Source organism: Symphalangus syndactylus, chromosome 19, assembly GCF_028878055.3.
Source record: "Symphalangus syndactylus isolate Jambi chromosome 19, NHGRI_mSymSyn1-v2.1_pri, whole genome shotgun sequence".
Lineage (NCBI taxonomy): Eukaryota > Metazoa > Chordata > Mammalia > Primates > Hylobatidae > Symphalangus > Symphalangus syndactylus.
Genome location: NC_072434.2, coordinates 19,271,998 through 19,414,839, shown reverse-complemented (window position 1 = coordinate 19,414,839; position 142,842 = coordinate 19,271,998). Strand labels below are relative to the sequence as shown.

The following is a 142,842-nucleotide window of genomic DNA, read 5'->3' as shown; positions in this document are numbered from 1 at the left end:
TTTTGAAATCAAGCTGACCTGGTCCCAATCCTGGCCCTGCCATTGATGGGCAGGTTACTTCAACCTCTCTGAGCATCCGTTTTCTCAACTGCAAAATGAGGCCAATAGTACTGCTATCATGTTACTGTGATTAAACCTTAAGATACAGTTGTATGTCACATAATGATGTTTTGGTCACCAACACACTGCATAAACGATGGTGGTCCCATAAAACTACAATACCAGTCAGGAGTTCAATACCAGCCTGGTCAACATGGCGAAACCCCACCTCTACTAAAAATACAAAAATTAGCTGGGCGTGGTGGCAGGCACCTGTAACCCCAGCTACTCGGGAGGCTGAGGCAGGAGAATCACTTGAACCTGGAAGGTGAAGGTTGCAGTGAGCCTAGATCATGCCACTGCACTCCAGCCTGGGTGACAACAGTGAGACTTCATCTCAAAAAATAAATAAATAAATAAATAAATAATTATAATACCATATTTTCACGGTACCTTGTCTATGTTTAGACATGTTTAGACACCAGTGTGTTATAATTGCCTATAGTACAATAACATGCTATACAGGTTTATAGCCTAGGAGCAATAGGCTATACCATCCAGCTTAGGTGTGTAGTAGGCTACACCATCTAGGTTTGTGTGGGTATACCTATGATGTTTGCAAAACAATGAAATCACTTAACAACGCATTTCTCAGACTATAGCTCTGTTTGCTAAGTGACTCAGGACTGTTTATGTAAGGCACTGTGCCTAGCTTGTAGAAATTACTCCGTATACATTAGCTCTTTCTCTTTCCCTCTCCTCTTTTCCTTGGTATTACTTCCCTCCATGGTCTGCACAAGCAAGGGGCACGGGGTGAGCCTAATTGTACATCTACCCTGGGAATTCTGGAATCCTGATGCTGACAACCAATACATCACATGTACAAGGGCCAGGAGGGCACTGAGAAAAAGGTAAAGGCCTTTGGGATTGAGCATCAGGCTGCTGAAATATCAGGCTTGAGGCTTCAAGCAAAAAGGGAAGATGAAGGCTGCCCCCTGTACTGTGAGTGCGGCGAGGCCTGGGAAGGCAGAAAACACACCCTGAGATAAGAACACTGGTTCTTGATCTATAAGAAAGACATTGTGGGCTGGGCACCGTGGCTTATGCCTGTAATCCCAGCACTTTGGGAGGCAGAGGTGGGCGGATTATGAGGTCAGGAGATCAAGACCAGCCTGACCAACATGGAGAAACCCCGTCTCTACTGAAAATACAAAAATTAGCCTGGTGTGGTGGCATGTGCCTGTAATCCCAGCTACTCAGGAGGCTGAGGCAGGAGAATCGCTTGAACCAGGGAGTCGGAGGTTGCAGTGAGCCGAGATTGCACCACTGCACTCCAGCCTGGCGACAGAGTGAAACTCCATCTCAAAAAAAAGAAAGACATTGTTAGATAACTTAGCTGGGCATGGTGCCAGGCACCTGTAATCCCAGCTACTCGGGAGGCTGAGGCAGGAGAATCACTTGAACCTGGGAGGTGAAGGTTGCAGTGAGCTGAGATCGCACCATTGCACTCCAGCCTGGGCAACAAGAGTGAAACTGCATCTCAAAAAAAAAAAAAACAAGAAAGACATTGTTAGATAGCATTGAGCATATCACTTAAATGGTCTTGGCTCACCCCCTGGGGAAATCATGTTCTTTCAAAGACACTATAAAACAAACAAACAAAAAAAGCAACAGTAGCTACAGAGTTCCTGCTCCAGCAATCAGGAGCCTTGAGGCAGCACAAGGACACCGGGGCGGGAGTGTGGCCCAAGAAGCAGAGACAGCAACAACAACAGGATGACTTCATTTACTGAGTTATCAAAAACCACAATGTCTGAAAACCACAATGTCTGCCAAGAAAGAGGATGAGTCACCAGGACCCACAGGAAAGAGGGGCTGGGGTGGGTTGGGGTGGGCAGCATGGCATGATGAGAAAAGCAAGTATTTTGACAGCACACAGATTCAAATCCTGACACATCTCTGAGGCCTTCAGCTCTCTTATCTTTAGTTTTTATTTATTTTTATCTCAAAAGAAATGAGATAGAGTCTTCTCTGTCGCCTAGGCTGGAGGGCAATGGTGCAATCTTGGCTGACTGCAACCTCTATCTCCTGGGTTCAATTAATTCTCCTGGCTCAGCCTCCCAATTAGCTGAGATTACAGGCACATGCCACCACACCGGCTAATTTTTGTATTTTCAGTAGAGATGGATTTTACCATTTCGGCCGGGCTGGTCTCAAACTCCTGACCTCAAGTGATCCACTCATCTGGGTCTCCCAAAGTGCTGAGATTACAGGTGTGAGCCACCATGTCCGGCCCTCAGCTTCCTTATCTTTAAAAATGGGGAAGAGCCGAGCAAAGTGGCTCACATCTGTAACCCCAGCACTTTAGGAGGCCAAGGCAGGTGGATCACGTGAGGTCAGGAGTTCAAGACCAGCCTACATGGTGAAACCCCATCTCTACTAAAACTACAAAAATCAGATGGGCGTGGTGCCATGTGTCTGTAGTCCCAACTACTCGGGCAGCTGAGGCAGGAGAATCACTTGAACTTGGGAGGCAGAGGTTGCAGTGAGCCAAGATTGCCACACTGCATTCCAGCCTGGGTGACAGAGGGAGACTCCATCCAAAAAAAAAAAAAGCGGGGGATGGGGGAGGTAGTACTAATAGTGCTTATTTCATGGGGTTGTTTTGTTTGTTTTGTTTTTTCGAGATGGAGTCTTGCTCTGTCACCCAGGCTGGAGTGCAGTGGCACAATCTCTGCTCACTGCAAGCTCCGCCTCCCGGGTTCATGCCATTCTCCTGCCTCAGCCTCCTGAGTAGCTGGGACTACAGGCGCCCGCCACCATGCCCGGCTAATTTTTTTGTATTTTTAGTAGAGACGGGGTTTCACTGTGTTAGCCAGGATGGTCTCAATCTCCTAACCTCGTGATCTGCCCACCTCGGCCTCCCAAAGTGCTGGGATTACAGGCGTGAGCCACCGCGCCTGGCCAGGGATTGTTTTAAGGATTAGTGAGTCCTTTATCTGTGTAAAGCACTTCAGCAACAGATGGTATTCACTATTTTGATAGCCAAGTTCTTGATTTTCCCCAAAGTTGTTAAGAGTCACACTGTCATCTTCCACTGACCCCCAGCAGAAATCCTTGGCTTCAATTTTGATATTCCTTGAGGGATGATTCCTCTAAAGCTCAGGCCTCCCTGCCTTGGTTCCAGCCGTTCCCTGGGAGGCCAGGCCTGCCTGGTCTAGATCCTGAAACCTTCAAGATCCACATCAACTCCTGATGGACTTTCTCTGACAATCCCAGTGTCTGCTCATCTCACCACTCTGAACATACAGCATTTCTCTTCTGATCCACTCAACAACACATCACAGACGATTCTGGGACACTCCAGGCTAGAGTGCAATGGTGCGATCTCGGCTCACCGCAACCTCCACCTCCAGGGTTCAAGCGATTCTTCTGCCTCAGCCTCTCAAGTAGCATGTGCCACCACACCCGGCTAATTTTGCGTTTTTAGTGGGGACGGGGCTTCTCCATGTTGGTCAGGCTGGTCTCGAATTCCCGACCTCAGGTGATCCGCCCGCCTTGGCCTCCCAAAGTGCTGGGATTACAGGCCTGAGCCACTGCACCTGGCCCATGCCTTGCTTTAGTATGTCACTGGTTCATTCTTCATGGGTGTAAGTGTTTACATCCAACTATACCACAGCCTTTTCGTAACTCTTCCTGCAGCTGGTACAAAGCCAGTCACATACTTGAAATTAAAGCTATTTGTGTTCTGATAAGTGAATGGACTTAGCTTGGTTAGCGCATTAGCCTAATGGGATTGGGGCTTAGGGTCCAGGATACAGATGGCTCTCAGAGTCCAAGCCACCCATACTGCTCCGTGCCACTGGCCAACCAGGCACGAGATGAGCGAGCGTGAGTGAGCCTCCCATCACCATAGCCAGAATTAAGGCACAAGCCCTGCAGAGGGACCCCGAGGGCTTTTCTTCCTCTACCTTCCTGCTTTCCATGATACTGAATTAGTTCAAGGTGGCTGGGGCCTTTAGGAAGGAAAATAACCAGGCAGACCCAAACTGAGACATCAATGCAGACATAGCTACAGAGGCTGAGGCTGGGGCAAACCTCAGGCAAGCTAAGAACAGCATCCAAGGGAACACAAGTGTCTCCATGCTAATGTGAAATTAGGTGGTGCTGTGTATCTCATCAGCCTAATAGGGCATAGTGCAGGCAGTCCATGGGGCAGCCAATTGTCTGGGTTCCACAAGGGGGTGGTGGTCACTGAAGGAACAGTTTGAATCCAGAAGGGCCCCAGCATCCAGCCTCGGGGAGGCATCTGTGGACGCCTTCCCAGATGCACACAGCCAAGTTAAGAACTGAAAGGCACTGGTCCCCTGTCTGATTGGTAAGAGCTCTCAGAGGAGACAAAGGAGCCTGTCAGGCAGTGCTGCTGTACTCTTCCTGGATTGGGATATTCTTTCCATCTTTCAGGTGTTTGCTGGATGGATGCCTTTCTTATCAAGGTTCAGAATCTCCAGATGAAGACGCAGAGGCCAGAGGGAAAGAATGCCATGGAGATAATTCATACGAGTACTGCTTCTCTCAATGGTAATTCAAAAATGACCTGGCCAGGAGTCAAGATAGATGCAGGAACTAGGAAGACAGAGGAAGGGAACAAGCAGAAGGAGTGGCTGACAGATCGGTCTGCAGTGCACCATAAGAAGACAGCTCTGCCAGTCTAATGCATTCGAGCAATATCTTGTTGGTACAGAAATACCCTAATGATATGACCTATCTAAAGTGTGACATTTAGCTGGGCGTGATAGCCTGTAATCCCAGTGGTTTGGGCTTTGGGAGGTCAAGGCCAGAAGACCACTTGAGGTGAGGAGTTCAAGACCAGCCTGGGCAACATAGCAAGACCCCATCTCTATAATAAAAAATAAATAAATAAAAACTATCGCAGCCATAAAAAATGATGAGTTCATGTCCTTTGTAGGGACATGGATGAAACTGGAAAACATCATTCTCAGCAAACTAGCGCAAGGACAAAAAACCAGACACCGCATGTTCTCACTCATAGGTGGGAATTGTACGATGAGAACACATGGACACAGGAGGGGAACATCACACTCCGGGGACTGTTGTGGGGTGGGGGGAGAGGGGAGGGATAGCATTAGGAGATATACCTAATGCTAAATGACGAGTTAATGGGTGCAGCACACCAACATGGCACATGTATACATATGTAATAAACCTGCACGTTGTGCACATGTACCCTAAAACTTAAAGTATAATAATAATAAAATTAAAAAAAGAAAAGAAAACCAGCTCAGAAAAGTTGCCTTCCTGTCCTTAAAAAAAAAAAAAACTATCTAGGCATGGTAGTGTGCACCTGTAGTTCTAGCTACTAGAGAGACTGAGGTGAGAGGATTTCTTGAGCCCAGGAGCTCAAGGGTGCAGTGAGCTATGATCATGCCACTGCACTCCAGCCCTGGTGACCGAGTGAAACCTTGTAAAAATAAATTAATTACATTTAATTGAATTTAAAAGTGTGATCTTTATCTTATTTATTTATTTATTTATTTATTTTGAGACAGAGTCTGGCTTTGTCACCCTGGCTGGAGTGCAGTGGTGCAGTCATGGCTCACTGTAGCCTCAATCTCTGATCCTCCTGCTTCAGCCTCCTAGGTAGGTGGGACTACAGGCATGCGCCACCATGCCAGGCTAATTTTTATTATTTGTAGAGATGAGGTCTCGCTATGTTGCCCAGGCTGGTCTTACACTCCTGGCCTCAAGCAGTCCTCCCACCTCAGCCTCCCAAAGTGCTGGACCTACAGGCATGAGCCACCACACCTGGCAAAAGTATGATCTTTGGATTTAATATCAATACCGACTGAATTCCAGACCCCCTTGCTTTTGTGGGTAAAATCACCCCCTGCTGCTTCTCTTAATGGTGGGGGTCCTTGGATAGAAAAAGATAGGAGCAAGGCCCCCAGGTATCTCAGAGTTTGGGGACAAAAAGGATACTTCAGGCTCAAGAATCAGAAAGTACAGAGTTGGACAAAGTATTAGGGTTCTCTAGAGGGACAGAATTGATAGGATAGATACAAGGCTGGGCACGGTGGCTCACGCCTGTAATCCCAGCACTTTGGGAGACCGAGGCAGGTGGATCACGAGGTCAGGAGATCAAGACCATCCTGGCTAACACGGTGAAATCCCGTCTCTACTAAAAATACAAAAAAATTAGCCAGGCATGGTGGTGGGCGCCTGTAGTCCCAGCTACTCGGGAGGCTGAGGCAGGAGAATGGCGTGAACCTGGGAGGCGGAGCTTGCAGTGAGCCGAGATTGAGCCACTGCACTCCAGCCTGGGTGACAGAGCTAGACTCTGTCTCAAAAAAAAAAAAAGATAGATACATACAAAGGGGAGTTTATTAAGTACTAACTCACATGATCACAAGGTCCCACAATAGGCCGTCTGCAAGCTGAGGAGCAAGGAGAGCCAGTCCGAGTCCCAAAATTGAAGAACTTGGAGTCCGATGTTTGAGGGCAAGAAGCATCCAGCACGAGAGAAAGATGTAGACTGGGAGGCTAGGCCAGTCTCTTTTTCACATTTTTCTGCCGGCTTGTTATATTCTAGCCACGCTGACAGCTGATCAGATGGTGCCCACCCAGATTAAGTGTGGGTCTGCCTCTCCCAGTCCCCTGACCAAATGTTAATCTCCTTTGGCAACACCTTCACAGATGCACCCAGGATCAATACTTTATATCCTTCAATCCAATCAAGTTGACACTCAGTATTAACCATCACATACAACTTCGAAGAAGGATGTATAATAGGCTGGATGCGGTGGCTCACGCCTGTAATCCCAGCACTTTGGGAGGCTGAGGTAGGCGGATCACTTGAGGCCAGGAGTTCAAGACCAGCCTGACCAACATGGTGAAACCCCATCTCTACTAAAAATACAAAAACTAGCCAGGCTTGGTGGCAGGCACCTGTAATCCCAGCTGCTCGGTAGGCTGAGGCAGGATTATCTCTTGAACCGGGGAGGCAGAGGTTTCAGTGAGCCGAGATCACAGCATTGCACTCCAACTTGGGCGACAAGAGTGAAATGCTGTCTCAAAAAAAAAAGAAAAGATGTATAATTGTCCTTGAGATCAAGCCATTGACCAACGGCTACTCCCTCACCCAATCTTAGTAACCCGACACCCTTAGGGCTGTTCCTGGGATGAACTGCAGGCTAGGCCACCTCACACTGAGGGCTCCTAAGGCTCCTTGCTTCTGGAGCCCTCCATGGCCTCAGCTGCCCTGCACTACCAGGACAGCAATGTCTGGAGGCCTGCCCTTTCTCCACCATCTACACACTCTAGCATGCTTATCCTGATGAAATCAGGATATACCAAACCCCTGCAACAGCCTTGAAGAGGAAGGGAAGTAAAAAAAAAAGGCCAATATATAACAGGAGATATGGGAAGAAAGAGAAATTCACTCCTGTTCCCTAGGGGTAGTGGGAAGAGGCAACTTTTTTTTTTTTAATTAATATGGGCCCTGAGTTTAATACTACTGAGGATTTTTTCCATTGCAATTTTAAAAAATCCAGTTGTGATCGTCTTGAGCAAAATTGGTGTATATATCAGGCCCAGCTGCACACAGAGCTTACAGGATGTGGTCAGGACTAATTTCCCTCCAACTCATAGCTGGGCTTTCCTCTACATTAGTCCCACTTTCAGACAGGCATTGGCAAGATGGCTCCCAGAAACTCCAGGTGTGTACCCAACTATACTCTTTCTTTCTTCCTTTTTTTTTTTTTTTTTTTTTTGAGACAGAATCTTGCTCTGTCACCCAGGCTGGAGTGCAGTGGCACAATCTCAGCTCAATGCAACCTCTGCCTCCCGGGTTCAAGCGATTCTCCTGCCTCAGCCTGCCAAGTAGCTGGAATTACAGGCACGCACCACCAAACCCAGCTAATTTTTGTATTTTTTTAGTAGAGATGGGGTTTTACCATGTTGGCCAGGCTGTCTCAAACTCCTGACCTCAAGTAATCTGCCCACCTCAGCCTCCCAAAGTGCTGGGATTACAGGCATGAGCCACCGTTCCTGGCTTACCCAACTATTTTCAATTCTACCGGTAGCAGTTTCAAGCAAAGTCCCAGAACTGAGTCTCATTGACTGATTCTGGTTACATGCCCATTCCTGGAGCTAGGAGTGAAGTGCTCCCAAACTGTAAGTTCTTGAAAGTGCGGTCATTTTTCTGAAAAATCAGAGTGCTGTTACCAGAAGCAGCCAAGACTGCACGTGACCGCTAAGGATTCCATCTTGAATCATGGCATCCAGGCAACCACTAAAATATGTGTCAGGAGTCAGCAAAGTATTTAAATCGATGGGTAATATGAGGAACTTCTGACAAACCCTTGGGACTCAGTCGTATCCACCTTTGTCTCAGTCTTAATACAGTGCCTGGCATAAATTCTGTGCATTTGATTTAACTACCCACAAGGCAGTTAGGAAAACTGTGTAAAAAATAAAATAAAGAATGTTTAGCGAAAAAAAAAAAAAAAAACAAATCTTTCCCAGGAGTCTCAAAGAGGTAGAAACTACTTGGAAGATTCTAGTTTTATAATTCAAGAGATCTGATGACCTGGGATTGAGATTGTTGTGATGAAAGCCGAGATAACTTTCGTGCTGGACAGAGAGGGTTTTGCTTCTGGTGTGACAGTGGAAAGTGAGAGAAATGTCCCTGGCCATGAGGTGAGATGGAAGGAATGGAAACTTGGGAGAGGGAACAAGAAATGTGGCTCTGGAAGCTGGTGCGCCAGGGAGCCTCTGCTGACAGGACAGGATGCCAGAGTCTGTACACCTCTCAACTCACTGGGATTGAGCTCATCCACCAAGAGACCAGACTCCGTAATAAACTACCTTGTGAACTTGAAACAGCTGACTAAATGTTAAACACAAGAAAGGACAAGTGGGACGGGTGTGGTGGCTCACGCCTGTAATCCCAGCAATGTGGGAGGCCGAGGCAGGTGGATCACCTGAGGCCAGGAGTTTGAGACCAGCCTGGCCAACATGGTGAAATGCTGTCTCTACTAAAAATGCAAAAATTAGATGGATGTGGTGGCACGTGCCTGTAATCCCAGGTACTCAGGAGGCTGAGGTAGGAGAATCGCTTGTAAACGGGAGGCAGAAGTTGCAGTGAGCTGAGATTGTGCTGCTGCACTCCAGCCTGGGCAACACAGCAAGACTCCATCTCAAAAAAAAAAACAAAAAAAACAAAAAAAAAAAACAGAAAAGACAAGCGGGAGCAATGGGTAGGGATGGAGGAAAGTCAGAGGTCCCGGAGCCATGGACCCCAGAAGCAGAGTCTTTGGAAGAGAACATACGGGCTTCAGAGTGAAGAACAAGGTCTGAAACCAAGCAGTGCTACAGAAGCCCTGAAGGACACCTAACCTGGGTGTGGGAGAGGAGACCCGGGAGGCTTCTCAAAGGAGGTGGGATAGAGCTGAGTCTTAGGAAACTGCTGAGCAGATGGATCTGAGCCACAGTTATTTTGTGACTGCTGTTCCTCAGCCTTTATCATGCAAGAAGCATAACAGGTTGGTTATTGTCAGGCTGATTATCACAGGGAGATGATATCACATTGACTGCACTGGGGTAACTACCAAGCAGAAATCATAGTTCCATGCCTGTGATTACAGCTTGGGCACTATGACCTCTTGTGGTGAGTGGTATCCTATGGTTCCAAAACAGGTGGTCCGGTCAGGATGGACCATCAGGGTGCTGCAGCTTCCATGGTCAATGGGAAGTGTGGGAATGGAGGCCTGGACCTCACAGGAAGATCAGGAGTGGTAGCTGACATGGAAAAAGTGTGTTCACATAAGGCTAGGCTATGAGGCTATCTTCTCCAGAAATCTCTCTTGATTCAGAATCACCTACTGTTTGGGTAGTGGCAAGGGCATGCCTGCCTAGAATGCAGAGGGGAAGAACCAGTTGACCTCTGAAGATCCCATTTGTCATTGGAGCCCATAATTCCAGAATCTGCCTCTGTGTTTCTAACTTATCCCAAGGATCTTGGTTCAAGGTGCTGCCCTGGGCCTTTCCCTCAAATTAATTAGTGACGTTTCAGGTTTCACCCTACATAGGAAAGACAGCCCATTGTGTCCCCCACCTGTACGCCAGTGCCACAGATGTGGGAAACCCACAGGGGCCTAGAGAGGTTGAACACTTTGCAAAGGCCACTCAGCAAACCATAAATAAGGCCAGGCATGGTAGCTCATGGAAGGTGGGCAGATCACTTGAGCCCAGGAGTTCATGACCAGCCTGGGCAACATGGCGTGAAACAACATGGTGTGAAAAAATAAAAATAAATAGCTGGGCATGGTGGCATGCACCTGTAGTCCCAGCTACCTGGGAGGCTGAGGTGGGAGAATTGTTTGAGCTCAGGAGGTTGAGGCTGCAGAGAGCCAATATCGAGCCACTGCACTCCAGCCTGGGTGACAGGGTGAGATTTTGTCTCTAAATTAATTAATTAATTTAAAAAATAAAAAATAAATAAAATGTTGTCTGTGGTTCCTAACAGAGAACCCATACTCCTCCATGTAACACAACAGGATTAGCTTTTCATGCCCACAAACTTTCTCCCTACCCCGACACCAAGTCCCAGAAGAAGCTAAGAAGGCAGATGAAGCCAGACTGGAGCAATGCCTCCCCCACTCCTCCTTGCCTCTGGCGAGCACCTCTCTATCTCATCCTCACTTTCAGTTCCAGTAGACGAAAGGGCCTCTAAGGTAGAACTCCAAATCAGTTGGGAGAGGGATGCTGGGGAAGACTCAGCAAAAGTCTTAAAATGCCTCATATCTCAGTTGCTGCTCTCTTTTTGTTTCTGGTGGGTGCCCCATGAGAGTGTGCACTAAGGACTAAGAATAGACCTCCCGAAGAACTTGCTTGCATCTTGTAGCTAAAAGCAGGGGTGTGTAACCCAGGGAGGCTGCAAAGTCTTCTTCTCTGAGCATTCACTATCTTTTGAGCCATCTGCAGTTCAGCTTGGAGGCAGGGGTACGGGTGGAGAGACTTCCCAAGAGTCCAGGATGCCTCCTTCTCTAGAGGTCTGGGAAGACCCAAAGGAGCTGGGAACAGAATGAGGCAGACAGTTGCTGGGTAGTGAGCAGTTTCTTTAAAAACATTCACCCAGCTGGCTGGGCCTGAGGCCTCATGCCTGTAATCCCAGCACTTTGGAAGGCCGAGGCAGGTGGATCGCCTGAGGTCAGGAGTTTGAGACCATCCTGACCAATATGGTGAAACCCCATCTCTACTAAAAATACAAAAATTAGCTGGGCATGATAGTGCACACCTGTAATCTCAGCTACTCAGGAGACTGAGGCAGGAGAATTGCTTAAACCTGGGAGGCAGAGGTTGCAGTGAGACAAGATCGTGCCATTGCACTCCAGCCTGGGCGAAAAGAGTGAAACTCCATCTCAAAACAAAACAAAAATTCACCCAGTCCAGCTCTCTGCCCCCGGTAGCCTGGTTTCCACCTCTACTCTGCACACTTCCCACGTTAAGTACAGAGAGTAGTTATCCTTTTCCCGCCTTCCTCTCCCATGGACCAAGGGCCTCGGTAGTGAGCACAAAACATTTTCGCCATTCTCAGCTCTAGTTACAGTGAGACGGACACACAGCCTAGACAGACATTTAAAATTTCTCTCTTCCCTGCTGCCCCAGACACTCAGGGTTGGGCCTGGATGCTGCTTTCTCTCTCTCTCTCTCTTTTTTTTTTTTTTTTTTTTGGAGGTGGAGTCTCACTCTGTCGCCCAGGCTGGAATATAGTGGCGCCATCCCAGCTCACTGCAAACTCCACTTCCCGGGTTCAAGTGATTCTCCTGCTTCAGCTTCCCGAGCAGCTGGGATTACAGGTATCTGCCACCACACCTGCTAATTTTTGTAGTTTTAGTAAAGACAAGAGTTTCACCATGTTGGCCAGGCTGGTCTTGAACTCCTGACCTCAGGTGATCCACCTGCCTCGGCCTCCCAAAGTGCTGGGATTATAGGCATGAGCCACCATGCCTGGACAACACCTACTTCTTGGGACTCCAAAAGTAAAAGGCAATAATGCAGGTAAAGTGGCTTGCTTCTTTGTTTGGCACATAGTAGGCTCAAGAAGTGTTAGTTGGATGAATGACTGAAAGGTAAGCGCATAACATGAGCATTTGCCGGGGCCAGGCTGGGAAGCCGTGGCTTCACCAGCTGTATGTCTGGAAGGGTCATGAAGATGGGTGTCAGGAGCTGCTTAAGTCATGGAGAGACTGAAGAGAGCTGAGCACCTCTGACAAAGTAAATTGTACACTAGGTTTCTGGGAGGGCCTGCCTCCTGTGGTCTCCCCAAGATGAGAAGGTGAGTTTCAGAAATCCAGGCTCCAGTGTCATCTGGAGAAGCAGAAGAGCTGGGATTCAGTTCCTGGCATGGAGATAGGTTCCACTGCCACCCCTCCTTTCCCAGCATCCCCTCCCGGCCAGGGCTTCTCTCCCCAGTTCTCCCCAAATCTGTGGATCCTGAAGCCTGCAGAATTGGTCTGGAATGTAGAGGGCAAGAAAGCCTGTCACACCAAGGCAAGGGAAAGAGCCTTGGGCCAGCAGTTAAAGGATTTCTGTTATATTTCTACCATGAACTGTGTGATCCCAAACAATGTAGTCAGCCTTTCTGAGCCTCGGTTTCCCCAACTGTAAGATGGGAATAATAACTCATACCCTATTCTTCCTACCATATAGGATTATTGCAAGGATCAAATTAAATATTTTATGTAGTCCCTTAGCTGGAGCTCAGTGGGTTTGTAAACTGCAATGTACTGTGCAAACACAGAACTATTAAAGGCTCTGGAACAGGGGGGGTCTGGGGTGGGACAGGTTGTAAACTCTATCTAGCATGGGGTCAGCAAGGATCCTTCCAGTTGGACTTCCTTTTTGATCTTCATTTGAAACTTAATGAGCACTGAGGGCATTGCTGATTCTCTAATTAGGATTCAAAATTCAATTTAAAAATCATCGCTTGTTCCCTTCACTCCACACTCACTTCCTCAGCTCTGTTGAGCCCAACCATTAACCAAAAACTATTTTTAAATGGCACTAATTTGTTATACCCTGAAATAAATGAGAGACAAATATTTTGTTAGAAAAACAAATCATGAACCAAACTTGCATTAAAAAAAAAATAACAGCCTAGTTAATGAGTTCAAAGTGAAATTAAAATCAAACAACTGCAGCTTCCAAAGCAATTGAACCAGAATGAAATTAGAACAGCAAAATATGCACCCAAGTAAATCAAACAAATTCTGCATCTCATCGAAAGTCCTGAATCAGAAAGATGCTTCTGGCCCTCACCTCCCGTTTCGGGTTTTCTCATGTCAAATTCTGCACTCCTTCATTTAACAGTATGCACAGATGCCGTTGATGTTCTAGTCACTGGGGATGCAAAGATGGAGAAGAGACAATCCTCTCCCTCCAGGAGCACACAGCCCAACACACAGGTTTTTCCCATGAACACAGGCTGTCTCTGCCCAGCTTAACCCACCTCTAACACAGTGGCCGCCTGAGATCACAGAGTAACATGGAACGCTTGGCATCCCTAGTAATCCTCATTATTGCCAGAATCAGAGCATGAAACCAGCAATACACAGAGAACAAAAACCCAACAAACAAAAGTTGAGCCACAAAGATCTCTGTGGTGACACTAACTAGGTGGTCCTCTGAGACCAGCTCCTCAAGCCCTCAGAGAAAGTGTCTTTTGATTAAATTCTGCATGCCACCCTTGCAGATTCAGACGCCCTTTCTAATGATCTCTGTAAAGGCTATTCCATCCAGTCCTCTCACAGGAATTCCAGGAAGTGGGAAAAATGAAATCGTTGCTTGTCAAGTGTAGAAGACCACTCACACTCAGCAAGGGGGTGAGCTGGAAGCCAGCCCTCCCATGGAGGACCCAGCAAGGTTCTTGCAGTGGAGAAATAGCCCAGCCTGCTGCTGCTATTGCTGCTGAAACAGCTGCTGATATTTGCTTATCTCTCATATAAATATATCAAGAAGTATCCGTCTTTATCTTTCTTGGACCCTCTTAGCTGAAGTCACTATTGTCTTCCCTGAGCAGACCCTCCCTGATTCCTGAAGCAATGCTCAATCTGAACTTCAGAATTAGTTGTTGTTTTTCGTTTTTGGTCTTGTTTTTGAGACTGAGTCTCGGTCTGTCACCCATGCTGGAGTGCAGTGGCGCGATCTCCGCTCACTGCAACCTCCGCCTCCTAGGTTCAAGCGATTCCCGCTTGAATGGGAGGCTTGAACTCAGCCTCCTGAGTAGCTGTGACTACAGGCGTATGCAACCATGCCTAGCTAATTTTTTTGTATTTTTAGTAGAGACGGAGTTTTGCTATGTTGGCTAGGCTGGTCTCGAACTTCTGACCTCAAGTGATCTGCCCGCTTTCATCTTCCAAAGTGCTGGGATTACAGGCGTGAGCCACCACACCCGGCCAGAGAATTAGTTGTTTTGATTGTACATGAGAATGTCTTGGAGGGTAAACCCTGGCTATCTGTGTCTCCATCTAGCAGCCTTCTCTGATCTCCTGCCATCTTGACCTAAGCCAAGTCCAAGGACTTCTGCCTTGGTATCTCTGCCTACCATTCATGCCCCCAGCCCCTTAGCTGGAGCTCAGTGGGTCTTCCTGGATCCAGTTTCTTCCCCATTAGAACCCTTGCCCTGGGTTTTGTATAATAAGGATAGACAAAAGACATGGGGGCAGAAGTTACTCGGATAAATACATCTGTCTACCCTGTAGCCATCACCAGGCCTGCTCTGCAAGGAGGTAGATAGAAAAGCATTAGAAATCATCAGAAAGTCCAACTGGAGTCTCACCAACTCTAAGAAGCCTTCTGCAAGCTTCCAGCCCATCTTCAGCTTTCCTTTGCTAAACTTTCACTGGGTTTTTCATCTGGAACAAAGTTTTAGACTTCAGCATATACTTTATTCTGTTGTTATCTGCTTTATATCTCTCCACCACCAGATTAGAGGCTTCTGGAAGGCAGGGACTATGTTACATATCACTGTGTTCCCTAACATTGCCTAGTAATGCATTGTGCCTGGATTATCCCTCCCACCATCTTTAGGCTTGCAGTCTACCCTACACACTACTGCCACAGCCAGCTTGCTAAACATAGACCCAGTGAGGCCACTCAGGGCCCTCCATTGACTGAACTCAAACCACCTCCCCAGTCTTTCTTCTCTATTCTTTTTTTCTTTCTTTCTTTCTTTCTTTCTTTCTTTCTTTCTTTCTTTCTTTCTTTCTTTCTTTCTTTCTTTCTTTTTCTTTTTTGAGACAGAGTCTCACTCTGTCACCCAGACTGGAGTGCAGTGGCTCGATCTCGGCTCACCGCAACCTCCACCTCCTGGGTTCAAACTATTCTCGTGCCTCAGCTTCCCGAGTAGCTGGGATTACAGGTGTGTGCCACTACACCCAGCTAATTTTTTTACTAGAGATGGGGTTTTGCCATGTTGCCCAGGCCAGGCTTGAACTCCTGGCCTCAGGCAACCCACCCACCTCATTCTCTCTTCTTTCTACCTCCAGACCTTTGCTCATGTCCCACCCTAACCCCGCCTCCATCCAAAACAGTTTAAAGCTTGCTTTTCAAGATTTTTCAGGTACTTGCAAATATTATCTCCTTCCTAGAGCCTTCTAATATTCCCATCTGAGGCAATCACTCCCTAGCATTTCCTAGCATTTTATATTTCATCTTTTAATATGTACTACCTAGCACATAGTAAGCATTCAGTAAATACATTTAAAAGATTATAGCATCTTTGATTGTAGCTACTTCTGCTACGAAAGCATCTTTTCCTTCTACTAAACTATAAGCTTATCACCTCTGTATACCTCATCTGGGCCCAGTAGATGTTGAAACGGTAGACATTCAATAAATGTACGCTAAATTGAATAGTAGGTATTCAGAGATACTTACTGAATGAATAAAATGCACAGAAATGACTGAATCTAAATGGTAGCTACTAGCTCAAAGACTTTCTATATTACTTTCTACACTACATTTCTACATTACTTAGTACAAGTGACCAAAAAACCTAGTTTCATCTAGCGTAGGCATGCACAATGAGTCATGTAACTCATTTGTAGGAAAGGCAGGGGTACAGTGGGATACGAGGTACAACGAACTCCAATGCTGCTGGCACTCACTCCTTAGCTTTCTCCTCTGCCTCTCTTGCATGTGAGCTGTATTCTTTTTTATTGCAGGCTTCTTCCAGGGGGCAGGGAACTTGACCCCTGATACTTCCAGAGTATCAGATACTTGACCCCTGATACTTCCAGAGTATCTCTTCACAGTATTCACAGCAGGGTCCAAGCCTTGTTTTCTGTTTGATCATAAGTGCAAAACTCTCAGGAAAGGATGTAATTGGCTCAGCTTGGGTCAGGTGGGGTTAGGACTGCTAATAAAATGTCAGTTTCCATCGTTGTTTTTTGTTTTGTTTTGTTTTGTTTTGTTTGAGATGGAGTCTCGCTCTGTCACCCAAGCTGGAGTATAGTGGCACAATCTCAGCTCACTGCAACCTCAGCCTCTGGGGTTCAAGTGATTCTCGGGCCTCAGCCTCCTGAGTACCTGGGATTACAGGCATGCCCAGTGATTTTTTTTTGCATATTTATTTATGTATTTATTTATTTATTTATTGATACAGAGTCTCACTCTGTCACCCAGGCTGGAGTACAGTGGTGCCGTCTCAGCTCACTGCAACCTCCATCACCTGGTTTCAAGCGATTCTCCTGCCTCAGCCTCCCGAGTAGCTGGGACTACAGGCGCGCACCACCGTGCCAGCTAAGTTTTGTATTTTTAGTAGAAACGGGGTTTCACCATGTTGCCCAGGCTGGTCTTGAACTCCTGACCTCAAGCGATCCAACCTCCTCGGCCTCCCAACGTGCTGGGATTACAGGCATGAGCCACCATGCCTGGCCCAGTTTCCATCTTAACAATGAGAAGAAAGGACATACCAAAGAACTGGGTTCGGGCATGGGGAAAATGGCTGCTGGTCTAGCCAAGGCAAAATGGTAGATATTCACAACAGGGAGTCATGCAGTCTGCATTCAGGGGAGGTGCAGGAAATGGTGAGGAAGACTTGGAAAACTCAAGGTGGAGCCGTCAAGAGGCAGAGGAACACATTCTGTTAAACACCTAAGTGAGACAGTGCTGACTGCATTTTCCTCAAGTGAGAGATGGGGTAGGGACAGGGTCCACAGTGATGTAAGCCCTGTAGAGACTGACCTGCTATGGGGAGATCAGGAGGCTGAGGAGAGCTAGGCTAGATCTAAAGAACAGGAACCTGTAAAGTCAAGACTACAGCAGGGAGAAGAGGGAAACAGGACTGCTCAGAGCTGAGCAGAATATGCAGACTATGAACTTTTGATGCCAGAGGCAGTGTCCTCCTTCTTGCCCCAGGGGGACCAACTCCATTTTCCCACATCTAGTGGTTATTTTTATGGATAGATTTATTTTTACCCATTCTAGACCTCAAACCTGCCGCTGCAAGAAGCGAAGCACTGAGGCTTCAAGCTTTCCAGAAAACACAGGCCTCAGTGGTCAGCTCAGTGACAGAGATCAGGCTACAGTCCCCTCGGCTCCTCTGGGGTCACACTGACCCACCCCCCGACATCCCTCCCTCCTGTCTGCAGCAGAGCTGGGGTGGGAATGGAGTGGGAGGGAGATTCCTTTTTTCTCATCCTACAACCCCACAGCTGGTCAAGGGGAGGATCTACAGCCACCCTGGAAGTCATAATCCTGGCCTGCCCCTGAATCCTAGCCAGCCAGATGTGGGACAGCCATCAGAGCCTCTTTTGACAGCACCTCCCTGGCAGAGCCTGTCTCCCTGGAATCCAGGGAGGTTGAGGGGAAGACCTTATCTTTCCAATAATAACCAGCTATGAAAGGGTATCTGTTAGGTAACATGGGTACCTTAAAATGGCGCCGTATCTTAAGATGGGGCCGGTTCCGGGTTCTTCTCCCCTCCATGACCGGGCACTGCCTGAACCCGCCAAAGGAGGGCCAATCAGAAAGAAGCATCTCCCACCTTCCCTTGGGCCCGCCCCTAGCCCAATCCACGTAGGCCCAAGGGATATAAAACCCAGCACACCAGCAGCCCTCTCTCTCTTTTCTTCCTTCTCTTTGCATGGTGCCGCTCGATACCTCCAATAAAGATCTCTTGACAGCGACCAGTGTAGTTTGGTCTCCGCCTGGCCCCTTTCAGTATTATTTCCCAGTCCCCACAAAACAGGCAGCCAAAGCAGACTTCTTTAATGGGACCATACATCTGGCCTAAATTGTTATTCCCCCAAGACAAGTTTACTGAACAGTTAGGCAATGCCTCCACACACAGCCACTGCAGACGAGCTTAAAATATACTTTAATACATTTAAAGAGTCATTTCAGAGACTGGCTTTCTTATGATAAAGATGCAACTGACACTCATTGGTGCTAAAATGTCATGTTGTTGCCATCCAGCAGGGAGCCTGACAAGCCGTTAAATCTGCAGCTCTGTTAAGCTGATTCATTTCTTTTCCTTTCTTTCTCATGTCTTCCCCAACAATTGATTTGGGCTCCTGAAGCTGATATTTTGCTAGGGTCTACCAAAATCTAACAAGGGTGCTGTGCATTGTAGGGTGTGCCCGTAGTCCCAGTTTCTAGAAAGGCTGAGGCGAGAGGATCACTTGAGGTCAGGAGTTTAAAACCAACTTGGGCAACACAGGGAGACCCATAATGAAAAAAAGAAGGAAGGATGAAGGAAGGAAGGAAGGAAGGAAGGAAGGAAGGAAGGAAGGAAGGAAGGAAGGAAGGAAAGGGAGGAGGGAAGGGAGGGAGAAAGGAAGAGAGGAAGGAAGGAAGGAAAAAAGGAAGAGAGAAAGAAAGCAAACAAGCAGGCAGGCAGGCGGCAGGGAGGAAGGAAGGAAGGTGGAGGGAAGGAAGGAAGGAAGGAAGGGAGATGGAAGGAAGGAAGGGGAAAGAAAGGGAAAAAGGAAGGGAAGGGAAGGGGAGGGAAGGGGAGGGAAGGGGAGGGAAGAGGGAGGGAACGGAAGAGGGAGGGAACGGAAGAGGGAGGGAACGGAAGAGGGAGGGAAGAGGGAGGGAGGAAGGAAGGAATCTAACAAGGTACTAACTCTGTTCTTGAAATGCCCTGGGAAGGTGGGAGTGACCAGAGGAGTTGCAAGAGGCTGAAATGAGAACAAAGGTCACCTTTAGTGTCCTGTAAGTGCCTTGAGGGTGAGACAGTCAATCACTAGACAAAAAAGACCAAACAATCCATAGTTCCCATAGAGGGTGGCCCTAAAATCTCCCCCTACCTCTGCAACTTTCTTCAGCTGCTGGCAGGGAGAGGCACAAGCACAGGCAGGGGCTTATTTTTTTTCTCTTGTTTTTAATTTTTTTGTAGAGATGAGGTGGGTCTTGCTATGTTGCCCAGGCTGGTCTTGAAATCTGGCCTCAAGTGATCCTCCCGCCTCAGCCTCCCAAAGTACTGGAATTACACGGGTGAGCCACTGTGCCTAGCCAGGGCTTATTTTGGATTTTGTTTTCAGATGACAGCAGGCAATCTCCAGCCTCACATTGAGGAACTCTGAGTTCTGAGCCCAGCCCAACCAGTCTAAAAACATTACTGGCCGGGTGCGGTGGCTCACGCCTGTAATCCCAGCACTTTGGGAGGCCTAGGCGGGCAGGTGAGGAGATCGAGACCATTCTGGCTAACACGGTGAAACCCCGTCTCTACTAAAAATACAAAAACAAAATTAGCCGGGCGTGGTGGCAGGCGCCTGTAGTCCCAGCTACTCGGGAGGCCGAGGCAGGAGAATGGCGTGAACCCAGAAGGCGGAGCTTGCAGTGAGCAAAGATCACGCCACTGCACTCCAGCCTGGGTGACAGAGCAAGACTCTGTCTCAAAAAAAAAAAAGAAAAAGAAAGAAAGAAAAAAGAAATAGCAGGGTAAGAAAATGAAGAGGAAAAAGAGGACCCAAATGAGAGGACATTGGGAAGGGTGCTAGTTGGACACAGGGAAAACTGGACCCCTGGGTCTAATTCACAACTCTGTTTCTCCATGTGTGTGTGGCTCTGCTTCTTGGGGGCAAGGGATGACAGCAAAGTAGGACGGGGGGTGGTGTGAGGTGTTGGGTTAGAATGATAGGATCAAAGAGGTCTTTTCCCAACCCTCCGTTTAAAAGGTTGGGAAGTAGTGGCCAGTCACCTTCTTCACAGCATAGCTGATAGCTATAATCTGTGAGATATATGTCAATATGCCTTCCATAAGCATATAAACATGAGTGTGTTTGCTGAGGTAGGTGTGGGAATCTGTCAGTCAATGAAGATATGTTGTTGTGTGAACCAGCTGATGGTGCATGTTTGTGCTTGAAAGCCATAAAGTTCTATGCAAAATCTATGGGTGGCACTGTTGCACAATGCTAGTGGGTGTGTGGGTATGGGGGTGTGATTAACTGTTTACAGGCTGTGTATAAGTGTGCATGGATGTCTGAGTGTGTGCAAATTAAAAGGGAAATGTGTGCCGGAGTATGATACAAGTACAGGAAAGTACTTGGGCTTTGGAGTCCGTCTGACTTGGCCTTGAATCGTTGGCTCTGTCATTAACCAGATGTATAACCTTGGGCCAGACACTCAATCTTCAATTCCCTCAACTAGGAAATGGGCTAATAATAAGTACCTTTCAAGATTGCCATGAGGACTAGAAATGATACCGTATAGACAAAGCTTTTGGTGTCATAGCCCACGCATAGCAGGACTCAAAAGTAAGCAGCTATTTTCATGCACTGTCAGTATACCTCTGATGGGTACAGGGGCAAGAGGGAACAAAATGTGACCTGTATATAAGGTGTGGGGGAGGACGGGTATGTGTGTGTGTGTGTGTGTGTGTGTGTGTGTGTGCGTGTTTACAAAACAATTTATTCTCCTTCTCCAAGGAACCCCCTATTCAGACAGGAGCAGGAAGGTGGGAGGGGACATACAAGTGTCCACAGACACCTCGGGTTTCTGGGTCCTGAATCTAAGTGAGTAAGGGGTTGAGAGGCCCGTAGGAGCTGCAGGAAGCCAACCGCCTGCCGAAGCTTCCTTTTTTTTCCCCTCCGCCCAGCAACCGTTGAATACCGCCACCCACATCCACTCCCCACCTCCACCCTCACCCCTCCTCCACCCCTACTCAGCTTTCTATTCAACAAGTGAGAGCAAGGGCGGGGAAGAAGGCCGACAGGGGAGAGGATTCCTTCCCTTTCTTTCCCCATTCCCCCTTAAGACGAACCAGGAAGCAACCGCAGGAATCGGGCCACCTTAACAGTAGAGTAATGGTTTGGCCTCGCGCCAAGTCCCACCTCTGTTCCAGCTCCTGCTCCTCCCCTCTCTCTTCCCGCACTGCTTGGGGAGAGCTGGTGAGCAAGAGTCTGGCCCGAGTTAGCAAGAGCTGTTGCCATGACAAGCATTTTCTTAAGAAAGCTCTGCCGTTGAGATCGTCCAAAGCTGGGGGCTGGGAGGGGGGCACGAACTTCCTGGGGCACCATCCCTCCGAAGAGAGCAAGATCAGAGACACCCGCCCAGCTCTCCTGCACCCTTTTTCTTTCAGGAACCTGAGAGGTCCTTCCCATTGGAAGGGCAGGGGGAGGAGACCCAGCCCACTCCCCGGCCTTAGCCGGAAAGGCAAGAGAGCAAAGCCAGCGTCTCTAGCTTGGTTACCACACTGGGGAAACTGGTGGGTGGTCACCCCACCCTACCCCCATCCATGGAATCCCGGAGGGAGAGTCCCGCTTGGAGAAACCTGGATCTTTGCTAGAAAGAGAGGTAGGCTTGCAGAGAATGAATTGACTTGTGATTTGCAAACTTTGTTTCTTTCTTTTCTCTCAATGGCTTCTAGAACTCCCAGATTTTCCTCTTCCTAGCATATTTCATGCGACTGGGTTTGGAAGATTTTTAAAAATATGTGTGTGTGCACAGATTTGTCAAATACTGTTTTACCTATTATCATTTCTGAGAAACCATATAGTCGAACAAGTGATTTAGCTCTCTTTTCCTAGTTCTTGTCATTCTTAGGCTATGGGGTAGGGGAATAGAGGGATTCTCTTTTTGACACCAAAATTGAGCTCTTGGAAAAAATATTTATCTACCCTCCCTCAACACATTCTGTTCCTGCCCTCCCCTTCCCCCTTGGCTTGGGAATGAGACGCAGGATGGAAAACTGTTGCAAAAATATTTTCCGTGTCTGTTCCCTTTCTCGAAAGCCCAAAAGAGAGATGAAAAAAAAAAAAGGAACCAAAGAAATCTTCAGCAGGAAAGAGAGGCTGCAGCGGGAACTAGGAGAGGGGCACTTTGGGGCCATGGGGTGGAGGTGGGCTGGGAGAAGTTGGCAGGAGTGGGGAAGGAGAGTGCACGAATTAAATTTCTTTAGCTTTGCAGAGAAACCTCAGCAGTTTCTCTGTGCTGCTTGCAAAACATCCTCAGACTTTCACATCTATAATTAGCTGTGGAAAAAGCTGGGAGTTCCCTCGTACCGCTGTTGTTTGAGTGTGTGTGAGCGTCCAGAACCAACTGTATGAGTGTCTCCGAGGGCACCGCCCCACAGATCTCTGGTCCCAAAGGGGAGGAAGGAGAAGGGTGAATTGAAAAGTTTCCGATGTCGAGGCTGGAGACTGTGGGGCTGGTGAGTGTTTGGCAGATGGGGTGGGCCACAGGCATCTGTGGAAGGGTCCCTGAGCGTCTTGGGTCACTGCCTTGGCTTGCTGAAGAGCTAGGAATTAAGGCTGGGATTGTCCTTCCTGCTCGCCCTTCTCTCTTTCTTTTACATATTTGGCTCGCTCTTGGTAGAGGGGGCTGCTGGCATCCTTCCCCGAGTCGAGTCTGGCCTCTTACACTCCTCCACCTCCCTGAGGGTACCCGCCGCTCTTCTCCAACTGGGTGTGGAGGGTGCAGGAGTGGCCAGCCGAATCTTGGGAGGGACGTGGGCACTCTGCTGCCAGAGGCACCTCCCTCCTGGGCATTCCTGCCGGACTTAACAATAACTTGCAGACATGATGCCGGCGCCTGCTGGCCGGGCAGGGGGAATGTCAGATGAAGAAGTAGGCCGGCACTCAACTGAGGCCCCTGTGGAGAGGGGAAAGGAGTGGGGGAAGGAAGGGAAACAAAATCCCATTCTGCAGCGCCCCCCTCCTCTGTGTGAGGAGTCTGACAGGGAGTCTAGAGACCCTGGCCCTGCTCCTTAAGCCCCTCCCTAAGCTGCCCCTTCTCCACGCGCTTCCCATTGGAGGCCCTACTACGCCCCCTCCACTCTGAGCCCTCTACCTGGAGGAAGGAGACCAGGCTCATTCCAGGCTGGGCCAGGCCCAGGAAAGGAGCCTGGGGGTGACGAGGGGCTGGGCCAGGAGCGTTTAGGAAGAAGGGGAGTGGAAGAGGCCTCCTAGCCCACGAGCTCAGTTACCCTCCTTGGCTAAGGGTGGTGGCTTGGGGAGCAGACTCTGGAAGGGGCAGGAAGGATGGTGGCAGCTTGGTAAGGCGTGTTCTGGAAGGTGGGCCCTAAACCCTGAAGCAGACAGATCTGTGGGAATCAGGCTGGGGGAGAGGAAACACCTGCCTTCAGCCCCAGGGCTTGGAGGAGTGGTAAAGGCTACAGCTGAGAAACTGGGGGAGAAGGAAGCAAAACATTTAGAGAGCTCATCTCGGGGCTGGGGAAGCAACAGGAACCGGTTTGATTTTCACTTTGAGGTGTTGATTGATCTGACTGCACCCCTCGGCTAGACAGCTCTTCCCTACCTGTGTTCTGCTCGAGAAGGGAATGAGGCCTTCCCCAGTGGGCAGGGGCCCCAAGACAGAATGCCCGTGTTCCGGAGGGAGGGGATCCATTTCTTTGCTCCTCCTCGGGTGTCCCATCCTCCCTGCCACCATCTTGCTGAGGTGCAAACCCGAAAATCACGCCACGGCCTCCCATCGTGGAGGCTCAGAGTGCCACTATTCCTGCAGCCGGCCTTCCTATTTTCAGTAATCTGATTAGGGGTCGATGTTGATGGGCTCGGGGACGGCTTCTCCGTGAGGTCGTTATTTAGCGCGCACCGGGTCGCCTGCTCCCCCGGCTTTGAGCCCGGGGTCGCGGCCAAAGGGGTAATCGGCTCCCGCAGTCTCAGCCCTTACCCCGGGGCGTGATTGACTGCGCAACCCCGCAGCCCCTCTGCTCTCTCCGGCCTCTGCGATCCCGCCCCGCCAGCCTTTCCGCCGCTGGGCTCCACCCTCCCGGGCTCTGCTGTAGTCTGAGAACTCCGTGGAGAATGCGAACTGAGCTGCGAATGGGGGCTTCCTGCCTCCCAGGTTGTGCCGAGCCTCAGACCCTTCTCCCTTCCATTTACCACCAAGTCCCTAGATTCAAGGTCAAGTCAAAGGAGCACAGCCCTTCTTACCCCTGGGACTCCCAGCGCCCAGCACAGAGCCGGGGATGTTAGAGCGCTGGGTCAAGGCATGCTGAGAGAAGTACGGGCAGTTTGGGGGCCTTGGAATCAGCCTGATGCCAGAGAGTTCCTAACCCGCCGTCTGGCCTCCAGTTTCCCCTCCGCACAATGGAAAGAAAGCCTGCTCTCCACGGTAGAGGTGACAGGGCGTGGCTACGGAGATTTGTCACACTGCTGTGGTCTTTGTCAGAAGAAAATCAAAATGAGAGGGCCCAGTTAGGGGCAGAAGGAGAGCAGTTAGAATTTGCCGAAGGTGTGGGGGCTGGAAGAGGTAAGGTGGCGTGTAGGGGCTGGACGTCCTGGGCCAGGATAACGGGAGGCTTTACTCTTCCCCACTCCCACTAACTGGAGGTCCCGAGAGGAACGGGTTCTGGGCTGCTCCCTGCCACCTGTCAGCAGGTCAAGCCTTCCACCGGAAACTGCCCCTTATTCAAGAATTTAGCTTCTCTCAAAAACTCCGAAACCCCTTTTCTCTCTCTCTCTCTCTTTTTTTTTTTTTTCAGTGCTCCTGGCCTTGGACCCAGCATCCAAAGACATGGATCAGCCCTATCCACTAGGACAGAGCATTGCAGACCCTCTAAGCCTTGGAGAGAGAAAAGGATCTTGTTCATTCTTAGTCCCCCGAATGACCAAGACAAACCCCGTTAGCCAAGCCCCTAAAAAACTGTTTGGCTTAGGTTAGATTAGCTCCAAGTGTTTGACCTTGAAGGGGAACACTCCACCCAGAGTCTTAACTATCTTTCTCTGGAAGGATTCTTCAGGCAATCTGAATTCTTCCCCCAAAGGGCTCCTCTCAGACAAGGCTCCCTACCCAGCCCAGTTCCCTGCTTCTTAAATAAGCATTGATTCCTGTCATCCCAGTCGGTATTTGGTGGGTAGGGGTGAGAAGGAAAGAGGGATGAGAAAAGCAAGGCCTCTGCCTTGTCAGACTGGGATGACCACCTTTCTCCACTCATGTCCCCTTTTCTGCAGGTCATAGGATTAGAGCAGGCCCTGGAGCTGGAGTCCAAAATGCTTGTGTGGAATGTTTTGCCCTTGGCTTCCTCTGCCAGTATCTCTCTTTGTGTCCTCTTTCCTCTTTCCCTTGTGTGTGAGCCATTCTTGTTCCACTGACTTATTTCCTCTGTACATGTTAAAACAGAAATGACAGGGACTTTCTATTTCTGCCTCTACCTTAAGCCAGTCCTCTGTGTTCAGCCTACATGAACTTGGGTTGAGGAGGGAAACCAGGCAGGATCTAGTGAGGACCAGAACCAAGGGCTCCGGGTCAGGGAAGAGGCTTGAGAGGCAGTCTATGTGTGAAGGGATAGTGGAGAGGCCAAAGGAAGGGAAAGGATTGAGAACATAGGTGCCAAGGGGCAGAGCCCCCATTTCTACCTTTCCTCACCCCAGTTCCTCTCTGCCGAAGATCCTCAGCCTCATTACTCACCTCTGCTCTAGTTTCCCAAGTTTCAGGCACAAATCCCTGGGACAACTCAGGGAAGATGAACTGGGATGGGGTTAATAAGACCCCTTCCTCTTGCCTTTCTGCCACTTCACTTGGGGTGTGGCAAAGGGAGTTTGGAGCAGTGCGTTTATTGGTGGGAAGGTCAAGGACTCTCAGCTAGGTTCAAGGAAAGTCTTAGCTTAGAACACCTCATAGCAAGGTCTACCTAGGTTGCAAAATCAATGCCAGGAGTACAAACAAGTAGTACACCCTCAATGGGGAGGAAGTTAGCAATATCTAACAAAGCTACGTACACATTTACCCAGCAATCCTACTTCTAGGAATTTATCCAGAAGGTGCTCATTCACAAATATGGAAAGCTACATACAAGGTGATTTTTGTTTGTTTGTTTGTTTTTGAGAGTCTCGCTGTGTCGCCCAGGCTGGAGTGCAGCGGCGCGATCTCGGCTCACTGCAAGCTCTGCCTTCCGGGTTCAAGCAATTCTCCTGTCTCAGCCTCGTGAGTAGCTGGGATTACAAGTGCAAGCCACCACACCAGCTAATTTTTTGTATTTTAGTAGAGATGGGGTTTCACCGTGTTGAACCCAGGCTGGTCTCAAACTCCTGAGCTCAGGTGATCTACCTGCCTGAGCTGGGATTATAGGTGTGAGCCACCAAGCCTGGCCACAAGGTGGTTTTTAAAGGCATATTTACAATAGGAAATCATTGGAAACTACCCAAATGCCCATTCTTAAAAAAAATGGTTAAACAAACAATGGTATGTCCATACAATAGAATACTAGGCAGCCAAAAAGAAAATAAAAAGAATGACTAGGAGCCCTGTGAACTTATCTGACATGATCGTTAGGATATATTATTAAGTGAAAAAGGCAAGGCATAGTACAGTATATAGTATGCCACCTTTGGGATAAGAAAGCAGAAGTAAGAAGTTTTTTTTTTTTTTTGAGACAGAGTCTCACTCTGTTGCCCAGGCTGGAGTGTGGTGGTGGGATCTCAGCTCACTGCAAGCTCCGCCTCCCGGGTTCACACCATTCTCCTGCCTCAGCTTCCCGAGTAGCTGGGACTACAGGCACCTGCCACCACGCCTGGCTAATTTTTGTATTTTTGTAGAGACGGGGTTTCACCGTATTAGCCAGGATGGTTTCAATCTCCCGACCTCATGATCTGCCTGCCTCGGCCTCCCAAAGTGCTGGGATTACAGGCGTGAGCCACCATGCCCAGCCTAATTCAAGTACTTTTTAACTGTCATACCCTGATTCTATATTCATATTTTAAGTAAAAAAAAAAAAAACCACCTACAAAGGAATCTTGACCTTTACTTTGTAAACATGTTATTGGTTGTGGTATTTGTGTCATAAATTGGAAACTGTTTTGTGTATTGTATGATAGATGAAATGAGTAACTATGGTGATATTTCTGGAAATCAGGGTCTCACTATGGAAAAAGAGATATAAGTATGGAATGGGAGAAGGGGAAAAAGAATCTTTTGGGGTTTTTTGTATATCTTGTGGATCTGTCCACTGAAAGTACTGTGGACAGGAACACACCTAGTACCTGGATTTTTATTTCTAAGTACATCTTCCCACGGGGGAGATTGTAAGGAACAGTGCTCCTTGAAAAAACGACTAATTCCAAGTCTGAGACTGGAAAAGTGTAAGTGAACTATGTTATGCCAGAAACTAGAGCATGCTCATGTCGTGACATGTTGGCACAGGAGCTGGCTTAAAGGGTCTCCTGCCAACCAGGTGTGAAACGCATTGAGCATTCCAAAGGATAATGGTAATAGATTGTAACACATTGAATATTAAAAATTCCTTGAGTCTATTTTGACAGTTGACATGGACAGGGAGGAGCAGGGAGGGAAAACTCTGAACGGAAATGCCAACGAGGCCAGACACAAGGCCTCACTCTGTAATCCTACCACACTGGGAGGCCAGCGCAGGAGGATCGCTGGAGCCCAGGAGTTTGAGGCTCCCATGAGCTCTGATCATGACATTGCACTCTAGAATGGGTGATAAAGCAAGACTCGGTCTCAAAAAATTAAAAAGTAAGTGCCATTTGGGCACGGTGGCTCATGCCTGTAAACCCAGCACTTTGGGAAGCCCAGGCAGATGGATTACTTGAGGTCAGGAGTTTGAGACCAGCCTGGCCAACATGGTGAAACCCTGTCTCTACTAAAAATATAAAAATTAGCTGGAAATCGATTGAACTCAGGAGGCAGAGGTTGCCGTAAGCCAAGATCATGCCACTGCACTTCCAGCTTGGGAGACAAAGCGAGACTCCGTATCAAAAAAAGAATAAATAAATAAGTAAATGCCAACTAATAAAATCTAGTAGCAATGACAAAATTTTTCTTTAAATTTAATTTAATTTTGTGTGAGGCTGAGGTGGGTAGATCACCTGAGGTCGAGAGTTTTAGAATAGCCTGACCAACATGGAGAAACCCCATCCCTACTAAAAATACAGAATTAGCCGGGCGTGGTAGTCCATGCCTGTAATACCAGCTACTCGGGAAACTGAGGCAGGAGAATCCCTTGAACCCGGGAGGCAGAGGTTGCAGTGAGCCAAGATCACGCTATTGCACTCCAGCCTGGGCAAGAAGAGTGAAACTCCGTCTCAAAAAAAATTTTTTTAATTTAATTTTTAATTGACAAATACTAGTTTCATATATGTATGGGGTGCAATGTGATGTTTTGATATACGCATACATTATGGAATGATTAAGTCAAACTATCAACATATCCATCAGCTCACACATTTATCATTGTTTTTGTAGTGTAAACATTTAAAATCTCTCTTAGCAATTCTGAAACATGCATTACATTAACTATAGTCACCATGTAGTGCAGCAAATCTCAGAAACATTCCTTCTGTCTACTGAAACTTTGCATCTTTTAGCCAACATTATCTTTATTTACCTACCTATTTTTAGAGATAGGGTCTCACTCCGTCAGCCATGTTGGAGTGCAGTGGCCCATAGCCTTGAACTCCTAGGCTCAAGCGATCCTCTTGCCTCAGCCTCCCAAAGCACCGGGATAATGGGTGAGCCACTGTGCCAGGTTAGAACTTTAAATTGACCAGTTTGCAGCCTCTACTATAATAGCTGATTTAGTCTAGCATTTAATGGATACTAAAACCAATGGGTGAAAGATTGGTCTTAGCGTATCTTAGTTTGGGCTGCTAAAACAACATCATAGACTGGGTGGCTTAAGCAACATAAATGCATCTCTTTGTTTGTTTGTTTGTTTGTTTGTTTGTTTTTGAGACCGGGTCTTGCTTTGTCATCCAGCTGGAGTGCAGTGGCACGATCACAACTCACAGCAGCCTTGATCTCCTGGGCTCAAGCTATCCTCCCACCTCAGCCTCCCAAGTAGCTAGGACTACAGGCGCATGCTATCTTGCCTGGCTAATTTTCATATTTTTTGTAGAGACGGGGTTTCACCATGTTGTCCAGATTGGTCTCGAACTCCTGGGCTCAAGCAATCCACCTGCTTCAGCTTCCCAAAGTGCGGGGATTACAGGCATGAACCACCGCACCTGGCCCCATTTATTTATTTAATTTTATTATTATTATTATTTTTTGAGATGGAGTTTTGCTCTTGTTGCCCAGGCTGGAGTGCAATGGTGCAAACTCAGCTCATCACAACCTCCGCCTCCTGGGTTCAAACGATTCTCCTGCCTCAGCCTCCTGAGTAGCTGGGATTACAGGCATGTACCACTACACCCAGCTAATTTTGTATTTTTAGTAGAGACGGGGTTTCTCCATGTTGGTCAGGCTGGTCTCGAACTCCCGACCTCAGGTGATCCACCCTCCTCAGCCTCCCAAAGTGCTGGGATTGCAGGTGTGAGCTACCACACTCAGCCCCCATTTGTTTTTGAAACAGGGCCTTGTTCTGTCACCCAGGCTGGGGTGCAGTGGTGCAGTCATAGCTCACTGCAGCCTCAAACTCCCAGGTTCAAGCAATCCTCCCACCTCAGCCTCCCAAGTAACTGGAGCAGGTGCATGCCACCATGGCTGGCTAAATTTTTTGTTGTTGTTGTTGTTTTGTTTTTTTGTAGAGATGGATGACATAGGAAGACTCCACCTCTACAAAATAAAAAATTAGCTGGGCATGGAGGCTGTGCACCTGTCTGTAGTCCTAGCTACTCAGCAGGCTGAGGCAGGAGGATAATTCGAGGCTGCAGTGAGCCGTGATCATGACACTGTACTCCAGCCTCATTGACAGAGTGAGATGCTGTCTCAAAAAAAAAAGGTGAAACTAAGTGAAGGGTCTGTAGTTGTTTATTGTGCTATTTTTTTCAACCTTTCAGGTTTGAAATTTTTCCAAATACTTAGCCAGAGAGAGAGAAGTCCATGCCAGAGGCACTGCTAGATTCCTGGTTTCTTCTCACCTTATCTGCAAAACTCCTGACCAATAGGAGTGTCTTTTCTAAGCTCTTGGGTGCTGAGAGTCCCCATGGAGCACACAGAGGGATCTTCTGAGAAAAGAAGGTCCCTTAAGAAGCCTGCCTTCCCACCCTCACTGCTCCCTACCCACAGCCTCTTCTGTCCAGACAGGAGCACCTGGGCCCTGATGGGTGGGCCACAAAGGGAGGCAGGATGACAGGCATTTTCCCACCATGCCATGGGGCCAGCTGAGGGAACCTGAGGACTGAGGGCTTCGAGAGTCACCCACCTAACTTTTGAGGAGGGGGTTCCCAGGCTGTAAGAGAAGAAATTCACCAAACAGCCCAGAGATTGTTGCTGACCAAACCTTTAGCGTCCCTTAGAATTCTCTAATTAGGTGATTCTGAAAGAAACCAGCAAGCAGTGCCTGCCCGGAGCCTTCATGCCTGAGCTAAGCAAGGCCTTCTAGGTACTCCCTTGGCAAGGGCAGCACACCTGGCTGTCCTGTCATTCACCCAAATCATTGTGATACCCACCCCCGCCTCCCCATCCTGATCGTCGCTCTGGAGAGAGATTGAGTTTCCAGGATGGCTTCTCTCTCTTTTTTTCTCCCTCTCTTCTCCTGGAAACCCTGGGGCTAGGCCCTACATGACTCAGGGCTCTTTTTACGTAGGCTCATGTAGGCGAGGGCTATTAATCCTTTAGTCAATTCCCCTTCTGTGTTGGTGAGGGAGCCTGAAAGAGCGGGAGGCAGGAAGTTGGAAGGGGGCAGAGAGGGAGGAGTTTGTTCTAGTGGGCTGCCAGGCTTGCCAGAAGAGCACGGGACTGAGAGTCAGAAAACTGGTAATCTGGACTCTTGTCTGCTGTGTAACCTTGATTGAAGCAGGGGATATCTCTGGGCCTTCATCAACTGTACTGTTACATGAAACCAATTTTGGACACACAGATATTCCTGATTCAAGACCCTCCTCTTCTATAGAAGACAAAGGAGTAAAACTCTCAATGCCCAAATCAAACTCTTTTATCACAGATAGGGTCTGGCACAATGTAACAACTTGCAGCCAAGTCCCATCCTTCTGCCCAGGATGACCAGGGGAAAAGAGGCCAAAAAGCTATATGCCTTTGAACTGCCACCATTGATGTTTGGGAGTAGAACAGGTTCTAAGATTTCCCACCACCATCTGCCGGGAACTTCAATTAGGAAGTACCTTCCAAGGCTGTAATTCTGCTATGTCCTAGGCCAGAAACTAAGGAATATTAGCCAGAGGCAGAGAAATTCAAACTTTCACGAAGTTTCCTAGGGCACATAATCCCCCCAAAAGTTATTATATTGAACCATATGAAAATGCCAATGTACAACCACTTTTGACCTACAAAGGCAATTTCATGTAGCTCACCTAACAATATTATTCGACACTGGAATAATGTCAGTGGCATTGCAGTCAGTGTTGTGAGCTGGAGAGATTAGGTTTTCATCCGAGCTGTGGGTTGGATTAGAAATTCAGGCAAACTTGCCAGCTGCTAGGCCAGCTTACCCTCCTTGCCAATCCAGGCTTTCAGCCCTAGAGGTAGACATGTTGGCAGAGCCCTTGTTTGGACTCTGGTTGAGATTCTAGCATTAGCCTTCCTGGCAACTGGCCAGGGAAGCTGCCCAAGGTAGAGAGGAATGTATCATCCATCTGTAGTCTGCTCTTCTTGTGTCCCAAATGCCCTGCTTCCTATCTGGGGAGCTAAAGATGGAGGAAAATTTAAGAAAGGAGGAAATAGGAAATACTGGCCCTATTCGTCCTCTGTCTAGTGGGATACAAGAGCGGGAACACACACTTGAAATCTCATCTGGTGCAGAGACACATGACCTAGTGATGGCTGGTAGCTGCTAATAGGATGGCTAGGGGCTGAAGGAGTGTTAGTGGGAATGGGGAGACTAGAATTTGGCAGGGCTCAACTGGAAATTATTCATGGAGGAGGTGATTGCCAAACAGGATTTTAAAGAGAAAGGATAGATTTGATGGAGGAGGGGAGGGGAGATGGGGAGGAAGGGGTGTGCTGCTACCTCCCAACTGAGGACACTCAGAGCATCCTGGAGAATTGGATACTCTGGCAGGTGAGAGAGGCTGTCTGATCCCACTCGCTGGAAGGCCTCCAGCCTTTGTCTGAGCCAGTACCGGTACTGTGGGCAGGACGGCATCTGGCCTCAGCAGCGGCCTGCCGCCTGTCTGCTTTCCTGGCACTTATAGACCATTAGGATGATTTTTTGATGTTTTCTCCCTGCTGTCCATATTGCAGCCTTCTTTGTGGGGAGCACTCGTATGACATCTGTTAGGATGCAAGGACAGGCACAGCAAGCAGCAAGCATCCATTCCAGGAGCTTTCTGACCTTGTGCAGGGGAGGACAGTCACCAGGCTTTGGGCTTGTCACCAGGCTCATTTTATTGAGACAGAGCATTTGAGATGGACAGAGAACTGGAACCTCGAGACTTGTTCAAAGACACTGGGTTAGTTTGAGGCAGAGCTGGGGGTACAGCCTAGTGCTCCCCACTCCAAGACTGGGACCTCGAACCCATCACTGCAACACTGTGTGACCAGATCAACACCAAACTTCCCTGGTACCCAATGTCTCTACCCACATGGCAGAGAGAACTATCCCTGTCCCTCCAAGGATGATGTGAGGTCATGTGCTAGGAGCAGTTTGGAAGACAGATTCTAGAAACCATAAAGGTGCCAGTGGCGTGATTGTTATTGTTGCTGTTATTATTAACAATTAAGGTCGTTAGCACTACAGAAAATGCAAAGAAATATTTGGCACTGCCCGTATCACCGTGCAGCTCCTAACAGTCCTCTCCATGGCTCCTCCTCACACACTGGGCCTTGAGCTGAGAGAGGCAGGGTAATTGAGAGGGGAAGCAGAAGTCGCGGGAAGAGGTGGGCAGAGATCTCCTCCTGCCAGGGTATTCTTGGCCCTACCCTTTCCTCAGGGTGTGGCTCCTCCAAAAGGTCAGAGGAAGTGCAGAGGGGAAGCACTATTAAATACATCCTTCCTTAGCAGCTGACTAAGTTAGGTTGGCCGCTCAGCTCTGATTTGGGATCTAAGAGTCAAGAGGGCGGGGCCACCGTAATGTGACAGCACAGGCTGATTTGATTGCCAGAGCCAATCTGTCATTCATTTGCCTGTTCACTTATCCATTTATTTATCCAACAAACATGAAGCGAGCACAGACCATATGCCAAGCACTATGTTAAGGGTTTGGGAAGAAGTGGTATCCGGGAGGCAAAGGAAGGGCTCAGCATCACTGACGTTAAGCTCAGGGATGATTGTCCCAAGCCTGGGGACTCACAGCAAGCCCTGCTTGTTGGTAGTGCTCCAGGGAATTTGCATCTGTTTCCCTGGAGAGCACATTTAACCCTCGACTTCAGGGAGGTAAGACCTAGACCCGACACATAACTGAGCTGGGAGGGGCTTTAGATATCATTGCAGGGCAGCCCCTGGTGTTAGCAGTGAGACCATGGCCTGAATGGTAAAGGGCTTGCGCTTGTCCTTTGCTGAAGAAAGCCTTCTCCTGGACCAGGCACAGTGCCTAAGCTGGGTATGGGTCCCGCCTGGTTTATTCAGCCGCTTGGTTGGCCTCCTAGTGTTACCTGACTTTACCATATCCTGCTTACATCTGGAGCCTCTGCCTCTGACGGGGTGGAGATGTTCTGTTGCTGGGATGCCCAGAGGGAATCCAAATGGTACGGAGAAATATAACAATACCTCTCCAGAGAAGCCCTCCAGTTCCTCCTCTGGTCTTTACCTCTCATTTCAGCCTCTTAATCCCTGTTTTCAGAGGCAATGTGATATAAAGAATAAAGGAGTAGATTTAGCTTCAGTTGGTACATGCCGTACACATCTGCACCTAGCCTGAGTTTTGCCCTCTTTAAAGTTTGTATAATATCGCCTTTCGTTATTTACCCCATAGAGTGTTATGACAGACAAATAAGGTATTGTAGGTAAAAGCATCCCATAAACATTAAAGTGCTAGATATACATAAAGCGTATTATTCCAGTGACCCCCTCTTCCTATTACCCACTCTTCATCTCAGTTCCTTCTCTTGACGGCCCAACCCCTTGACCCCACTCCCGAGAACATCCTCCTGTTCTCTGTGTGCTCCCACTCCTGCTCTCACTGCATCCTCCCTCCTTGCCTAGATCAAGACCTAAAACACTTGTTGCATCTTTTTTCAAGACAGGGTTTCACTCCCATTGCCCAGGCTGGAGTACAGTGGCACAATCATGGCTCACTGCAACCTCGACTTCCTGGGATCAGGTGATTCTCCCACCTCAGCCTCCCTTGTAACTGGGACTACAAGTGCATGCCACCATGCCCAGCTAATTTTTTTGTTTTTTGTATTTTTAGTAGAGATGGGGTTTCACCATGTTGCCCAGGCTGGTCTCAAACTCCTGGTCTCAAGCAATCTGCCCACCTTGGCCCCCCAGAGTACTGGGATTAGAGGTGTGATCCACTGTGCCCTGCTCTTGTCACATCTTAAATAACAATGACAATGGTAGAAGTAATAATCTGAGCTAACATTTATTATTTATGTGATAAGTATTAAACTTGAATCATCTCATTTAATATTCTCAGTGAACAGTGAGGTTGATATTGGCATTGTCTTCATTTTCCACATGATAAAGATGTCCATAAACCATAAGGCTAAGTTTAGCCCATTTGTAGATTTCCTCTTTCCATGGCTGAGTGACTGACTGGTTGACAAGAACATGGGAAGTTTCAACAGCATTTATTGAATGTCGACTAAATGCCAGATGCTTCCAAATTATGTCACAACAACCACCTTCTGAGACAGGTACAGGCTTTGTCTTGAAGATCATCTGGTTGTGAGAACAGAAGCCTACTCAGAGAAGCAAAAGTAAAAGGGAGCTTTATTAGACCATTACAGGGAAATAGCACAGAACTTAGGTGTGGGAAGTGTAGCCCCTCTGTGAGCCACACCTACATCCTGGAGCTGTAGCACTCTCTTCTTCACAGGTGGGCTCCTGCTCTTTCATCCACAAGCACAGGACCCATTGTGGGTGAACCAGGCAGTAGTTCCATCTCTCAGCCCATGTGGCCTTCCCGCTTAGCTCTCCAAAGTAAATTAACTCAGTCTCTCAGTCCAAACGCCGACAGATGCTGATTCCAGCTTAGATCTGACGTCCACTGCACTCCAGTCATCTGTGGCTTGTGGCAGGGGAGGGAGGCTAATCAGGCCTATCTTTTCCATCAGGTCTAGGGGTGGGAGCAGACATTTCTAGAGGGAAAATTCATTGGCTTTAGGTTGTTTCAAACCCAACTACATTCTTCACCACACCAGACTCTCTCTAGGATATCTTAAAGATAATGCTCTGGTTGAAGCCCCTAAATAAGAGAGCATGCGAGTTGTCCCAGAATCTGTGGATTCAGCTGGGACTGGAAAAATAGTACTAACCATTTTTGAACCCTGCTTTGTCCCAGGTGATTAATATAGATTATCTGTAATCCTTACTACACTCCTACAACATGCTATGGTTCCCATTTTACAGATAAGAAAGCTAACACTCAGTGAGTTAAATAGCTTGCCCAGAGATCAGCTGGCTCATTAGGGTTGGGGCTGATATGTGACCCAGGCCTGACACCAAAGCTCATGGCCTTTCTAATACACAAAAAAAAGGTTATTTACTCTCCTGGAAGATAAGCTCCATGACAGCAAGGGCCTTCGTCTTGCTCATTGATATATCCCAAGCACCCAGAACAGTACTTGGCACATAGTAAGTACTCAGTAAAAAATTATTGAGTGGATTTTGCTTTGGTAACTTTTGTACTCCTAGGCTTACCAATGTCAGAGGGAAAAATGACTCAGACAGTGGGCCACGGAAACCAGTGGGGTAACCCTCTGGGTGTGCCTCTGGTCCCTAACCCCCACAGCCTACTGTGTTTTGTTTGTTTTTGTTTCGTTTTTTGTTTTTAGAGACAGGATCTCACTTTGTCACCCAGGCTGGAGTGTAGTGGTGTCATCATGGCTCACTGTAGCCTCCAACTCCTGGGCTCAAGGGATCCTCCCAGCTCAACCTCCTGAGTAGCTGGGACTACAGGTGCGCACCACCACACCCAGCAAATTAAAAAAAATATATTTTTAGAAATGGGTCTTGCTATGTTGCTCAGGCTGGTCTCAAACTTCTGGGCTCAAGCAATCCACCTGCCTCTGCCTCCCAAAGTGCTGGGATTACAGGCGTGAATCACCGCACCTGGCCCTCACAGCCTACTTTGATGGGGGACATTAGAAGCAATATAGAAAAGTCTGAAAGAAAGTATGACCCTGGATTTATCTGTGTTTTCTGTTTGTATATCTGACCTAAGCCATTTAGCCCTGTAAGAGGAGCAGATGAAAAGAGATTTCCTAAACACTGGAAAATCCATTTACTGGGACTAGGAAACAGGATGCTGAGGTCTTATATTGATAGAGCAAAGAATGCTAATTTCCACTGGGTTTTCAGCCCCGGGGGTCAGAGCTTACCAAATCCTGAATCCATTCCTGTGCCTTTCTGTATAAGAATGCCCTGTGTCCTAAATCACCCAGTTGGCCTTCCAATCCCAGTAGGTGGTGTTACATAAAAGCGCAGATTTGAGGGAGTCTGATGGAACTGGGTTCAAGTCTGGCTGGCCAGCTGTGTGACCATGGACAAATTATTTAGGCTCTCAGACTCAATTTCCTCTGGAATATATGAACACACACAAATGAAGAGTGATACATGTTCTGAGTGCCTGGCTCACTACTATGAGCCAGGGTAGTCATTGAATTTTAATTTTTCCTCTTTTGTCCCTCCATTTCTCCCTTCCTTTTCCATGGAGCCTGGCACCAGCCTACCCGCCTGCTCCCTGCTAACCTTTGGGCTCTGTACGTTTATAAAAGGGTCATAGCCCATTGTCTCCCAGTAACGAAAGGCCCAGAGGCCCCAGCCTCCTGCAACTCTCCATCAAAGGGCATGCAGGGGCTCCATCATTTCCATGAGACAGGTTACCCTCTTGGTGCCAGCTCTAGGGCTTTGCTTGATATTTGAGCAAGAAGAGTCCTGGTGAAATAAGGCAGAGTGGAGGGTAGAGAGCTGCAACCACCTCACCTTGTTTACTCGTGCCCTGCATTCTTCCCCTGGGAGTAGAGGCTGTAGAAGTCAATGCTGGGAAATCTCTTGTTGATGGAGGGAGGCAGACTGGGTGACAACACTACTTGTTTTTGTAGAAGCTATAGCCCAAGGGTGCTATCACTATTTGGTCACCCAGATCAACTGTCAGCTGCACTGGAATCGAGCTGCCCCTGGATAAACAAGCAAGAGAGTCTCAGGCTGGAATCTCCCCTGCTTTTCCCAGCACACACCCACACAGAGACTTTAGCTGGCAAGAAGTGGCAGCTTAGCCAAGATAATGCGTGAACCAGAACTTGCCTTTCCTGGCTGGAAGGGGCTTGGCATTAAGTGCAGTTCTTGCTCCTGCTTCCTATAGATCACTTAAGTGCTCCAGGCTCTCTTGAAACAGGGGGAATTCTCTGGTCCCCTCCCAGTTTCTCAGGGATGGCATCCAATGATGGGAGATGGTTTCAGAGGCAGTGACTTAAAGACAAGGGTGTGAATATTAGCTGAGAGTTCATGTGAACAGGCTTATGGCAGCATGGTTTCTGAGATGCAGCGACTTGCTGGTTTTGGCTGCAGTGTTTTCACGGAGCCCACTCATTGGCCTGCAAGCTACTTGAAAGGAGAGTGATGCTTTAGTCATTCTCATGTAGTCAGTGTTTAGCACAGTCGTTGGCTCATAGAATGAGGATCAGTAAAGAACGGATAGATGGGCTGGATGTGGTGGCTCATGCTTGTAATCTCTGCACTCTGGGAGGCCAGGGAGGGTGGATCACCTAACGTCAGGGGTTTGAGACCAGCTTGGCCAACATGATGAAAACCCATCTCTACTAAAAGTATAAAAAGTACTAAAAGTACAAAAATCAGTCAGATGTTGTGGCAAGTGCCTATAGCCTCAGCTACTCAGGAGGCTGAGACAGGAGAATTGCTTGAACCCTGGAGGCAGAGGTTGCAGTAAGCCGAGATTGTGCCATGGCACTCCAGCCTGGGCAGCAGAGCAAGACTCCGTCTCGGAAAAAAAAAAAAAAAAAAAAAGAATGGTTGGATGGATGGATGGATATAAACAAATAGAAAATTTTGTCTAAACAAATAGACCACGGTGAACTTTACCTTATTCCTTCCCAGGGCCACCCTCCCTGCTCAAAACCTCATCATCTCATGCCTGAATAATTGCAAGGGTTCCTAATGACAGGCAGGGTGGTCTAGAGAAGTGAGTTCCAGACTGGAAGTTGGGAGACCTGGAACTTGAGCCACTTAAGTTGTTCTATCACTTTTGGGAAATCACTGAACCTTTCTGGGCTTCAGTTTGTTCAGATGTAAAATAAATAGTTAGGGCTAAATGTACTTCTAGGATGTTTCAACTCTAACATTCTCTGCTTCCTCCTACCCAAACAATGCTGCAGATTAATTATAGTTGGGTACCAACATTTAAAAGTAAGATCTCACTGCTGTCTTGCTCAGCTGGGCTTCAGTGACAGAGACTGGGGACATCCTCCTAGGAAGTTGGTGACTGGAGTTGAAAAGAAACAATGGCCAGTTCCCCAGGAGACTTGGCTTAGGAATTGGTCTCCTAGAATTATTGAGCCCTTATCTAAGGAAGCTCCACCTTTCGCTCTCCCTCTTCAAACTCATGCTGGGAGCTTGTGAGGCTCCCTGCAGCCCCGCTGTGTATGACTCCATGTGGCCACTATGCCAACGTGGAGAGGAGGTCTGGACTGCATTTGGAATCCTGGTAATGATGGTGGTTCTCTTTTTACTTCTTTCTGGTGTCCAATGTCCTCTAGTGTCACTGGCTGGCACAAAACAGGTCAGGCTATTGGAAGGCCACACTGCTTAAGAACAATGTCAGCAGATCCAAGCTCTCAGCTATATTCAGATTAGTGAAGTGTACATTCTCCTAACTTGCTCAGCTTATCTCCTGCACCTAGTGCTATAAACAGTTGTGTTTCAGAGCTCCCCAGGCTGGCCAAATCCATAGTTCCAATCCCCAAAGTCCCTTGTCTAAACTTCTGCCCAAGTTTAACCCAGGGCTGTTTCTGACTCAGCCCCTGTCATCCTGCCTGGGCCCTAGGCAACACTGCCTCTCTAATGCCCTAGCCAGACAGAGCATTCCTGTTTACCCAACTCACAGACTCTCCCTGCTTTCTGGGTTATATGTTTTTCTTCTGCTTGTTGCTTATAGCTCGGTCTATTATTCTGTGAGGGTTTCGTAAGGGTTTTTTTGTTTTGTTTTTCATTTAAAAGGCATCTGTATTTTCTTTCATCGACTTTGCATTCATTACAGTCATCACTCCTCATTCAACACCCTTCCCACCTTATATTCTCTTTTCTTTCTTTCTTGTCTTTTTTTTTTTCTGGAGATGGAATCTTACTCTGTCACCCAGGCTGGAGTGCAGTGGCACAATCTCGGCTCACTGCAACTCCGCCTCCTGGGTTCAAGCGATTCTCCTGCCTCAGCCTCCCAAGTAGCTGGAATTACAAGTGCCTGCCACTGTGCCCGGCTAATTTTTGTATTTTTAGTAGACAGAGTTCCACCATCTTTGTCAGGATGGTCTTGAACACCTGACCTCTTGATCCATCCACCTCAGCCTCCCAAATTGCTGGGATTACAGGCGTGAGCCACCGTGCCCGGCCGTATATTCCCTTTTCATAGGAACGCTGACATAGTTAAACCCTACCTTATTGTATGATCATTCTTGTTTCAGTCACTTTTAGAGACACCACATTTCCAGGAGGGCTTTTGTTGTTTTCTCTGTGTACTTTAATCCAAATGGCAAATTTTTAGCCAAGTGGTTATTTTTTAAGAATATTTACTTTTTTTCCAGAATATAAAAGTAATGTAAAAAGGATCTCACATATACTGAGCACTTACTATATTTCAGGCACCAAGACACATGCTAAAACTACATGACCTCATTCCCTCCTCATGACAATCCTAATAAGGAAGGAGTCATTCCTATCTTCCCTTTCAAAAAAAGAAACTAAGGCTCAAAGAGATAAAATACTTTTATCCAAGTTCCCACAGCTACCAAGTGGTGGATGTGGAATTCAAACCATGGCTCTCAAACTTCAGAGTCCAAGGGTGTGGTGGCACGTGCCTGTAGTCCAGCACTTTGAGAGGTTGAGGCAGAAGAATTGCTTGAGTCCAGGAATTTGAATCCATCTTGGGTGATATAATGAGATCCCATCTCTAAAAAATAAAAAATATAAAAATAAAAAAAGAGTCGACCAGGCGCAGTGGCTCACACCTGTAATCCCAGCACCTTGGGAGGCCAAGGCGGGTGGATCACCTGAGGTCAGGTGTTCAAGACCAGCCTGGTTAACATGATGAAACTCCATCTCTACTAAAAATACAAAAATTAGCCAGGTGTGGTGGCACATACCTGTAATCCCAGCTACTTGGGAGGCTGAGGCAGGAGAATCACTTGAACCTGGGAGGTGGAGGTTGCAGTGAGCCGAGATTGTGCCACTGCACTTCAGCCTGGCGACAGAGCAAGACTCCGTCTCAAAAAATAAAAATAAAAATAAAAAAAGATTCTGACCTATGTACTGCCTCTACACAAGATCATCCTAGAAAGTGTGGAATATTCAGAAAAGCATGAAGAGAAAACTAAAACTTTCACAAGTCCAGACATAACTGCTAACATTTTGGTGTAGTCTCTTTTAGTCTTTTATATATGTGGGTGAGTATATACATTTTTTAAACAAAATTGGAAACACGTTGCATAATAAGATTTTGATTTAATCTTTTTTTCCTACCCAATACTAGATCATGAGCATTTTCCCACATCATAAAGAATTAGTCACAAGTCAGCCCCAAACATAGTCCAGTGGAATCCAATGATAGCAGGCAACCAGAGGCAAAGTGTCTGTGGTTTTAGAAGGGAAATAAAGAAGCTGATGGGCTGGGCACAGTGGCTCATACCTGTAATCCTAGCACTTTGGGAGGCTGAGGCTTGAGGCCAGGGTTTTAAGACCAGCCTGGGCAACTTAGTGAGACTCCATCACTTAAAAAAATAAAAAGTAAAAAAATTAGCCAGGTGTGGTGATGCACACCTGTAGTCCCAGCTACTCAGGAGACTGAGGCGGGAGGATCCCCTGAGTCCAGGGCTTTGAGTCTGTAGTGAGCTCTGATTGCACCACTGTGCTCCAGCCTGGGCAACAGAGCAAGAGCTTCTCTCTAAAAAAACAGAAAACAACAACAAAACAAACGGCTGGACACAGTAGCTCGTGTCTATAATCCCAACACTTTGGGAGGCAAAGTGGGAGAATTGCTTGATCCCAAGAATTCGAGACCAGCCTGGGCACCATAGTCAGACCCCATCTCTACAAAAAGTATGAAAATTAGCTGAGCGTGGTAGTGCATGTCTGTGGTCTCAGTTACTCAGGAGGCTGAAGTGGGAGGCTTGCCTGAGTCCAGGAGGTTGAGGCTGCAGAGAACCAAGATCATGCCACTGCACTCCAGCCTGGGCAACAGAGGGAGACTCTGTCTCAAAAAATTTAAATATGTGAATAAATGATTAGGGAAAAAAAAAAAGTGCTAATGGCCATAGCCTTTGCTTTGGAAGCTGACCACCTGGAGCCAGCCTAGGTGGTGCACAGGGTCTGATGCTGGGATGAGAAACCAGAGAGGGGAGAAGGCTTGGAACTCTTGGGTCACCTTTCGGAGGTACCTTCCTCTGTGTGTCTGGATTTCACATGAAGGTGTGGGAAGATGGGCAGGCCGACTTGTGTTTGAAGTGGGAGTCAAAATGTAAAGTGGCTTTTACACAGGCTCAGCTAAAGGCCAGGCTTCTGGAATAAGATGTGGAACACCCTAAATAAAGCCCCCTATAAATCTGTGAGTGGGATTACTCATTCATGGCGGAGAGGCTGGCTCCTCCTGGTGGTGTGGGTTCTCATGCTGGCCTGTGATTGGAGAGAACCATAAAGATTTCCTGCCTTCATTCTCTTAAATGTATATGTGTGAAAGAGAAGCTAAGTATATTTTATCTGCAGCTATATTTTTAAAGAAAAGAAGCGTTTTTGTTTTTTTTTTAAATCCAAGAATAGCGCAAGAAGGGGCAGAGAGAAAGGAAGATCTGGAGGCTGTCACCAGCCAAAAGATAATTAGCAACCGTGGGGCTGGGGACAAAGACAATGTCTAGTGTCTGTGACGGGACACTAAATGGGAAAGTCCCTGTGCTTGTGGTGGGCCACTCGACACCCCTTGGCAGTTAGGCAGCTTTGGAATGACAGCCCGAGTTGCCAGCCTCTTGGAGGTTGTACCAACTGACTGCTACAAATTCAAGAGTGATAAAGAGTCCTGGTGGCCTCCATGACAGATACAGGCTGGTCCAAGGCACCTGTTCCGTGCAGGATCCAGGGCCAGGACATGGAGTCTTGGTTTTACCCATGAGCTGGTACCACCTTTTGCCATGACTCTGGGGAAGGCTTGGGGTACTCTGTGCTCGTAGTTTGTCCCCTGGCCCATACCAAGGTTTCACCCCTCCACCTTCCTCCTTTCTGGGCATCTTGAGGACAGAAATGAGAAAAATGGAGGGAGATGCTTTGGGTTTCCATTATGAATATAGAGAGTTTTTCGTCATTACATTGGTTATCTCAGAACCTCAGGGGTAACCAATGTAATGCAACACATGGGAAGGAAATGGGATATTATTGTTGAACATGCCACTTAACTGCTGTAGCCTTTTCACTCTCCTTAAAATATCAGATAATATCCTCTTGAATACCTTACAGGGTAAGGTAAGTGACAGGAATCACTTGAGATAATGGACATGAAAGTGCTTTGTATACCATGGAGTGCCTACAAATATACAGATTCGTATTTATGGAGATTTTTGCATGGGAAAGTCCCTCCTTACTCCCCTGAGGTTGGGGAGACCATTCATTTCTCCAGCTCCTATAAAATTTGAGTTGTCTTTCTTGAGTAGGGTGGCTGCTCTCCACACTGTAGAATGGGAGAGTGAGTTCCAGCAAGTGCAAATGATGTGTTCAAAGTGGGTGAAAAATCTTGGAATCTTGGGGCATTAAAAAGAATTCCTTAATTTATTTCCACTCTTGACCAAGCTAGTAGCTAACAGTGTGACCTTGAGCAAGTCACTTAACCTCTGAGCCTCACTTTTCTCATTCGTCATTTATTTGTATCCACAAACGATAGTTATGATAATCTAAGGAGAGAGTATGGAATCTAAATGGAAGTGCTTTGAAAAGTTGAAAGTGCTGCACTTTAGGATGGGCGTGGTGGTATCCCAGTTCTTTGGGAGGCTGAGGATAGCTTGAGCCCAGGAGCTCGAGACCAGCCTGAGTAACATGGGGAAACCCCATCTCTACCAAAACCAAACCAAAACAAAACAAAACAAATTAGCCAGGCATGGTGATGCATACCTGTAGTCCCAGCTACTCAGGAGGCTGAGGTGGGAGGATCACTGAGCCCAGGAAGGTGGAGACTGCAGTGAGCCTTGATCATGCCACTGCACTCCAGCCTGGGCAACAGAGACCTTGTCTAAAAAACAAACAAAAAACAAAAAACCAAGTGCTGTACTTTACAGACCAGAAAAATTGAGGTCAGGGAACCTCCACAGTCCCCACTCGTACCCGGCCAGGCATGTCACACTCTCCACTCTGGGGCCCAGGGTCCCCATATGCTGTTACCTCCCCTTCTTCCAGAGCTGCTGAGGACTAATGAGAACACTCACTTGTAGACGCTGTAATAGCCTGTTTTGAAGCATCTCAGATGTACCGCAGCCTTCCCTTCCATGGTGATGTAAACAGAGTGGCTTTCACGCACACATCCCAGAACCAGCCCAGTTTTTGCCCTTGTCCTCTGACATAATGCATGCATTGATCAATAGACATTTATCAAGCATGCCTGCCCCGTAAAGCTTGGAGAGAGGCCCTTGTTCCCCTAGGATTTTGCAGCTCAAGGACGGGAGCTCCCAGGGAAGCTGTGCTGAGAAGTCCGCTGAGCCACTGAAGCCACAGGGTTTGGTTTCAGGGAGGCCAGGTGAGGGGCGGGGTGAGAACTGGGAGGGTTCCCCAGGTGTGTTCCCCGGGGTGTGGTGTGGTGTGATGTGGTGGGGGACAGGACGAGGGTCCCGAGGGAGGGAGAGAGGTGCTTGGCTGGCTGGGTCGAGTGAGTCATCGGCCCCCTCTGAGCAATCGCTGCTGCCCGGGTGGAGTCGGCCCGCCTTATTTGGGGCTTCTGTGCTGAGCCAGGCCTCCAGGGCTAAGGCGTTTGTTTCCCCAGCTGCTTCCCGGGCCGCGCTGGTAGGCAGCTGAGCCCGGCGCCTGCGGCTGAGTCGCACCACCGCTCAGAGGCGAGGGGGAGCGGCAGGTCCGAACTCGGCCGGCCCGGGGCGAGGGCGGGCGGGGAGTGGGGCAGGCTAGGGCGAGCGAGGCTGCCACACCCCCGGGACTCGCTGGTGCGAGGCTCCGCGTGCCGGCTGCGGAGGTCCCGCACAGGGCAGCTCCCAGGCCTCCTGTCCCTAGAGTAGTAAATGCAGATCAGCACTTCTGCCCCTCACTGTACTCCCACTCTCATCCCCCTCCTCCCTCTACCACCACCAAAAAGCCAGAATTTTTAAGTTAATTGATATTTTTTATTAGGCTAAAAAAGTCAAATGCAGTATATTGACTATGTTTTTTGTTTTGTGTTATGTTTTTGTAGAGATGGGGTCTCACTGTGTTGCCCAGGCTGCTCTCTTAATTCCTGGGCTCCAGTGATCCTCCTGCCTCGGCCTCCCAAAGTGCTGGGATTACAGGTATGAGCCACCGTGCCTGGCCTTGACTGTGTTGTTAAATGGCTATTTTAGACCATGAAATTGTTAACAAAAGTTCTTATTTAAGAGTCTTGATATTTTTAGATAGTTCCATGGCTGTCTTTGATCATACAAGTTAAAAAAATGTTGCTGGTAGAAATAGGAACCATTTTTTTTTCTTCTCTCTCTCTGTCTCTGCCTTTCATTTCTAGTTCTATCTCTTTTGTTTATTTCTCAGATGCACAAAATTGGATGAATCAAAATCTGCAGTTCATTTTCTTGACTGGTTTATGCATGCCTCTCTTTTACTGCTTATTTATATATGCTATTAATGTTTTTTATTAACCTAATGAACACACTTGAACCCACCACGCAAAAATGAGATCACTACCATTTATTTGCATCCACCTATGACCCCTTCCTATCCCATCCCCCCACCTCATCACCCATCCGAACCACTGTCTTGCACTGTAATGTTGTATTCACCATTCTCTTGATAAACATATGTATGCCTAAAGAAACATATTACTTGTACTTGCTTTATATGCTTTATCTAAAAAATATACTAGCTGGGCACAGTAGTACGTACCTGCAGTCCCAGCTACTCAGGAGGCTGAGGCAAGAAAATCACTGGGTCCAGGAGTTCGAGGCTGCAGTGAGCTTTGATTGCACCACTGCACTCCAGCCTGGGTGACAGAGTGAGCCTGTATCTAAATATATGAACACATGGCTAGGCACAGTGGCTCATGCCTGTAATCCCAGCACTTTGGAATGCCGAGGCAGGGGGATCACCTGAGGTCAGGAGTTCGAGACCAGCTTGGCCAACATGGTGAAACCCCGTCTCTACTAAAAATAAAAAAAAAATTAGCCAGGCATGGTGGTGGGACACCTGTAGTCCTAGCTACTCAGGAGGCTGAGGAGAATCGCTTGAATCTGGGAGGCGGAGGTTGCAGTGAGCCAAGATTGTGCCACTGCACTCCAGCCTGAGTGACAGAGCGAGACTCTGTCTCAAAAAAAAAAAAAAGGGCAAAACAAAACCCTTTACAAACAAAAACAGAGGTTTCTACCAACAGACTACTCCACTAAAGCAACTTTTTTTTTTTTTTTGACAGTCTCACTCTGTCCCCTAAGCTGGAGTGCAGTGGCACAATCTCAGCTCACTGCAGCCTCCGTTTCCCAGGTGCAAGTGATTCTCCTGCCTCAGCCTCCCAAGTAGTTGAAATTCAGGGATGCGCCTCCATGCCCGGCTAATTTTTTTGTATGTTTAGTAGAGACGGGGTTTCACCATGTTGGCCAGGCTAGTCTTGAACTCCTGACCTCAAGTGATCCTCCCACCTCGGCCTCCCAAAGTGCTGGGATTATAGGCATGAGCCACTGTGCGAGGCCTACTAAAGCAACTTCTAAAAGAAATAATTTAAAAGAAGAAAAATTATAAGCATACCTTATTTTATTGTACTTCAGACACTGCCTTTTTTTTTTTTTTATTATTATTAAACAAATTGAAGGTTTGTGGCAACCCTGTGTTGAGCAAGTGTATTGACGCCATTTTTCTATGAGCATGTGCTCATTTCATGTCTCTGTGTCACATCTTGGTAATTCTCATGATGTTTCAAAGTTTTTCGTTATTATTATATGTGTTATGATGATTTGTGATCAGTGAGTTTTTGGTGTTACTAATAGAATTGTTTTGGGGTGCTACAAATGGTGCCCATATAAGGCAGCAAACTTGATCAACAAATGTATATGTTCTGACTGCCTCACTGACCAGCTAGCTGTTCATCTCTTTCTTTTTCCAGGGGACTCCCTATTCCCTAAGACACAACAATATTGAAAGCAGGCCAATTGATAACCCTACAATGGCCTCTAAGTGTTCATGTGACAGAAAAAGTCACAGGTCTCTCACTAGAAATCAAAAGCTAGAAATGATTAGGCCTACTGAGGAAGTCATGTTGAAAGCTGAGATGGGCCCAAAGCTAGGCCTCTTGTGCCAGTTAGCCAAGTTGTGAATAAAGGAAAATGTTCTTGAAGGAAATTAAAAGTCCTACTCCAGTTAACACACAAATGATAAGAAAGCAAAACAGCTTTATTTGCTGACAGGAAGAAAGTTCAAGCGGTCTGATTAGAAGATCAAACCAGCCACAACATTCCCTTAAGTTGAAGCCTAATCCAAGGCAAGATCCTAAATCTCTTCAATGCTGTGAAGGTTGACAGAGGGAAGGAAGCTGCAGAAGAAAAGTCAGAAGCTAGCAGAGCTTGGTTCTTGATGTTTAACGAGAGAAGCTGTCTCCACAACGTAAAGGTGAAGCAGCAAGTGCTGACAAAGAAACCACAGCCAGTTAGTCGGAAGATCTAGCTAAGATAATTGGTGAGAGTGGCTGTGCTAAACAACGGATTTTAATGTAGATAAAACAGCCTTCTCTAGGAAAAAGATGCCATCTAGGACTTTCGTAGCTAGAGAGGAGAAGTCAATGCCTGGCTTCAAAATTTCAAAGAACAGGCTGACTTTCTCATTAGGGCCAGTGCAGCTGGTGACTTCAAGTTAAAGTCAATGTTTACCATTCTGAAAATCCTAGGGTCTTTATTTATTTTCCACCCATCCAGGTTCAAGTGATTCTTCTGCCTTAGCCTCCAGAGTGGCTGGGATTACAGGCGCCCGCCACCATGCCCTGCTAATTTTTATATTTTTAGTAGAGATGGGATTTCATCATATTGGCCAGGCTGGTCTCAAACTCCTGACCTCAAGTGATCCGCCCTCCTTGGCCTCACAAAGTGTTGGGATTACAGGCGTGAGTCACTGCGCCAAGCTTCTAGGGACTTTAATAATTATGCTAAATCTATTCTGCCTGTGGTCTATTAAAGAAACAACAAAGCTTGGATGACAGCTCATCTATTTACAGCATGGTTTACCATATATATACATATATATAATTTTTTTTTTTTTTTTGAGTTGGAGTTTCGGTCTTGTTGCCCAGGCTGGAGTGCAATTGTGTGATCTCGGCTCACTGCTATGTTCGCCTCCATGTTCAAGCAATTCTCCTGTCTCAGCCTCCCAAGTAGCTGGGATTACAGGTGCATGCCACCACACCTGGCTAATTTTTGTGTTTTTAGTAAAGACAGGGTTACATCATATTGGTCAGGCTGGTCTCGAACTCCTGACCTCAGGTGATCCGCCCGCCTTGGCCTTCCAAAGTGTTGGGATTACAGGCATGAGCCACCATGCCTGGCCAGTTTACCGAATATTTTAAGCCCACTGTTGAAACCTACTCCTTTCAAAATACTACTGCTCATTGACAATGCACTTGGTCACCCAAGAGCTCTGATGGAGACACACGAGGAGATGAATGTTGTTTTCATGCTTGCTAACACAAAATCTGTTCTGCAGCTCATGGAACAAGGAACAAATTTGACTTTCAAGTCTTATCATTTAAGAAATGTATTTTGTAAAGCTATAGCTGCCATAGACAATGATTCCTCTGATGGATCTGGGCAAAGTGAATTGAAAACCTCTGGACAGAATCCACCATTCTAGAGGCCATTAAGAACATTCAAGGGCTGGGAATGGTGGCTCAGGCTTGTAATCACAGCATTTTGGGAGGCTGAGGCAGGAGGATCACTTGAGCCTAGGAGTTTGAGAGCAGCCTGGCAACACAGGGAGACCCTGTCTCTACAAAAAGTGAAACAATTAGTCAGGCATGGTGGTGTGCTCTTGTGCTCTCAGCTACTCAGGAGGCTGAAGTGAGAGGATCGTTTGGGCCTGAGAGGTTGAGGGTGCAGTGAGCCGTGATTGTACCACTGCACTCCAGCCTGGGTGACAGAGTGAGATCTTGTCTGAAAAAAAAAAAAAAAAAGGAAAGAAAAAGAGTATTCATGATTCATGGAGGAAGTCAAAATATCAACATTAACAGGAGTTTGGAAGAAGTTGATGCCAACTCTCGTGGCTGACTTTGAGGGGTTCAGGATTTCAGTGGAGGAAGTAACTGTAGATGTGGTGGAAATAGCAAGAGAACTGGAATTAGAAGTAGAACCTGAGGATATGACTGAATTGCTGCCATCTCATGATAAAACTTGAAGAGATGAGGAGTTGCTTTTTAGGAATGAGCAACGAAAGTGGTTTGTCGAGATGAAATCTACTCCTGGTGAAGATGCTGTAAATGGTGAAGATGCTGTAAATACTGTTGAAGTGACAACAAAGGACTTAGAATATTACATAAACATAGTTGATAAAGCAGCTGCAGGGTTTGAGAGGATTGACTTCAATTTCGAAAGAAGTTCTACTCTGGGTAAAATGCTATCAAATATCAGTCCTTCGTGGGGATGTAAAAAAAAAAGAGGCCAGGCACGGTGGCTCACGCCTGTAATCTCAGCACTTTGGGAGGCCAAGGCAGGCGGATCACCTGAGGTCAAGAGTTCGAGACCAGCCTGGCCAACATGGAGAAACCCTGTCTCTGCTAAAAATATAAAAATTAACCAGGTATGGTGGTGCATTCCTGTAATCCCAGCTACTTGGAAGGCTGAGGCAGGAGAATTGCTTGAACCTGGGAGGTGGAGTTTGCAGTGAGCTCAGATCATGTCACTGCACTCCAGCCTGGGCAACATAGCAAGACTCCATCTCAAATAATAATAATAATAATAATAATAATAATAATAATAATAATAAATTAATTAAGAAAAGAAAGAAAAGGAAAAAAATGCTGTCAAATGGCATCATTTGCTATAGAGAAGTCTCACTAAAGAGTCAATCAATGCAGCAAACTTTATTGTTGTCTTATTTGAAGAAATTTTCACAGCTACCCCACCCATCAGCAAGCAGCCATCCACATTGAGACAAGACCTCTCCACCAGCAAAAAGATTACCACTTCCTGAAGGCTCAGATAATCATTAGCATTGTTTTTTTGTTTTGTTTTGTTTTGTTTTGGAGATGGAGTCTTGCTCTGTTGCCCAGGCTGGAGTGCAATGGTGCGATCTCGGCTCGGCTCAGCTCACTGCAACCTTCGCCTCCTGGGTTCAAGTGATTCTCTCACCTCAGCCTCCTGAGTAGCTGGGATTACATGTGCCACCACGCCCGGCTATTTTTTTTTTTTGGGTGATTACAGATTAATGTAATATACAGCTATCCTTAAAGCCACAACATATCACAGATCACAAAAGTGCTTTCACCAAGTTACAACCCTAACACCTTACTTTTTTACGTCATCTAAGTAACTGCAAATAAATTTCTCCTCAGAGAATCAGTGCAGTCTCCTTTCTCCTTTTAAAACTTAGCTGGAGTTGCTTAAACTAATTCCTAATACCATTCTGAAACTAGAAATATACTGTTTAGAATACAGAAATGCTAAGAAAGTACAAAGACTTTAGTATTTTTTTTCATTTTCATGATTCAAGTAGAAAACAGTGCCAAGTAGGTATTATTCTACATGGTAAATGGATGAAAAAAATGTTTAGAGTGTAAATTCACTAGGCCTTTGCTGTATTCAGAAGTTAAGGATTTCACAGGTGAAAAGATTTCTCTAAGAGTTCTGAACTTTGTGTCTTCTCACATACTTTTAGTGTAAACACTGTAAACTTAACATCTGTATCAATGCTACCTTTTTAGGATTAATGATTAATGAGGTAGAAGATACTTCAGTTAAATTCTCAGACACATAATTGTGTATTAAGCTTTTTGAAAGGCATTTTCAACGGACACTGGTGTTTTTTCAGGAAATTGCTGAATACCCACTCATAAATGCAGATATTGATGAAGTATGATATTTGTATATTTGCTTTTTTTCAATCATTCAATTTTATGAACATGGGGTCTAAGCAGATTTCAGAACAAAGACCATTTATAAAACTGGACCATTTTAATGTTTACAATGTAATAAATCTCTTGATTGCAGACATGTATGGCTGTTCGGTAGAAAAATTACTAAATGGCAGTTTTTTCAGTTGGTGTGTAGTCGTCAATAATTACATATGAAATTGCTGTCAGACCAGTAAGACTGCATTTATGCATCCATCATTTTCAGGACTGTTGGTAACCTGAGCATATTTTCCCCAAATAACTTTGCCTCCTTGTGTCACAAGGCCCAATTCGCTCACATTTACCTCAATGACAGTACCTTTGGTAACAACACCCAAAGTTGTATACGGTGGGGATGAGGGATTCTTCTTTACACCAAGTATTGGTGGGCAAAAGGTGGCTTTCAGTTCAAGATGTGTTACATGGGCTTTCTTGAAATGCATGTTGGCCTGATGAGTCTTTCATATTTAGGTGGTTTTCTTGTAAAGCCATCTCCAACAAAGCAGACTTTAGTAAATATCCTCTTCCATGCCTTCTTCTGTCTCTTTCCTGTTCGAACAACTTTTAATACGTCTGTTTCTCCCTGGGCACGTACTTTAGGCAGAGGGACTTCCCATTTTCCCACCTTCTCTTTTCATTTCTGTTTAATCATATTGGAAAGTACTTTGGCTCGAGATTGTCCCTCTCTGTCCAGCAGATAGGCAGGTACTGCTCCCTGTGGAGTCTTTTCATCCTTCTTTGGTTTGATGTTTCTCTTTTCATGCATCTTGATAGTCTTTTTCATTTGTATTTTCTCAGCATGATGCTGTTTATGGTACAGCTTAGCCTTCAGACCAATCATTTTCTTTGCCTTCTTTGAACGTTCATGAGCCTCTCATTCATGAGCCTCTCGACTTTCCTTCTTTCTGTTTTTCTCATAGTAATCCAAACGGTATCCATAGGTTTATGGTGTAATTCAGTATATTCATTCTGTGGCATGGTGACAGCCACAGAACCACCAGGAGCAGCTCCTGGGGTGCGAAAACACTCTCAATTTTAAGGTCTCAGAGACTCATGCAGGCCAGGACAGGAAAGGGTCACCCTTTTTTAAAAATATTTTTAGTGGAGACAGGGTTTCACCATGTTGGCCAGGCTGGTCTTGAACTCCTGACCTCAAGTGATCCGCGCCCCCCCCCCCACCTCCCAAAGTGCTAGGATTACAGGCATGAGCCACGGCTGATCATTAGCATTTTTAACACAAAACATATTTTAATTAAGGTAGTCACATTGTGTTTTTTAACCATAAAACACTTAATAGACTATAGTATTGTGTACACATAACTTTTATATGCACTGAGAAACCAAAAAAATAATAAATAACCAGGAACTTGCCTTATTGCAGTGGTCTGGAATTGTACCTGCAATGTCTCCGAGGTGTGCCTGTACTAAAAGGAAAGTCTAAGATTCAAGAAGGGATGATGGACTGAGCACTGTGGCTCATGCCTTATAGTCCTAGCACTCTGGGAAACCAAGATGAAAGGATCTTTTGAGCTCAGAGGTTCAAGAGCAGCCTGGGCAAAATAGAGAGACCTCATCTCTAATAAAAATAAAAAAATAAAAAATAGAAAAAAGCCTGGCATGATGATGCAGGCCTGTAGTCCTAGCTACTTGGGAGACTGAGGTGGGAGGATCACTTGAGTCCAGGAGATTCAGTCTGCAGTAAGCTATGATGGCGCCACTGCCCTCCACCCTGGCCAACAGAGAGAGACCCTGTCTCAAAGAAAAAAAAAGGGAAAGAAATAAAATGAAGAAGGGATGATGAGCAAATAAAATGGTAAACGTGGAGTGAAATCTAAATATTGATGTCAAAGACAAGAAATATAACAATGTCTAATTGATAGGAATAAAATGAAGGTATAATTAAAATCCTCAGTAACTATAGCATATAAATTGGAAGGTGAGGCCAGGCGCAGTGGCTCAGGCTTGTAATCCCAGCACTTTGGGAGGCTGAGGTGGGTGGATCACAAGGTCAGGAGATCGAGACCAGCCTGGCCAACATGGTAAAACCCCGTCTCTACTAAAAATACAAAAATTAGCTGGGCGTGGTGGCGCGTGCCTGTAATCCCAGCTACTCAGGAGGCTGAGGCAGGAGAATTGCTTGAACCCAGGAGGTGGAGGTTGCAGTGAGCCCAGATTGCGCCACTGCACTCCAGCCTGGGTGACAGAGAGAGACTGCGTCTGAAAAAAAAAAAAATTGGAAGGTGAATATAGTAATTGGAGTTTAAGTGTTCTAAGGTCCTTATATTTTCTAGGGAAAAAATTAAAGATACTGATTATTAGAAGTCTTTATGTTAAGATTTCTGGGCTAATACTAAAAAACTTGGTACAATGTAACTTCCAAACTAGCAGAGGGGAAGAAAAATGAAAAGGAAACACAAATGAAAATGATAGGAAATGTGTCAGTTAAAAAAAAAATTTATGATTGTGATATAGAAGAAAATAATAAATAATACCATTTCTTGAGTAGCTCTTGTATTAATCACTTTGAATCATTAATCTTTATAATTTCATGTAATATATGTCAGAATGACAAGCCCAAAGCAGGCATTTAAAATTATAGTTTCTGGCCAGGTGCAGTGGCTCACACCCATAATCCCAGCGCTTTGGGAGGCAGAGGTGGGAGGATCACTTGAGCCCAGGAGTTTGAGACCAGCCAGAACCACATAGCAAAACGTTGTCTCTACAAAAACATTTGAAAATTAGCCAGGCATGGTGGCACACCCCTGTAGTCCACAAAGGAGGCTGAGGTGGGAGGATCACTTGAGCCCAGAGGCTGAGGCTTCAGTGAGTTCTGATCATGCCACTGCATTCCAGCCTGAGTAACAGAGCGAGACCCTGTCTCAAAAAATAAAAATAAAAATTAGCTAGGCATGGTGGTGCATGCCTGTAGTTCTAGCTACTGGGGAGGCTGAAGCGGGAAGATCGCTCCATCCAGCCTGGGTGGCAGGGTGAGACCCTGTTGCTAAAAAAAATATATAAATAACCGGATGTAGTGGCTCACGCCTGAATCCCAGCACTTTGGGAGGCCAAGGCAGGTGGATCACGAGGTCAGGAGTTCAAGACCAGCCTGGCCAAAATGGTGAAACCCTGTCTCTACTAAAAACACAAAAATTAGCCAGGCATGGTGGCAGGTGCCTGTAATCTCAGCTACTCGGGAGGCTGAGGCAGGAGAATCGCTTGAACCTGGGAGCTGGAGGTTGCAGTGAGCCAAGATTGTGCCACTGCATTCCAGCCTGGGCAGCAGAGCAAGACTCCATCTCAAAAAAAAAAAAAAAAGAAACTTGTCCAAGGTCACAGTGCTTGGATTCCAATCCAAGTATTTGAAATTCAACCCAAGCTACTTTCCCCTTTACCATGTGGTAGATTTTTTCTCTCTAATGCCAAAACACCATGTAACAGCCAAGACCATGAGTTTTTTGGACCTGGGTTTATGGTCCAGTTTCACCACATGTTAACTGTAGAGCTTTAGGCCTCAGTTCCTTCAATTGTTGAAGGGGGATAAAAATAGCTATCGCAAAAGGTAGTAGGTTGGAAGATTGTGAGAATGCATGCCATTGGGGTGAGAATGTATCACTTGGGGTGGTGGAGATAAAAAATGAGGTCCCAGTTCAATGTAACAGCCGATGAATAGGCTCCTAGGGAGCAGTAAGAAGAGAACGGAGGTGGGGGTTGGGGGAGGGCTGGGTGCAGTGGCTCACGCCTGCAATCCCAGCACTTTGGGAGACCAAGGTGGGCAGATCGTGAGGTCAAGAGATCGAGACCAACCTGGCCAACATGGTGAAACCCCGTCTCTACTGAAAATACAAAAATTAGCTGGGCATGGTAGTGAGCACCTGTAGTCTCAGCTACTCGGGAGGCTGAGGCAGGAGAATCTCTTGAACCTGGGAGACAGAGGTTGCAGTGAGCCAAGATCGCACCACTGCACTCCAACCTAGCAAGAGTGAGACTCTGTCTCAAAAAAATAAATAAATAAATAAATAAGAAGAAGAGCATGGGGATTGGGCACGGTGGCTCACGCCTGTTATCCCAGCACTTTGGGAGGCTGAGGTGGGTGGATCACTTGAGGTTAGGAGTTCAAGACCAGCCTGGCAACATGGTGAAACCCTGTCTCTACTAAAAATACAAAAATTAGCCGGGCATGGTGGGGTGGCCCTCTAGTTCCAGCTATTTGGGAGGCCAAGGCAGGAGAATTGCTTGAACCCAGGAGGCAGAAGTTGCAGTGAGCTGAGATCGCGCCACTGCACTCCAGCCAGAGCAACAGGAGAGAAACTTCGTCTAAAAAAAAAAAAAAACTTTCCCAAGGTCAAATGGGTAGTGATGGTGGTGGTGGATCTGGGATTTGGGCCGTCTGTCCACAGAGCTTATGCTGTTAATCTCTGCACCATACTTTAAGAGGTGAATGATCACTGAGAAGGAGAGCTCTTATGTCTGGAAAGCACCTCAAAGGCAATATTATGAAAAAAGTGTGGCTTCTGCCAAAGTCGGGTTTGGATTCTGGCTTGGCTTCTTACTGTGCGAGCCTAGACAAAGTAGCCAGTTTTCTCTTCTGTAAAACGGGAGTGATACGACCCATTTCCCAAGGTTGTTGAGAGGATCAAATGAGATACTAATATAGAGTGATCAAAAAGCCTGGAGACTTAGTTCCCCATCTTGGGTCAGGAAAGCCTTAGCTGTACCTGCTCTAACCAGGTGCCTATGTTCTCTATGCTGATGATGGGGTGACTTTGGGAGAGGAGAAGATGAACACAGATGCCTTTCTCCTGCTCTTTGAAAAGGCGATTTGTCTACCCTATGCCCACCACCCTCAATGCACTCCCACCATTGTCTCCTATCACACACAAGCACACTGCATGGTATTCAGAAAGCCCAGTCTGTTTCTCCAGCCCTTTGCCTTGTCACTCAGCTTTGCCAGGTCCCTTGAGTTCTTTGATGTTGTGCCAGGCTCTGTGTGGGCTCCCAGCCCTGGGCATGTCTGTGGTGACTGACCTGTGCCCCACTGGCCTCCACCTCCATTACCACAATGGGTCTGAGCTCCCAGTGACAGCAGCTGCTGGTCCACATCTGGAACTTAGCTCTGCTCTTCCTTTTTCCACCCTTCTCACCTGTCTATACCAGGATGACTCTTCCATCTGCTCTTCTTCCTTCTCCTATTTATTTATTTATTTTACTGTGATAAAATATACTGCAACCTCCGCCTCCCAGGTTCAAGTGATTCTCCTGCCTCAGCCTCCCGAGCAACTAGGACTACAGTCACACGCCACCATGCCCAGCTAATTTTTTTTTTTTTTTTGAGTTGGAGTCTCGCTCTGTCGCCCAGGCTGGAGTGCAGTGGCACGATCTCGGCTCACTGCAAGCTCTGCCTCCCGGGTTCATGCCATTCTCCTGCCTCAGCTTCCCGAGTAGCTGGGACTACAGGCGCCTGCCACCATGCCTGACTGATTTCTTTTTGTATTTTTAGTAGAGATGGGGTTTCACCGTGTTAGCCAGGATGGTCTCGATCTCCTGACCTCATGATCCATCCGCCTCTGCCTCCCAAAGTGTTGGGATTATAGGCATGAGCCACTGCACCCAACTTATCTTAACCATTTTTAAGTAGACTGTTCAGTGGTTCTAACTACTTTCCCAATGTAGGGTTCCCATTGCCATCACCCATGTCTAGAACTTCTCCTTCATCCCAAACTGAAACTCTGTACCCATTAAACAATAATGCCCATTCTCTACTCCATCCAGCCTGTGGTAACCTCCACTCTACTTCCTGTCTCTATGAATTTCCCTATTCTACATACTTCATATGAATAGAATTATACCGTATTTGTTTGTGTGTGTGTGACTGGCTTATTTCACTTAGCATAATATTTTCAAGGTTCATCCGTGTGGCAGCATGTGGCAGAACGTCCTTCCTTGAATAATAATTCCGTTGTATGGATATGCCACACTTGTTTGTCCATTCATCTGCCCATGGAGGCCCTCCTTTTTTAATCACACTTTTTGGGTATATCATAATTTGCAGTAATATGAAGAGAATAGCCTACTCTTTCCTTGTAGCAGGAAACTGAGGAGGGTCACTCTCCCGGATGGTGGAAGGCAGGTAGAATTGAGTGTGCTGTTTATAAACTCTGTCCTGAGGTTTTAGTCTTCCAAAGGTCTCTTTTCTCAACAAATACTTAATGTGCATGACATCATCTGAACCCAGAAGTGCTAGCTAGAGAGAAGTGATTATCTGGGGCCGCAACCTTGCATTTGCTTGCCTTCCTAGGGAAAGACCCTATTGTTAACCCTGGAGATTCCCTCCTTTCAATACTGAAGGCCTTTAAAGGGTCTAGAGACTCTAGAGCAACATTTTGTTTCCTGTTTATATTTTTTGGGTTTGTGTTTGCTTTTGTTTTTTGCATTTCTTCCCTTTGTCAGTCTTTGTCCTTCCTGGTCCCGATGCACTTCAATATTTCTGGATGTGCTGTACTATAATCAGAGGCCTCCTTAATATGGGTGTGTCCTGTCTTCTTTATTTAGAATTCTGCGGACTGGGAATTCCCTAAGGGAAAGAGCCCTCTTCCTTTCTTTCTCTTATCTTCCTCCACCCTTTTTTGTTCTTCTCCCTTTTGTACCTCCACGACACACTAGGAGGTGTACCGCCTCCATCTAGACCACAAACTGTACTCTCAAGGTACCCATGGCCAAGAAGAATGACACACACAGACATCACACATACATTCAGCATGTCTCACTGTTACCTCTGAGAGGAAGTAGGAGAACCTATATTAATCCTCTGAGCTCATCAGGACAGGAATCCCCAGCTCCAATGTCCTGGGTTGGGCCTAGAATTATCCCACTATTTTATACAGGCTGCTCTCTATCTCTCTTTTTTTTTTTTTTTAAAGCAAGATCTTGCTCTGTCACCATGCTAGAGTGCAGTGGTGTGATCATAGCTTACCGCAGCTTCAAACTCCTGGGCTCAAGCAATCTTCCCTCCTCAGCCTCCTAAGTAGTGGGGACTACAGGCACATGCTACCACACCCAGCTAATTTTTTTATTTTTTGTAGAGACAGTTCTCACTGTATTGCCCAGGCTGGTCTCAAACTCCTGGCCTCAAGTGATCTTCCTGCATCAGCCTCCTGAGTCTCCGGGATTACAGGCATGAGCCACCATACCCAGCCTCTTCTCTCCAATTTCTTTTAGGATCTCGTAGTGTGGAGTATGCCTTAGCTTCTTCTAGGCTCTTCCTGTGGTTGCGTGGCCTTAACTGAGTGAGTCACTTCACCTTTAAGACCATATGTTATAAAATCTGTCAGAGAATATATTGTCAGTCCTGTCTATCTTAAAAGATTGTCGCAAAGATCAAATGTCAGAGTGCTTTGAAAACTGTGAAGCATTATCCACATGTGAGTTATTAACACAGAGTTCTTTTACTCTCATGAACTTTTTCTGTCTTTTTACCAAGTCTTGCTGACACCACTTAAAAAGGAACCTCAGACAGATAGATTCCCCAGACATAGCTGCAAAAATTAGAGATTCTGGAGAAGTCTGTGAATGGGGAGTACCAATGTCCTCCTGGTACACACAGCCAAGGGTCCAGACCCAGGACTGGAAAGTATAGGAACACGGTGGCCAGAGGCACAGGGAGGCTCTGACAGAGGGGCAGAGGCAGTTTGCCTCCACTGTTCAGTGGCTTCTTAAGATACTTGATCTTCATCCAAGGGCAAGGGCCTTTGCACGTGAAAAAAGTAATAATCCTTTCAACTTTGGTATGGGGTAGATGACTTTTTGATCCCCGTTTTTTTAGATGAGGAAACGAAGGCTTAGGGAGAATGGATTTGGAGGAGGTTTGGCTGAGAGGCACTGGTGCTACTTGGAAAGGACTGTCATGGGAGAGCCTGTGAGCTGTGAGGGGCAGGAGCCTGGCCCAGGTGCAGGGGCCCCACGGGGCTGGCCACTTTGACATCTTCAGCCCTGCCTCTGGTGCATCCCCAGGTCAAACTGGATTCACTACTGGTTTTCTTCCTTAGATATTTTTCAGGATTTGGTGACCCAAGGGAATGCCAGGTTGACAGTTAACTGCACCTGCTAGTCCTTAAAGTACTTTTATTTTTTATTTATTTATTTTTTGAGATAGAGTCTCTCTCTGTCACCCAGGCTGGAGTGCAGTGGTGCGATCTCGGCTCACTGCAAGCTCCGCCTCCCGGGTTCATGCCATTCTCCTGCCTCAGCCTCCCGAGTAGCTGGGACTACAGGCACCCGCCACCACGCCCAGCTAATTTTTTGTTTTTAGTAGAGATGGAGTTTCACCATGGTCTCAATCTCCTGACCTCGTGATCCGCCCGCCTCAGCCTCCCAAAGTGCTGGGATTACAGGCGTGAGCCACCGTGCCCGGCCCTTAAGTTACTTTTAAAGATTTTAGAAAGGTGAATATAGCCCACAGGTGCAAGGCCCATCTGGCAAAACTTAGGGTGGATTTCATCTCCCAAACCACCTCCTTACCTGGTGCCCATGTTCAGGGTACATGCTACCTGACTGCATGTAGCAGCTCTGGAAAGAGAAGGTTCCCCTCTGCTCAGGCTGAGCCCTTAGTGGGAGGCCCACGCTGTGATGAGCTCTCTCCTGCAGCAGCTTGATGGCCACAAGCTGGCGGCAGGGGAAACCCTAGAGGTTTTGGGTAGGCGCAGGCGAGCAGGCGTGGGAGATGTTTCTGCCCTTCCTTTGACACCCAATACAGATTTCTTTGCCTCAGGTGTCTCTGCCCCTTCCTGCTTTCCCGTCAAGATTGTGTAGCCTTGGCCGGGCTCGGTGGCTCACACCTGTAATCCCAACACTTTGGGAGGCCGCGGCGGGCGGATCACGAGATCAGGAGTTCAAGACCAGCCTGGCCAATATGGTGAAACCCTGTTGCTAGTAAAAATACAAAAATTAGCCAGGCATAGTGGTGCATGCCTGTAGTCCCAGGTACTCAGGAGGCTGAAGCAGGATAATCACTTGAACCCAGGAGGTGGATGTTGCAGTGAGCCGAGATCACAGCACTGCACTCCAGCCTGGTGACAGAGCTAGACTCCATCTCAAAAAAAAAAAAAAAAAAAAAAAAGATTGTGTAGCCTTTTTATCCAGTGCTCAGCACAATATTTTGCTAATACATGCTTAAATGTAAAATGAGTGTATTTGTTTAGACTTTTCCATCTACGTGGCTATGATTATGGGATTCTTGTTTGATGTAGTTGATGGGAAAAGCAGGGGACATGCTCCCTGAAAAGACCAGGAACTTACTGGCTAGTATTGTTACTGGTGATAAAATTGTGACAGCCCTGTCCTAGCTTGCGGTCAGCCTACCTGCTTTGAGAAGATGGTGGAGCATACATGGTAATTAACCTACAATGGTGCCCCAGTTGCTGCTTCTGGGTAGAGCGGAGCGGTGAGCAACTCTGTCTCCTTTCCAAGCTGGCACCAGCTCAGGAGGAAGCATCCAAGGGGATTCTCATAAGCCACAGAGAACTGCCCATGAGTCTGAAAGGGAATTCCTGGGCCAGGTGGCCATACTCAGCTGACAGCTCCTGCTGGGAGGAATGGTAGCATTTTGGTTTCTTACAATGTTCTCCTCCACCTGGCTCCTTTGAAATGAGAGTTGAAAGGGTCCTGACCAGGGGACCTGCAGGGGTGGACAGCAAGGCAGGCCTCAATTCTGGAAACAGCACCTCCACACATCACTTCTGGGGATAATTATCTCATCTGCCCTCTTGCAGGCAAAACTCAGAGTCTTTGGAGGGCCTTCGCTTTCCCAAAGCAGCTTAATTTTGGCCTCCATTCTTCATGCCTCCTAGGTTTGGTTGGGTGGACATTTAACATAGTAGAAAGCTGACTCCTCTTCCTATTAACCTCTAGGTTTATCTCACCATCCGAATAAGGCGTTATAATCCTACAAATGAGGCCTCTCTTTCTATGCTCACCAGGAAAAATTGAACTCTCAAGACTGTCCATTTCCTTTGCCCTGTTATGGAAACTTCTCTTCCTTTTGCCATATCCCCCTCTTATCTTGGCTCTTGAAACTATTCCCTTAGGAAGAAAAAGGCAGTTCCCTTCCTGCCCTTCTTTTGAGCAAAACTTCTGTTTGTGGTCTTGGAAACCATGACAACCTGGCCTAAGAAGCCACTTTGACCATCTTGGAAGTTAATATTTCAGTTCTGTGTACTCCCAATTGTGAGCTCTCTAGGACCTTTTTGTTTTTGTTTTGTTTTGTTTTAAGATAGATTCTCACTTTGTCATCCAGGCTGGAGTGCAGTGGTGCCATCTCCACTCACTGCAACCTCTGCCTCCCAGGTTCAGGAGATCCTCCCACCTCAGCCTCCAAAGTAGCTGGGACTATAGGTGCGCACCACCATGCCTGGCTAATTTTTGTGTATTTTGTAGAGATGGGGTTTCACCATGTTGCTCCAGCTGGTCTCGAACTCCTGGATTCAAGCGATCTGCCCACCTCAGCCTCCCACAATGCAGGGATTACAGGCGTGAGTCATCGTGCCCTGCCTCTAGCACTTTTTTCCAAAGGGGGATAGAAGCTCATGATCTGCTGAGAGGAGAAAGTTTCAAACAAAGCAACCCTAGATAATCCTTCTACAAGTACATTAGCAAAAGAGCAATGTTCCCTGTAGGTTCTAGGGAGTGGATATGGGCAGCATACGCTGGCAATCTGGAGTAATGTTCTGGAGTGTGGTCTATACTTATTTTTCCTGTGCTCTTTTCTTCTTTCCTCTTCTCACAATTGCTCAGTTACTCAGTAGACTAGTGTTGGAGGTAGTTATCTTTTCGCTTACACCAACATTTTTTTCTTTCTTCTCCTCGATATGTTTGTCCTTCTTGCTCGGGTGCTACCTTTTAAAGCCCAAAGTTGGGAATCCAGGGAGCTGCGATGATTAACTGCAGGAGCCCAGTGGAAGAATTCCACAGCCTTAGACGGCAAAGTTTCCATAGCCTCACTGCCGTGGGACTTCCCCCGCATGAAGGCGAGCTCTCTTTCTTGGGCTGGCCATTGGAGGAGGGAGGGAAGACAGCAGGCTGGCATGTCCTCAGCTTCCCTGAGGACTTGGCTGCTTACAGAGAGAGGGCCCAGTGACAAGAACCCTAAAGGGAGGAAAGTGACCCCCTCCCCGCACACTGAAAAAGATCCCTCTGTGGTGATGAAGATCTTGCTAATTTGGAACAGCTGGCCAGGGTGTGTTAGACTGGAGGAACTGGGGGAAAGCTTGCTCTGGCAATCTTCTGCAGAAGCAAATAGCATGAGATGCCTACGAAAGTTTCACTCTGCCTGAATAGGATGTGTGATGCTACTCCTCCTCTGCGAATCCTTGTGTAGCGGTGGGGAAAGAGAGAAGAAAGCAGCCTGTCACCAGGGGTTGGATTTTAGCGTCCATATGTCTATTCCCCACCATGCTCTGTAGGCTCAGAGTGGAACGGAGGTGCAACAGTGGAGCCATCTTGCAGCTTGTAGTTGGGTAGGACTAGCTTATTGTGTTCAGTTCTTGAGTTGTCAGCTTCCTTGGGAAACCTGAAAGGAGCCAGGGTCAGATTGTAGCCCCGGGTGCCTTTTCAATCTGTCTAGTCTTCTGCCTCCATCAAGCCAGTCTCCTATTTATGCTAGATTGGGAGCTTGGCTGAGCATACTACATCCCGACTTTGGTGGTTTGTTTTGTTTTTTCATTTTTTAGAAGGCTGTAGTTACTATAACTGACTTTTGTATTTAATCCATGGGAATATTCTCCTATCCCTCCCCTTCCCCCACCTAGAGTCCTCAGTGTTCACTGTTTATCTCTACCTCCAGTGTAGTTAGTTCCTGCATAAATATTTGACTTAGACAAGCAAGCTCCAGATGGATTGGGGAGAATGCAGATTGGCTCATGGAATCTGGTCTCACGTGCCTTTGACCCATCATCCGTGACCCCAGTGACACAGATGGGCCCTGGGTTGGTGCTGGCTGTGGCAGCCCCACAAGTGCCTGACTTGCTTCTCAGCACATTCCTGCTCCTTCCACTATATGAGCCACTGTGGACTAGGACAGGACTGATTGGTTTCAGAAATTATCCAGGCAAGGATCAATCCAATTAGGCTGTCCCTGGAGATGTGGGAAAAGAGAATGAGAGAGACTGAGAGATTGAAATAGACAGACAGATTGGGGAGGAGGAGGTAGGGGAAGGGATACACATAAGTATGGGATAATAAAGTTAGAAGTTTGGGAATGAGGTATAGAGAAAAATGGGGAGGTGGAAATAGTTTGGTGCTAGGTATTCTTCTTATGATCTTGGTAGCTTAGGGCTTTAGAAATAAAATAATCCAGAAAATATCTTATTTTTTCACTTCCTACAAACCTCCGACCACCATCCCACCATTCTTCCAGGTTTTGCCTTGGAGGTCGAAGTGGTGTTTAAAGTGGCATATATAGGAGTTTAGAATCAACTGGGTTGTGTTCACCTTTGCCTCTCCCTAGAGAGTAGATGGATTCCTTCAGTGATGGCTCATTCCCCTTCTATCTGCACCAAAACCTCTGTGACTGTGGCCTGGAGATCAAGGGAGATGTGCCCTCAACCATTCATTCAGTCCACCAATTTTAAGGTGCAAAGAATGTGGGGAGATGGAGCAAGTGCTGAAGGAGTGGTGCCTGGGTCTTACTGATTGTCTCTGGAGACTGGATCCCTTTCCAGGACTTGTTGTTGTTGTTGTTGTTTGTTTGTTTGTCTGTTTTTTGAGATGGATTCTCGCTCTTGTTGCCCAGGCTGGAGCGCGATGGCGTGATCTCAGCTCACCACAACCTCTGCCTCTCGGGTTCAAGCGATTCTCCTACCTCAGCCTCCCGAGTACCTGGGATTACAGGCACGTGCCACCACGCCCTGCTAATTTTTGTATATTTAGTAGAGACGGAGTTTCTCCATATTGGTCAGGCTGGTCTCAAACTCCTGATCTCAGGTGATCTGCCTGCCTCAGCCTCCCAAAGCGCTGGGATTACAGGCGTGAGCCACTGTTCCTGGCCCCTTTCTGGGACTTTCATACTTTTCCTTCCCTTGGAAACAGAAGCACACTGGATGGAACAGAGAAAGGTGGCTCATTCATTAATTGCACAGGTTAGGCCAGGCTCTGGAGCTGAGGTTGGGATAGAGAGGTGATGACACAACCTTTCTGCTCACTTGGAAGAAAAATACACAATACTCTCCACTTTCTCTCCCCTGAGAGACTTCCATCAACAATGACCAGCTGGGGCTGAGTCACCTCTTTGCCTGCTCTTTGTCTCTTTCAACAATGAGCCCTGTGTCCATCACTGTGGATGCGAGCCCTTTGGAATAGATGTTCTTTCTAGTCCGTGAGTTTTGGAAGCTCACTCTACCTTGGGACACTGAAACACGTCTGCATCTCTCTTTGTCTTTTTATGTATTCCCAAGTAATGGCCACTCTGCTTGAGTTCATACTCTTTTTTATTTTATTTTATTTTTTTGAAATTGAGTCTCACTCTGTCACCCAGGCTGGAGTGCAGTGGCATGATCTCAGCTCACTGCAACCTCCATCTCCCCAGTTCAAGTGATTCGCCTGCCTCAGCCTCCCAAGTAGCTGAGATTACAGGCATGTGCCACCACACGTGGCTAATTTTTGTATTTTTGGTAGAAACGGGGTTTCACCATATTGGCCAGGCTGGTCTCTAACTTCTGACCTCAGGTGATCCACCCGCCTTGGCCTCCCACAGTGTTGGGATTACAGGCATGAGCCACTGTGCCCAGCTGAGTTCATACTCTTAACCTAGGAAGAGAAGCACAGCTTATGTGGAACCTTAATTCATAGTTAGTGCTTTAACATCAGCCTACACCCAACAGTCCAGGACTATACCTTTTTTATTTCTGGACCCTTTCCTCACCTCTCCCTTCTGCCTTCCTACCCTGTAGGAACTAGGATGCTGATGATAGTTGGTTTGACAGGTTTAGAAATGATACCTGCTCTGCTCTTTTGACCTCAAGGTTCTGCCAAGACTGATTTTTATCCCAAGTTCTGATTTCTCCAACAAGAGCTTATGAGCTAACCAGGGCTGTCAGTTAGGAATTTGACCTCTCCTGAGGCACCAGAAGGGTGCTTCCCTGATGGGAGCATCAGTGTCTTCCCCCTTCTCCTGCCCTCTCTCATCCCCGTGGGGAGTGTTCTCATCTACATCCTTTCTGAGCCATGGTGGCATCTGGAAGACATTCAGTTATCATATGAGATGGGAGGAAATGGAACAGTCTATGCAATTTGCTGTTTTTAACATTGCCCTAACTTTATTTTTATCTGATTAATATGTCTGTTGGCAGTAAGAGGTTTTTAATCCCTTTATAAGTGTATACCAATCCAAAAGAAGCTGGAATAAGGTGGGGAAAAGGGGTTGATAAATTCCTGCAGCATCTTTATATTCCAACTAGCTGTTTCTGAAAGGTGACTCTTTCTCTTACTCACATGCTGTTTAGTGATTGATGACCTATAGCATATTTATTAGTCAGTTCACGCTTTCAGCTCAGTTGTGTGTGTGTGGGTGTGTGCATGCCTATGATTAATTACCACATGGACTTGTGACTCCCACTTTCTTGACCTTCATTTTTTTTCTTTATTTTGTTTAGATAAAAAAAAATAAGTCTCGCTATGTTGCCAAGGCTGATCTCAAACTCATGAGTTCAAGCAATCCTCCCTCCTCAGCCTCCCAAAGAGCTGCGATTATAGGCGTGAGCCACCGCACCTGCCTCTCCTGCCCATCTTGAACCACCTATGGCTCCTATTTCTTTTCTTCTTTGCTATTTTATTTTTGGTTGAGGGGATCAAGGCAGAGGGCCATAGTGCTTCCATCCAATAGATGCAGACTGACCTTTGATCACTCCCTAACTCCTCGGCCAAAAACCTTTCCCATGTCTCTGGTGCCTGAGACATATGTGTCTAGGGAGGAATCAGCTGCACTATTACTCATCCATCAGCATCTGAACCTTGCATGCTGACTCTGTGATTCTCACTCCTCACCACCTTGACTAAAATCTAGGGTCTTGCTGTGCAGAAGTAGCCCTTCACCCCAAAGCTAAGGAGAAAGGATTGGATGAAAGTTCTCTGCAGAAGTGGAGGAAACACGTGTCTCCTCAGAGGTACCTCTAGAGGTCGTTCTCTGCAACCCTTCAGCTAGAGTGAGCAGGCTCCTTGCCTGGGTGGCGCTGCTACCCACAGAGGGGATGGGGGCTTCGAAGCTCTCCTCCCACGACCCCTGGTGAATCCTCCATGTCTTCCTCCCTTGATACTGGCAGCTGGTGGGGGCTGGGGAGATGAAGGAGTGCTGCTGTTAGAGCAAGAAGACAAAGTGGCTTTGTCTCTTCTCCATAATATAAGTGCAGGGAGGTGAGAAGACCCTGGGGTTTGGCATTTCTCCTTGAGGAGCTGAGCCAGAGGCAGAGCTTTGGTTCCTAAGTGATTAGGGGCCTGCATGGCCAGAGGCCGCACATTCCCTTTTGGAAAGGAGCTCACCCACACTCCTTGCTTCCATCTTCCCCTTCCTGGCTCAAGTCATAGGCTCTATTTTCTGGCTATCCTCTTTTTGTTCCTGAGAAAGTTGCGGTGGCTCTATATTTTTTTTTTTTTTTTTAAAGCTGATTTAGGGGGTTGGGAAAGGAAAACTTTAAAAGTAAAATAATAAAAAACAGACCACTGTGTCATTACAGGCACATAAATAGCTTTACCGTCGCTGGGCTGCACACTCGCTTTGCCATAGCAACCTAAAGCGACTGTTTATAACAGCCTGTCAACTGGCCTGGAAACCAGCAGCTGCTGCTGGCCGCCCTGGCCTCGGAGCAGCGGGCAGGCGCTCCCTGAGAGGTGTTGTGGAGGCAGTGAGCGTGGTGCTTCTTCTGGAACCGTGGGGGATGGCAGGGGAAAGGCAGCCTGGGTTCCAGAGGCAACCAGGGGCAGTAATGTTTTGGGAGCCAAAATGAGCAGCGGATGTCTTTTGTTTTTGTTTTCCCTCATCTGTGTATGGGCCCCAGCATCGCTCATCTCCTGTGGAGATAGAAGACAGGGCTGGCAGGGGATTCGCTCCACCGGAACCTGAAAGGGGCCTGGGTGTCCCTCTGAACCTCACGAGGTGGCTTGTTTTAACTTTTCGAATAGACCTTGGCTTCTGTTATAGCCTGTTGAGTGACATCCTCTCAAGTCTGTTTTCTCAAAGACTAAAAAAATGTGGGCTTTTTCGGGGCTCTGTCTGGGAAAGGGGGCTGCCCAGAGATAAATGGAAGCAAAGATCAGCAACCTGGAAGGACTAGCAGAGGGAGAGGGAAGAGCGAAGGAGACACATGGCAAGATCTTCCTGTGCCTTCCCATGTCAGCCTGTAGCTGAAGGGGTTCATGGGAATGCTTTGGAACCTCGCAGCATTTTCAAAGTGTGGTCCCCAGACCAGAAGCCTCAGCTCACCCTGTTAAGGAACTTGTTAGGAGTGCACCTTCCCAGGCCCCACCTCCGTTCTTGTGCACCAAAAACTCAGGAATTGGCAGGGAGGGGGCCAGTAGGTTTGCCCCAGTTCTCCAGAGGATCCTAGTGCTCACTCTGGGTTTGAGAACCATGGCTCTAAAGCATTACTCAAGTGCAAGAAAACATGATCGGTTCGCTTTCCAAAGGCCTAGGCTGACTGAATGGATCCTGTCTGTGCAATATGTGAACAAGGAAGAATAAAACAGGCCCAGAGGGGTGGCAGGTTATTAGGGATCATTCCTGGCCCCCTTTTTTAATAAGCACTGTCTTTTCAGCATGGAGCCCTCACTAATTTGCCTGTGACTTCCAGGAAATAGGCCCAGAGAAGGCTGGAATAGGTAAAGTGGGGATGGGAGGGTCTCTGTACTCTGTATAGGTGAGACTGTCAGAGTGGAGAAAGGGAATGGGAGCAGCCAGGCCCGATGACCAGTATGGGACATGCTGGCTAGTATCTGGGCCACACAGGAATGTTGTTTTGCGTCCTCTCCTGCTGAGCGCCTGGGGACAGAGCAGCTGCCCCTGGTGCTCCCTTTTGGTGGATGAGATGTGGCCTCCTCAGTCTGTGGCCAGGCAACTTCTTCCCCTTATCCTGAGGGCTCCACCAGAACTTGAGGCCTGGGAACAGCCAGGTCCCGACCCGGTAGCCCAGGAAAATGACCCCCTCCATGAACATGACATGATTCTGCTGAAATTCGTTTCCAGAAATAACCTAGGATCCGATCCAGCTGCTAAAAAGCCCCTTTGTTCCCTTGAAACCAAAATATGGAAAGCCACAGTAGCCCCAAGAAAGACAGTCTGCGTAGTCTAAGAGAGTACATACACGAAATACCTGAATGCTGCTGCCGGAGGGCTGCGTCCTGTCTGTGGCCTAGAAGCTTCCTGCCGCAGCTCTGAGGAGTGAGTAGCAGTTATCCTTGCTAACCTTTACCCTGAATGAACGGGGTCAGGAGAGGCTGCCAGTACCCCTTTTGTTAAACAGACCTTCCAGATGGCATTGTCACTTCCACCTGAAGGTAGCTCTTGGCCTCCTTAAACAACTGAAGGAAATGGTGAGTGCTGCTGTTTCATCCTCTACATTTTTTTGAGCTCTAGCTTGCTGTGAACACCCCTACCTCCACCTCATATACCCTCTGAGTCACTGGAGGACACAGAGGTGACCCAGGCCAGTGTGACTCACACAATTTGAAAGAGGTTGGCTTTCCCAAGGCTCTGAGCCTGAGGGACTGCTCTTTCTCATCTTGATAATTTTTTTTTGAGATGGAGTTTCACTCTTACCCAGGCTGGAGTGCAGTGGTGCGATCTCAGCTCACTGCAACCTCTGCTTCCCAGGTTCAAGCGATTCTCCTGCCTCAGCCTTCTGTGCAGCTGGGATCACAGGCGTGCAACACCACACCTGGCTTTTTTTTTTTTTTTTTTTTTTTTTTTGAGATGGGGTCTCGCTGTCTCCCAGGCTGGAGTGCAATGGCTCAGTCTTGGCTCACTGCAACCTCCATCTCCTGGGTTCAAGCAACTCTTCTGCCTCAGCCTCCTGAGTAGCTGGGACTACAGGCACGTGCCACAACACCTGGCTAATTTTTTGTATTTTTAGTAGAGATGGGGTTTCACCATGTTAGCCAGGATGGAATTTTTATATTTTTAGTAGAGACGGGGTTTTGCCATGTTGGCCAGGCTGGTCTCGAACTCCTGACCTCAGGTGATCTGCCCACCTTGGCCTCCCAAAATGCTGGGATTACAGGCATGAGCCACTGTGCCCGGCCTCATCTTGATAATACTGATGCCATTTCAAGATGGAGCCAGTGGACAGGGGTCGGGGGACAGCAGTGCCCTCCCAGGCACACTCCTGCTTCCTCCCACCACACTGTTTCCCTACCCATGCCCTAGAGCTTTCTGTCTTCATCTTGGTGGTTCTTAAAGCCTGTGACATGGGTTAGATCTTAGCAGACCAGGTGATCAGGATCAGGCTGTCAACCTTCGGTCAATTCTTGGTATCGCTGTTTGGAGGAAGCTTTTGCCATCTATGGGTCCTACCTTCTCCCTGCCTTCTGAAGGCATCTGGCCAGAACTGATAAGTTTTGCCACCATTATCACTGCACAGCATATCCTAGACAACACAGCCACTCCAAGACTGAGAGGTATTTTATTTTTATTTTTTGGATCTCAGATCACCACAGATAATGCCCCAGTGAACATCCTTGCACATGCCCCTTCCAGGCCCTGGATGAGGATTTCTTTGGAAGATGTAGCCAGGACTAGGTGACCGGGTCCACAGCATGCATAGATGTAGTTTGACCAAAAAGCACCGGGTGGTTCTGGGGAGGAGGGATGAATTCTGGATTCCTGAGACCCAGGGGCTAGGAGTGACACTTTTTCTCTGGATAGATGCTTTGACTCTAGCACTACCTTTTTTCGGTGGAATTGAAGAAGGTGCTGTCAGAGTAGCAGACTTGGAGAGGGGGAAGTAAGTGAGGGAGGGCCGTGGATACCACCTCCTAACCAGGAAATGGCGTTCTATCTTCAGAAAGAGAGCACTGAGCCTGTGAGTGACATCCTCTCAAGTCCGTTTTCTCAAAGACTAAAAGGATGTGGGCTTTCCTTGGGTCTCTGGGAAAGGGGGCTGTCCTGAGATGACTGGAAGCAGAGATCAGCAACCTGGAAGGACTAGAGGGCGTAGAGGGAAGAGCAAAGGAGACATGGACCAGAACCCAGAACTTCAGGAAGGGAGTACCCCACCCCAGGAGGCTAAGTTCTAGGGGCTAGCTGAAAATTCGCATCAGATTCCCTGACCAGGCCATGGTATACTATCCCACGGTGAGGCCAGAGGCCTGGCCTGGTGCGCTCGCCCTCACCTGGCTTCCTGGCTTGGGTGTGGCTGTTGGATGATGACGACAAGTGGTGCCACCCACCACCTGAACTTTAGCCAACACCTGCTGCCTCTGACCTTGTTCCCATGCCTCCAAAGGGCCTCAGTAGGCTGAAGGAGGGCATATGCTCTAGTCGGCTTCTGCAAAATAGTTGGCATTTAAGGAGCAATTAGGGCAGGGCAGACATGCAGAGGGGAGGAAGAACCCGGGATTGTGATGAGGTTGGCTGCCAGACCTGAGGGATGGGAAGTGGCCAGGTTGAACTAGAATCTGGGTCATGGAAATAAGGAGCCTGTGATAAGGAGGCGGGCAGAACAGCCTCTGCCTGAGATTCACACCTCCGGAGAGAAGGGCTAGCCAGGGATGTTTTAGGCTAGGCAGCCTACCATGGTCAGGTTCTTGCCAGCTTTCTTGATAGAGCACTGTCCTTTGGAAGCGTTAAGCATGCCAGAGAGAAGGAATAGAGCTTAAACCCCCCCCCAGGTGGTACACAGGAAACAGCCCTGCTGGAAAAAAGAGAGAGAATACAGAGCAGGGTCTCCCTCTGTGCTTCTCCCGGATCACCAGGGGGAGCAAGGCCAAGAGCATGAGATGACTGAGTGGAGGAAGCCCGCATCTCCACCACTGGGCTCTCCAGGCGGGAACTGGATATGCTTGGACTCACAGCAATCTAGAGCCCTGTGCTTCCTGGCTTGGGGTGGGGGTGGGGTGAGGGGAGGGTAGGACAACGGGGAGGGGAGGATGTCTGCTCCCAAAAAGCTTTGGGTCTATCCCTGTGCCTTCCCAGAAAGTTCACAAGAGGTAGATATTTCCCTGACCTATTTCAGAGCCTTTTAGGAGTCAGGAACAAGGGACAGATGGGTTTATGTGAGCCTTCTCATCAAGGTTTAGGAAGTCAGCTCATAGCTGTGTTTACATTTTTTTATATCATTGTTCTTGTACTTGAGGCAAGGTGGCTTTGGATTTAGATTAGGGCACAAATCTGGCTCTCTGAATCTCTATTTCCCTGCTATAAGATGGAGAGGCCCTTCTTATAGGGTTGTTGGTGAGAATTCAGTGAAACAGTATATGTAAGAATGATAATAGCTACAGTGTGTGGACCAGCCACTATGCCAGGCACTACATTATACATAGGGGTATATACATAATTTCTAATTTTCGTATAAAGTACCTGGTATGGCCCCTAGCACATAGTAGGTGCTCAACAAATATTTTTTTCCCTCCCTTCCCACCTCTCCCAATCCCACATCCCTCTTCCTGAGTATAGGGAGAAGTAGAGCCTCACTTGGAATGAGGGAGACTGACTCTAGGTCAGAAAAAAGACTACGGGTTTTCTGAGGGACTCCTAAAGCAGGTTTTGTTTGTTTGTTTCTGAAGCAGAGTCTCGCTGTCACCCAGGCTGGAGTGCAGTGGCACGATCTCGGCTCACTGTAACCTCTGCCTCCGAGGTTCAAGTGATTCTCCTGTCTCAGCCTCCCAAGTAGTTGGGATTACAGGCATTCACCACCATGCCCAGCTAATGTTTTCTATTTTTAGTAGAGACAGGGTTTCACCTTGTTGGCCAGGCTAGTCTCAAACTCCTGACCTCAGGTGATCCGCCCGCCTCGGCCTCCCAAAGTGCTGGGATTACAAGCATGAGCCACTGCACCCAGCCCTGAAGCAGGTTTTATATTGTAGTTAGGTGCATTCTAAAGTGGGACCAGGCTGCTTCCCCTCTCCGGAGGTCTTCCCTTCCTCACCCATCAAGTCCTGCCTGGCTGTGATGCTGGCACCCCTGCCAGAGTGTCTCCAAGTGCTACCAGCTTGCTCCTGAGCAGAGGCTCTCAGCCCATCGGGGAAGGACAGAGTAGGGCAGGGCAGGGAAGTGTCTGCTCCACTGAGCAGCCCTCGCCTGTAGCCCAGAGGCCAGAGTTGACCAGAGCCTCTTGTTATTCCAGGCAGGTCTGTCTGCAGTGCTGCAGCAGCCTGAAGCCCTAGCCCCTTGCCCCTCCTGTTTCCTTTCTCCCATTTTTATGCATCACATCACATTCAATAAGAGCATTTAGTAGCGGGGAGAGTCAGGGGGTGAGTTCCTTTCATATTTTCAAATATACCCTACTCTATAACCTATACAAGGTGTCACTCTTTTTCCTCATAGTTTGGGGATGTATTTCTTCTTTAGCAGCCCGGGAAAGCTAAGAGTGAAAGATTCCTTGCACAAAATTGGAGGAAAATTTGTCCGACTAGTGTTTACAGTTTGGTGACTTAGGGCATAAGGTTCTTGTTTCTGGCAGCTCCTCATTTCTACAGGCTTTTTTTTTTTTTTTTTTTTTTTGAAGTCAGGGTCCCACTCGGTTTGCCCAGGCTGAAATTAAGTGATGTGAATACAGCTCACTGCACACTGCAGCTTCCACCTCCCAGGCTCAAATGACCCTCCCACCTCGGCCTCCCAACTTGCTAATACCACAGGTGTGCACCATCATGCCCAGCTAATTTTGGTATTTTTTGTAGAGACAGGGTTTCACCATGTTACCTAGGCTGGTATCGAACTTCTGAGTTCAAGTGATTCTCCCGCCTCAGCCTTCCAAAGTGCTGGGATTACAGGCAGGAGCCATGGCACCAGGCAGATGCCTGCCTTTTAAAGGACGTCTTAGAAGTTTGCCAGAAAATGAGGACGTTTAGGCTCAAGAGAAGGAGTAAAGTGTAACAAAAAGAGCACCAGGCAGTCAAGACCTCTGACTTGCTAAGACCAAACCACTTTTTTATCTCCCTGGACCTTTGTATCTTCATCGGTAAGGCGGGCATCACAGCTGTCCTAGCTAGAATTGATATGACCAATGCTTTCACATGTCGTCTACAAATTATAGAACAGATATAGGAATTTAGGAGGAAAAAAGTAAAATGTCTTAATAATCACGTAAAGCATTATGATTTCTTGCCCTAGGAGGAAGAGATGAGAGAGTTCACTCTTCTATCATCTCTTAGGCTTGCAAAATACTAGAAAAGAGGAGGCAGCACATACCTTACCCAGAACGCCCCGAGCCGAATGACTAACCCGTACCTGACAAGAGGTGTCTGAGCAGCGCATTTGATGCTGAGGTGGTGTGAGCACCTTCAGATTACTCTTTGGCAATTGCCTAATCAGATTAGCGGCCAGGCAAGCTCAGCAGTTGCAGAGAGCTCATACCCCAGAAAGCTCAAAACTCAGAAGTGTGGACATCATGATATGCTTCCTAGTATTATAGAGATCCCACCTTAAACCTCGGGCCCCAACTCTGCACTGCCCTTTTGACTATGTGCCAGCAGCTTAGTGCTTGACTTACTGTGTGTTTCTCTAGATCAGCCTGAGGCAAACAAACCTTTTCATTCTTTCCCACATGGGTTCTTCAGCCCCACGTGTTCTAATCTTATGTGACCTTTTCCATCAGTTGCCTATGGAAGTGGAAGAATCTCTCCTCTTTGATACTCTGAAACGAGGTTCAAAGTAAGGAAGGAATTCTGCCAGGCACAATAGTTCATGTCTGTAATTCTAGCACTTTGGGAGTCTGAGGCAGGAAGATCGCTTGAGGTCAGGAATTCCAGACCAGCCTGGCAACATGGTGAATCTCCATCTGTACTAAAAATACAAAAAATTGGCTGGGCACAGTGGTTCACGCCTGTAATCCCAGCACTTCGGGAGGCCAAGGCGGGTGGATCACAAGGTCAAGAGATCGAGACCATCCTGGCCAACATGGTGAAACCCCATCTCTACTAAAATACAAAAATTAGCTGGGTGTGGTAGCATGCGACTGTAGTCCCAGCTACTTGGGAGGCTGAGGCAGGAGAATCACTTGAACCCAGGAGGCGGAGGTTGCAATGAGCTGAGATCGCGCCACTGCACTCCAGCCTGGCAACAGAGCGAGACTCCATCTCAAAAACAAACAAACAAAAAAACACAAAAAATTAGCTGGGCATGGTGGCGGGTACCTATAATCCCAGTTACTCAGGAAGCTGAGGTGGGAGAATCACTTGAACCTGGGAGGCGGAGGTTGCAATGAGCTGAGATCGCGCCACTGCACTCCAGCCTGGCAACAGAGTGAGACTCCATCTCAAAAACAAACAAACAAAAAAAACCACAAAAAATTAGCTGGGCATGGTGGTGGGTGCCTATAATCCCAGTTACTCAGGAAGCTGAGGTGGGAGAATCACTTGAACCTGGCAGGCAGAGGTTGCAGTGAGCCAAGATCACGCCACTGCATTCCAGCTTGGGTGACAGAGTGAGACTCTTTCTCAAAAAAAAAAAAAAGGAAGGAATTCTGACTCAGACTGTCTTTTCTAATTCTCAAGAGACCCAAGACCCTATATGCTGGTGGTTATTGCTAATGGTTATAACCTAGCTAATGGTTATTGTTAATGAAGCTGCCTTAGAATTTTCCATTCTTTCTGTGGGGTGGGGGTTCCCTGGCAAGGAAAGATGGAAGGGCACATGGAGCTTATTGTTCTTCTTCTACTTAAAGGGCTTGATAACAAAAGATCATTAAGATCAAATTAGGCGGCTGGGCACGGTGGCTCATGCCTGTAATCCCAGCACTTTGGGAGGCCAAGGCGGGCGGATCACGAGGTTAGGAGATCAAGACCATCCTGGCTAACACTGTGAAACCCCACTTCTACTAAAAATACAAAAAAATTAGCCGGGTGTGGTGGCAGGTGCCTGTGGTCCCAGCCACTCGGGAGGCTGAGGCAAGAGAATGGCGTGAATCTGGGAGCCAGAGCTTGCAGTGAGCCAAGATCGCGCCACTGCACTCCAGCATGGGCGACAGAGCGAGACTCCGTCTCAAAAAAAAAAAAAAAAAAAGATCAAATTAGGCTTTCTCCCATCACTTAAGTGTCCTATTCTGGACACTGGACACCTTTCATCTAAGATTTCCAAGCACTATTTCTGTAATTCCATTCCTTTATCACTTTCTTAGGGTGGTGTGAAAAGACAGGGCCCATTCTCTACCCAACTAAAGGTGGAAGGAGCTGAGTCCTGAGAAGGCTAAGTAACATCCCTGTCTTCATGGAGCACACATTGTAGTGGGTGAAGACAGAAAAGGGAAAATCCTCTGATTCCTGGTTCAACACTCTATCAGCATTGTTCCCAACATCCTCTTGAAAGGTTAAGGAGTTCTACTTAAGGGTCAAGTTGGGTTTCTTGCTGCCCTTCCCACTTCTTTCAGGCTTGGAGGAGAAGCTGGACTGCGGTGAAAACTCTGTGGTCCTGCCTATTCCCATACCAGTCTGAATGAAGGGAGTTTGACACATTGCCTCAGGTCCTTTGTGGATCTTCTTGTTTCCCAGATAAGAAGGGAGTATGATATTTTAAAACAAATAGAGCCCTGCTTTCTTAACTCTTTGTAAGTCAGAGTAGTGCTAAAAATCTATGGGAGGAGGAGAAGGCAAAGGGCAAATTGGGAGAGGGAGGAGTATAAATCATCCTGCATCCCTGTGGAAGCTTCTGGGAAGGGGATTGTCAGGAATCGGCAAAGACTTTGGCTACATGTGACTTTGGAGTAGATCACTGATAAAAGAATCAAGTCCCTTATCTGATGGTTCTTGTGCTTCTTTGTTCACCTTCTAGAAGTAAGGGTGGCATCTATTTATTACAAAGAGGTTGGCCAGAGCTCCTTGCTACTCCCTGGTAACTGAAGTCATCAGGGGGGACTATGTAACTGGGGTTGGGGTCCCATGTTCTGGTGCTGTGCTAAGAGCCCCTTCACATTTAAAAGGCTGATGTGTGGCAGTGACACCTGTCAGTGGCATGACACATGGCGGCCCCACTCTGAAACTGAGAAGGGGCCTCAGGATAAGTTCTCTTCCCACCTTCAGCCCTCCGTATCCTCACCTACACATAGCTCCACCACACCCCCTAGTTAGCATGCATGAAAGGTAATGCATCTTTCTGAGGGGAGAAATGCTGGCCTCTCTCTGGTGCATTTATTGAGCTGATGTGAGACTCTGGTGCTCACTCACAGGCTAGCTTGTCTCCCCTGCTAACCTTGCTGTGGCCTTATCCTCTATCTGAATTGAGAGGTGTCTTATCGCTCCCACTCCAGAGAAACTTTAATGCTCAGGCTTCAAACTCCCTATCTTTCCTCCTCAGAGGTCCTTCTGTCCCCCTTATTAAAAAAAAAAAAAGTTCACCCTGTATCACCAACTGCCAAAGCATTTTACTCTCCTCTTCTCCCCAAAACCCTCTTGGAGGAGGGTGGAGCTTAGCCTCAAGACCAAAACTTGGTGCCGGCCAGGTTGACACCTGCAACAGGCTGCAGAATTTCCATACACCTGGAGGCTGAGTACTCTAAGGGGCTTTGGAGGATTTTGACATCTTCTATCAAGTTGTCTTCCTTGTGTGTAAATGTGTGTATTGGGAGTGGGAAGAGTGTGGGGTGTGGGAGAGGAAGGCAGACTGACAGGCCACCCTTCAGATCACTTAGATCTGAACTCCTTTTTCTTTTTTTCTTTTTTTTCCTTTTCTTTTTTTTTTTTTTGAGACAGAGTCTGGCTCTGTCCCCCAGGCTGGAGTGCAGTGGCACCATCTCGGCTCACTGCAAGCTCCGCCTCCCGGGTTCACGCCATTCTCCTGCCTCAGCCTCCCGAGTAGCTGGGACTACAGGCGCCCGCCACCACGCCCTGCTAATTTTTTTGTATTTTTAGTAGAGACAGAGTTTCACTATGTTGGCCAGGATGGTCTCGAACTCCTGACCTCGTGATCCGCCCACCTCGGCCTCCCAAAGTGCTAGGATTACAGGCCTGAGCCACTGCGCCCGGCCTGAACTCCTTTTTCTGACCTCTTCTCATCTTTTATAGATAAGGTCAGACTAAAGGATCCTGTCACAGGTCCCTCAAATAGACAGTGAAAACATTAGAGCCATCAGAGGTCATAACCATTTATTTCCAAGTTTCTGAAGCTGTGGGTTTTATGTTGCTTGGTTGGGAGAGGTGAGACATGAAGACTAGGGTGTATTGAAATTACTCCTCTACATTGGAGTTTACAGGCTGCAGGGGCCTCCCAGGGAGGAACGGGCCTCTCCTGAGTCAGCTCTCTAAGCTTGGGCCTCAGCTATCAGTTCAGCTCAGATCTCAACTGTCACTTAAACCCTTGTGCTTAGACTGGGTACCTCTTGCCCTTGCAGATGCTAGATACTCATGGCTGCTCTAATGATTTCTTTTTGTCTATCTTTGAACCTTTATTCCAGAGATCCAGTTGTCATCGGTATCCAGGAAGCTCTCCTCTTCCTCCTCCTGACGTCTCTCTAGCACTACAGTTGCTGGTTGTTGCTAAGGTTGCTGCCATGGTAACACGCACATCCTGTTTACACCTTCATCTAAGCAAGTTGGTCTAAGCTAGGAACCTACCTACCCTGGACAACCACTATCATCACCACCTGGGGACACCAATCATCGTGACACGGAGTCCACCTTCCACTCAGTTCCCCCATCCTCTTCCTCCTCTTGCTGCCAGACTTCATACAGAAGAAAGGATCTAGACTTCAGACGGCTACTCAGGAGCTTATTGCACAAGATATATTCAATCTATTCCCTCTCTGGGCCCCCAGAGAAGCAGGAAGTAGGAAGAAGTTGAGACAGGGAGGCTGGAGACACTGGTCAGTTGAAGGGAAACGCTATATCTTCTCTGGTTGAGGGGCTTGGTAACAGTAGGCAAAATGACGAACCCATCAGACCGTGTCTTGCCTGCCAACTCGATGGCCGAGAGCCGTGAAGGGGACTTTGGCTGCACAGTAATGGAACTGAGGAAGCTCATGGAGCTGCGTTCGAGGGATGCACTGACCCAGATTAATGTCCACTATGGAGGTGTACAGAATCTCTGCAGTAGACTGAAAACCTCCCCTGTGGAAGGTAAAGGCCATATCAGGGGTGGGGAGTTGGAGGAAGGTGGCTAGTGTTTCAAAATATTGTTTTCCCAGCTTCTAGAGAGGGCACATTTCTGGAGGTCCAACTGGTATATTTTTGTCTGGTGGGAAAGGTATGGCATCTGAAGCACTGAAAGGAGGGGAGGCCATGAGGAGCCATATCTTTCCCAGAGATGATATTTAGAAACTGTGCTATTCTCTGAAGATTATTCTTTTCTCCTTTTTCTTTTCTTTCTCTTTCTTTCTTCTTCTTTTGTTTCTTTCCTTTTTTTTTTTTTTTTTTTTTTTTGTGAGACAGGGTCCTGCTCTTTTACCCAGGCTGGGAGTGCAGTGGCGTGATCATGGCTCACTGCAGCCTCAACCTCCTGGGCTGAAGCCATCTTCCTACCTCAGCCTGCTGGGTAGCTGGGACCACAGGCGTGTGCCACCACACCCAGCTAGTTTTTTTGATTTTTTTGTGGAGAAGAGGTCTCAGTATCTTGCTCAGACTCATCTCAAACTCCTGGACTTAAGTGATCCTCCCACCTTGGCCTCCCAAAGTGTTGGGATTGCAGGCGCAGTGAGCTACTGCTCCTGACCCCTCTTTTCTCCTTTTTCTGTATCAGTGTCCAGAAAGGAGGATATTTATTTTTAAAATGTTTATGATATAAATGTTGGTGTCAGTAAATAATCAAGTCCCTTCTTCTATATGTCTGATTATAAAAGAATTTAATTATTCTCTACACTGACCTTACAGTTTAATGAATGGAGGAAGGAAGGGTACAAAAAAGTGAAATAAGTCCAGCTGCCCAATTGAGCACTTCTCTATTGTATACCATTAGAAATGGGATGATAGGCCAAGCAGGGTGGGTGGCTCACATCTCTAATCCCAGCATTTTGGCAGGCTGAAGTGAGAGGATCACTTGAGCCCAGGGGTTCCAGACCAGCTTGGGCAACATAGTGACACCCCATCTCTATTTTTTTTTTTTTTTTTGAGACAGGTTCTTGCTGTATCACCCAGGCTGGAGTGCAGTGGCATGATCTCAGCCAGCTGCAACCTCTGCCTCCCAGGTTCAAGCAATTCTCATGCCTCAGCCTCCCAGGCAGCTGGGACTACAGGTGTGTGCACCACCACGCCCGGCTAATTTTTTGCATTTTAGTAGAGATGGGATTTCACCATGTTGGTCAGACTGGTCTCGAACTCCTGACCTCAGGTGATCTGCCTGCCTTGGCCTCCCAAAGTGTTGGGATGAGGAGGCTTACAGGCATAAGCCACCACGCCCAGCCTCTATTTATTTTAAATAAAAAGAAAAAAAAAAAGGAAATGGGATGCTAAATCACAAGGTATATAATTGTACCCATCATATCTTTGGATCACTCACTGTTTTGTGTCAGGGAATTATAAGTGATTTTTTTCAACTCTGCCGGATATACTTTTAATGTAGTTCTTCTTAATCTTTTTTGTTTGTTTGTTTTGTTTTTTGTTTTTTTGTTTTGTTTTGTTTTGAGATGGAGTCTCACTCTTGTTGCCCAGGCAGGCTGGAGTGCAATGGTGCAATCTCGGCTCACTGCAACCTCCGCCTCCCAGATTCAAGCAATTATCCTGCCTCAGCCTCCCGAGTAGCTGGGATTACAGGCACGTGGCTAATTTTGTATTTTTAGTAGAGATGGAGTTTCACCATTTTGGCCAGACTGGTCTCGAACTCCTGACCTCAGGTGATCTGCTTGCCTCGGCCTCCCAAAGTGCTGGGATTCCACATATGAGCCACTGCGCCTGGCCTTAATCTCTCCTTAAAAGATAAAAAAATCTTAAAAGATAATGAAAAATTCAGCTTCAGGCTTTCCTGGCCCAGCCCAGTTGCCCAGTGTGCCATGGTATTATGAAATTTTGCCTCATCAAAATGTAGAAAGAACAAAAGGAAACTTGCTTTTTCACTTTAGCCTGGTTTTAGCATCTCTGTAGCAGATTCTTATTTGGCCCTATACGTCTGGCAGTTCATGGTTGAGTAGCATGAGATGGAGCAAAGATCTTGTCCATTAGGGGCTTTCAGCCTCATGTGGTCTCCTATTTCTGAATCTTCCTCAGAGGCCACAGCATATTTCTCACCAATTCTAAGAAGTTGTTGCCCTTTGCCAGTGCTGTATTATAAGTTAATGACTTGGAGCCTAGACTCTTTAGGATGAAAAAAGAGAAAGATTTTTACATAGATATCTATACCTAGTTTATGTCTTATTTTCTTTACAACCTAAGGGAGCTACCCTACCTGTTTTCTTTACTTCTAGAATTTGGTTTCCTATCTCATAGGCTTTGAGTTCAAATAATAGCTCCACCATTTACTAACCAAGTTGCCCTCCACAGTTTACTCAGCCTCCCTGAGTCTGTTTCTTCTTTGAAAATAATGTTGATAACACCTGGCCCATAGAGTTACTGAGATTAAATAATATATATACAGTGCTCGTACTTATAATTAGGCGTTCAATAGATTAGTTTTCTCAGATTAAAACAGAGTCCATGTGTCTGTAGGTACTTGCCAGAACATGGGTGCCTATGGAGTGCAATGTTTTGTCCTATCTGGAGAGGTTACTGTGTGTGTAACTGCAACTACTGTCCATTTCATTTGCTCACTTCTTAATCACAAAAAAAACCCTGGGTAAGGTGGCAATATCTAATTGCTTTCATGTGGCTCTGTCTTTGCCTTCTAATGGTAGCCCTTAATCATAGAGCCCTTTGGGCTCTGTCTACTTCTTGCCAGCTAGATTTCTTTGTTTGGTCACTTTTAATAGCCGTATTGGTTGCTGAGGGACTGTTCTTAATTATATCTTCACTGAGATTATGCAGCACTTTACAAACACCCATCAGAATTTAAACAGGATCTTTCTTTTTCCCTTCCTATGCTGTTCTTGATCCCTCTGGTCAGCTGTCTCTCTCCCAAACAGGAACTCGGGAGTCCAGAGAAGCTGGAACCTAGAGAGCTCCTGACAGCAGGATTCAGGCTTTCCTCCAATTTTCCAGATCCCTTCCCAGAGCTGCCACTGTTTACTTTCTGATTCCCAGAGAGCTTCCATTCCCAAAGGCCAACATATATTCTACTTTCTGTCAACATTGGATATCAAATGTTATAGATATAGCTAATGCTCTTGGATCCTTTCCCAGTCCTGGTTTCAGCCCCTTCCAATGGCAAGTGCTTCCCTCGTTACAGCCCATGGCCATGCCTGTAGCCTAGGACTCCTACCACTGGCACAGTTTTCTACTGCCATGCACTGCTTCCTTAGATCACAAATATGTGTCCTGGTGTTTTTCTTTCTTTCTTTCTTTTTTTTTTTTTTTTTTTTTTTGAAGGAGTTTTGCTCTTTTTGCCCAAGCTGGAGTGCAATAGCACAATCTTGGCTCACTGCAACCTCCACCTCCCGGGTTCAAGCGATTCTCCTGCTTCAGACTCCCAACTGGCTGGGATTACAGGTGCACGCCACCACTCCCAGCTAGTTTTTTGTATTTTTAGTAGAGACGGGGTTTCACCATGTTGGCCAGGCTGGTCTTGAACTCCTGACCTCAGGCAATCCGTCCACCTCGGCCTCCCAAAGTGCTGGGATTACAGGTGTGAGCCACCGCATCCGGCCTTTTTTTTTCTTTATAAGAGGTGGGGGTCTTGCTATGTTGCCCAGGCTGTTCTCAAACTCCTGGACTCAAGCAGTTCTTCTGCCTCACCAGTTTGTATTAATGTAAGAGTTACCATAGGGCTTGTTCTGGAACTGGGGAGACAGGGTGTTGGAAAACAACCTTTCCATTAGTAATTTTTAGTCCCCAGTACCAACAGTGACCTCCTAGTGTGGGAGGAATAAAGAGATAAGAAAAGGAGAAAAGAAAGGAAGGAAGGAAGGAAGGAAGGAAGGAAGGAAGGAAGGAAGGAAGGAAGGAGGGAGGGAGGGAGGGAGGGAGGGAGGGAGGGAGGGAGGGAGGGAGGGAGGGAGGGAAAAGAAAAGAAAAAAGAAAAGAAAAGGAAAAGAAAAGAAAAGAAGATATAGAACAGCTAAGACATAGGAGTATCTACCCAGGCAAGGGTAATGCTCACCTGTTTAGTTAGGGTAGGCAGACAAAAGATCCCCATTACACTGATGCTATAGAAAGCCAGCCTGTTCATGGAAGGCCACACAGCCTGACAGCCTAGCATAATTTTGTCATTGTAGGAGGTCCCAGTGGACCAATAATAAGAATAAAGAAATTTACCTGGTGCTTGAATTCTGCTAGTTGGAAACCAAGGTGAAAGTGAAGATCAGAGAGATTGGTTCCTAGAATATAACCCTTTTCCTTTATTTTCTATGGACTGATAGCATCTTTAGTATAGATTGACAGAATTTTTTTAAAAACTATGGCTATTAAGGGGACTTACAGAACTTGGGGTTTACTACATTTCTGACACTAACATGGTTTTATTATCATAGATTTACACAATTCTAAAGGCAGGTAGGACTTAATTATCTCTTTCGGCTGGCCGCAATAGCTCATGCCTGTAGTCCCAGCACTATCTGTGCTTTAGCTAAGATTCTCTGTGAGACTGCTCTAGCATAAGAAGCATTTAGAGCATTAATGGAGTATAAGTCAGAAGGCATGAAATATTCCATCCCATTCTACCTGGTGGTAAGAACTTAGGTCATTTAAACCCTTTAGCCTGGAGAGAGGGAGAGAGAAAGAGATGATGATGGTGATGATGATGATGATTATTATTATGGGATGGATTCTCACTCTGTCACCCAGGCTAGAGTGCAGTGGCACAATCTCGGCTCACTGCAATCTCTGCCTCCCGGGCTCATCTGATCCTCCTGCCTCAGCCTCCCAAGCAGCTGGGACCACAGATGTGTGCCACCATGCCGGGTTAATTTTTGTATTTTTTGGTAGAGATGGGGTTTTGCCACCTCTAGCTGAGCCTCCCAAAGTGCTGGGATTACAGGCATGAGCCGCCACTGACCCAATGTTTTTTTGTTGTTGTTTTCAATTTTATTTTTATTTTTTGAAACAGGGCCTTGCTCTGTTACCGAGGCTGGAGTGCAGTAGTGAAATCATGGCTCACTGCAACCTCCACCTACCAGGCTCAAGCAGTCCTCCCACCTTAGCCTCCTGGTTAGCTGGGACTACAGGTGTGCACCACCACGCCTAGCTAATTTTTGTATTTTTTTTTTGTAGAGACAGGGTCTCTCCATGTTGCCCAGGATGGTCTTGAACTCCTGGGTTCAAGCGATTTGCCCACCTTGGCCTCCTAAAGTGCTAGCATTACAGGCATGAGCCCTCGTGCCCAGCCTCAGCCCAATGTTTTGACACTGGCTTGTGTTCCTTGAGTATACATTAGCTAGTTAGAGTAAGAGGAGTTGCCCCAGTGGCCAGGAGTTGGTTAGACTTAAGAAGGCTTGGAGATGTTTAGCTACATGGCCTTCAGCAACAACCAGAAATAAGGCTGACAGCATGAGCCAAAAAGAGAAGAAAATTTAGGGCAACAAGAAAGGGTGGGGGAGACATAAAGGAGAATACATGTTTACATTGAAGTAACTAAAGATTTCAGTCTTTATGTCTGTATATAAACAAAAGCAAAGATGCAGGGGTGAGGCTGGAGCTCCTGGGCAAGCTGTGTTGCCTTGGGTTTATCAGGAGGGACAATCTGAACATTTTGCACAATGGAATCCTTTTCGTTTGCTTGCTTCGTTCCCCATTCCAGTTTTTCTCCCCCTCCTTTTATTCTTTTCTTTCCCTGTCCCATTCCCACCTCAACCAATCTTTCCAATCCCCAAAGAACAGAGCAGTTTGGTTGGTATAGGCTAGAAGATAGGCTTTTACCTTCTATGTGGTTTCCTGTGGAATCTCATGGCCTCGTGAGTGGAAGAAGCTTTTTGTGAATCTGGGATGAAAATTACCTGTGGCTTTAGAGGAAGAAGGAAGAGGTATTTTCCTTAGTCTCAATACCCTTTTGTGTGTAAGAAAAAGGGATGGTCCTAGGTGGTCTAGGTAGAGGTTATACGTATTCTTTTTTCCCTGTAGAACTTTGCACATTGGTCTTTAGCTATGCTATCCTTTTTAGGAGGAAGAATGGTGTTTTCTGAGGAAGAGTTAGGCCAGCCCTTGGAGGCAAAGTCTGGGCCCAGACCAGAATGGGAGAGAAGGGGAGCCTTGAATAAACAGTAAATTTTTAACTGTAGGCCTTCTTTCAAAAGGCTGAAGACTATTTTGGTTGAATTCGGATCCAAAAGATTGTTGGTGGAACTTTCTGTTTTATGTTCCTTCTGTACCCCTCTACTTCTTTTCTCCTCTGCAGAGTTGAAGGTGTGACAGTGAGATATTAAGGGCCTAGAATTCTTTTTCAACAACATTCAACTAATACTTAATAACTGCTAGGTGCTAGGGACACAAGGGTGAACATGACAGGCGCAGTCCCTCCTTCCATAGAGCTTATAGGCTAAAAGAAGATGCATATAAATGAAGGCAATTTCAGAAATCTTGCCATAGGGCTTTGATGAGGAAGAGCAGGGTCTATGGGAACACAGTATGGGGACCTAAGCTGCAGGCATTACAGGGGAGGGGAGGGGGGCTTAGAAGCTGGAGACAGCACACCTGTATCATTTAGGGATTACCCAGGGAAGCTCTAGCATGGCCACGCTCTATGATCATTGCTACCACCTACTGAATATTCCTGGCATAAGATGCAAGCATTTTTGCCTTCCTTAATTACTAGGTAGTTACTAGGTTTAGGGAGCTGAGATTCCTTGGGGAGTAAGTGGCAGGAGGGGAAAAAAAATGTGTTTTAAGATGGCCAGCCCAAATTACAATTTTGTTTCATTAGCTTGAGGATTTAGATGAACATCTATCACCTTAAGATCTCTGGGGCTTAATTGTGTTCCTGTCACTGTGCCTTTTGAGGGCAGTGGCATGTTTTACCCAGAATTGTCCATTTTGCTACAAGCTAAGATGTCCTGGGATTGGGCTCTTCCTCGGTGTGGCAGATTGAAATTTCTAGTAGTATTGTCAATCTGGAAAAAATTGAGTACATATCCCAAGTAAATGTTCACCTACAAGACATACTGCCTTACTATTAATACATCTAACACTTTTGTTTACATAATAAGATAGGCAAACATAGAAATGGATGAGATGATACAAAATGGTCTAATATTTTCCTCACTCTAACAGATAGACGCATGCCCCCAGCTTAGAGATCACTGCTCTAAAGCACGGTGGCATTAGGGGGATGTGGAGGACTAGGCGAGTGAAGATGGGATGGAACAGATGTGAGAGGAAGATGGGCAACTGGCTTCTTTGAGATTTTCTTCCCTATCTTTGGAGCTTATAGTCTGTTCCGGAATATCAATTTTTAGGAGCTCCTCCACTTGAGGTTAGAAGCATAACCTCTATTTTCCTCTTTCTTTGTACCCTCTGCCCTGTAGCCATCATCTCTTGCCCCAACTCTACTAAGGATGGCAAATAAGTGACCCTAATAACAGTGATCTGGGCATGGCCTCAGAGATTAACATTCTGTGATCCACTCTGCCTGCCAAACTTTGGGCAGATGGATTAGCACTAACTAGTTCAAGATGTGAGAAAGACTCAAGCCAAAAGTGTCTTCCCTCTGCCCCTCCCCATCCCCCACCGCAGGGAACTCCACTTTGCATCCTAGGACTTCCCTGTCTGGTTTGAGTTTCATGCCTAGGGCTGAATTTGGCCTCTTGAAAGCTGTGGGTTCTCTCTTCCTAGCCCAGCCCAGGCTCTGCCAGTTCTTTTCTACTTAGCCCTCCTTGCCTAGAGCTGGGCTTCTGGGTTCACTGGCATAATGCTGTCCAGCTGGGGTCAGAGGCATCTTCAGGAGGAGAGTAGCTAAGGCTTCCCCAACCTGGAAGCAGGAGGCTTCCCCTTCCTGCTTTCTCTCCTGGAGCCCTTTATGCTCCATTCCTTTGACAACTCAGCAGCAACTGTTGCAAGTTTTTTGGGGGTCTGATTTGGTTTTTAACCTTCTCATTCTTGCCTTACATTGGACCATTAGCTGTCGGTGGGAAGAAAAATAGCATTCCCTCCTTGGGTGAAGCAGATACTGCATCTACCGAAAGTGGGGCTTTCATTCTTATTATTTAGCTCCAGAGTGGGAATATGACACCAGATGGAAGCACATTCATGAAGTACAGAAGGTGGCAGAGTGGCAAAGCAGAAAGCTAACTAGAGAGCTCTAGGGAGACTTTTTTCCCTGGGCCACAGTTGCTGTTTTCAAAAAAAGGCCAAGAGCGGGGGCGGGATAAAGGGAAGCATGCCCTGAGGAAGCGGCCCACCTTGGGAAGGGTTTTGCTGACCAGAATGAGGAAAGCAGCATTGTTCTCCAAGTTCATCATCCTCTGGCTGTGACCTTGGATCAACTGTTTTATCTCTAGGAGCTGGAAGTCTAGCAGATAGGGAGCAAATGTCCAAGTCGTGGGTGTATTAAACTGGAGGGTCCTGAAGCAGGGAAACTGCTGTATACTCGGAAGAGTAGCATTTGGTTATTAGCCAGAGATGGCTAGATCTTGCATGGCCCTATTTTGATTTTAAGCTACTCCTCCCCCTCAGTCCCCAAATCCAGGGTTGTTGGGGTTTTTTTTAAATTAATTTTAACTTTTTCTTTTTTTTTTTTTTGAGATGGAGTCTCACTCTGTTGCCCAGGCTGTAGTGCAGTGGCGCAATCTTAGCTCACTGCAAGCTCTGCCTCCCAGGTTCACGCCATTCTCCTGCCCCAGCCTCCCAAGTAGCTGGGACTACAGGCACCTGCCACCACATCTGGCTAATTTTTTGTATTTTTAGTGGAGACGGGGTTTCACTGTGTTAGCCAGGATAGTCTCGATCTCCTGACCTCGTGATCCGCCTGCCTCAGCCTCCCAAAGTGCTGGGATTGCAGGCGTGAGCCACCGCGCCTGGCCTTTTTTTTCTTTTTTTTTGAGACAGGATCTTGCTCTGTTGCCCAGGCTGGAATGTAGTGGCAAAATAACGGCTTACTGTAGCCTCAACCTCCTGGGCTGAGGCCATCCTCCTGCCTCAACCTCCCAAATAGCTGGGACCACAGGCACATGCTATCATGTCCAGCTAATTTTTTTTATTATTTGTAGAGACAGAATCTTTCTGTATTGCCCAGGCTGGTCTTGAATTCCTGAGCTCAAGCTATCCTCCCGCCTTGGCCTCCCAAAATTCTGGGATTACAGGCATGAGCCACCAAACCAAGCCCAAATCCAGGGTTTTTAAGGAAGGACTTAAAAGGTCTTCTGCTGTCTGTTCTTCTCAAGTTCCAAAAGAGGACCGCCTTCAAATCAACCCAGAGAAAATTCTCCCTGGTACTATATGAGTGGGAGAAGATTCTGCTGCCTCCTTTGGCAAGGTATCGTAACTCACACAGCTGGGAAGTCCCTCCTGATGTCTACCCTAGCCCCACCCTTTCTGGGGCTGAGCTGGTTCTGATAAGTGGTGCCTCTGCCGATGTCGTTGGGTCTTCCCTGCTGGAGCTAAGCCACTGAGGGCTGGGCTGCATTTCTCCTCCCAGGCCTTAGGTCCTGCACACTCATGGCAGACACAAATATTCCACTGCTGTTTATTCCACGTTCCCACCCAGCCTGGGCAGGGGTCATGCACCTCCCCAGCATGGGGTGGGGGTGTTGACTTCATAGCTGAACATTCTCTTTGCCTCTCCCGGCTCATGTGTTCAGTCTGGTTCACAGGGCCAGAAGTACTCCCGCTCTGGGTAGGGCTTTCTCTCTCATGTTCTTGAGGACAAGATTTCCCCTCAGTTTCCTGAGGAATTTCTAGGGGAAACCCTTTTCCTGTGTTTCCAGCATTCTCTCTCTGCCAAGTTTTCCTTCCCCTCTCCAGGAGGTTGTGTGAGTATCTGAGAAACCACTGCAGAGATCAGGGCCTTTTAGAGCCTTTTCCCGGGCTGGACAAGTATTTGTGTGAAATTACAGCTGCTGAGATCAGGGCCTGAAAGACTCTCTAGGGCAGAAAGAATTGGAATGGAAAGCCCAAAACTGGGGATTGGCCGAGCTCCCAGTCCCACATGGCTTTCCCATGCCTCGCCACATGTCAGAGAGGATTCCCAAGGCTACTATAGCTAAGAGCCTTGACCTGCCCCGCCTTGCAACAGGGCATACTGGGAACTGAAACAGCCACTTGACTTAAGGTTGCTATTGTACAAGTTCAGGGTGACTTAAGGTGGAACACATAGATGAGTAGAAAATGGCAAAAAAAGAAGCAAGCAAGTGACTTTGAGGGCATTTAGGTAAGAGCAAGGCCTGACTTTTTATGTTTTCCATAGTGTGTGTCACTTCATTTGCTTGGGTCCAAAAAAGGCCATAAGAAATGTTTTATTGAGTACAAAATTCATAGGTTTGGACTCTGATGAACCTGATGGCAATGTTACCATCCCTGAGGCCAGGAAGGAAAAAGACAGAACTAATCCACCCCAATTGTAGACAGTGGGAACAGCACTGGCTTGCTTAGATGTACAGAGGAAAGCAGCATGCAACCCTGCCCTGTGGTGAAGGAAGTAGGGTGGCCAACCATCCCTGTTTGCCTGGGACTGAGAGGGGTTCCCAGGAGGCAGAAACTTCAGTGCTAAAACCTGGCAAGTCCTAGGCAAACCGAAACAAGTTAGTCACACTAGATTGAAGCCTCAGCTGAGTGCAGCTGTCTCCATGCCCCAGTGTCCTCTGTATCTAGGCTGGCATCCAGTGTCCCCCTGTGGGGTGGCATAGACTCTGCCACTTAATAAGCTCAAGTAGTCATACCCCTGCCAGGCCTTAGTTTGCTTCTATGTCAAATCGGGTTAATAGTAGCTACCATGTAGGGGTTTGTGATGCTTGAACGAGAAGGCATGAATGTGCCTGGTGAGGCATCTGGCACATAGTAATCACTTAAGTGTTAGCAATCTTAGTTATCACTCATTCATTCAGTTCATTCTACAAATTTGCATGTGTATGATGTGCCGGGCAATGCTGTAGGCCTGAGGAACAAAGATAAAAATCCTGCCCTTGAGGAGGTGGACAAACAATAAATGAATGTGTCCTATTATAAGCTAGTGAGAAGACCTGTGGAGGGAAATGATTGCGCAGGATGAGGGGGATCAAGAGTGCCAGCTAAATACACTGGTCAGGGTAGGCCTCACTAAAAAGAAGACCTTTATACAAAGACCTGAGGGAGGTGAGGAAGTGAGCCCTCTCCAGCAAAGAGGAATCTGGGCAGAGGGAACAGCTTGTGCACAGGCCCTGATGTAGATGCCTGTCTACTGCATTTAGAGAACAGCAGGCAGGCCGGTTGGGCCAGATCTCAGTGAACACAGAGAAACTAGTAGGAGATAAGGACTGGGGGGCTGGGGGAGTCATAAGGGGCCTGGAAGCCCATCATTAAGTCCTTGGTGCCTAGTTTTACTCTAAGTAAAAGCCAGAGGGTTTTGAGCAGATGAATCTCATGTACTGCCTTGGATCTTAAAAAAGATCATTCTAGCTAATACATTGAGAAGAGACTAAGAACAGGAGAGGGAGGGTGGAAGCAAGGAGACCAGTTAGAAGACCATTGCTATAATCCAGATGAGAGAGGATGGTTTAGACCAGGATGATAACAGTGAAAATGGAAAGTGATTGGACTTTAGATATATTTTGAAGCTGATAGGATTTCTCAACTACATGATATAGATGGGGGCTGGGCATCAAAGATGATTACCGGGTATTAGCATGAGAGCAGAGAGGGACAGGTAGCCCTGTTCTCTGCCCCTCATTTGTCCCTCTTTTTGGGAGGGAGGATTTCATTAAGCTATTGGGGTGCACCTTATGATCTTTAATATCTGATGTCTTGGTTTGCCCTCATAATCATCTACTAAACCTTGGTAAGGAGGAAAGGGCATCTCCTCCCTTTACATTGTGAATCCTGCTTTTTTGAGAAGCATCCCAGGTAGATTAATAAATTACCAGCACTCCTGCCAGCAAGCCTGGCTTTCCAGCACAGCAGACCCAACTTGGCACAGCCTTGCCATCTCTGGTCCCTGGGGAGAAAGGACCAGCAAGGCCCTGCCCCCTGGCAAGTCTGCCTCTGCCTGTCTGGGGCTAAAGATGCCCTGCCCAGAACACTCCTTTCCCAGGCCCTGGCTTTCCCTCCTACTGGGAACCTGACTTCTCAGGCTGGTGGGGGCAGGGAGCCTCTGGAGAGCAACCCAATTTGCTTCTAGAGGTTTGGCCAAACCTCACAGCTCTGCGGGGCTCAGCTGTGCCCCTAAGCTGGAGGCCAGGGTGATGTGCTTCGGCACTGGGAGTCAGGAGACCCTGGATAAGACATCAGGCACCACTTCTCTAACCAGCTCATGTGTCTCTCTCCTAAGCACTAGCAAGTGAATGTGGTCTCAAAAGAGGACCCTCACACCCCTAACTGCACAGGTGTGGATGCCAGTTCATCCCCTGCCCCCCCCACTTTCATCTCCCACCCCCCACATCTAGTATCTTATGTACGTCTCCTAATGCTTTTTGTTTTATAGGATAGGGAAATGGAGGCCATCCCAAACTCTGCAAATAATGCTCCCTTGGGTACCTATTTTCCCATTTTCAAAATCTTTATCTGTCCAGATGTCTTCCTCAGGTCCTAACCCAAATCTCTTCTTTTGACACTTAGGTAACACTCCTGGGTTCTTTTCTGAGACAGTCTCTCTCGCCCAGGCTGGAGTGCAGTTGCGTGATCTCAGCTCACTGCAACCTCTGCCTCCCAGATTGCAATTCTCCTGCCTCAGCCTCCCTAGTAGCTGGGATTACAGGCATGCGTCACCACACCCGGCTAATGTTTTTGTATTTTTAGTAGAGATGAGGTTTTACCATGTTGGCCAGGCTGGTTTCAAACTCCTGACCTCAGGTGATACACCCACCTTGGCCTCCCAAAGTGCTGGGATTACAGGCATGAGCCACTACGCCCGGCCCACTCTTGGGTTCTATTCAGTGAAGATTTTCAGTGAAGAGTAGACATTTGCCCATATACCACATCTGCATTCCTTCCTCAGCAACAGAATAGCCCTTCACATTGACTAAAGTGTAAAGAAAGCCTCTGGCAGCCAAGTCCTTTGCCTCCGTTTTGTCCCTGTCGCCCCCGTCATCCACTTCTTGTTCTCTCTGTGAAGCTCAGCTGAAGTTCCCTTCCTCTGATTCTGACCCTCCTCAGCTGCTAACCTTTTTTCAACACAAAAGTCGCCCTACGCTGCCTGTGGGAAACCCTTCAAACCGGCAGCCAACAGCTTCCAGTGCCAAAACCAGGACTAATTTGCCTCAGTGTGTAAACAACTTGATGAATACCAACTGGCATTAATCGCCATGGTAGGATTTCCCTTCTTCCCTTCAAGAGTGCCCCACATGGGGGCCTGTGAAAGGACCCAAATATAAGGAAAGCACTGAGAATAATTCTACCTATCTCTTGTCCCTCTGGGAAAGTGCCTACAGAGTAGGTGTGGTATGTATGTGGTGCATGGTCTGTGTGTGTGTGTGTGTGTGTCATATATTTGTGTGGTATGTATTGTGTATGTGGCTTGTGTTTGGTGTGTATGTGTCTGTATATTGTGTATATGGTGTGTGATGTGAGTGGTGTATGTGGTTTGTGGTGTGTATGTGTCTGTATAGTGTGTGTGGTATGTGGTGTGTGTACACACAGGTATGTAAGCAAACGTGTGTTGGTAGGGAGGATGCTGCTAATCAGGTACTGTGTGGTATCTGAAAACTTTGTGGCCTCACCTTTCTTGTTCTCTTTTTATTCAATCTGAGTAGTAGTACTTCCCTTAGTACCTACTTAGTCCTTAGTAGAATGGTAGTATCTCTCAGTGGTGTGTGTTTGTGCCTCTGTGTGTGTACATGCACAGGCCTAGGCACACAGGTGTGTATATGTGTGTGACAGAAGAGGGGCACATGTGCTTAAAGGGAATGCCCACAAGTTATAGTCTCAAAGACTCTGCTCTGATGCTCCTCTAAAGCTCCTGGATCTTAGAATCAGGACACATGTGTGGGCTCTGCCTCCATCTTGCATGACCTTGAGCAAGGAGCTTGTTCTTCCTGGCCTTTGTGTGTGAGCCAGTGGATGGCAGCTCACCCTGCATTTAAATCACCGCAGCATTTACCTGTTAATATGACATAAAAGTTCTATGTGAATCCCAAGAACCACTTTAATATTTATGTTCTCAGAGCTGGAGCCTGGGGCATACTCAATCAGTAGCAGATAAGATTTTAGGTCTGGTTAAGTATTTATCCAGCTTATACTTGTTACTAAGATAAGTGAGTGGCCCCACGGCTGACTAGTTTCATTTTGCCCATTTTTAGACTGAAAGTTCATGGTTGTCTCTAACTAGATCTCATACTTGAGCAAATCAGGAAGCAAAGGGTCTTTTTTATTTATTTTATTTTAGAGACAAGGTCTCACTTTGTTGCCCAGGCTGGAGTGCAATGACGTGATCACTTCTGCTCACTGCAGCCGCAAACTCCTGAGGTCAAAACAATCTTCCCACCTCGGCTTCCTGAGTAGCTGTGGCTACAGGTGCACCACACCATGCCTGGATAATTTTTGTCTTTTTTGTGGAGACAAGGTTTCACCATGTTGCCCAGGCTGGTCTCGAACTCCTAAACATAAGCAATTCACCCATCTTGGCCTCCCAAAGTGCTAGGATTGCAGGCGTGAGCCACCATGCCTGGCTTCTTCATTTTATTTATTTTTAAGACAGTGTCTCTCTCTGTTGCCCAGGCTAGAGAGTAATGCATGATCGTGGCTCACTGCCACTTCAAAACTGCCTTTTATCATTTTCCTTTTTTTCTACGTTCATTCATCCACTCCTATCTCCTTTTCAGGTCTGTCTGGGAACCCTGCAGATCTGGAGAAACGTAGGCAGGTGTTTGGACACAACGTGATCCCCCCCAAAAAGCCCAAGACTTTCTTAGAATTAGTGTGGGAAGCTCTTCAAGATGTCACGCTCATCATCCTGGAGATTGCAGCCATCATCTCCCTGGTCCTGTCCTTTTATCGCCCTGCTGGTGAAGAAAATGAATGTGAGTGTCCTAAACAGCTCAGCGTGACTCTTATCTGGGTTCTTTCCACCACCACCACCAAGCACTTAGTATTGGTGGCCGACAGGTTATAGCTTAAAACATTCCCCCCATTATCCAGAGTGGGCTTTCCAAAGGAAACCAAGCAGTAGCTACTAAGCTATTCTTCCAACTCATCCTTACTCCCAGGGTTCCTCCCCACCCCATCCCCACCCTCTGTCTTCTATTAAATCCTTTTTCAGAATGTCAGGAATCCTCTACCCTTATAAGACATTTATTTATTGATCATTATTATTATTATTATTTTAATGGAGTCTTGCTCTGTCACCCAGGCTGGGTGCGGCAGCTTGATCTGGGCTCACTGCAACCTCCTGGGTTCAAGCAATTCTCATGCCTCAGCCTCCTGAGTAGCTGGGATTACAGGTGTGTACCATCACACCTGGCTAATTTTTGTATTTTCAGTAGAGACAGGGCCTTACCATTTTGGCCAGACTGGTATCAAACTCCTGGCCTCAGGTGATCCACCCGCCTTGGCCTCCTAAAGTGCTGGGATTACAGGCGTGACCCACTTCCCCGGCCTATTTAATAATTTTTATAACATAGAGACAAGGTCTCACTATGTTGCCCAGGTTGGTCACAAACTCCTGGGGTCAAGCGATCTGCCTGCCTTGGCCTCCCAGAGTGCTGGGATTGCAAGTGTGAACCAACACCCCTAGCCAGGAATTCTCTGCCCTCATCCAACCAACAAAACCCTACATCTCAAAGTGCCCCCCACCACCAATTGTCTGGCATGATGGGAAACAGTAGTGAAAGCCTGACCATGTTGGGAACCATAAGTGTGACCTTACGTGTGACTTGCCTAAATTTGATAGTTGGTACTATTTAGTCATTTGCCTCTTTTGGATTAACATAAATAGTTACACTGGTGATAAGACAATACTCAATCCTGCTATCCTCTGATATCCTCTTCCAGCCAACAGTTGTATTTGCTGTTATTCACTTTTCCTGACTTTCTATCTTGGGGGGATTGTGGAAGCACTACTCCCATTTCTTAATGTCAACAAAAGCCCTTCAGTGACTATTTCTCTCCCTTCCTGGGATAGTGTGTGGTCAAGTCGCAACTACCCCAGAAGATGAAAATGAGGCACAAGCTGGCTGGATTGAGGGGGCAGCCATCCTTTTCTCAGTGATCATCGTGGTGTTAGTGACTGCCTTTAATGATTGGAGCAAAGAGAAGCAATTCCGGGGACTGCAGAGCCGCATTGAACAGGAGCAAAAGTTCTCCATCATCCGAAATGGTCAACTCATCCAGCTCCCTGTGGCTGAGATTGTGGTTGGTGACATTGCCCAAGTCAAATACGGTGAGAGCTCCGTGTTTCTTTTGCTTACCCCACCGCCACCCCCATTTAAGGGATAGGTCCTTTGGCATGAGGGGGCTGGGAATTGCTGAAAACTCAAAAAGATAAGATCCAAAATTGTATTCACTTCTAGGTTAGAGTTTAAAGAGGTTGTGGGAAGGAATTTCAGAAAGGAGTAGCTGAAACTGTCACAAGATTGTCAGACTTGTACCCTGTGTGTCTTAAGGTTAAAAGTGTATAACATTCAGGCCATGGAAAGGTATTGGGGATGAATAAGAGTTTGAATTTATAATGCCTGGAAAGCAATCTTCTCCCAGGTTGTACAGAGCTGAAGACTTATAAAGAGTCTCCATGTACTCTCGGCCATTGCTCTCTAGATAGGGCCCGTGGGAACAGCCATGAGATAGGGTTGAAGGAGTTGGAGGTCCCTACCCTCAGCCAGTCTCTTACTATCTCCTTCACTGTCCCTCCTTCCGCTTTGTGCTCTAGGTGATCTGCTGCCTGCAGATGGGATCCTGATCCAAGGGAACGATCTGAAGATTGATGAGAGCTCTCTGACAGGGGAATCTGACCATGTCAAGAAGTCCCTGGACAAAGACCCCATGTTGCTCTCAGGTATAGGCCCTGGCTACCCAATTTCCCATTTACCTCCCTGCAAACACCTAGGCCACAGGATCCAGACCCTGTTCTCTCTTCTGACTCTGTCCCATCTCCTTCCCTGGGGTTCAACTGGGGCAACAGCATTTTGGTGGGTGGAATTCAAGGATATCAGGCAGCCTAAATGAAGTTTTCCATGAAACAAGTGTTATAAGGGCCTTGAAGGGGCTTTGCTGGTTGCAGGGGTGGCGGGGGCAGGAGGGAGGGCTTACCCGGAAGTGGTTAGACACATTTTCCTCCTTACTTCCAATTTGTCTGGTCTGTTTTAAATGCGCCCAGCTCTTGACCTTTTCCTACTGTGCTAAGCACATCATTATCCATGGGGTAGGAAGGACTATTTTTTCTTCTAAGTTTGTGTTTCATACCAAATCATGTCTAAGTATTAAAAAACCCATTCCTTCCCATCTTCTCCTTTCCCGTGTAGGGACCCATGTCATGGAAGGTTCTGGCCGGATGGTGGTGACAGCTGTTGGTGTCAACTCTCAGACTGGAATCATCCTTACTCTCTTGGGGGTCAATGAGGATGACGAAGGGGAGAAGAAGAAGAAAGGTAAGGGGCATCTGGAATGAGATTCTCTTTCCTCTCATCCCCATGGACAAACAAGGAAGTGAGGGAGCAGATCTGGATAGAAAGCATGGTTGGAAGAATCTGCTGCGATGAAGACAGCAGATATCCAAACTCCTTGCTGAGATAAAGATGTAAATCCTTGGCTCCAGGGAGCTGTGATAAAAACCAGATCCTGGCTCTAGGCTCCCAAATCAGGTTGAATTTGAGCCTTGATTTTTGTGTCTAATGGTAGCTTGTAAAGGGATGAGTTACAAAGCCTGCCCTAAATAAACTGGCTAGGTGCTGGTAGCCCCAAATGCCTTCCGTGTACTCCTCCTCCTTCCCCAACTTTCTTCCTCAAAGATGGGGGGTTAAACAAACCATCAAGACTAAGAGAAAATTGGCCAGAAGAATAAACTAGATTTCTGCCGAAACTGTGGGCTCTCAGTGGAAGAGACACACAGCTAGAAGAGTAGGAACGGTTAGTTCAGTCTTTGCCACTCAGTCATTCCTGAAGGAAAGAATAAGAGGAAGAAAGAGGAAAAGATACTAAAACCAAGTCTACACGTTTCCCTAAGCATTCCTTCTTCCCTTAGGGAAGAGAAGGTTTCTACCACTTGGCTGGAGAATCATCTTGAGCTGTTTAGTGGAGGACAGTTTATGAAAAGGAAACAAAACACATTCTCTCAGGAACTAAACAATTCATTTCTGCAGCTGCCTGCAAATGAATAAGGAGGAAGCTTGCCTGGTGCTGTTGAAGTAACATGGAGACACCTTTCAAAGTCTTTGCCATCAGGCAGAAACAGTTCAAACCTCTCACTTCCTAATCCCCACCCCATTTTTCCAAGCAATGTGACTCAGGCCAGGAGCAAGAGAAAGCACCTCAGGTGTGAGTATGCACTCACCTTCATGAGCGTTTTGGTGGATATCCCGAGGATTCATGAGAGCCTCTAGCAAGAATGAATGAAAACAGAGATGTGAGCTTCCTTTACATTTATGTCCCTTCCCTGCAACCCAAACACTTTGCCGTTGTCCTTCTGGGCTCTGAGCAGGACCAACAAATTGGATCTCTTAATAGTCACTTTGGGTTTCGACCCCACTTTTTTCTTTCTTGTTCAAACAGGTAAAAAACAAGGAGTCCCTGAAAATCGCAACAAAGGTAAACTCTCCAACTACTCATTTACCATCTCTACCTGCCCACACTCAAACCAGACCTTTCCAGGCCATCTTCCTTCTCCCTTTTCCTCTCCATAAATCTGTTATCTGCTGCTGTGGCTCAGACGCCTCATCCTGAGGAAGGTGCAGAGATTTTTTGGGGTGGTCTCAAGGTCCTGATCCCAATCTAAGATGGGACAACAGCACCCTCTGCTGTTGGCTCACAGAACGTCATGTCAAGGTTTCTCTTGGGGAGTGTGTAGGGTTGATCTGCTCTTCCTGGGGAGCTGAACTCTGCTTCATTGCCCTCAGCCTGATTTAAACACCAACAGTCATCAGTTTCTGGGTTGGAAGACTTCAGGGTCCTCATGGTGGAGGGAGGTGGGGTGGGCAGTCCCTGCACCCTCCTCTTGCTAGCTTCCTCATAAGTGTCCTCTTCTGATCTGGATCCCTTCTCTGCTGGTCTTCTCAGGGGTGCTTGGAGAGAGCCCTTTCTCTGTACTTCTCTCCCCACCTCCCTTCTTTGTTCTCGCCACAGTCTATTTTCTTCCTCCTGATCTGATGTGTGTTTCTCTTTTGGTGACTGTGTTCACATTCTGTCTCTGTCTTCCTGTTTGTGAGTCTGACAGCAGGGACTACTCAGGAAGGGTATCCTAAGCGAGGGGCTGAGGCCTGCAGGGGTGAAAGTGGAGTGGTGCTGGGAGCCAGCAAGAACTACTGTCTTGTGATGCTCCTAGAGATTTGTTTTTACTTTGTAACCCACATCACAGCAGTCTTTAGAAATAAAGTCATCACATTGGAAAACCAGGGCTAAACAGAAATAATTCTTTAATTTTAGGTCTTTAACTCTTCTTTTAAAAGCAAAATGGATTTATATGTCTCTCTTTATCCCTGCTTTCTCTTATTCCAGGAGGTCCCTCACACCAGCTTCTTCCCTCTTCCCCAAAAGACTTAACCCCGGTTCCCACTCTGTATCTCTCTACCTTTGTCAGGCAGGGAAGAAAGGGAATTTTCTTTTCCTATCCTTCAACTGCTGGAAGGGGCTGGAAAATACCCTGGGTCTGGGGTATGTGTTTCTTCCCTGACAATTGAGGGAGAGAGAGAGAGAGATAAACCATTTAACAGAGCAATCTTGTGCTCTAGAAACATCTGCCAACCCTCTCCTTCAGCCCCTTTCTGCAGTAAAGATTCACTATTTTAAGCACTGAGTTCCAGGAAGGATGGTTGTTTTAATAGTGCTTAGTGACATGATTAATCCCCTTGCTGGAATAAACCTGGCTTGGGACTCTGAGGTAGTGCCAGGAAGCTGCCACTGAAGAAGAAATCCATACCCTAAAAGAACCCCAGTTTCATCTAAAGTCATTAGAATATTATTCCAAAGGCCCTAATAGAGTGTTGAAGGCAAGTTCCATGTCTAGCATGGGTTGGGAGTGGTTGGAACTGATGTCAGGGTCCAAGGTATATTCTGGGAGACAGGCAGGTTTTCTGGTTTCCACCTGCCTGCCACTCAGTGCTACCACCTTGCCTGCTCACCTGTCCTATTTGTGTGTACACTCCAGCAAAGACCCAAGATGGAGTGGCCCTGGAAATCCAGCCACTCAACAGCCAGGAGGGAATCGACAATGAGGAAAAGGACAAGAAGGCAGTCAAGGTGCCTAAAAAGGAGAAGTCAGTGCTGCAGGGCAAGCTGACTCGCCTGGCTGTTCAGATTGGGAAAGCCGGTGAGTAGGGGAGAGCCTCGTTGTGGTTTATCAATGTTGTCTTGGATCCTCATCACTTTTATCCCCTTCTTTCTGCACCGACCGAGACTGGCAGAAAGAAGCTGAAACTTCAGGATGGCTGGTTGGGGCTAGGCAGCTGTGTCCCTATCTCCACTACTGTTTGGTCGCTCCCTAGGCTTTTTCAGAGAGAAATGGTTTCCTGTGTGTAAGCGTTAATGGCCCTGAGATCTCTTAATCCAAATGAATGAGAAGTAAAGAGCATATATTACAGCGGGGGAGATTTACATTAGCAAGAAGGAAGACTTTAATAACTGCTTACCTGTCGCTTGTTTTGGGTGGTAAATTCCTTAAAGATAGAGAAGGCTGCAGCTTGCTAGAGGCAATTCCCTAGCATAGGAGTAGGATCTGGCCAAGCACAGAGCAATAAATACCAAGTAAGGACTGGAGGAAGAAGGAAGGCTGTGGTTAGAGAGGCTCTCTCCAGAAGAGAGGTAACTAAATGCACTCTGCATATGAGGAAGTGGCTTCTCCATCACTTGCCTCTACATTTTTCTGTCTCACCACCTTCTTTCAATGGAGGGGGAGAAAGGGGGGTGGGAAGAGGAAATAGAAGACTGCTACTTTAGTGGGCATATCCCTCAAGGAACAGTCTTTTTTTTTTTTGAGACGGAGTCTTCCTCTGTTGCCCAGGCTGGAGTACAGTGGCACCATCTCAGCTCACTGCAGACTCCACCTCCTGGTTCAAGCGATTTTCCTGCCTCAGCCACCCAAGTAGCGGGGACTACAGGTGCACGCCACCACGCCCATCTAATTCTTATATTTTTAGTAGAGATGGGGTTTCACCATGTTGGCCAGGCTGGTCTCGAACTCCTGGCCTCAAGTGATCTGCCCACCTCGGCCTCTCAAAGTGCTAGGATACAGGCATGAGCCACCGCACCCTGCCAGAGAATAGTCTTTTACCACTGTTTATTCTCTGATTCCACCTTTCTGTTTACCACAATCATAATCAGCACATCTCTGCACTTTATACAGCTGTATACAACTTACCTGGGGTTCTTGTTAAAGTGTAGATTCAGTTCAGGGGGTCTGGTGTGGAGCCTGAGATTCTGCATTCCTAATAAGCCCCCACAGGATGCCAGCACCGCTGATTCAGTTTGCACACATTGGATGGCAGGGATCTATGCTGCCCACCATAGCAGCCACTCACCACATGTGGCTGCTGCAATTTAAATTAATTAAAAGTAAATAAAGTTCAAAATCCGGTTGCTGGGGTAAATTTTAGTTGGTCACGAGCCACATGTGCTAGTAGTGGCTGTCATATTGGATAGCACAAATAGAGAACTTCTTAAGCATCACAGAAAGATCTATTGGACCGAGTTGGTCTAACCTCTTCATGTCCATTCTGGTACCCAGCTAATTTTAACTACTGTGAAATCTCTTGCATATAAACTGTACATGGATGAGATGAATTGCAGGCGCAGAATCCAACACACAGGTTTGAAACATTAAATATACCCCACCTGACCCTTGTACTATTCTCCTAATCCTTGCCTTATGGTTGTTGTTGTTTGTTTGTTTTTGAGAAAAAGTCTCACTGTCACCCAAGCTGGAGTGCAGTGATGCAATCTTGGCTCACTGCAGCCTCCACCTCCAGGGTTCAAGTGAGTCTCCCGAGTAGCTGGGATTACAGACGTGCATCACCATGCCTGGCTAATTTTTAGTAAAGACAGGTTTTCGCCATGTTGGGCAGGCTAGTCTCAAACTCCTATCCTCAAGTGATCTGCCCCTGGACTCAAGGAATCCCATAGCCTCAAGTGATCTGCCAGCCTCAGCCTCCCAATGTGCTGGGATTACAAGCGTGAGCCACTGTACCTGTCCCCTGCCTTGTTCTTCTTAGAGAGTACAAGCTACCTGATGGCTTGCCACTAGTTTCCTCTGTTGCTTTATTTTATATATTAGGCCAGTCCAGGAATACGATGAGGCAAGTCAGATGCCTTCCACCACCTGGAGAGTGAGTTCCTTCTTAAATTTTCACCCTCAGTGGCTTGCTTCTCCACCTGAGTCCTGGCCCTAATCAAGCAAAGTACAGAAGAATTTGCTTTCATTGAGATCATCATCTCTAGCCTTGCTTGGAGGCCCCCGAATCATCAGGCCCGTGGGAAAAGCAAAAACCCAAACCAGACAATGACTTAAAGCAGAGCTTTTCCCAAATATTGTGCCACAGTTAGGGATAGTTGTCCCCAGATATTGATTCCATCAGCCCTCAAAGCATCCTGGCAGCACCCATGGCAATCAGAACCCCTAGGCCAGTCGGTTTTGACCTTGAGCAGATTCTTTCACATACTGTAATGTGTAGGGTAACCAACCATCCCAGTTTGCTTGGGATTTTCTCAATTTTGGCAAAGCCCCACATCCCTGGAAACTGTTCAGTAGTCTCAGGATGGTTTGGTTACTCCATCAATGGGCTATACCAAAGACCTCTCAGTACTTTCATTTCCTCATCTTTAAAAAGGGGGTAATAATAGTAATCTATTTCACAGGGTTGTTGTGAAGTGCTCGCCTGGCCCACAGCAGGTGCCCACATAAATATTTACTATTATTGGCATCTTCTATGTGTGCCGTGACAAGAGAAAGGTTGGGAAGCACTGTTCTAAGAGTTAGTTATGCAGGTGATACACTAGCACCATAGAGGCATTGCTGTAAACAAGGTGTGAATTGCCCAACGTTCAGAGGTTAGTAGGGGAGAAGTCAAAATTGATAAACTACTAGGAAATGGACAAGTACAGTCATGACATTATGAATCGTAGGGAGAGGGTGGGTGTGGAATAGGATTGTAGAATGCTGTTTCAGGAAACAGATCAATCCCCTGATTTATAAATGAGGAATTTGATCTAGGAAACAGGCCCAAAGAGGGTCAATGACTTGTCCAAAGCCACAAGTCAAGTTAGTAGAGTGCTGAGAATAGAACCTGTGTCTTTGAAATACGAAACCAGTGTCTATTCCCTATGCTATAATGTACAAGCAACAGAGAATGGGCGGGGATTTTAGTAAGTCTTCCTGGCGATGGTGGTTTTAATAATTGGCAACAAAGGCTACAACTGATGCCAATCTATCTCTAGCTAGGGCCCTAGGACTGCCCTCAGGCCTGGGTTCATGTGACTTGTTTCTCTGGACAGGTCTGATCATGTCTGCTCTCACGGTTTTCATCCTGATTCTATACTTTGTGATTGACAACTTTGTGATAAATCGCAGACCATGGCTCCCTGAGTGTACTCCCATCTACATCCAGTACTTTGTCAAGTTCTTCATCATCGGCGTCACTGTACTGGTGGTGGCTGTGCCAGAGGGGCTGCCTCTGGCTGTCACCATCTCACTGGCCTACTCTGTGAAGGTGAGACTAGAACAATCCTATCTCTTCCTTTAGGATAGAGATGGGAGGGAAGGGTACCATGTAACCTTTAGTGAAAAGATAAGCCATTCTATCATCTATAAACTTTGGCTGCTGCCTCACAAGAGCAGAAGTCCCTGGTATTATGGAAGGACCATCTCTGTCAGATGCATCAATGTTGAAATGACCCAGTAGAATCTTAAGAGAATGACAAAAATGGTATCTTGGATTTTTTTTTTTTTTTAAGACAGAGTCTCATTCTGTCACCCAGGCTGGAGTGCAGTGATGCAACCTCTGCCTCCCGTGTTCAAGTGATTCTCGTGCCTCAGCCTCCCAAGTAGCTGGGATTACAGGTGTGCACCACCACGCCCAGCTACTTTTTGTATCTTTTGTAGAGACAGGGTTTCACCATGTTGGCCAGGCTGGTCTTGAACTTCTGACCTCAGGTGATCTGCCCGCCTCAGCCTCTGGAAGTACTGAAATTATACAGGCATGAATCACTGCACCCAGCCAGTATCTGAGATTTTTGTGTGGGACTGGAAGATGAAATGTGGAGAGATGTTGGCTAGGAAATGGCCTTTGCCCTATATTTAGGAAAGTCCAGTTAGTCCCCCTCTCAAGTCTTTTCTCTTCTCCTTTGTAGAAAATGATGAAAGACAATAACCTGGTGCGGCACTTGGATGCTTGTGAGACCATGGGCAATGCCACCGCCATCTGCTCTGATAAGACAGGCACGTTGACCATGAACCGCATGACTGTGGTACAAGCTTATATTGGGGGCATCCATTACCGTCAAATCCCAAGCCCTGATGTCTTCCTGCCCAAAGTCCTGGACCTCATTGTCAACGGCATTTCTATCAACAGCGCTTATACCTCCAAGATTCTGGTAAGCATTTCCTTTGTGTAGACACTTAGAGTGGGTGGTTGGAAGGCAACATCCATTTTCTCTGAAATGAACCCTCTTATTGTTTACACTGCCTAAATTGCCATCTCACATCCAATTTCTCACTCTGGAGTGAACATGTTTGGGTGAGGCTACAGAAAAATCCCTGGGAGTCAATGGAGGGTTGGAGGTAAGGGCCTGTAAGAATCTATGGCCGGGAAATACCCTCCCAATTAGCATGTAAAAGCAATGTCTCTAAGGAGGGAAAGTAGAAAGTAACCCAAAGTAGAATTGGGTTACAAGCACAGCGTATTAGAATAAGACCCACACAAGGCGAGACACCAGCACTACCACTAGAGCAAACTACAAAATCCCTAAGCCCTGGATGGCACAAGGATCACAGCTACCACTGACCCCTCTCTGCCTACCCTTGAAAAAAAACAGGCTGGGCATAGTGGCTCACGTCGGTAATCCCAGCACTTTGGGAAGCCAAAGTGGGAAGATCGCTTGAGCCCAGGAGTTTGAGACCAGCCTGAGCAATATTGTGAGACCTCATCTCTACAAAAATAAACAAAATTAGCCAGGCATGGTTGCGCACCTGTTGTCCCAGCTACTCTGGAAGCTGAGGTGGGAGGATCACTTGAGCCTAAGAGGTCAAGGCTGCAGTGAGCTGAGATCACACCACTGCAGTCAAGCCTGGGCAACAGAGCAAGGTGCTATGTCAAAAAGAAACAGAAAAAAGATGCCAGGTGCAGTGGCTCACGCCTGTAATCCCAACACTTTGGGAGGTTGAGGTGGGCAGATCACCTGAGGTCAGGAGTTCGAGACCAGCCTGGCCAACATGGTGAAACCCTGTCTCTACTAAAAATACAAAAATTAGCTGGGCATGGTGGCAGGTACCTGTAGTCCCAGCTACTCAGGAGGCTGAGGCAGGAGAATCACTTGAACCTGGGAGGTGGAGGTTGCAGTGAGCCGAGATCATGCCACTGCACTCCAGGCTGGACAACAGAGCAAGACTCCATCTCCAAAAAAGAAAAAAAAAAAGTTATTTCCCCCATGAGCTCCAGGTATATAATGTGAAGGCTTTGTAAATGAGTTCTTTCTCCCTAAGTTCTCTGCCTTGTCAAGGCATCTTACTCAATAGTGCTGTGTATATTTCTTCTCCCAGCCTCCAGAGAAGGAGGGAGGCCTGCCTCGGCAGGTGGGCAACAAGACCGAGTGTGCTCTGCTAGGCTTTGTCACAGATCTGAAGCAGGATTATCAGGCTGTGCGTAATGAAGTGCCTGAGGAGAAGCTCTACAAGGTGTACACCTTCAACTCAGTGCGCAAGTCAATGAGCACCGTCATCAGGAATCCCAACGGTGGCTTCCGTATGTACAGCAAGGGCGCCTCTGAGATCATCTTGCGCAAGTGAGCACCCCTGACCACTCTGCTTCCCTTCAAGATCCTCTCCTCAGGAAGGCATGGGTGCACACCCCACACTGAACCCATGTGAATGAGGGAGCCCTCCAGCCAGGTGGTGACATAATAACTAATATCCAAGCATCTACTCAGGCCACGCATGTTTTTTAAGTGCTTAAGGTGGCTTGTTGTATTTAATCCTCACAACTCAGTAAGGTGGGTACTATGATTATCCCTGTTTTACAGATGAGAAAACAGAGATATAAGGAAGTTAAGTATCTCACTCAAGGTGATACAGCTAATAGTGGCACAGCCAGGATTCAGACCTGGATGATCCTAAGTTTCCATTTCCCTAATCTGAAAACAGAGATAGCCGTACTCAGCTCCTAAAAGTACTACCCCATCACTGTAACTAAATGATTCAATGTATGTAAAATGCCTTATACGTAACAAGTACTAGAAACGTTTGTTCTGTGTTCTCTTTTCCTTCTCTTTCCTTCCCATTCCCATTTCTTATTACAGGGAATTTACATAACTTTAAAAGTGACTATTCGGCCAGGTGCAGTGGCTCACGCCTGTAATCCCAGCACTTTGGGAGGCCGAGGCAGGCGGATCACGAGGTCAGGAGTTCAAAACCAGCCCGACCAACATGGTGAAACCCTGTCTCTACTAAAAAAAAATACAAAAATTAGCCAGGCATGGTGGTGCGTGCCTGTAATCCCAGCTACTCAGGAGGCTGAGGCAGGAGAATCGCTTGAACCCAGAAGGCAGAGGTTGCTGTGAGCTGAGATCACACCACTGCACTCCAGCCTGGGTGACAGAATGAGACTCCATTAAAAAAAAAAAAAAAGTGACTATTAATAAATTACCCATAGATCATCAAAAGTTGGCCCTATACATAAGTAGGGCTGAATTAACCAGTGCCCCAACATGGCTTTAGCCACCTTCTTTTAATCAGCACATTCTTATATAGGAAACCTCCCCCAAACCACCACCACACAGTGAGCACTATTCTAAATACTTGGATTGAAAAAGTCTCTCTGCCTTCAAGAAGTTCAGAAGAGCAGGTGATTCACAAATGACTTGCATTGCATTCACATATGGGTAAGAAGAGATGACATGGGAGAATCCCACTCTCTATATATCTAGACCTTACTCCATCCACAGCCCACCTACCTTGGAAAGAGGAACTCAGCTGGGTGATGAATGAAGGAAATGTTTGGCCACACTTGGAGCAATGTCTTTAGGAATAATACAGAGTTGCCAAAATGCCTGTCAATGATTGTAGAAATGTATTGAGTGGGAAGGGAGACACCACGTTCTTACTGTGCACCTCCCCAGGTGTAATCGAATCCTGGACCGGAAAGGGGAAGCAGTGCCATTCAAGAATAAAGACAGAGATGATATGGTACGCACTGTCATCGAGCCCATGGCCTGTGATGGACTCCGGACTATCTGCATAGCTTACCGGGATTTCGATGATGCAGAGCCCTCTTGGGACAATGAGAATGAGATCCTCACTGAACTGACCTGTATCGCAGTGGTGGGCATTGAGGACCCTGTGCGCCCAGAGGTGAGAGGGTGGGAAGCCACCCAGGAGTCTCAGGAAGTGGGGTACTAGTTCCCTTTCTAGTTGTGACCCCAGGTAGGTAAGCTAACTGCCTCTCACTTAGAGGGATAGATGTTTCTGTGCTTCCTGCTTCACAGGGCTGCTGTGGAGTGCCAGTTTGACTGAATGTGGCATTCCTAGGACTAATGTTGTCTGAGTGTTGAGAAGCAAAGGGCTTATTGGGATCATTATTTGGTACTTAAGTGTTGTCAGGAGGTCGATTTAACCAGGACACCAACTTTGTCTTTAGCTCCCTCCTTTCAATCAACACATTCTTTTTGAGTACCTGCTGTGTGCTGATAACTATTCTAGACACTAGGGGATTGAAAAGTTTCTGCTTCTAAGAAGTTTAGACAGATGGACTATTAATTGTCAAGGCCCAGAGGCATGAGAGGGTGTCATGCATGTGGGAAATTACAAAGAGCTGATATGGTTGGAGCATGGGCCAGGTGGGTGGAGAGTGGCAAAAGCTTCTGCTAGAAAAGAAAGCAGTGGCCAAATCGCAAAATGCCATCCATGCCCTGCTGAGGAGTCTCAGTTGTAAGTAAAAGAGCAAGTTTTTACACCTGGCTCCCAAAGCAAATTTCCCCTTCCACTCGTGGTACGATAGGGCAAATTCAAATGTGACTGCTGTGGGTAGGACAGAAGTGAGGTGGCGCCTAACAATATCAAAATGACCAGACCTGGCTCATGCTGCATGGCACCACTTCTAGGGTGCCTCTCCTGTCTGCCACAAAGGGACAGACAAACAGGGACCGCTTACCAGGGTCACCACCCTCATCTGTGCCTTTCCCCTTTCTTCACTCTCCATAGGTGCCAGATGCTATTGCCAAATGCAAACAAGCTGGCATTACTGTCAGAATGGTGACAGGTGACAACATCAACACAGCCCGGGCCATTGCCACCAAATGTGGCATTCTAACACCTGGGGATGACTTCCTGTGCTTAGAAGGCAAAGAATTCAACCGGCTCATCCGCAACGAGAAAGGCGAGGTGGGTCCTGGCTAGGGGGAACCAGGACCTCACCTGACAAGGAAAAGGCGGGTTCTAGCATAAGGCATCTGGGTCATGTGCGGGAAAGTGGGTGGTTTCTAAAGTAAAAGCTATTCGTAGTGAAACATCTCCTTGTACCAAAGCTGCTCATATGGTAACATTGGGAGTTGCCGGCCGGGCCCAGTGGCTTACGCCTGTAATCTCAGCACTTTGGGAGGCCAAGGCGGGCGGATCACGAGGTCAAGAGATCGAGACCATCCTGGCCAACAATGGTGAAACCCCGTCCCTACTAAAAATACAAAAATTAGCTGGGCATGGTGGTGTGCACCTGTAGTCCCAGCTACTGGGGAGGCTGAGGCAGAAGAATCGCTTGAACCCGGGAGGCAGAGCTTGCAGTGAGCCGAGATCATGCCACTGCACTCCAGCCTGGGCAACAGAGCGAGACTCTGTCTCAAAAAAAAAAAAAAAAAGGTAGTTGCTTGTGAATGAAGCTAGTGAGCTTCATTCACAAGCTATCTTTTGAGATAGTGTCACTAACTTTTCATGTCGTTCTGCTTTTTCAGTTTTTTATACTGACTTCCCCCTAGCCCACCCCTCCTGTGTCCCTGCCCTTTGGCTAACAGTGGCTAAAGGAGAATGTGGTCTGGTGGTGGCACAGATCCAAGCTTTCCTCAGCTACATAGAAATCAAACCTAAGACCTCAGAAGCACCACTTTACCCACCTGAGCCAACAGCCAACCCTGGCCCACCTCCTGTTAAAGGTCTAGGAAATGGGGGATTGGCTCCCAGGTAGGGACTTGGGAGGAAAAAGAAAAAAAACAGGCCCTGAATAGTCATCATCCATGAATCTACCCTTGGAGACTGGTTGGCTGTTTCATCTCTGCTGAATCCAGAATAACACTTTCATGTGGGACTGTGGCGTACCCAATCTCCCAGTGACTCCAACTGTATGGAGAAGCAAGATTTTCCTGGATAGCTTTCCTGAGTTTGACTGATCCAGGTGTGGTCTGGTGTTGGCAGGTAGAGCAAGAAAAGCTGGACAAGATCTGGCCTAAGCTTCGGGTCCTGGCGCGATCTTCTCCCACTGACAAGCACACCCTGGTGAAAGGTGAGGTTGGCTTCCAAATAGGTGCCTGCAACAGCTGAAGGCAGGCCAGGGCGAGGACAGATAAGAACCACTAGCCAAAGCCACTCTCCTGTCCAAATAGGGAGGTCCCAGGAGAGCTCCCAGGCTAGTGGGGAGAACATACAGTTAGCAAACATCTGAGCCCTTGGTGAGTACGACACACAATAAAGTTGTTGGGTTTTTATTTTTTTTATTTTGTGTTTTTATTTTTGGAGACAGAGTCTTGCTCTGTCACCCAGGCAGGAGTGGAGTGGTGCAATCTCGGCTCACTGCAACCTCTGCCTCCTGAGTTCAAGTGATTCTCCTGCCTCAGCCTCCCGAGTAGCTGGGACTACAGGTGCATGCCACCATGCCTGGCTAATTTTTGTATTCTTAGTAGAGACAAGGTTTCACCATGTTGGCCAGGCTGGTCTCGAACTCCTGACCCCAGGTGATCTGCCCACCTCGGCCTCCCAAAGTGTTGGGATTACAGCCGTGAGCCACTGTGCCTGGCAATTTGATGGGTTCTTAAAAACATGATCATGTCTTATTTACCAATAGTACTGTGAACTAGGCAGGGCAGATATTCCCATTTTACAAATGAGGAAGTTGGAGGCTGAGAAGACAAGTAACTTACCCAAATTCCCCAGCTGGTAGGTGGAAATGGTGCAGTTTGACCCCTAGGTCTCTGCCTTGAAATCCATCCAATGTGTTCTTCATAGCTGCCTTAGGGTACTGGATGAGGACAAACTTAGTTCAGTGCTACCCATGAAACAACTTACTGCCCTTAGGTGGTTCCTGTAGCACTTCTAGGAAAGGGAAAAGGGAACGAAAGAAGAAAGTAGGAGTGGCGGGTGGTAGGAACTGAGGGGTGGGGAGACCAGGAAAGCTCACTGTGGTGTGTCTGTTTCTCCCAGGCATCATTGACAGCACTGTTGGGGAACACCGGCAGGTCGTGGCTGTCACTGGTGATGGCACAAATGACGGGCCTGCTCTGAAGAAAGCGGATGTTGGTTTTGCCATGGTAAGCTCAGCACAGTGTCTCTCTGATTGCCAGCTGCCTTCTCCATCAGGAAGCCAGGTCCGGCTTCTGGTTGCCTGCTGCTTGCTACACCTGCATAGCCCATGGGGTGCTTTTTTGTCCAACTCCATCTCTCCTATCTACCGGGCCAATCATGATATATGTAATTGGGGACCCATCAAGTATGAAGAATAGATAAGAGGGAGGGAAGTCATGAAGAATCATATGCAGGAAAGCCAGACCAACATAAACTTGCCTATAAACATGTGATGTTGTCAACTAGGCAAACTCTAGAAGATTTGTGTTCCCTATGGTAGGCACACTGTGTGGCTGGCACCATTGGGTATTCTGCTTTTCACTTCTGAGGCCAAGAGCATCAGAATCACTTGGAAAGTTCATTTAAAATCACATGTTCCAAGGCTACACAGTTAGACATCTTAATTCAGTAGGTCTGAGATGAATAACAGAATTTTTTTTTAAACAGGCACACCAGTTAATTCTGATGTTCAGAAAGGTTTAGAAGCCCCCCAGATTCTATGCTCACACTCAAGTAGTTTATGATTATAAGCCTCCCATACAGATTGAACTGTTGGTGATTTTTAGCAGTGGAAGGACATTTAAGAAGTCATCTATCTTTAGAGAACTCTTTTTTTAAGGGTTTTATTCTAGGAAATTTCAAGAATATGCAAAAATAGGGAGAATTGACAGGTACCTGTCACTCAGCTTCAACTATGATCAACACGTGGCCAATCTTGTTTCAATGATCCCCCCATTTACATCCCCAATCTTCAGCTGAATTGTTTTTGAAGCAAATGCAAGGCATCATGTAATTTCATCCCTGAAAATTTCATGGCCAGGTGCAGTGCCTCACACCTGTAATCCCAGCTATTTGGGAGGCTGAGGCAGGAGAATCACCTGAACCCGGGAGGCAGAAGTTGCAGTGAGCCAAGATCACGCCACTGCACTCCAGCCTGGGTGACAAAGCTACACTCTGTCTCAAAAGACAAAAGAGATTCCCCCTCATTGACTATTTGATTACTTTGAGGCAGGCGGATCGCCTGAGGTTAGTTCGAGACCAGTCTGGCCAGCATGTTGAAACCCTGGCTCTACTAAAATTACAAAAATTAGCTGGGCGTCATGGTAGGCACCTGTAATCCTAGCTACTCTGGAAGCTGAGGCAGGAGAATCGCTTGAACCTGGGAGGCAGAGGTTACGATGAGCCAAGTTAGCACCACTACACTCCAGCCTGGGTGACAGAGCAAGACTCCGTCTCAAAAAAATTTTTTTTTCATTATATGGGGGGAGGGTGTGGGGCAAAAAAAAATTTTCATTATATGCCCCTAAATAATAAGTATGTGTCAATAATCTATATATCTAAAAGAATCTTAATACCATTATCTCAGAACAAAATTGATGTTTCCTTACTGTCATGAAATTTCTAGTTTGTTCACATTTTCCTAACTGACTCAAATGTTTTTATAGTTTATTTGCCCAAATCAGGATTCAGATAAGATCCATACCTTGCAATTATTTGATACATCTGTTAAGTCTCTTAACCTATCTCTTGGAGTGCACCTCCTTCCAGCTGTACCAGTACCTGTACCAGCTGTATAGTAGGTTTCTATACAAACCTATAGAATGCAGATTCACCCACTCAGGCCCCACCCCAGATTTACTGAATTGGAAAGCCTGGAATTGGGGTCCAGAAATCTTAATTAATTATGTTAAATCTGTTAACGGTGTTTTGACAGGCTCTCTCAGTGATTCTGATGTACCCTAAACTTTAAGAATCACTGATCTTATAGGATCTCTATGTTGGGAGTCCCCAAAACCACCCCTATATTCATGGGGTTGCTAGGAGGGACTTGGCATATAGTTGTACTCATGACTAAGATTCATAACAGTGATGTAGTAAGAATACACTTGGATCATAAGAGAAAAAGACAATGGCAGAATCTGGATAAATCTATTTGCAGTCTTTCTTATGCTCTCCCTCCCATAAGGAATCAAACAGAGTCCATTCTTTCCCCACTAATGAAAACACAGAAATATGTGTATGATGTTCTACCTAGGGAAGCCCATCACGGACTTAGTACCCAAGGTTTTTCTTGAGGCTGATCACATAGGCACCTTCTGCCTAGCACATACCAAAATTTCAGACTCCCAAAGGAAAGCAAATGTTCAATGTAAACCACATTGTTTGGATACAGTCTAGACACAGTGAGCCACCCTTATCAGTTAGTTGTTGAGAGCAAGCATTCTGAGAGCCCATTTCCTAGATGCCAGCCAAGGGCCCACCCTGCAAGCATTCCTTCCTAAGGATAGTCCTCTCAGGCCTGCTGTGTTAACTCTCTTCTGCACAATCCGCCTCCATCTTTTTTGCTAGCAACTTAGTTTTGAAGGAAGTGCGTTGTTTGTCTGCAGAGACTATCCCTCAATATAGATTTTGTTGATTATTTCACTGTGATTTCCTTTAACGTATTATTTTCTTCCTTATATTTCCTATAAGCAAGTAGTTGGTTCTAGAAGTTATCAGATTCTAGACCCTTTCTTTCATTGAGGGCTGCAAAATGACAATATTGTAATTCTTTATTTATTAACTTAAATACTTATATAAAAAGAGATTCCCGGCCGGGCGTAGTGGCTCGTGCTTGTAATCCCAGCACTTTGGGAGGCCGAGGCAGGCAGATCACGAGGTCAGGAGTTCAAGACCAGCCTGGCCAATACAGTGAAACCCGTCTCTACTAAAAATACAAAAATTAGCTGGGCATGGTGGCAGGTACCTGTAATCCCAGCTACTCGGGAGGCTGAGGCAGGAGAATCACTTGAATCCGGGAGGCAGAGGTTGCAGTGAGCCAAGATCACGCCTCTGCACTCCAGCCTAGGTGACAAAGCTGACTCTATCTCAGAAAACAAAAGAGATTCCGCCTCATTGACTATTTGATTACTCTGAGGTTCCAATCCTACCTGAAAGGTAGGTTTTTGGTTTGTTTCTTAATTACTAGTTTTTTAAAAATGATTAGTTGACTTTTTAGGAACCTCCAAAGGTGACCAATGAGTGGATTTTTTTTTTTAAGTATCATTATGAATTCATAGATTTAAGTATATTTGATGTGTTTCAATCCACTGTTCTTATTATGGTTTTGATGCTCAAAGTGACCCACCATTAGGCAGAAGAGGCCTCTTCAACATTGCTGAGTCCTTTAGATAAAACCCCAATTGTTTTTAATAGCTTTCTTGGTTTATTCTTGGTTTTTTGGTTCTTTTTTATCCTGGATAGGAAATCGTCCATTTCTCCAAGGATTCCTGCTTCATTTTAATATGAAATGGTATTTTATTTAATTTATTTATTTATTTATTTATTTATTTATTTATTTATTTATGAGACGGGGCCTTGCTCCGTCACCCAGGCTGGAGTGCAGTGGGGCAGTCTCGGCTCGCTGCAACCTCCACTTCCCAGGTTCAAACAATTCTCCTGCCCCAGCCTCCTGAGTTAGCTGGGATTACAGGCATCCGCCATCAAGCCTGGCTAATTTTTTGTATTTTTAGTAGAGATGGGGTTTCACCATGTTGGCCAGACTGGTCTCAAACTCCTGACCGCAAGTGATCCACCCGCCTCAACCTCCCAAAGTGCTGGGATTACAGGGGTGAGCCACCGTGCCCGGCCTGAAATGGCCTCCCAAAGTGTTGGGAGGCCAAGGGGAAAGGAGCACTAGAGAACACAATTGGAACTCAAAGGTGTTCCTTGCTACTGAGTTGATCTTCGTTTCTAAGCCTTTTCAGTGGACAAAGCTAAGAAGTATGCTCTTAAGTCTCACTTGTTTTTGTGTTTGTTTTGTGTTTGCTCACAAAGATAAAATACTTCGTGAATTCATATTTCTGTTTTTCATTTAATTTTAGATTATATATTTCTTTTTATTCCACTTTTAGAAGAAATAATAAATAATTTTTTAAAGAATTATAGATGTCTAACTTCCTGATTTATAACTTTCTAATTTTATTTTATTTTATTTTATTTAGTTATTTATTTTGAGGCAGAGTCTCACTCTGTCGCCCAGGCTGGAGTGCAGTGGCATGATCTTGGCTCACTGCAACCTCTGCCTCCCAGGTTCAAGCAGTTCTCCTGCTTCAGTGTCCTGAGTAGCTGGGATTACAGGCGTGTGCCACCACACCCTGCTAATTTTTGTATTTTTAAGTAGAGATGGAGTTTCGCCATTTTGGCCAGAGTGGTCTCAAACTCCTGCCCTCAAGCAAAAAAGCCCACCTTGGCCTCCAAAAGTGCTAGGATTATAGGCATGAGCCAGCATACCCAGCTTCTAATTGTATTTAACTTCCCTGATTTTATGTTTGTATCCCTTAAGCTGAAAATTTTGATTCCTAATTGCATTAACATGATTATTTTTTGTTTTACTCTAAAATATTTCAAGTAGTTACAAAATATCAATAATATTAATACAATTACTCTGCCAAAAACAATTAAATATTTTTCTTATAGTTCCTTTTATCCATAGGTATATGCTACCAGGAATGTGCCATCAAATTATTGTTTTTAAGTCGTTTGTAACATTTTTGTGTGTGTGCAGTTGTGCTACCAAGTGGCTACCAGATCATTTATATCATGTCACTTTCCATTTTGGAGATTGCTTTTTAGGCCAGTGTGGTGGCTCACACCTGTAACCAACTGCAACACTTTGGGGGGCCAAGGGGGAAGGAGCACTAGAAGCCAGGATTTCAAGACCAGCCTGGGCAATACAGTGAGACTCCCATCTCTAAAAAAAATAAAAAATTAGCCAAGTGTGCTAGCACACACCTATAGTCCCAGCTACTTGGGAGGCTGAGGTGGGAGGATTGCTTGAGCCCAAGAATTCAAGGCTGCAGTGAGCCAGGTTCACACCTCTGCACTCCAGCCTGGACGACAGAGCAAGACCCTGTCTCAAAAAAAAAAAAAAAAAAAAAAAAAAAAGCGAGAGAGATAAAATACATGGTTCTAAAGTCAAATGTACAAAACAAGGTATATTCATAGAAATCTGTCTTCCACCCTCATTGCCTTTGCCTTGCTGCTTCCCTCTTAATTCAATAGGTAATTTTTTTCTATCGCTTTTGGTTTATTCTTCTGTTTGCTCCTTTAAAGTATAATCAAATGCAGTCCGGGCACGGTGGCACATGACTATAATCCCAGCACTTTGGGAGGCCAAGGCAAGTGGATCACCTGAAGTCAGGAGTTCAAGACCAGCCTGGCCAACATGATGAAACCCCTATCTCTACTAAAAATACAAAATTAGCCTGTCATTGTGGTGCGTCCCTGTAATCCCAGCCACTTGGGAGGCTGAGGCAGGAGAGGAGACTCGCTTGAACCCAGGAGTCGGAGGTAGCAGTGAGCTGAGATCACACCACTGCTGTCCAGCCTGGGCAACAGAGGGAGACTCTGTCTCAAAAAATATAAATAAATAAATGTAATATATTCATGGCCTTCCCCCTTAGATAAGTGATACCATACCATAAACTATTTTTTCTACCTTTCTTTCTTCACTTACCAACATAACTTAGAGATTCTTTCATAATAGTAATTATAAAGCTGGGCGATATAGAGCGACCCCCATGTCTACAAAAAATGTAAAAATTAACCAAGCAGGGTGAGCAAATGCCTGTAGTACCGTTACTCAGGAGGCCAAGGTGGGAGGATCATTGAAGCCCCAGGTGCAGAGCTTGCATTGAGCTGAGATCCTGCCACTGCACTCCAGCCTGGACAATAAAGCAAGACCCTGTCTCAATTTTTTTTAATTTAATTTAAAAAGAAAATTTTGAACAAAGATGAAACTTCAGAACTGTGCTGCCATACTACTACTCCTAGAACAAATGCAGAGTTTCTCAAAGGTGTCGGAATGACATGGGCTTAAATGAGATACTAGCAGTGGCAACAGAACTGTAAGAATTTGGAGGTAGAATAGACAGGATTTGCTCTCTACCTTTTAATTAGTTTCCAAGTTTGAGGGAGTAGGAGGGGAGGGTGAAAGGGATATCAAAGATGACTGTAATTCCCAGTCTGGGCTCAACAGTAAGGTTGGTAGCATCAGGCCCCAGCCCTCCTTTCTCTAGAGTGACAGTGACACATTTGCTCTTTGTTTTCTTTTGTGTGACTAATGTGCCCCGTAGTATTTACACTGACTTCTGAAGCTTCCTGGAGGTCAGGAAATGGAGCCTGGGCTTTCTCCACTCCTTCACTGTTTTCCCTCCCATCTCACCTCAGGGCATCGCAGGCACAGATGTAGCAAAGGAGGCTTCAGACATCATCCTAACAGATGACAACTTCACCAGCATTGTGAAGGCAGTGATGTGGGGACGAAATGTCTATGACAGCATCTCCAAGTTCCTGCAGTTCCAGCTCACTGTCAATGTGGTGGCCGTGATTGTAGCCTTCACTGGAGCCTGTATCACTCAGGTGAAGCGGGTGTGGGTGGGCTGAGACGGGAGGGATGAGTCAGGGGCTAAGGAACATGGAGTGGAGAGTACGGTGTTTACTGAAGAGTAAAGACAGGGTTTCCCCGTGACGTTGGGAAAGGAGTTAGCTCTTCTAAGTCTGCTGTTTTCGTCTGCTTGTGTAGATGGTAACTTACAGGCCTTTGCTTAGCACTTATGTGTCAGCCACTGTAATAAGCATTTATATGCACTATCTGTATTCTTCAAAAATGACCTTGCAAAGTAGGTATTATTATCCCCATTTTATGGGTGAGGAACTTGAGGCTCAAGGAAGTTAAGTAACTTTCTCACAGTCACTCAGCTAGGAAGTGGCCAGATTCCAAGTCTAGGTGGGTCGTGGGAGCTGAGCCATCAAAAGGGTGGGCTGGTTTCTGAGAAAAGCTAAAAGGGCTGGTTCTTCTTCCCACCAGGATTCCCCACTGAAAGCTGTGCAGATGTTGTGGGTTAATCTGATCATGGACACTTTTGCTTCATTGGCCCTGGCCACAGAGCCCCCTACGGAATCTCTGTTGAAGCGGCGCCCCTATGGCCGAAATAAGCCTCTGATCTCACGCACTATGATGAAGAACATCTTGGGCCACGCGTTCTATCAGCTCATTGTCATCTTTATCCTTGTCTTTGCGGGTGAGCCACCTTGGGGCTGGGGTAGCAGCTGGGGTCCTGGTTGCAGGTGGGGGCAGAGAAAGAAGGTAGCGTGAGAGCAAGCGCACAGGTCAGGAATAAGCACAGGTCAGGAATAAGTACTGTGTGTACTGTATGTACTCAAGAATTTCACAAGAGAGGCTTTATTATTTCTTTTTTTTTTTGGAGATGGAGTCTCGCTCTGTCACCCAGGCTGGAGCGCAGTGGGTCACTGCGACCTCTGCCTCCACTGCGACCTCTGCCTCCCAGGTTCAAGCGATTTTCCTGCGTCAGCCTCCCAAATAGCTGAGATTACAGGCGTACGCCACCACACCTGGCTAATTTTTGTATTTTTAGTAGAGACGAGGTTTCATCATGTTGGCCAGGATGGTCTTGATCTCCTGACCTTGTGATCCGCCCACCTCAGCCCCCCAGAGGGCTGGGATTACAGGCATGAGCCACCGCGACCAGCCTATTTCTTTTTTTATAGATGCAAAAAATTAAGCTTAGGTCCCACAATGAGTACACAGTTGCACTGAAATTCAAACCTATGATTGCCTCACTCTGGCGCACATAGTCTTACTACCATGCTGCAGTACATGAGAGCAAGTATCAATGCAGCAAACTGAGAGAGAAGGTAAAATAAGTCCAGACCAGAACTAAACTATGTTTCATAACTAGTACAACAAAAAATTAGCCAGGCATGGTGGTGCACGCCTGTAATCCCAGCTATTTGGGAGGCTGAGGTGGAAGGATCACTTGAGCAGGAAGGTCCAGGCTGCAGTGAGCCGTGATCATGCCATTGCACTCCAGCCTGGGTGACAGAGTGAGACCCTGTGTCAAAAAAGTAAATAACTAGTACAGCTCAGATACTGATCAATTAGAGTGGACACCAGCCATAAGCAAGCAGTATATCCATACCAACACATTCTGGCTCTTAGTTCAGACCACATTTAACTTCCAATGCTTCTCCTCTCCCCACTAGGTGAGAAATTCTTTGATATTGATAGTGGGAGGAAGGCGCCTCTACATTCACCACCCAGCCAGCACTATACCATTGTTTTTAACACCTTCGTGCTGATGCAGCTCTTCAATGAAATCAACTCCCGAAAGATCCACGGAGAGAAGAATGTCTTTTCGGGCATCTACCGCAACATTATCTTCTGCTCTGTAGTCTTGGGCACATTAATCTGCCAGGTGAGATTCCATCTGCAGTTGGGGCAGGAGATCTGGAATGATAAAGGGCAGAAGCTGGGAGCCAGGGTTCCCTACATACCTAGGAAAAGAAATGAGGGAATTACGGGGACTGGAGCTGTAAGTTAAACACTTTGGGATTCCCAATCTGCTTTCTTTTGCATATTGCTCTAGAATTGGAGCCCATTGTGTCAAGAACTCCAGTGCAGCGCAGCATGTTGACTGGAAATAAAATAATCCTCCTAAAATCCTTTCATGATCTTTCTAAATACACAGAAATTTCACAGAATGACCAAAAGAAGTATTCTCTTCTAGTCCCTTTCTGTGGCTCCTGTCAGCCTATATGAAATGTGCATGCACATCTAGTATAGACTCTGCCTGTCCCTGCCCTTTGTTCTGAAGGGCTTATGATAAAAAGTGTTGTGCAACTCAAAGAAAGAGAAGTAATGGTATTGTACACATATATTACATAGTCAGCCCAGCTTGGACTCCTCCAATATGAGACTATGAGCTGACCATGTCCCATCCCTCAGCAAGGTACCTCCCTTTATTTGTCCCCATCCTCAATTCTTTTTTTTTTTTAATTTAATTTTAAAAATAGAGATGGGGTCTCACTCTGTTGCCCAGGCTGGTCTCAAACTCCTGGCCTCAAACAATCCTCCTGCCTCCCAAAGTGTTACTACGCCTGGCCTTTTCTTCTTTTTCTTTTTCTTTTTTTTTTTTCGTTTGAGACAGATCTCTCTCTCTTTCTCTCTCTGTCACCCAGGCTGGAGTGCAGCCTCAGTCTCCCAGGTTCAGGCAGTCCTCCCACCTCATCCTCAGTTCCTCACTCCATCACTGTACCTTCTCCTTGTCACTAACTGGCTTTAGTCACAAGAAGCCTCCATCTCCCCTAACTCCTCCAGATCGTCCGTTAATCATAGTCACAGTAACTCTGTCTGTCACCCCATCAGAGTGCTCTTAAAGGCTGTTTTTGTCTGTCTCCCCTTTGAGATTTCTTCTTTTCCCTTCCCCTGCAAGCAAATCAGGACTTGCACCCAAGGATCCTGAGGAGTGGGATGATGTGGCTTTGGGAGCCTTGGCTAGAGGGCCAGCTGCCTGTTAGTCATTTCCTTGATGGTGGGCTGCTCCTTTCTCTGTTCTAGATTTTCATCGTGGAATTTGGGGGTAAACCCTTCAGTTGTACAAGCCTCAGCCTGTCCCAGTGGCTGTGGTGCCTCTTCATTGGGATTGGAGAACTTCTGTGGGGCCAGGTGAGTACCAGCACACGCTCCTGGTGCATTCTCACAGCCTGCAGACCTCCCCTCCTCTACATGAGATGGAATAAGCAACTGTGGAGACCCCCCAGCTCCTCATCTTCATCTTCTCCTCTTTCGTCCCCACCCCCACTCAAGTTTTCAAGTTCTTGCCATCTCATAGGATCTCAAAGTGAAATGATCACTTCAGAGGTATCAGAATTCTTCTCTAACTATGCCTGGAGGTAGAAAAATCCCTTAGCTTCTCTGAGACAGAAACTAAACTTTTCAATGGAATTTTGCTACAAAAAAAAATAAATATAATAAGGGTCTTAGTTAATGGGTGCAGCAAAACAACATGGCACATGGATACATATGTAACAAACCTGCACATTGTGCACATGTACCCTAAAACCTAAAGTATAAAAAAAAAAAAAAAAAAAAGAAGTAGAAGAGTTTACAAGACACATGTCTTTATTCTCATGAGGCAGCAACCTGGCTGTGGGCTGCTGGGCTGACATAATTCAGGGTTTCCAGCCTCTTCTGTTTCTTGCCATTGCTTTATCTGGGTGGAATGCTTAACTCTTACCTGAGATAAATTCAGATTTACAAGATCTCTAGAGTAGCAGTGTGGCCTGTGGTTCAGAGCATGGACTCTGGGAATGACTGTCTGGGTTTGAATCCAGCTCTCCTTTTTTTTTTTTTTTTTTTTTTTTTTCTGAGACAGAGTCTTGCTCTGTCACCCAGGCTGGAGTGCAATAGTGTGATCTCAGCTCACTGCAAACTCTGCCTCCTGGGTTCAAGCAATTCTCCTGCCTCAGCCTCCCAAGTAGCTGGGATTACAGGCAACCACCACCGCACCTGCCTAATTTTTGTATTTTTACTAGAGACAGAGTTTCACCTTGTTGGCCAGGCTGGTCTCGAGCTCCTGACCTCATGATCTGCCTGCCTTGGCCTCCCAAAGTGCTGGGATTACAGGTGTGAGCCACCACACCTGGCCCAGCTCTTGTTGCCCAGGCTGGAGTGCAATGGCGCAATCTCAGCTCACTGCAACCTCCACCTCCCGGGTTCAAGCAATTCTCCTGCCTCAGCCTCCCAAGTAGCTGGGATTACAGGCACCCGCCACCATGCCCAGCTAATTTTTTGTATTTTTAGTAGATACAGAGTTTCACCATGTTGGCTAGGCTGGTCTCAAACTCCCGATCTCAGGTGATCCACCCGCCATGGCCTCCCAAAGTGCTGGGATTACAGGCCTGAGCCACAATGCCTGGCCTCAGCTCTCCTTTTTATAAGCTGAATCATCTTCGGCAAGTTACATAACCAATCTGTGTCTTAGTGTCTTCAACTTAGGAAAACAAGGTCATTGTTAGTTAGTGAATCAGTTACTATACAGAAAAGACTTAGAATAATGTCTAATTCCTTATAAATAATCAAATTTTAAACTATTACAATTATAACAGTATCATTAAGTCTAATAATTTCACTTCTTCCTTAATACCACTTTACAAACCTCCCTCATCCTCAGCTCTGGCCTGGGCTATACCTCTCTTTACAGACCCCAGGTCTCTGCAGATAATCCCTTAGTGCCCAGCCACCCAGGTAATGGACACGTTGCCCTAACTGGCCTCAAAGAGCCATTTCTGGAGCTGCAGGCCTTCTCCCCTAAACCTGCTAGTTATTTATTTTACACCTAGATGCCTCGCTGATTAATTTCTTTTTCTTTTCTTTTTTTTTTTTTTTTTTAAGAGATGGGGGTCACAGGCCAGGCACAGTGGCTCACACCTATAATCCCAACACTTTGGGAGGCCGAGTCAAGCAGATCACCTGAGGTCAGGAGTTCGAGACCAGCCTGTCCAACATGGTGAAACCCTGTCTCTACTAAAAATACAAAAAAAAAAAAATAGCCAGGCATGGTGACACATGCCTGTAATCCCAGCTACTTGGGAGGCTGAGGCGGAATTGCTTGAACCTGGGAGACAGAGTGCAATCAGCCGAGATCACGACACTGCACTCCAGCCTGGATGACAAGAGTGAGACTCTATCTCAAAAAACAAAAAATAAAGAGATTGGGATCTCACTATGTTGCCCAGGCTGATCTCAAACTCCTGGGTTCAAGCAATCCTCCTGCCTTGGCCTCCCAAAGTGCTGGGATTACAGGCATGAACCGCCGCACCCAGCCCTCCCTAATTAATGTCTGACCCAATTCCCTCCACCCTGTTCTGTTTGGTGAAGATTTTTTTTTTTTTTTTTTTTACCAGTGGGTTCCTAAGGCAGTTTTATGCTTTGGTAAAGCTTGGTTGTTAAATCTGTTGTTTGAAACTCTGTTCTGGCTCTTGCCTCACATGTGGCCATATGGCCTTGATGCCAGACAGCAGCCTGCCTTCTGTATCACAACAGCTCTTTCCACATTCAGAAGCAGAGCTCTGGCATTCTTCCCATTTCAAAACCCTTGACTCCATATCAGATTGCCCATACAGTCCCTCTTCCCCACATGAGCCCTGGCTACTCCTTATCTTGTCTGGAAAGAACTGACTGACAGGTGCTGAGCTCACCGGGAAATTTATTTCGAATTTCAAGCCCTGTGTACTGCTCCTTGTCTTCTGATAATACTCATGTGTCCCCTCTTCTATGGACTGTCCCATCCGCTTCCTCACCTCAAGCCCAATAAAACTTTTGGTATCCTTTCACAAGAGTTTATAACATAGAAACTACTTTGCATGTGGCAACTAAGAAAGGGGTCATTCATTTCCAATACCCTTCTCAACCCCTTGCCCATACATACGCAATATCACCATCTTCTCCCCAAACTCTTTTCCCCCAGGTCCTGGTCTCTGTTCCTTCCTACTGCGTACCATGCAGTATAGTTCTGTTAACCTCAAAAGACAGATTGCAAAATGGAACAGAAGAAATTAGACAGAAAGAGGCAAATGAAGTATATGACCAGGCAGATGGCTGGTCGATTACTAGAATAGAAGCTCTCTTTTGTGTGTGTCCATAAATACAGAAAACCTTCCTAAAAGCGTGGCCGCTGGTGGGCGCTTGGAGAATGCTTGCCTGGATGGATTGGTGCTTCTGTCCACTACTTTTCCAGTGGGAAGGGTGGTAGGGCAAAGAGTAACCTGCCCAAGGGCCTGGCTTATGTAAGTTGACTGACGGCTCTTCTCACGCTGATTCTGACGTCTTCCTCTTCACTGCACTTCTTTTCAGTTCATCTCCGCAATACCTACCCGATCCCTGAAGTTCCTGAAGGAGGCTGGGCATGGCACCACCAAAGAGGAGATCACCAAGGATGCCGAGGGGCTGGATGAGATTGACCATGCTGAGATGGAGCTGCGCCGAGGCCAGATCCTCTGGTTCCGGGGCCTGAACCGTATCCAGACTCAGGTACTCTGATAGTGGTCTGTCCTTCCCTTGGGAGAAGAAGCTTCCCATCTTGGAAGGTGTTGGGAGGGCAGCAGTTCTTGTTGGCCAGCATCTCTTCCCTTCCAAAGGCTCACTACTGATGGGCAGCCCTAGATCCTCAGCTTCAGGACAGACAGGCAAAGGGATCTGTGTGAAGTCCTCTGAGAGGAGAGGAGTCAAATGACCTAGACCACGGGACAGTATTAGCATAGTCCTTTAGCTCTGGGTTGACTGTAAAGCCCACCCTGCCACCCTCTGTCAAATGGGCAAGCTTCAGTATAAGGTCTCTTGCAAGCACTAGACCTGACCCCAGGGTGGGAAATGTTCAGTTTTTCCCTCCCCTTCAGAAGGAAGGAGTTAGACAATATCAATATGCCAACATACCCAGCATTCACTTAATATTAGCTTCCTCAGACTGCTGTTGTAGGAATAGATGCTATCTGGAAGGGTCTTTGTAAAAGAAACTCACCTTGTTATATCTCCCCCATTCAAAGTCTAAGGCCGTGGTGGGGAATCTGATGGTTTCATGTGTAAAAATGACAATAGTCTCTTGATGTCTGAGCATCTTTTGCAGGATTCAAACTTGCTTCCTGACAAGGAGGAAGCAATAATTTCTTCAAGCCTCTTCCCTTCTTGCAATTTCTGAAATGGGATAGAAGCCACCCCTGCTGCTCTTATGTCCCCTACCTATAGCCCCAGAATAACTTTTTTTTTCCACTTTCCATGCATCGATTGTAACTACTTTCTCCTGGGTGAATGGGCTGGTGTAAGCATTGATAATTCTGTCTTCCCCTGCTCTCACCACCCATAGCTTTATTGTTTTAATCCTGAAATTTTCCATCTCAAAAACACTGTAAATTCCAAGATCTCAAGGGTGGTCTCCAGAGAACAGGCGTATTCTCTCTGCTGATTGGCTAGAGATCTTCAAAATAAGTTTCACTGCCTAAAACTGGCCTTGCAAATGTTTTAGAAAGTTCCCGAGTCGGCCGGGCGTGGTGGCTTACGCCTGTAATCCCAGCACTTTGGGAGGCCAATGTGGGTGGATCACCTGAGGCCGGGAGTTCCAGACCAGCCTGACCAACATTGAGAAACCGCATCTCTACTAAAAATACAAAATTAGCCAGGCGTAGTGACACATGCCTGTAATCCCAGCTACTCGGGAGACTGAGGCAGGAGAATTGCTTGAACCCGGGAGGCAAAAGTTGTAGTGAGCCGAAATTGCGCCATTGCACTCCAGCCTGGCCAACGAGAGCTAAACTCTGTCTCACAAAAAAAAAAAAAAAAAAGACCAAGTGCGGTGGCTCACACCTGTAATCCAGCACTTTGGGAGACCAAGGCAGGTGGATCACCTGAGGTCAGGAGTTCAATACCAGCTCGGCCAACATGGTGAAACCCCGTCTCTACTAAAAATACAAGCCAGGCATGGTGGCACATGCCTGTAGTCCCAGCTACTTGGGAGGCTGAGGCAGGAAAATCGCTTGAACCAGGGAGGCGGAGGTTGCGGTGAGCTGAGACCACACCATTGCACTCCAGCCTGGGTGACAGAGTGAGACTCATCTCAAAAAAAAAAAAAAAAAAAAAAGGAAGGAAGTTCCCCAGTCAATCCCACCTCCTTAGTGTATAGGAGAGATCGATGAAGTGAATATTCTAAACTACATACCTGGTAGGAACTTATCTCCTATAGGCAAGACAACAAATAGAAAAGTGGAAAAGAGGCCGGGTGCAGTGGCTCACACCTGTAATCCCAGCACTTTGGGGGGCCAAGGCAGGCAGATCATGAGGTCAGGAGTTCGAGACCAGCCTGGCCAACATAGTGAAACCTTGGCTCTACTAAAAATACAAAAATTAGCTGGGCGTGGTGGTGGGCGCCTGTAATCCCAGCTACTCGGGAGGCTGAGGCAGGAGAATCGCTTGAACCCAGAAGGCTGAGGTTTCAGTGAGCCGAGATCATGCCATTACACACCAGCCTGGGCAACAAGGCAAGACTCCGTCTTAAAAAAAAAAAAAAAAAAAAAAAAGAAGGAAAAGAAAAATGGATTGCAGACTCGCTCTGCACCTGACTGTACTTCCAGGCGGGTGCTTTTTCTGTCTGCCAGATAAACATTCCAGGGTGCTGTGGCTGCCTCACCTATCCAGGGCGATGCAGCTCCCTGGGGACACAGCTGCTCCCTGGGGAGCCCTGAGCACTTCTCCGTGTTGCTGGCCTCACATCCAATTGGGCAGGCATTGGAGTCCGGGCACTGCCTGGAGCTCACCAGAAGGTGCTTTACAGTGGTCCTTGGTTTGTCTGTCAGAGGGCTTGGTCACCTCTGCCATGAGGCTGGACTGCAGCTGTGGTGACAAGTGACCAGATGTCACTGAGCAGCCTGACCATGGTCTAGGCGGTGCTTGAATGCATCCACTTGGCTTCCTTTGGTCATTGAGTTTCAAGAAGACAGACTCCAGGAGACGGCTTGGCCAGGATCAGGCAAAAACAATCATGCCGAAAAAGTGGCGGAAAAGCTAGAAGCTCTCTCAGTGGAGGAAGAGACCAAGGAGGATGCTGAGGAGAAGCAATAAATCGTCTTATTTTATTTCCTTTTCCTCTCTTTCCTTTCCTCTTTTTTAAAAAAATAATTTACCCTGCCCCTCTTTTTTGGTTTGTTTTTATTCTTTTGTTTTTACAAGGGATGTTGTATAAAGAGCTGAATTAAAAAAAAAAACAAAGAAGAAGAAAAAGAAAAAGAAAAGTGGAAAAGGGCTAGGTAGGGAAACACTAGGGTTCCTTTCCCTCTCTCAAGTTCCTCCTCTCAGAAAGAAAATTTCCAGCGGGACCTACACAAAGTGCCTCATGGCATCCAGAGTCCCACTCCCTACCCCACCCCACCCTCCAGGCTGCTGACTCCAAGCACCCATAGAACCTGGAGCCTTTGGCTCCCATCTCTAAAGTCCCCAGTGCTTTCCTTTGGGTCTGCTCTTTCCAAAATAACCTGTCTTTGCTTTGCTTTTCTTCAGGATCAACCGCTTCTTCTACTATGTGATTTCTTTTCTCCTAGCCAAGAGTCTCTCAGTCCAGTGCCTCCTTGCTCCTTTCCAGTCTTCTGTCCTGGGAGGCTGAGATTTATGGGCCTTCCTTCCCCTCCAGTACCAATTTCTATTTCCTTGACTATGCACCTCTCTATAAGGTCTTTTTGGTTTCACTGCCTACATAGCTTTAGGTATACTACCTTTCCCCATTGTTGGAGCATGAGGCAGTTGGGCCAAAATGGCATTAAAGCCTAAAGTGAGACATGTTCAAGATGCCACAGTGACCAAATCCACGCCATCCAGGATGCACCTGACACTGGAAGCTGATGAGGCTAATGATGCTAACGTGTATCCTGGATCCCTGAGGTCCGCTCCCAACATCAGCCCTTCAGCCTCAGCTGGGTTCTAACGAAACCCCATGCCACCTCCACGTTGATCTTTATTGTCATTCTCATCACAGTGCGTTGGTATAGGAGGCGTTAGAAAACTTAGAGACTAGGCCGGGCATGGTGGCTCACGCTTCTAATCCCAGCACTTTGGGAGGCCGAGGCGGGCGGATCACGAGGTCAGGAGATCGAGACCACGGTGAAACCCCGTCTCTACTAAAAATACAAAAAATTAGCCGGGCGTGGTGGCGGGCGCTTGTAGTCCCAGCTACTCGGAGAGGCTGAGGCAGGAGAATGGCATGAACCCGGGAGGCGGAGCTTGCAGTGAGCCAAGATTGCGCCACTGCACTCCAGCCTGGGTGACAGAGCGAGACTCCGTCTCAAAAAAAAAAAAAAAAACTTAAGAGACTAGAACTATGGAGGTTGGGACCTTGTAACTCCAATAAGCACTGAAGAAGGTGTCTCTACAGTCCCTTCTTCCATGCAGCTGGAACCCCCGCACCCACCCCAAGTGTAAACCCTCTCCTCCTGCAGGTTCAAGCTCCTCAGTCCCAGGGAACTAAAACTGAATGATGTGAGGAAGCAGTAGTGTTTCTGCTCAATCTGTGATCTGGATCCAGAAACTATCCCTAAACAGCTCATGGCTTCTCAGGAAGCTTTATGAAAGAACTATCTCACTCACATTCTGCCTACTTTCCCATCTTCCCTCCTGGGAAAATGAAGTCCAGTTAATGGAATCCGCACTTTTCCTACATTCCTGGTAGATTAACCCTTGGCATTAAGCAGATAGATATTTCTAAGATTATTCTACCAGATTCATGAAGGCTAAAGGGAATTCCTTTTGATTTCGTCCTTGTTACTTAGGGGTCAGGGATAAGGATGGTAGAGTTGATTGAGGCCCTAGATCAGGACCATTGTCAGAAAATGAATGGCATGGCCGGGCGCAGTGGCTCACACCTGTAATCCCAGCACTTTGGGAGGCCAAGGAGGGCAAATCACAAGGTCAGGAGTTCAAGACCAGCCCAGCCAGCATGATGAAACTCCGTCTCTACTAAAAATTAAAAAATTAGCTGGGCATGGTGGTGCACACCTGTAGTCCCAGCTACTCAGGAGGCTGAGGCAGGAGAATGGCTTGAATCCAGCAGGCAGAGGTTGCAGTGAGCCAAGATTGTGCCATTGCACTCCAGCCTGGGTGACAGAGTAAGACTCTGTCTCAAAAAAAAAAAGAGAAGGAAGGAGGGAGGGAAGGAGGAAGGGGGGAAGGAAGGAAGGAAGCCGGGCGCAGTGGCTGACGCTTGTAATCCCAGCACTTTGGGAGGCTGAGATGGGCGGATCACAAGGTCAGGAGATCGAGACCATCCCAGCTAATATGGTGAAACCCTGTCACTACTTAAAATACAAAAAATTAGCCGGCCTGGTGGCAGGCGCCTGTAGTCCCAGCTACTCGGGAGGCTGAGGCAGGAGAATGGTGTGAACCCAGGAGGCGGAGCTTGCAGTGAGCTCAGATCGCACCATTGCACTCCAGCCTGGGTGTCAAAAAAAAAAAGAAGGAAGACAATGAATGGCATTAATTGCCTCTGTCGCTGAGGAACAAGGCACTGAAAACCAGAGGCTACTTGTGTAAGCCTCGACCTATAGCTGTTTCAACCACCACCAACCAAAACCTCTTCCTCCCCCTCCCTCAGTCTAATTGCCGAGTTACTGTCAGCATTTCTGCCAGACATTTCAGATCTCTAATGCATTAATGCACTTAGTAGCATTCTCTATAGTGTGCTTGGCCACTGGGTTCTTGAGCTCCATTCTCAGGGACCCTGCCTACTTCAGCCCAGGGAAAGGATAGCTCAGACAAGATACCCAGAGGAGGATGAGCCCAGCAACTCATGGCCCAGGGGCCTTTCCATCATGGCCACTTGTATATTGGCTACTAAACGGCCCCTGTTTTTTATCTAAACACATGAGTTATTTTCCTGGAAAATCTGCAAAAATAGGTAGTCGGTTTCATTGATTTAGAGGTTCCTGAGCCTTGAAATTCAGTAATACATAATTTGCCTTCAGAATCTTCAATTGTTTGCCTTATTTTTAAGAGTACAGGTAAAAACGGGCCTGTAGGTGGAAGTTGCAGTGAATCGAGAGCGTGCCACTGCACTCCAGCCTGGGAGACAGATCGAGATTCCATCTCAAAAAAAAAAAAAAAAAAAAAGAGTACAGGTAAAAACAACGAACAATCTCTGTCTAACCGTTAGGAGTGATGGAGTAGGGAAAAGTCCCTTTAAATTTTAAATACTCTTGGCCCCCTCTACACCTCAAATGCCCACTGTGGATTCAAAGGGAAGAAAAAACTAGATTCTGGCTGGGCGTTGGGACTCCATGGCAAATTGTTCCCTAAATGAAGTATGATATGCAATTAACGTTTTTCTCCTCCTCACCATTGCTTTGTGTGGGAGGGAAGCTCTCTCTTGCTCTCTCCTGTCCCCTTTTCCCATCTACTTCCATCCCCGCTTCCCCAACCTTCCATGACCCTGCCTTCCTCTTTCTTCACCTCTCTCCGACTGACTGTGGAGCAAAGCTGTCTCACTCTCTGATTCTTTGCAGATCGACGTAATTAACACATTCCAGACGGGAGCCTCTTTTAAGGGAGTCCTAAGGCGACAGAACATGGGTCAACAATTTGATGTAAAACTTGTTCCTAGTTCATCCTATGTAGCAGTTGCACCAGTCAAATCTTCCCCCACCACTTCTGTTCCTGCTGTTTCATCTCCTCCTATGGGCAGTGAGTGATAGTCTATTATGATGCATGATTTGCTAAAATGACCACAAGAGAGCACGTGGCATCCACTTTAACCAACCATGGTTATCTTTTCCTTTTGGTTTTTCCCTTTGATATTTTGACTTAAGGGAAGAAAAGACAAAAATCCCACTCTAAAACCTGTGTGCCCTTGTATTTTATTTTTGTAATGTAGAAAAGCTATTAAACCTTAACTGTTTTAAAGACAATAATTCTGTTTTCTGATTGTTCCTCTGCATTGCTCGTTTCTTCCTTTTCTTGAGTTTTGTTTTGCTTTGCTTTGCCTTTTTTGTTTGTCTGTTTGTTGCTTTGCCAGGGTATGTTGTTGTTCCTCTCTTCTCTTCCTGCTCCTTTGAGTCTGAACTCTACCTCCTAAGCTTAGATGTGAGGTTAGGCCAAAGGAAAACCCAGGAGATTTCTTTACATGGGGGCAAGGTTTGGGATCTTTTGAGGAAAGGTAGGAAGGGAGCTAATGTGCCCATGGGTGTGTTTTGATTAGTGGACCTGTCATAATTGAGCCAATATTAAACTTGGTCAATAATAATAGTCCATTTGGCTACCACTGTATTGCCGACTGGCAATTTTAGCCTAAAAGTTGTAGCTGGCCGGGCACGATGGCTCACGCCTATAATCCCAGCACTTTGGGAGACCGAAGCAGATCACGAGGTCAGGAGATCAAGACCATCCTGGCTAACACGGTGAAACCCTGTCTCTACTAAAAATACAAAAAATTAGCTGGGCATGGTGGCAGGCGCCTGTAGTCCTGTAGCTACTCGGGAGGCTAAGACAGGAGAATCACTTGAACTCGGGAGGCGGAAGTTACAGTGAGCCAAGATTGTGCCACTGCACTCCAACCTGGGCGATAGAGCAAGACTCTGTCTCAAAAAAAAAAAAAAGTTGTAGCTATAGGTGAAGAAAAGAAGGTAGTTCAGTTCAAATGTATATGGTTGAACATCCCCGTTATTTTACTTTTCTGGGACTCCGGTTTAAAAATCAGTTAATCTTGGTTGGGTGCGTGGCTAACGCCTGTAACCCCAACTTTAGGAGGCCGAGGTGGGCGGATCACCTGAGGTCAGGAGTTCAAGACCAGCCTGGCCAACATGGCGAAACCCTGTCTCTACAAAAATACAAAAATTAGCTGGGCAACATAGTGTGTGCCTGTAATCCCAGCTACTCGGGAGGCTGAGGCGGGAGAATCACTTGAACCCGGGAGTTGGAGATTGCAGTGAGCTGAGATAGCACCATTGCACTCCAACCTGGGCAACAGAGTGAGACTCCGTCTCAAAAAAAAAAAAAAAGAGGCTGGGCACAGTGGTTCACCCCTGTAATCCCAACACTCTGTGAGGCCGAGGCAGGTGGATCACAAGGTCAGGAGTTCAAGACCAGCCTGGCCAATATGGTGAAACCCTGTCTCTACTAAAAAATACAAAAAGTAGCCAGGCATGGTGGCACGCACCTATAGTCCCAGCTCCTCAGGAGGCTGAGGCAGGAGAATCGCTGGAACCCAGGAGGCGGAGGTTGCAGTGAGCCAAGATGCTCTACTGCACTCCAGCCTGGGTGACAGAGAGAGACTCCATCTCAAAAAAAAAAAAAAAGAAAAAGAAAAAAAATCAATTAGTTCACATGAAGGTAGGAGAAATATACAAAAGAGTCAAAATAACATTTTTTCTTCATTTACTAAACTTTTAGGAGTTTCTGAAGAGGAGTGCCTTTTATTTTGCTTCTCCTTTTCTCTAGTTTGATTGTTTCACCAATAGCCAGCACTTACTTTGCACATAAAGTTTCAGGAAGCCCTTTCTCAGCCAGACTTTCAATTGGAATGTTATCAACTCACAACCTAAGATCTGGTGTTCCCATTGGTAGATTCTTAGATTCTTGCTAATGCTTATGGTCCTCCTATTTATGGTCATTTTCCCTTCCCCAAATAGGACTCAGAGGGGAGAGAAGGTAGCCAGCTCTTTGCTGATAATGTGGGAAAGAGTTTATCTGTATTAAATATAATGTGGGTTTCAAATATGTGAGTGTTCAGTCTGTTCCTTCCTCCCCCATTCCCAACCTCACCACCCCCCACCCCGACCTCTGGGAAGGGGCTAAAGAAGGGTTGCCTTGTCTGTGGTTCACATGATCACGGACTGTGTGGTTTGACCAGACTTAGATTTGTTTTGTCTCTTTAGCCAAAGTGTTCTGATGTGAGGAGTGGGGGTGGGACTTGATAGAGATAAATACAATTTCTTTAGGTCAATAAAACAGGCAAGAAAGAACTCACTAAGTCTTGCCCTGCAAGTATCCAGGAACCTCTCCCACTAGTTCTTTCATATTCCTCTCTTAATTCCTTTTTTCCTTCTAGTTCTGCCATCCCCTTCTAACTAGCTTCTGTTCTGTTTTAATCATCCCTTTCTGGTAGGAAGGGTTAGTGTCAGATATCCTGATAGTTTGATGGTGGAAAGAGACTAAGCGGAAGACTAAGCAGAAGACTGGGATCTTGTAGAGCAGCTGGTAGAGGGTGTGCTCCAAACCCTCGAAGACTAGAAGATCAGAGAGACAGGCCACACCTGCTCTTTCTCCAGCTGTGCCTTTTTAGTTGGAGCTCCTAGAAGTTATAGCCCTTTTAAAACCCTCTTTCCCATTCCAGATCTCCAAATGAATTCAACCTTCAATAGATAGATCTCTAAGATTTCTCTGCATAGGGAGGCCCTATTCCTTTTCTCCTGGTTTCTGAAAAGAGCAGAAAACTGCCCGGCGCAGTGGCTCATGCCTGTAATCCCAGCACTTTGGGAGGCCGAGGCAGGTGGATTACTTGAGGTCAGGAGTTCGAGACCAGCCTGGCCAACATGGTGAAACCTCATTTCTACTAAAAATACAAAAAAAAATAGCTGAGTGTGGTGGTGCACGCCTGTAATCCCAGCTACTCTAGAGGCTGAGGCAGGAGAATTGCTTGAACTCGGGAGGCAGAGGTTGCAGTGAGCTGAGATCACGCCATTGCACTCCAGTTTGGGTAACAAGAGTGAAACTCCATCCCAAAAGAAAAAAAAAAGGGCAGAAAACTACAGAATGAGAAAATGGAGTCTTCACCTGCCCACTCGTTGAGCTGCAGAGAGTAGCCCCCAGCACTCATACCCAGTCTCCTGAGTCATGAAAAGAGTTGCCCTTCAACCAGCCACTTCCACCTGTAGGCCAGGGCCCCAGAAGAGACATTTCCCCAAGGTTTTGAGAAATGATGACCAGGAAGGGAAGGGTAGACGGGCTGTGTGGAGACTGCTCAAAGCTTTCCCTGCACCTGCTTCACTAGCCCTGTCTTGTCCCCATACACTGCTCATGCACCAGGCATCATGCTCCAGGAAGGGGAGATGCCAGCCCTGGGTGGATTGGTGGTGATATAATGTGTGGTTGTTCATCAGCATGTGTTCTCTGAGGCCAGTGCTGGAGTTGGGGCATCCTGGCACAGCCCCATGCCCTCTCCTCCCTCACCCTTCTCTCCACCCACCAAGCCAGCTGGTGCTCCCTAGCTGTCTGACCCCTCTTCATGTGAGCTTCCTTACAGGTGGCTGGTTTCCCTTTAGATTCCAGAAGTCCTGCAGCCTAGCTGGATGACTGTTTCTTGCTCCCCAAAAGACGTTTCCCATATTTTTTCCATCTACCCATCCCCAATTCACTTTTATCTTCCTCATTGTTTGCCTGTAACAGTATTATTGGTCACCCCAACAGGTGAGAGGAAAAGCCAACAAACAGGGCTCCAGACCCTCACTCCAACCCCAGTTGTTACAAATTTATTTTCTATAGTGGACTTCACATGTAATTTTTTCTATAAAGTATTCAATTGAATGGAAGCAGGAAGTTGAAAATCACTGATATTGAAGATGATGTACTGGCGGATAAAGGCACCTGCCCTCCTGTAATATTCAGTAGAAATTTTGAGATCTTGAAAGCATATGAAAAATGTGGGCTATGTTATCACTCCTGACAGTGATGGCTTTGATGGAGTGGGATGACTTTGGACCCATCTCTTGGTCAGTGTATCTGTGCCAGGGCCAAAGGAGAAGGCATTGGGTTTGGACTCACTTAATCCAAATTGCCTTGCTCTGAGATTTTATGTAGATCAATGAAAACTTGAGACTTCCTGAAGACCAGATGGAGCCTCCATTCCATCTGATCTCACCTAGATCTGGAGCAAAGGCAACATGACAGGTAAAATTCGCACATTAGATGGTCAAGTAGGAATCAGATAATAAAAATGTGGTCCTCACTTTCTGTTCAGCATGGTGAGTGTGTGCCTGCGCTCCCTGATTCTTCTTGGCTGAGGTGTTGAGCTGATACTATTGAGTGGCAAGGAGTCCTTTGCCTTCTGAGCTTTGAGCACCCTCAGTCCTGGGTGGGTCTGCAGGCTGTAGTAGAGTGGGACAAGATAAAGAAAGCCTTAGCCAGCAGAGACACATTCTCCTCCAGAGAAAACGGACCAACAGTATTGATAGTGAGCCTTCTTTGAGTGGTATTTATGAAGGTTCTGTATGGTGGTAGGAAGCACTGGAACAGGTGATCCAACCAGTTTATTTGGCTGACTCTTTATATCCTCTGCTGTCTCCAAATTCTTGTGTCTTCTCCTGGAATATACTTTTTGCTTAAACAGCAGAGGAATGAAAGAGGTACCCTACCCCCACCTTCATCACTCCTACCCCTCCAACCTCAACAGTTTCCCCCACATTACTCCCATTTCTTTTCTGAGTGAAGATTTTTTGGACAAGACTAGGATCAGCCACCTTCCAACAACTAAAACTGTCCTACAACCATTTACCTTTCCCCTGGCCCCTCCCTCCAACTTCTCAGAGCTCCAACCCTCTCCCTCTACCCCAATTCTACCAACCCTGATTCTAAGCCATGCCTCAGAGAGACCTACAGTTCAGAAAAGCAGAGCTGCCAAAATTGCTGGTGCCTGTGGACAAGCAAAAGCTGTTCACAGGCATCAATTATTGTCAGTCTTTTCTTCGTGACTCTGAACTGACCAAATCCCTTCCTTTTTGCGCAGTAGGACAGAGACTCTGACACTGGGCAATGCATCTCCTTTTGCACAGTAAAACCGCACGTGGTTTCCTTTCCTTCATCCTCTTCATCCACCCCATCAGAAAGGCCACTTGTTTGTAGCACTGCCTCCTGGATTAGGTTTCTCTCCCTGGTCCCTTTCATTCCCTTCTCCACATAAGACTATGCTCCTCGTCACAATTTGGAAACAGCTGGAGAAAGCAGCATGATTGGGCACAGTTGCTGTGTATCAGAGACATGAACGCGCATTTGAATTATGAGAGCCAGGTCTTTTCTCAATAGGCAGGAGGAAGGCATCTTTTGACACCTGTATTTTATCCACTTCTAGGGAAGGGGCTGAAGGAGTGAAGTTCTGTGTTATTTGCCGGGAGGGGACACAGTGGTGGTTGTGGGATGTAAAAATATGCATGTTTCCTGGCTGAAAGGGCAAATTATTATTAGAGAGTTTTAAGTTCCTGCATGCTGCTGACACAAATGAAGATTGGTTTGTCTGCCTGGCTGCACAGTATTCATGGTCACTCATCACCCAACGTGTATTATGTGCAGATTGGTGTATGCTGGCTCTTTGAGGTCTTTAAACAGATAACTAAAGCTCAATGCATAATTTTTCCATTCCACAGTCACAAAATGTTTGGCCTCAGCACAGAAATCCACATGTCTGTATCATCTTTTTAAGTTTGGCTATGAATTTGCATCTAGTTCCCATGTCCTTGCCCTCCATCTAAAAGAACTAATGAAACTTCGTTTTCTGTTTCATTTTAAAAGTAGATTGTTTGGGAATGCTAACGTTGCTTTGAGTTTTCTACTTTTTTTAATGCAGCTTTCAAAACATCCTAGTTGTCTGCCATCACTCACCCCAGCCCACCCCACTGCTTGAAAGTTGAGCCATGTGATGTTTCTAGTGCCCCATAATCTCTTCTGATGTGTGTTTGGTTTTGGTTGCTGAGCAGTCATGTTTTATAGTCTGGGTTTTGTTTCTTTCCTAAAACCACCATCTCCTTGTTCTGCCGGCCAATTCTCACCTCCCTATTTTCTCATCCTCCTTTTCCTTCCCTGGTATAGATCAAAGTGGTCAAAGCGTTCCATAGTTCTCTCCACGAAAGCATTCAGAAACCCTACAACCAAAAGTCCATCCACAGCTTCATGACCCACCCTGAATTCGCCATAGATGAGGAGTTGCCACGAACACCACTCCTGGATGAGGAAGAGGAGGAAAATCCTGACAAGGCTTCTAAGTTTGGGACTAGGGTGCTCCTGTTGGATGGTGAGGTCACTCCATACGCCAATACAAACAACAATGCGGTGGATTGCAACCAAGTGCAGATTCCCCAGTCGGACAGCTCTCTACAGAGCCTAGAGACATCAGTTTGAATTTTCTTTCTCTGACTCTCATCCCTATGTTCCCTATTTCCATTTTCATCTGTCCCATCTATGAGGTGATGATGGGAATTTTCATCGTCATGTCAGCTGCTGTGTGAACAGCAGTGTGTGTGAAGTGAACCTCTACCTGACCATGAAGAGGCAAGAGCACAGACTTACAAGGATTTCAACTTAAGCTTGACTTGGGGTTTGTAGCGGGACCCAGTCAAACCCCAGGCAGGTCATGGTAGAATCTACTCCTTGGTAGTCACTTGTCATTTTGAAAGAAATGATGACAATCCTCTCGGCATCACCCCACCCCACATTCTCCCCTGATGTTCATCTCCTGAATTCTGGATTTTGTCCTACAAGTCTGTGCCATTTATAAGCTAAGTTGAGGGTTCAGAGGGAGACAAATATCCCCAAGTGAAATATGTTGCGGTAGAGATGGAATGTATAAAATCCGCCAGTAGTGTGATTGTTTTTCAATTTTTCCCACTTTGAAAACTTACACCTAAAGGCCTGTAGGCCTCTAACTCTTTCTGCCCTTTCATTCAAATCTCTCCAAGTTTCTTTGTCTTTTGTCTTCCCTTCCTTTCCTTTTTTTTTTTTTTTATGATGATTAAGAAAATGGAAAGGATATGGATGAATTGTGTAAACTTAGATCCTTCTCCCTTTTGGCCCAAAAGAACCCTCGATTTAGTTCTAGAATCCAACCAGTTTCTTTGTTAAAAGGGTCCTTTTGAAGCAGTTAAGTGCTGGTAAGGATATTTCTCTGTTGTTGCCAGGTTACCTTCTGCTTTTAAACTGCCATCTTGTCAAGTGCATGTGGTTCTTAAGTGCCAGGGAGATCAGCCTTGCCCATGAAGGTTGCATATGTGTGGTATAGAGTTTTTACCTGAAAGCCTGAGCTTTCTCTTATTCCTAAAGTGGTGGCAAAAGAATGAACTGGGTATGACCCTGCCCCCTTACTGGGCTTGGATATTGAGGACCAGATGCTGCCAAATCTAGGACAAGACAGAACATCAAAGCAGACTTTTGTGGTCTCCACTTTGGGGTGACCACTGCTTTCAAAGCCATCTGCCAAGGCTCTCCAGGGCAGGACCTGACTGGTGGGGAATGAGTGTTCAGAAGCCTTGGGAGAGGCCAAAGAGCCATTCTAGTATGATCTGAGAAAACCTTCCTGCAGGGGCCAGAAACCTTGAGCTTAGGTGCCTGGGGACCAGCTTCAACATTCTCTACAGTTTCTGATTCTACTTTTTGCCACGTGTCACAACTTTTCCAGTCTCTGAGAAGGTCCCAGCCTTTCTCAAATACTCTGATTTTGAAAATATGTATCCAAAGTGGGAGGCCCCTGTGACATTTTGCCAACTTAAAGGAGAAAAAGACCCCCCACACACGGCACACTCCCCCTTCCTCCAGCCCCTGCTTCAGCCACATGCTCCAGCTGCTGCCCAGTAAAGCCCTGTGCCTTTTTTTCCCTGAATATTGCCCAAAGCATCCCCTTCCCATCTGCCTCTCAGGAGTTGGGGACTTTGCTAGGAGATTTTTTAAGTGTTCCTTACTGGGACAAGGTGGAGCCAGGTTTGCAGGAGCTCCGTTTGTATCCCTGCTGGTGTTGACTTCTGTGCAGGGGCCAGTTCATGTCCCTGACTCTCACCTACCATTAGATAGATGAAGCCCACCCCCCTTTCTAGAGTGATGAGAGTCAAGAAGAGGGGATGTATGAACTGCCAAATTCCCATGTGAGAGGAAGATGACCTGATCCACCTAGCCTTTTCTTCTGGATCTGTCCTCCCTCACCCCTTTCACCTGAGCTGTCCACAGTGGGAAACATAAAGAAACAATGCCCCCTACGTATCCGCATGACTACATAATCCATCATCGTAGGAAATAGGAAAGCAAATTTGATTTTGGTTTTGTAAAACGTACATGCTTCAATAATTCTTTTTTGTGTCTTAAATACTCATAGGGGAAAAAAACAGCTCACCCAAGGTGTTAGGTTTCACATATATATTCATCAACTACTTTAGAAGATTTAATTCTATCAAATCTTGTATTACCTCAGATCATTTTAAATAGCAAGCCAATAACGAGCTTTGAAGGCTATTTTACCATTCCTGTTCACAAAAAGACTCTCATGGTGCCTGACAGGTTACCCTTGAGGGCTTGTGTCTACTTTTTAAAAGTCAATGGTTTTTTTCTTGTGTTCTAGTTTCCATAATAGGAGAGAAAATATAGAAATATATGCAAAAATTATAGTTTTCTTTAGATCAGAAACTGATATTTTTGGGTCAGCCATATGTATTTTGTTTAAAGGATTTAAAATAAAGTGCCGTCATGTAGCCCTGTGGAAGGGAGCACATAACCAGCTGTTTGGCATGACAGGTGACTTAGTATATTTGTAATTGGTTTTAAAACCAATACACCGTACTTTCTTTCTGCAAACAGCCATCTTTATACTTAGGGAAAAAAATTGTTGGGTTCTAGACTTTTTTAATATAAATTTTGTTGATATGGAATTAAGTAAGTTTAAGTGTCTATGTGCATATGTTTTTTATATAAGTTTTTTCTATTCAGTTTCACTGATCCAACTGGCAGTGGGTAAATACGGCATAAGTTAATAACACTTTTCCCCGAAATGGTGCTTTGGATTTGAAAAGGGTCTGATGGGGAGAAGGAGAACGTATCATCCTAGCTTCCTCTCTTAATAAACCTAGAAAAACGGGTAGTAAACTGTGGATAGTCAGGAAAACACCCAGCAAGGGACACAGCTGTCAGGAAATGAATCTTCTCCTCAACCCCCACCATGCAGATGGATAGACAGACTCTTTCCTGACTAGTTGTTAGGATCAGGGGCCTCTGTTGGATTTGTGTTTCTTGAAGAATAGCTGGCAGAGTAGTGTCAAAGACACGAATATCTCCTGGTCTATAAGGATACTCTGATTTGAGGTTTGCATTTTTCATGGTTTTTATTTCGTGTTCCCCCTGGAGTTTTCCCTTAGTGAGTTTTTGTGCAAGGATCTTATTTGTGATGCCTTCCCTCCCCTAGAAAGATTTTGTGCAATATATTAAATGGGGACAGAATTCTAAATGGATAAAACAGTGGCTGGTTCTAGCCCTGAGTGACAGTCTTAAGGCTAGGTCCTTCCCATAGTATCGTCTGTCCTCTAGAATGACTCTCCTATCCCTAAAGGGGTTAAGAGAAAGATCACCTAGAAATCCCTCTGGACACTTGTGGATTCTTTAGGGTTTGAGTTTCTTCTTCCCCTTGAGCTTCAGAGAGGAGAGTTGGCACGGTTAAATCTGAATGGTTACCTCACTGCTGAAAACACAGAGGGGCATGGCACACTCACTTGTGCGGAAAAGCCTCTAAATGCATCCCTTCCTTTCTTTCCTGCTTCCTTTGCCTTACAATTGAAGCAGCCCGTGGTACCATCACAGTATGCAGAGACTTCCTCACCTTTCATATCTAGGGACCAACCCCAATGCATTGGTGAGGGTGGGCACTTATAAATACCTGCTATTGTTAAGCCATTCCAGCCTCTTCCTCTGAATAGACCAGATGCCCTTTCACTTAGTTCAGTGCCAGTCCTTTTGCCTTCCCAACCCTGCTGTTAGGCCTGCTGTTCCCTTTGCTCTTGATTAGGAGAGATGGAAGGAGATGAGCTCCCATAACTGAATTGGCCTTTGGTTCATGTTTTCTCCCCATATGTATATATGCCATATGTGAATATGCCATATATATGTGCCAACAAATCTATCTACGTTGTTCTTTTCAAATTAGCACGCAGATAGGAATTTTGAGTTTCTTCTTCTTTTAGTAACCAGTATAACAAGCACTGGTATTTTTGTACAAAAAAGAAAAGCAAAACAAAAAATTGACTATTGTGGTCTGCATGACATAAACAAACAAATGGTGATATCAAAGCAACGTATACCCCAGTCCAGTGTGTGTTGCCATAATTTGCAATTCAGCTTAACAGTGCACCCAATCTATATTTGCATTTTGATATTATTTAAGCTCTATGTACAAGGTTTTGCATGTATTTATATGGTTCTTAGGAAAAAAAAATGCTATAAACTGGCAAATCTGAAATTCAAATGTGTTGTTCCACTGAGAACAGAAGAAGAAGAGGAGTTTTAAAAGGGATAATTTGTTGGAACCAATAAAGCTTTTTGCTGATGAACAGAAACCAATACTGCTGTGCACTGAGAATAAAAACTCATGCCCACTTGTAACTGTGCTGTCCTCAATGAGTCTCCACTTTTGGGTAATGCCACTGATTGTCTGTTGAAGTTGAGAAGGGAAATGCCGCAACCACAAGGACAACCCCATTTAAACAGGCACAGAATTCAGCTTACCACCAGACTCTGACAAACGCTTCCCATCCCTCTGGGCCCTTGCATTGGCTTCATTCCCTTGTAGTGTAAGCTTTGCTCCACCCACCTTGGTTAGAATCCACAATTCAGGAGCTGGAGCTTTTGGAAGAATAAGAAAGAGGCAGTCTTGGCAGTCCTTGCTTTTCTCTTTCCTTTTTTTTTTTGGTTTTGGTTTTGGTTTGTTTTATATGAAATGTCTTTTAGGAGAAGTAGTTTCCCTTCTATATTAGCTGCCTTTCCCTTGGGTTCTCCACCCTCCCCCTCCCTTCCCTATAGTTTAAAAAATGTCTTTCATTAATTGAGTCTTGCTAGAGACTCATATTAGGCCCCAGTTTCAGGTCAAAACAGCTTCCTGGCAGGTCATTTACATTCTGAGCTTTCATATCTGAGACAACTCCTTCCTGCAGCTCTCATGCAGGTGCACGACAAAGTTCCCCAACCCTCTTTTAAAATATCACAGGGAGGAGCCAGGCACAGTGGTTCACACCTGTTGTCCCAGCTACTGGGGAGGTGAAGGGGCTGAGGCGGGAGGATCGCTTGAGCCCAGGAGTTTAAGTCCAGCCTGGGCAACATGGCAAGACCCCATCTCTAAAATACACACACATACACACACACATTATAAGGAGGAAAGGACCTTGTCCACTCCCCAAATTCCTTTAAGAAAAGCGTGACATTGAAGAACGCCTCAAACTCTCCTGGCTATTTTAATAGGCTGGTTCTGAAAGAGGAGCTAGCTGTGGTTGAAAAAGACTTATGGCTGGGTGCAGTGGCTCATGCCTGTAATCCCAACAGTTTGGGAGGCCAAGATGGGCGGATCACCTGAGGTCGGGAGTTCGAGACCAGCCTGACCAACATGGAGAAACCCCATCTCTTCTAAAAATACAAAAATTAGCCAGGCATGGTGGTGCATGCCTGTAATCCCAGCTACTTGGAGGCTGAGGCAGGAGAATCACTTGAACCTGGGAGGCAGAGGTTGCAGTGAGCCAAGATCACGCCATTGCACTTCAGCCTGGGTAACAAGAGTGAAACTCAGTTTCAAAAAACAAAACAAAAAAAAGGTCCGAGCACGGTGGCTCATACCTAATAATCCCAGCACTTCGGGAGGCCGAGACAGGCGGATCACCTGAGGTCAGGAGTTCGAGATGGGCCTGACCAACATGGAGAAACCCTGTCTCTACTAAAAAAAAATACAGCCAAGCGCAGTGGCTCACGCCTGTAATCCCAGCACTTTGGGAGGCCAAGGTGGGCGGATCATGAGGTCAGGAGATTGAGACCATCCTAACACGGTGAAACCCCGTCTCTACTAAAAAATACAAAAAACTAGCCGGGCGTGGTGGCAGGCACCTGTAGTCCCAGCTACTCAGGAGGCTGAGGCAGGAGAATGGCATGAACCTGGGAGGCGGAGCTTGCTGTGAGCTGAGATTGCACCACTGCACTCCAGCCTGGACAAAAGAGCAAGACTCCATCTCAAAAAAACAAAACAAACAAACAAAAATACAAAAATTAGCCGGGCGTGGTGGTGCATGCCTGTTATCCCAACTACTCAGGAGGCTGAGGTAGGAGAATCACTTGAACCTAGGAGGTAGAGGTTGTGGTGAACCGAAGTCACAGCATTGCACTCCAGCCTAGGCAACAAGAGTGAAACTCCATCTCAAAAAAGAAAAGAAAAAGACTTAAATAATCTGAGATCTTATCCCCACTTTTCTTTTCTGTCCTAGGTTGCTCTCCACAGGCATGAACACATTGCCCACTTAGTTTCTTTAAAATAGGGGATGGAGGATAAATAATGAACTTAACAAACAAAAATGAAAATAGGTTGGGCACGGTGGCTCACGCCTGTAATCCCAGCACTTTGGGAGGCCAAGGTGGGTGGATCACAAACTCAAGAGATCGAGACCATCCTGGCCAACATGGTGAAACCCTGTCTCTGCTAAAAATACAAAAATTATCTGGGCATGGTGCCATGCACCTGTAGTCCCAGCTACTCAGGAGGCTGAGGCAGGAGAATCGCTTGAACCCAGGAGGTGGAGGTTGTAGTGAGCCTAGATCGCACCACTGCACTCCAGCCTTGCAACAGAGCAAGACTCCGTCTCAAAAAAAAAAAAAAAAAAAAAAAAAAGAAGAGAAAAGAAAGTCTGCTTTTTCCATTGTAGTTTCCCTCCTAAATACTCTTGCTGAAAAGGATGTAACACATATGAACCCCTATACAGTCCTTTCTAAAGCTTGGCCCTCTATTTCTCGTCTCACCCCCACTTTGTGTTTGTTGGACCATAGATCTGTGTCTCTCTGCCATGCCAAACAGAGGATCTTAAGGATCCACGCCTCTTAACCCCAGGATACGGTAAGGAATGGTGAAGAATGAACCTCCTACATATCATTCTGGCAGAGACCACTATATCCTAAGGCGTTGGCTCAAGAGAATGTAAAGGCCAGCTCAGCAACTTGGACCTAGGTTGTATGGAAAAGAGCATACTCTGTTCTTCCATTCTTTTCCCTTACCCCAGTTTTAGAAAAGAATAATAGCTTTGCCCTCCATCTTTTCTTTTTTTTTTTTTTGAGATGGAGTTTCACTCTTGTTGCCCAAGCGGGAGTGCAATGGTGTGATCTCGGCTCACTACAACCTCTGCCTCCTGGGTTCAAGCAGTTCTCCAGCCTCAGCCTCACGAGTAGCTGGGATTACAGGAGTGCACCACCACACCTGGCTAATTTTTTGTATTTTTAGAAGAAACGGGGGTTTCACCATGTTAGCCAGGCTGGTCTCGAACTCCTGACCTCAGGTGATCCGCCTGCCTTGGCCCCCGCAAAGTGCTGGGATTATAGGCACAAGCCACTGCGCCCAGCCACCCTCCACCTTTAGTAATGGTTTGTGAGTCTCCCCTTTCTCCACTAGTCCATATCATCTCCCTGTGGTCATCAGTTTGAAGCTCTCTACCAAGCCCACCTGGTTCCCCCAAAGTATACACATGACCAGGCAACTTCCTGACCTACTCTGTGGTGAATCCAAAGAAGGTGACTCCTTGGGTTCCAGTGAGATATTTACCAGCCCCTGACCTGGGTTTGTTAAGGCGTGGCCTTCTTGTCACTACAAGCAGGAAGGAGAATGAGAATGGCATGTCCTTCAACAACAAATAATTTTGAAGCTCTGTTGTAAATAATACATGTAAACATGTTACCATTTCTCTGCAGGATCATTAACATCCAGTTACCTCCACCATGAACCTAAGCCATGAGAGGTACTGACCTATTAGATTCATAGACAGAAAACTTTCAGCTTGAAAGATAGCAGCTTCTGGGTTCTGGGCTTGCCTATGTCCTGATGTAGAACCAATCATAAACAAGTCTTTACTTCTCTGAAACTCTTTTCAAATAATACTTTCCTGGCCCAGCATCATCTCCCTGTCCTCAGAAGACATGCACTTAACAGACAGCAGTCTCTTTAGAATGGCCTCCTGCTGCCTTCTAAAAGGTTGGTGTCCAAACAAGAATGCTAGCTCAGAAGGCAGTGGTTCATGCCTGTAATCCCAGCGCTTTGGGAGGCTGAGGTGGGCGGATCACCTGAGATCACAAGTTCAAGAGCAGCCTGGCCAACATGGTGAAACCCTGTCTCTACTAAAAATACAAAAATTAGCTCAGAGTGGTGGTGTGCACCTGTAATACCAGCTACTCAGGAGGCTGAGGCAGCAGAATCCCTTGAACCTGGGAGGCAGAGGTTGTAGTGAGCCAAGATAGTGCCACTGCACTCCAGCCTTCCAGCACAGGTGACAGAACAAGGCTCCATCTCAAAAAAAAAAAAAAAAAAAAGAAGAAGAAGAATTGAAATGATCTAC

The 142,842-nt window shown here is 46.7% G+C and overlaps 1 protein-coding gene, 1 non-coding gene and 1 pseudogene across 5 annotated transcripts; 2 read left to right on the top strand and 1 right to left on the bottom strand.

Annotated features, from left to right (window-relative positions):
- The first annotated feature begins 21,230 nt into the window (after nt 1–21,230).
- ATP2B4 (ATPase plasma membrane Ca2+ transporting 4) lies at nt 21,231–138,874 on the top strand. Of its 4 annotated transcripts, none has more exons than XM_055234876.2 (22): nt 21,436–21,864; nt 77,603–78,263; nt 93,101–93,298; nt 94,399–94,656; nt 95,143–95,268; nt 95,735–95,860; nt 96,981–97,016; nt 98,572–98,733; nt 101,910–102,124; nt 102,765–103,007; nt 104,173–104,414; nt 105,747–105,978; nt 106,828–107,007; nt 108,028–108,115; nt 109,030–109,136; nt 115,381–115,572; nt 116,021–116,234; nt 117,217–117,428; nt 118,571–118,678; nt 121,868–122,044; nt 128,047–128,224; nt 134,336–134,496. In XM_055234876.2, exons 2-22 carry the CDS (start codon nt 78,071–78,073, stop codon nt 134,359–134,361), a joined length of 3,513 nt encoding a protein of 1,170 aa, XP_055090851.1. In that variant the 5' UTR covers nt 21,436–21,864; nt 77,603–78,070; the 3' UTR covers nt 134,362–134,496. The 4 variants fall into 4 exon arrangements, with proteins under 4 accessions (XP_055090850.1, XP_055090851.1, XP_055090849.1 ...); XM_055234874.2 differs by having other exon boundaries at nt 21,438–21,864; nt 128,047–128,127; nt 134,336–138,874; XM_055234875.2 differs by lacking the exon at nt 128,047–128,224 and having other exon boundaries at nt 21,231–21,864; nt 134,336–138,874.
- On the bottom strand, nt 51,014–52,218 carry LOC129458723 (ribosome biogenesis protein NSA2 homolog; annotated as a pseudogene).
- On the top strand, nt 124,102–124,226 carry LOC129459086 (small nucleolar RNA SNORA77). The gene has a single exon (XR_008649894.1). It is a non-coding gene; the product is annotated as a small nucleolar RNA SNORA77 (small nucleolar RNA).
- Nucleotides 138,875–142,842: the final 3,968 nt, after the last annotated feature.

Coding starts and splice junctions, on each gene's coding strand:
- ATP2B4 (XM_055234874.2), top strand. CDS start 78,071: ATGACGAACCCATCAGACCGTGTCTTGCCTGCCAACTCGATGGCCGAG. Junction 109,137..115,380: donor CGGATGTTGGTTTTGCCATG/GTAAGCTCAGCA, acceptor ATCTCACCTCAG/GGCATCGCAGGCACAGATGT. Junction 115,573..116,020: donor CTGGAGCCTGTATCACTCAG/GTGAAGCGGGTG, acceptor TCTTCCCACCAG/GATTCCCCACTGAAAGCTGT.